The sequence below is a fragment of the Balaenoptera ricei genome, chromosome 17, assembly GCF_028023285.1.
Source record: "Balaenoptera ricei isolate mBalRic1 chromosome 17, mBalRic1.hap2, whole genome shotgun sequence".
Classification (NCBI taxonomy): domain Eukaryota; kingdom Metazoa; phylum Chordata; class Mammalia; order Artiodactyla; family Balaenopteridae; genus Balaenoptera; species Balaenoptera ricei.
The window spans coordinates 29,365,546-29,509,724 of NC_082655.1; the positions used below are offsets into that span (position 1 = coordinate 29,365,546).

A 144,179-nucleotide genomic window follows, 5' to 3' on the forward strand; every position below is an offset into this window, starting at 1 on the left:
TTCCTGGATCATATCATAGTCTTATTTTTAATTTTTAAAGGAACCTCCATAGTTTTTTCCATAGTGACTGCACCAATTTACATTCCCACCAACAATGCACAAGTGTTCCCTTTTCTCCACATCCTTGCTAATACTTGTTATTTCTTGTATTTTTGATAATAGCCATTCTAACAGGTATGAGGTGATATCTCACTGTAGTTTTGACTTACATTTACCTGATGATTAGTGATGTTGAGCACCTTTTCATGTACCTGTTAGCCATCTCTATGTCTTCTTTGGAAAAATGTCTATTCAGATTTTCTGCCTATCTTTTAAATTGAATTGTTTGGTTTTTGCTATTGAGTTGCATGAGTTTTTTATATATTTTGGATATTAACCCCTCGACAGATATATGATTTGCACACATTTTCTCCCATTCGGTAGGTTGGCTTTTCATTCTGTTGATGTGCAGAAGCTTTTTAGTTGATGTAGTCCCACTTGTTTATTTTTGCTTTTGTTGCTTTTGTTTGGTGTCAGATTTAAAAATTCATTGCCAAAACCTATGTCAAGAAGATTACCACCTATGTTTTCTTCTAGGAGTGTTATGGTTTCAGGTCTTACGTTCCAGGCCAATGTTTCCTTATTGATTTTATTTCTGAATTACCTATCCATTGATGTAAGTGGGGTATTAAAGTCCCCTACTATTACTGTATTGCTGTCTATTTCTCCTTTTAGGTCTGTTAATATTTGCTTTGTATATTTAGGTGCTCCTATGTTGTGTGCATAACTACTTACAAATGTTATATCTTGCAGGTTTGACCCCTTTATCATTATGTAATAACTTTCTTTGTCTCTTATTACAGTCTTTGTTTTAAAATCTATTTTGTCTGATATAATTATAGTTATTCCAGCTTTCTTTTGGTGTTCATTTGCATGGAATGTCCTTTTCCATAACTTCACTTTTAGTCTGTGTGTGTCCTTATATCTAAAGAGACTCTTTTAGGCAGCATATAGATGGATCTAATTTTTTTTTTAATCCATTTAGGCACTTTATATCTTTTGACTGGAAAATTTAGTCCATTTACATTTAAAGTAACTATTTATGTGCTTATTGCCATTTTGTTCATTGTTTTCTGGCTGTTTTTGTAGTTTCTCTCTGTTCCTGTTTCTTCTTTTGCTCTCTTCCTTTGTGGTTTGATGACTTTCTTCAGTGGTAACTATCGATTTTTCCTTTGTGGTTACCATGAGGCTTACATATAACAGCTTGTATCTATAACAGTCTATTTTAAGTTGATAACATCTTAAGTTTGATCACATTGTAAAGCTCAACATTATTACTCTACCCCCACCATGTTTTATGATTTTGTTGTCACATTTTACATCTTTTTAGCTTGAGCATCCCTTAACTAATTATTATAATCATAGTTATTTTTACTACTCTTGCCTTTTAACCTTCATACTAGCTGTATAAGTGATTAATCCATTGCCTTTACTATATATTTACTTTCCAATGCAATTTAACCTGTCATATGTGTTCTTGTTACTCATTAGCACCTTTTCTTTTCAGCTTAAAGAATATCCTTTAACATTTCTTGTAAGGTCAATTTCCAAAGAATTGTAAGCATTTTTGTAACTAGGAATTTCACTCATTCTTGTGGCTTCTATGCTAATAGTATAAAGGGAATTGTGTAATGCTCTGATTTTTAGAAAGGGTCACTCAGTTTAGAGAGTTTCAAAACATCACTCAGCAAATGAGTGCAGACCCCTCATAGTGCTCAGTGTTTTACTTAGTAAATTTATAGTTATTCCAATTGGATTCTGGCACTAAATACAGATTTTTGTGGGCTTTGTTAAAGTCTTAAACCTGGAGGCCATCTTAGAGACAATATACCCTAAAAGTTCTTCATTTTACCAGTTGGAAAACAGAGACCAGGGGAGGCTAGGTGACTTCCAAGTATCTCCTCAGAAGTAAGAAATAGAGGTAGAACTAGAACCTCAGTTTAATGACTATCAGAGTACTTCCCCTACAATTTTTGGAAATAGGAGATGATTATATGTTACATGGTGTGAGAGGACATAATACTTGCTTACATCAGTATAACATGCACTGTGAGTTGTTTTTTGAGGGTGCCTAACCCTCCCACTCTTTGATCCAGTGGGTCTAGAATGTTGAAACACATTAGAAGGACAGCTGGCCAGATAGATAAAGAGGTATGGAAAATTGAATCTGCTTTCATTAGCATCATGCTAAGATGCAGCTAATGGTAACTTTACTAAAAATAAGTCAGGATACCCTTGCCTGGGAATTTCAAAATGTGAAACTACCCCCAATGAAGAAAAAGTATATATATTGGAATGAATTTATAAAACAGTATTAGTTTTCATCTGTGGAAGAGAAAGGATAGCGATTCTTTTCTCTACCTTAAATGATCCAATGTATTTGTTGGCTTAATAATATAGTTCCTGTCATTTTTGTTCCATTTCATTACTAAGTTCCCAAAAAGCATGTTACTTGCTTTAATTATATGATAAGCATAAATGGGTACACATGCCACATTCTTGCTGTGAATAAAGTGCCTTGATAATAATGATAATGGGGAAGATAATAACACACATGCCCTAAATACTCATTTAAGTGATTTAAACCCAATGCCTTTTGCTCTCCAAAAGCAACTTTAGGAAATTCAACCCCCAATGGATGAGCTATATTTTAAGATGTTATTAACTTTACTTAATATTAGATATTTGTCTCATATATTTTAAAAATTATTAGGTTTATTTCTATTATGTTTTTAAAAACTCCCTTTTATGACACACAATTTTATTGAAAGGATACATTATCAACAATTCAGTTTTTCAGTAGGTTTAGAACTGCTGCTGAAAAAACCACTGTCCTTCATTCTGTGTTTCCAATGAGAAAATAAATAACTATTAGAAATGTCACTTCGGTGAGGTTATTAACAACCTTAAATTATAGGGAGGTTCCCCTGAAGGGGAAAAAAGGATGATAAAACACATCTACTTGAAATGGCTTCATAGTTTAAGCAAACAGCATAGCCCCCAAAAAAGTTCCACCCAGCAGGAAATGGTAAGAACAGCCTTAAAATATTCCAGAGAAATAGGCTATTTCAACAAAAAATTAGGGGGAAAAAGTCAGCCCACAACATCAATTGAATTTTGACTGAGACTGTCAAAGACTTGGGCTGGAAAAATACAACACTAGGGAATCTAAAATTTTTAAACAGCACTGGAAAGTGCAGCCCCTAGGAAAAATAATGGAGGCTAATGCATAAAAATAAGGTATAGATACTGATCATATGTTGTAATTCAGTCTCTTTTTTTTTCACATTAAACTTTAAGAATAAAATCGAACATTGTCACAGCATAGCTAATTAATCTATTCTAATATTATTAAAATGCACTCACTAAAAACACACAATTCCAGATCGCTATACTTCACATCTAATTCATGCTGTGAACTATTAAAATTATCTCTATAAAAGTTTCCCCTGATATCCCGAAAAAAGTTCTTAACTTGCAGTAGCTTTCCCCTAATTTTAGTATCAAATAACAACCAAGAAACATAAATAGAATCTAGTCATAGGAGTTGACATAATGGGAAAAACTGGGGCCTTCAAAGTTAGTTTAAATGTTTACAGTAGTTGCTAGTCAATGACCTTGGATAGATTACTGAACTTCTCTAAGCCTCCATTTTCTTTATATATAAAGTGGAACTAATGATATTTATCTTATTGGGTCTCCTTTACCACTTAAGCAAGATTGCATATATCTTGGCTTAGAGCAGGTAGATGCTCAATTAATGCTTATTTCTTACATTTTTATGATTAGGATAGAGCTTGAATTAAAACCTGGATTTCTTTAAATGCAGGCCAGTGCTCTTTTCCTGTAGATTACACAAACTGTTGCAGTCAGCTGGAGGGCCACCCTGAGAAGAAGGCTGGAGAGTAAATATTTGTCTAAAGAAAACAGAAACCACCAAATGTAAAATAGATAGCTAGTGGGAAGCAGCCGTATAGCACAGGGAGATCAGCTCGGTGCTTTGTGACCACCTAGAGGTGTGGGATAGGGAGAGTGGGAGGGAGACACAAGAGGGAAGGGATATGGGGATATATGTATATGTGTAGCTGATTCACTTTGTTATAAAGCAGAAACTAACACACCATTGTAAAGCAATTATACTCCAATAAAGATGTTAAAAAAAAGAAAAGAAAACAGAAACTTAATCAAGTTTAAAGTGTTCAGATAGACGGTATAATAAGCAAGAAGAAGACCATGTATGAATCAAGTATGGAAGTGATGCTTCAGGTTTCTGTATCTCCAATATCTAGTGCATCATAGGAATCTTTGTGGAAACACAAGTACCCTAACACATTGTGTTGTGTTCTGCCTTTATTTTAAAGGTGTTTTCTTGTAAATCTCAAATTTTCTCAATGAAGCCTGGTATTTTTGTTTTCTGATTCTTAATAATTTGGTTCTTATAATGTATGCATAGAGATATTTTATTTTAAAAATTGTACAGGTAATAGTTAAGGGATTGGTGAGCATTTGTATAGAACATTGCCACCTTTGGTTAGATTTTAATGAAAAAGCATATGTTTTAAGCAAGCTGTCTGGAAATACATCTTTACAAAACTCAGAAAAGGCTAGGCAAGAGCTATTTCAAATATATTTACTTTTATTTAACAACTCCATTAGTGGTTGTGTAAGCAGATAGGGTAGGGGTCCTGGGAGAAAGAGAACCAGGCATGGCTTTCTTGACAAAATGGAAGCCATTTTTGGCCTAAGCCATTTTGTGATCTAAACCTGGCCACGATGCTTGTCCTTGAACAGGTCTCAGTAATTAATGATCTTAAAGGAACAAAGAATGAAGACTGTTATCAGGCAAGAGAAGTAACAATAGCAAAGATAATATATCAGTTGTAAAGACTCCCATTTCTGTTTCAATGGAAAGATTAACCTGAAGGACTTAACCACCAGAACAGTGGAACCTAAGGTATGATGATGTTGACCTTTTCTGACCCTCATGACTTCAATCAACTAAAGCTTGTACTCAGTCTACCACCCAAGCCCCTTCATGAATATGCATATACCCTTACCTTAAAATTTCCCCAATTTTGCTATTCAGGGAGACACTGCTTCTTCACCAAGAAGGGGAACCCAGTTTTAGGTAGCAGTATGATCTGATCAACTCAAAAGGATTTTCCCTCTTCTTTCTACTTAGTTCCTGGAGAATGCTCTGAAAAATGCCACTATTTTGGCATCAACTAGGTAAGTTTAAATTCTCAGTCTTTGTTCTATGATATGGAAGGGCATAGTCACTGAAGATGATGACTCCTACTTAGGAGGCCATGTTTAGTAAAGCTGAAATAGCCTTAGCAGCAAACTAAAGTTTCACCATACTTACTGGATGTCATTACTCATTGATTCCCATGAGATATGTATTATAGTTTTCTTTCTAGACACCTTTTTAAGAACTTGGCCCTACTTTTATTATCTCCTTTTTACAGATCAAGAAAATTTAACTCAGAGAAGTTAAGTACATAAAAATTCACAGTTTGATTGGGACAAAGGTGAACTGGAAACCCCAACTAATGACTCCAGAACCATGCTCATAAGAGCAACACTATATTCCTGAAATAGTTAATAAATATTTTTTCCCCTAATGGCAACTCATCTTCTAGGGTAGAAAACAAGAATTCCAGGCCAAACCAGGAGGAGGCTGACTCTGTCTTCCATTCTTTCACCTACCCACCCTTAGAAATTCCATGTGCTCCAATGACCTTAATTTGCCCATGTATTCAACGTGCACCTCCTACCTCAACCTCTGTCTTGAATTCAAATTCCAAACCCACATTGCTGACTTTTGGCTGGGTGTCTCCTCTTGGATGTTCTACCATTACAGAGACTCAACTTGACCAAACTGAATGCTTCTTTTCCTGAAATAACTTTCCCTTCCAAACTGTCCCCAAATCACTCCTGTTTTTGATTTTTCCTTCTTCCTCTTTCCCTACATCCTGTCAGTCACATAATCTTGTTAATTGGTTAATTGATACAGTCTTTACATCGGTCCTGGGTATACACTGTGCCCCCAAGCACAGGCCTGGGAGCTAAGAATATCAAGATAAGTCTCTTCCCTCTAGGCTCACAGTGAATGGGTTTCAGATTTTTTTTTTTTTTAAATGCAGTCAGTGGATTAAGTATTCTGATAACAGATTGAGATATGGATTTGGGATTTTAATTTTTTTTTTTTTTTCTTTTTTATGACTGTGTTGGGTCTTCGTTTCTGTGCGAGGGCTTTCTCCAGTTGTGGCAAGCGCGGGCCACTCTTCATCGCGGTGCGCGGGCCTCTCACTATCGCGGCCTCTCTTGTTGCGGAGCACAGGCTCCAGACGCGCAGGCTCAGTAATTGTGGCTCACGGGCCCAGTTGCTCCGCGGCATGTGGGATCTTCCCAGACCAGGGCTCGAACCCGTGTCCCCTGCATTGGCAGGCAGATTCTCAACCACTGCGCCACCAGGGAAGCCCCCTTCAGATTCTTATTTAATGTCTTTCACATCCAATACTTTCTTTCCATCTCCACTACCAATATTTTAATCCAATTCATAATCTTGTCAGGATCAGACTTTTGCAAGTGTTTCCTAACTGGTGGTCTGTGGCTTCTATTCTCTCTGCTCATCCCTAGTCTGAGCCCCCATCCCTTGTGCTCCATCTAATCATTCTATTCACTACCAACAGAAGACTATTCCTGAACCCTGCTTTGCAATGTTGCTTCTTTGCCCATATGCCTTTAATGCCTGTTATTGCTGACAGAATTATGTTCAAACACATTAAGCTATTTTTCAAGGATCTCTACAATCTGCTTCTCTTGTTCAGCTTTATTTCCTACCAAAGGAGTGTTTCGGAAAGTTTGGTACTCAGATTCCCTCAATCAGAACCACATAGGCATTTTTTCAGGAATACAGATTTCTCGTTACCAGTGAGTCAGTTTCTCACGCTGCATTTGAAAAACTGAAAAGCAGTCACTGACATCCAGGATCTGGTCCGGCCCTCACAGCTGGGCACTGTGTTTTCTTGTTGAACATGAGCAATTTCACAGAACACCAACATCAGACAAGGCTCCACAGTGGCCGTGACAACCAACCTGCAATCAAGTATCAGCACAGACAAAAACAGGAACATTGTCCAAACCAATGTCCAAAAAATGTCCAAATATCCCCTATCCAGGATGGTATGATTGACTGCTGCTTCTTTACTGGTTACAGTTATAGCATTGCTTGGTTCTTTCCATCTTCTAGGTAAAAATTATTAAGACACACAAGAATTACCCCTGCTTCTCAACAGTATCTAATCCAGAGCAAAGCCCTGCTGTTTGGACCTTCCCCCAAATCACTTACACAAACCCAAGTATTATAAGTCCTTTTTAAAACCCTCTTACTGAGACACCCCTTGGTTCTCCACGGTGTGTGGTCTCCCTCTTTGCAATAAATCAATAAACCCAACCTCCTTCAACTGCAGGTGTGTTCCTGGTGGTCTTTGAATGGAGGGCATTGACAGATCATATGAATTCTCATTTTATTGAGCTTCTCAACTGAATTCAAAGTTGAAGTTGAGAACCGTTACTACAGCCAAGCTGTTCTCTATGTTTTCCTGTAAACGAGTAATATGCATTATTACTTATCTAGATCCTTTCTATCCTGCAAAGCTAACTTACATTCCCCTTCATCACTGAGGGCCCCCTGACCCTGCCATTGCACATCATTTCCTCCTTCACTGAACTCATACCAGTGCGCCCATTTGGAACTAAGTACAAAACATTGCATTGCTCCCTCATCCCTTAACATTGCATGGACCTCCTCTCCTTAAAAACTGTGGCTTTTCAACATCAGACTCTCCAGAGGAAAAACGATTCTAATTGATATCAACAGAAAAATCTTCCTGAACCCTACTTTGTAATGCTGCTTCTTTGCTGGTACACCTTTAATGTTGCTATTGCTGGCAGAATTAAGTTCAAATATTTCAGCCTGTTAGGAATGAACAAACTCAGCTGTTCAATATCAGACCCTTAAAAGCAAAAGATAGGAAAGAGAGGGCATTCTGGGAGTGTCAGGTCTCTGCCAGGACCAAATCTAGGAAGAGGCCCCAAGGAAGGCTCCAGAGGACAAACAGGAGAGGCACAATCTGGCATTGTTGAGTATCAAGGAGGAAGGTAATAAATACATGAAGAATTAAATGAAAAATAATGAATGCCTGTGCTCCTAGCAGATTTATCATCAGACATGCTTGAATAGCCCTGTGTGTTGATTTCATGTCTTTCTGATATTTTTCTCTATTTTTTTGAAGAAAGCATGAATATGATAACTGGTCTTTTTTTTTTTTTTTTTAACCCTTTTACCTCCATTTATTTATTCCTTTTTTCACTACACAAATGTTTTGAGAGCACTTTCCATGTGTAAGGCACTGTGCTAGGGATTGGTGGCACAAAATTAATCAAGAAAGACAGGTCCCTGCTCTCATTGAAAGCCCACAATATACTGGATGGAAAGGGAAAATTAAATATCAGATTGCTCTAAATTATGCTAAGTATAGAACAAGGGACTAGTGGACTACATAGGAAGGATTCTTGGAAGGAACAACTTTAAATGGACACCTAAGGGATTAGAAGGAGTTAGTCATTTTATAGAATTGTAGCGAATCATTTAATATATGTGTTAAGGTCTTTTAAAAATAGCTTTATATCTACTTGCTCAAATAAAAAGTTTTAGATACCAAGGTTTAAGAAGTTATTTTCTAAGGACTTACCTCCTGCAATATGCTCTTGACAATTGCCAGCTACCTGCTTTTAAAATACTTCACTTTTCTGTCTCTCCAACATTTGTGTTCTTTGTATCTTATTATGTGAGTGTATCTTTCTGTCCTGAAAAACATTCTGTGTTGCAAGATCTTATAAGGTTTTCTTTGGTAAGAAATATCACTATGGCATAGTGTCAGATCAAAAAATGGATCCTCCATTGGGGAATATCATGACATACCACAAGTATTGCCTTCAAACATTCCTGGGAGCTTCTGCAGTTTATGTGTATTATTGATCAATTACTTTTTTTCCCCAATATTGTACAGACTACTTGGGTAACAAATAACAGGAAGGCAGGGTCCGCGTCTATCTTATCTATAGCAGAATGTCCTCCCAACACCTAGTACCATTTCTTACACCACATCATAATGCCCATAATATAAAGAAAATCATAATACACCTTTGCAAAAACTGGAGAGAATGTAACCAATAGTATAGAGAAGCAGAAGAAGGTAGAAACAAATAACCCGAGGGCTTTGAATTTTACTAGAGATAAAATGGTGGCAACTTGAAATCATTCATGCATAGTGATCCAAAATTCTTGTGGTTTCAGAGAAGGTATACAGAAATAAGTCCACATACACTCACATTTCAAATGAGAAGAACTTGTGGTTAGAAGAGGATTACTGAACGAGACATGATCCTTTACTTCAGCAGCCTACAGTCTAGCTGAGGAGACAAGGCTCAAGAACAAGAAACAACCTGGTAGCAATTAAGTGCTAGGCATGAGGTGCTGAGAGGCTGAGATATGAAAGAAGCAGAGAGAATGAGGAGAAGGAAGAAGAACGTGCATTTCGAATTTAGTGTCACACCCTTTTATATGCTTGTCTATGTCAACTTGTTCATTTAAAAATATAAGTTCCTAGAGGGTAGCAACCATGTCTATTTGGTTGACTAAACTCTGATAGCTAGGACAACTTACACATCAAATGTCTTACAGTCTCCTAATCTATGAAGTAATTCTAGCTTCTCTGTAACTGCCTCCTTTAGGTATTCACCTGTGTCCTCTACTGACCTTTGGAGTTAAAGTCTTAGGTGCCAACTTTTCCAAAGTGTGCCAATTTTGCTGGCTCTCCAATCCTCCAGCCTCGACGTGGTGATGGGCGAGACCTACGGCATATATTTGCTTCTCTTAACTGACCTACTTAAACATGATATAGTCCTGTTTAGTCCTCCTGCTGAAATGAATTCCTGGTCTGTCCTTTCCAGGCTAGACTGTGTGTTATCACTCCTGCCCCTCTGTGCAAGTTATCTATTGCTGTACAGCAAATTACCCCAACATTTAGTGGCTTAAAACAATGAACATTTATTATCTTACACAGTTTCTCAGGATCAGGAATCTGGGAGCAGCTTAGCTGAGTGGTTCTGATTCAGTCTCTCATGGGGCTGCAGTCACACTGTCAGCTGGGGCTGCAGTTATCTAAAGACTGGAATGGGGCTGCAGGATTCACTTCCTAGCTCACTCACGTGACTGTTGGCAAGAGGCCTCAGGTCCTCACACAAGGGCCTCATTATAGGGTTGTTCATGGTACTGCAGCTGGATTCCTCCAGAGTGAATGATGAGAGAGAGAGAGAGAGAGGAAGAGAGAGAGAGAAACACTGCTTCTTAGGACATACACTATTAGTTCCACGTTATTCTTTTTTTTTTTTTTTTTTTTAGTTTATTTTTTTGGCTGTGTTGTGTCTTCGTTTCTGTGCGAGGGCTTTCTCCAGTTGTGGCGAGCGGGGGCCACTCTTCATTGCGGTGCGTGGGCCTCTCACTATCGCGGCCTCTCTTGCTGCGGAGCACGGGCTCCAGACGCACAGGCTCGGTAGCTGTGGCTCAGGGGCTTAGTTGCTCCGCGGCATGTGGGATCCTCCCAGACCAGGGCTTGAACCCGTGTCCCCTGCATTGGCAGGCGGATTCTCAACCACTGTGCCACCAGGGAAGCCGAGTTCCACGTTATTCTGTTCATTAAAAGCAAGTCCCTAAGTCTGGCCAATATTCAATGGGAGGGGATTACACAAGGATGTGAATACCAAGAGGCATAAGGGGTTGGGGTTTTTTTTTGTTTTTCTTTTGGCTGTTCCACATGGCATGTGGGATCTTAATTCCCCGACCAGTGATCGAACCCGACCAGGGATTGCCCCCAGCAGGGGAAGCATGGAGTTTGAACCACTGGGCCACCAGGGAAGTCCTATAAGGGGTTGTTTTATTTTTACTTTTTTTGTACTTTTATTATTTATTTATTTATTTATTTAACATATTAATTGGAGTATAATTGCTTACAATGGTGTGTTAGTTTCTGCTTTATAACAAAGTGAATCAGTTATACATATACATATGTTCCCATATCTCTTCCCTCTTGCATCTCCCTCCCTCCCACCCTCCCTATCCCACCCCTCTAGGTGGTCACAAAGCACCGAGCTGATCTCCCTGTGCTATGCGGCTGCTTCCCACTAGCTATCTATTTTACATTTGGTAGTGTATATATGTCCATGCCACTCTCTCACTTTGTCACTGCTTACCCTTCCCCCTCCCCAATCCTCAAATCCATTCTCTAGTAGGTCTGTGTCTTTATTCCCATCTTGCCCCTAGGTTCTTCATGACCTTTTTTTTTTTCTTAGATTCCATATATATGTGTTAGCATACGGTATTTGTTTTTCTCTTTCTGACTTACTTCACTCTGTATGACAGACTCTAGGTCCATCCACCTCACTACAAATAACTCAATTTTGTTTCTCTTTATGGCTGAGTAATATTCCATTGTATATATGTGCCACATCTTCTTTATCCATTCATCTGTTGATGGACACTTAGGTTGCTTCCATGTCCTGGCTATTGTAAATAGAGCAGCAATGAACATTTTGGTACATGACTCTTTGAATTATGGTTTTCTCAGGATATATGCCCAGTAGTGGGATTGCTGGGTCGTATGGTAGTTCTATTTTTAGTTTTTTAAGGAAACTCCATACTGTTCTCCATAGTGGCTGTATCAATTTACATTCCCACCAACAGTGCAAGAGGGTTCTAAGGGGTTGTTTTATAAAGTCACCCCTTTATAAGGTGACTTCTCCATTCTTCATTTGAAGTAGTTACCTTAGTTTTCTCATATATTTATTAACTTCCTCATGGAATTAAAGTGAATTCTAATCTGTTTGCCTGTGAAACTATGTGAAGTCAATATTTTATCTGGTAGCCTCAAAATAAGAGTTCCCCTTCCTCCTACTGACAAATTTTACCTTTTTGAGAATGAAAACATACTTGTGTTTCCTCCCAATATTGTCTTCCTCTGAAAGCTGTAGGTTACCTTTTCTTGCTTATTTTGATTTGTAAGTCTGTCAAGATAACAGCACAAAACATTCTTTAAACTCACAATGTCAAAAAGCAAACAGAGAATTCCTTCTTCTCCTTGCTGCCAACTGAAAATATTCATATCCAAATCCTTCGCCACTCAGTCAACAGGCCAAACCCAATTCACTGTAAAAGCTAGCATTTGCCAAATGTTCTTTTTTGGTTTACTTACATCGAATAAATAAAGAACTCTATTAATGTGAGCATTTGTTCATTTCATAAATAATTGAGATAATTCAGGGCTTGAGTCTTCAATGTTTAGAGGAAGCAAGAATTCAGCAACTCAAACATAACCTACTGTTGCCATGGTTTGATTCGGGGCAAGATTCTTTTAAGCCAGGTATAAATTGGAAATTGGAAGTCAAGGTCATGGCCTCTGTCATTCAGGAATTTACAGCTGGTGAATACGTTAGAGCTTGGTTCCTGAAACCATACCTATTGTCACTAAGAAAGCAAAGACTGGTCTGATAACCCCCTTCTTGCTTTTAAGGCAGCAGTAAGATTTTCCTTTCTTAAATGCATGCCTACTTGGACAGCACTGAAAGGATTGTCCTAAGAAGGAATAATACTAAAATACCCACGATGGATGCTTGAGCAGAAGTCATTTGCATTCATAGATTTGGTCCTCGGTCAAGTGCATGAACAGAATGTAGACAGGATTGTATTCCAGTCTCAGTTCCACCAGAGCTGTATTAACCTCAGCAGTATCTCTGAGCTTAGTTTCCTTAAAAGTGAAATGGGAATAATTAATAAATATACATGCAGATTTGTTTTGATGACAAAATGTGTCAAAATACTAGTAAAAGGGTTGACACATAGTAGGCATTCAGGAAGTGCTGATTCTTCTTCCTTTTGTGTCCCATTAAAATGTGCTGGAAATAACTCTACCAGGAAGCTTTTTTATAGCTGTTGCCTCATTTTCTGGCCTGGCTGGTGAATCTAGTGTGGAGGGAAGCTTTTCTACCTTCTTCATGCAGGACATTATACTGTTAACTGTATTCCAGAGACTTAAGAGTGAATTGAGCTGAATATTTAAGTACTCCCTGAAGTCAATGCACGATTTAGGAAATTATGTATATTAGAATGTTATGCTGCAACATGATACATTAAGTCCCAATGAAGCTGTGGTTCCTAGTTCAGACTGTATTAAGTTTCTCTGCTTAAATTTTATTATAGTGGAGATCATTGATATCAAGTGAATAAAGCCAACTATGAAAGCATCATTAATAAGAGAAAAACATTTTAATGTATCAAAAAACCACTCTGTGAAGTTTTACACAAAATACACCACTTATTTCAGAGACATTTGCTGGAAAGTTGCTAATGTTGAGTTTTATATTAATTTATGTTTACCAAATGCTTTGCAGTCACGTTTATTTCCCACCTCCAAAGACTTCTGATAATGGATCAAATGAAACCACCACCTTGAAGAAATGATTTTGTTGAGATAGAAGGTACCATTACACCACACACCAACTGAAAATTTAGGATAATTTGGTCTACAATATTTTTTAGAGCCCCTTCTACTGTCAAAATAGCCAAGCAATAGTGTTGAACTTTTTCTCAAATAATTGAAAACTATATTATCTCCCAAACTCCCTTCACTTTGCCCACAGAGCAGGGAAGAAGAATCAGAATCTTTTTCTTACTAGAACTTAATGTACTCAACCCTGTCGTATCATCTTGGTTTCCTTGGCACACTCATGCTTGATGTATTTTTGAACAATATCCCACCCATGCTCAGTCTTTTCCATCTCACACCATCCAAGTTCACAAAGGACTGCTATATAAACCATGGTTCAATTTTTAAACATATAGTGATAAATATGACTGTGAAGAGAATGCAACTACTCATGTTGAAAATGAGTCCATCCTATCCCGGGAGACCAGGAATTTATGAGGAAGCCTTGGCAGAATCAGAGGCTGTTTAGTGAACATGGAAGCAGAGTAGATAATGTTAGATGATATTCCAAGTTAACGTCTTTAAGCTATGATTGCCTGATGCTCCTCTTCACTAAAGAAATGCTGCTAAACGACTAGATATTTGACCAGTTCACAGGAGACAGTATAGACAACTAAATTGAAGGCATGCAAAACTTCTATAGTACTTTTTGCCTTCCTCTTAATAGGTCCCATTCAGACTTGAAAACATGGGATATATTTGTTAACTATAGCCTATCTTTTCTTTACTTAAACACAATGTAATTGTTTGGACTTAGGCATTCTTACTTATAGTCACCTTGATAAATCTTGGGTATTCCCATATTACCTTAACTATGCATTTGCAAGTAACCACATCTATTGATAGTTATACCATGTTATTTTTCCAAAATTCATCTTGAGAGGTTGTTTAAACCTCTTGTGCCCCACCTCACATTCTCTTAACATACTTCTAGCCTGGGTGTTATTATAACAACCAGGTGTGCACAAGCATAATGTGACAGCACTTACCTCCACTGCAATTCCTTGCTTTCTGCATCAGGAAACTTTTGCGGTAGCGCCTGTGGGAATCTGTTCAGCTAAATTTTGACTCACACACAAACCTGGAACTGGGAACTGTGAGGGAATTAACAAAATGTAGGACACGGGTCGGTAGAGAAATAATCCCCTCTTCCACCCCTTGGGGGGACAACTCTGAGGCGTGTTCCACACAGCTCCTCAGACGGTTCCCATATGATAAGATCACATTGGTTGATTTGCTGTGTTTCTTAAAAGGAATTTTTTTCCCCTCAATTGAAAAATGTCAGATTTAAGAATATTTTAGTTATGTCCATTTTTACATTGGCAAGTAGATATGCCATCATGACTTTAAGAAGTATTTTATCAGCTCCCAAATCAATATGCATATATTCCAGAATATTTAAACAAATCAAAATATTTGGACTATTAAAAAAGTAAACACAGCATGAGAAAATTTTTAATGAGAAATGTGAGTAAATCAAATGTTAAATTGCATGATTCTCTCTGTTCAAAGTTTTAGCATAAAAAGTGAAAAATTGGGAATTTCCTGGTGGTCCAGTGGTTAAGACTCTGCACTTCCAATGCCCAGGGTCTGGGTTCAATCCCTGGTCGGAGGATCCTGCAAGCTGCCTGGCATGGCCAAAAAAAAAAAAAAAAAGAAAGTGAAAGATTGGATATTTGCCCTTGGAAACATATTATTTTTCTCTTTTTAAATAATGGAAACTAGTAACAAAATAAAATTACTGCAGTATAAATATAAAAAGTGTAAAAGCCCTAGTACATGACATGATCTTTGAATTTGCCTCAAAATGATTTCCCATTTAATACCTTCCCTTAAATATTGATACAGAATCAGAGGTCAGCCAAACATCTTGGCAATGCTTAAGAAATTATACTTTAAATGAAGTATGCAAATCCTTATTTTTGTTTTCTAATCTTAATTCAGAGAAGATGGAAAATACAAGTATTCTCTCCCTAAAGAAATATTAACTCATCAAACTGGGCTGCTTTGGAATAAAAGTCCTACGTGTGTGCCCTGTGAACTTATTTAATATAACTATGAGTACTGTAATTTCTGCATTTCCTGATTGGTACTAAAATTGTAAGTATATTAGTTTAATATTTTATAGAGGTTTTGGAAGACTGCTCTTGAAATGTTCAAGGTATAGGGTTATTTTTCCTCTGGAAGGAAAAACCCAGCATCTGACAATAATTCTCTGTAATCTTTTACTTGGACAAAAGCTCTGATTGGTTATAGTCATGGCTTTTCCTCACACACAAATTGAACAATTTCACAAATAAAGAGGTTTCACTTTTTTTTTCTTTCATTCAAAATAACAAAAACTGTACATCATACCCTCCCTTTGTCTCTGTCCTAGAGTCACTAAAGTATTAGGTCTAATCCCAGACACCCTGATTAGTTACCCAGTCTCCACAGTTACTTTTTTAATTTTTAAAAAAATTTTTGGCCATGCCCCGCAGCTTGCAGGATATTAGTTCCCCAATCAGGGACCGAACCCGGGCCCTGGCAGTGAAAGTGTCGAGTCCTAACCATTGGACCACCAGGGAATTCCCCATAGATACTTTTTTTTTTTTTTTAATTTATTTATTTATTTTTGGCTGTGTTGGGTCTTCGTTTCTGTGCGAGGGCTTTCTCTAGTTGCGGCGAACGGGGGCCACTCTTCATCGCGGTGCGCAGGCCTCTCACTATCGCGGCCTCTCTTGTTGGGAGCACAGGCTCCAGACACGCAGGCTCAGTAGTTGTGGCTCACGGGCCTAGTTGCTCCGCGGCATGTGGGATCTTCCCAGACCAGGGCTCGAACCCGTGTCCCCTGCATTGGCAGGCAGTTCTCAACCACTGCGCCACCAGGGAAGCCCCATAGCTACTTTTAAAAAGGGAGAGTTTTGATCTGAATACTCAGAGTGTGCTTCATGGTTTGCAACAGTTCCATTGACATTATTCTTTGTTCTGTGTGATGTTGTTTGTTATTTATATTTCTTTGTTTTTGTGACCCTACACATCCACAGAGCACTGTGTTATTGACTATAGACAAAAATCTTCTCAAATAATAAACCTTATCATAATTGTAAACTATTTTGTGGAAATAACAGGCTTATGTTCAGATGCATAGTGTAGCCTACATAAACCTCTCCCTCACCAAAAATGTACGTAATTTTATTTTCATGTGGTCATAAGAAACAGTAAACTTGTTTATTATTTTTCACAGCAACATTCATGGAGCTTACATTTTTGGTATATTGGTTACATTACCTAGAAACTTCCTAGAAATCAAAAATTCAATTAAAAATTCAAGAAAGTAGGCAGATGATTTTATAATTATCAAGGGCTGATTTTAAAAGTAGTACAAAACAAAGTAGCTAGCGCTTACTAAACACTTCTTTTTAGGCATCTGTGACAAATAATAATTAGGTCTCCTCAATCATTCCCTCTCTCTTGGGTCATTTTCATCAACATGCTGTAATGTCTGCCTCCTTTAAAAAACATCCTTTGTGTCTTTTCCCTCAAGTTACTTTCTTTTCCTCTACTTTCCTAAAAACATCTTTTTTTAAAAAAATTATTTTTATTGGAGTATAGTTGATTTACAATGTTGTGTTAGTTTCAGGTGTACAGCAAAGTGAATCAGTTATACATATAATTATATGCACTCTTTTTTAGATTCTTTTCCCAGATAGGCCATTACAGAGTATTGAGTAGAGTTCCCTGTGCTATACAGTAGCTCCATAGTACTTATCTATTTCACATGTAGTAGTGTGTATATGTCAATCCCAATCTTCCAATTTATCCCTTAAAAGCATCTATACTCACCATCTTCACTTGCTCTCCTCCTATTCCTATTTTTAACCCCATCTAGTCAGGCTTTCATTCCTCCACTCCACTGAAAATACACTCTTCAAGGTCATTATTCTTGCTGAATCCAGTGGTTTATCCTCGATCTTCATCTTATTGTACCTTTCCTAGAGCAGCATTTGACAATAATTGATCAAGCCTACTTTTTAAAAAACATTCTTCTTTTGATTTCAGAGACATCATACACCTGTTTTCCCTTCTACAAAACTGACCTTTTTCCTGTTTTTTCTTACTCTTCCTGGCCTCTAAATTTTTAAGAGCCCCAAAGTTATCTTCACTGAAATTGTAAGGTTTCTTTGTTACTGTTTGCATAGAGCTGAGGGCTCTGTGGATAGAGATCCTGCTTCCCAGAGGGAAAACATTTCAACCAGGGGACATAGCAAGAGTCCAGTTGAACTACAAAGTATGGCTGCTTTGGGGGCACTTCTAGCTCCTAGTGTCCAGGGACCAGTCAGCAAGATAAGGAGTCACCATTTTTGCAGGGGAAATTGACCCTGATCATCAGGAGGAGGTAGGGCTGGCTAGAATATGTGTGGAGCCCAGGTGATCCACTTGGGTGACCCTTGGTACTCCTTGACCAATTCTGATGGTAAATTGAATTTACCAACTGTAGTAACTCTGGCCAGAGAAGAGCATGGTGAGCAGTGCTCAGACCTCAGAAGAAACGGTCTGGATCATGCCAGGTAAACCACTGAGACCAGAGGAGTTGATAGCTGAGGGTGAGGGGATCTAGAATGTATAGTAGAGGAGGGAGACAGCCAGTGTTAGTTGTGGCCCCATGACCAGCTGCAACAGTGAGCACTCCAGCTTGTCCCACTAACCTTCCTTTTCCAAATTTCCCTCAGGAAGAAAGGTGCATGGGGAGCTGCTTCCGGAAACTATGCAAAGGTTGAGGGACACATGGGGTAGATTGTGGTAGCCATTGTGACATTTCCCCGGCTTCTGGGAAGGCTGCTGGAAGATGATCCTCAGCTGTCACCCTTCTATAGGGATTCCCTCAGCTGAAGAAAACTGCCTTGCCCAAGGTCATGACTCCTTTCCAGGATAGCTGGTATCCAATGACTTATCAGCATGGGAGTGTAAAGGTCTGATCCCAGTGTTCCAACTTGAGACAGCTCTAAAGGGCTGTCCCAGTGGCACATCTACACATGGGGTCAGCTGAGGGTTCACTGGGACTGCATTGCACCTCAGTTTCTACCTCTGCCTGATCCGACTTCATTCTCTTCTCTTCCACAAGTGTTGATCCTGAAAGCACTCCTCAATAAATTTCTCATACACTAATCTCCATCTCAAGGTCCACTTCTGAGGAAACCCAACTGGAGACAACAGGATATTGTCTCCAATATCCTGAACTCACTACGTGACTGTAACCAGGCGTATAACTAACTATAATTCCTGAACATACCAAAAGGGTCTGTACATGCTTAGTATGTGTTTTCCCTGCCTCGAGTACCCAGGCTGTTTTTGTCAGGCCAACTCACATTCATCTTCCAAGACTCAGCTCAATACTCAGTTTCACCACCTCCTTGAAGCCTCCTCTAACCCCACCTCCATTCCCAACATGTGTTCCTTCAGAAGCCTGTGCTTCCCTCCATCACATATCTTACTGTACCAATCTGTAATTATATATTTACTTGCCTGTGCAAGACTGAGACTTTCTTAAGGGCAAGGTTTGCCTGGTCTTTCATCTTTGTATTTTAATGCTAATACAGGGCATCTGACACAATAGACAATCAATAAATGTTTTTTAAATGAATGAATGGAATAGAGATTTTTCTCTATGTCACAGGCAAATGTTTATGCAATATAGATTTGAAAATATAGATTTTGGAGCCAGACTGGCTTGTAATGGAGACCTAGCTCTATATTTAATTAGAGGTTTGTTGAAATAAACTTGGGCAAATTGCTTAACCGCCTCATTTCCCTTATTTATAAAATGGAAATTATAATAACACCAATTTTATAAGATTGTTATAAGAATTAAAACAATAATCATAATGGGCATGATATTATTAAATATCATTCTCATTTGTTGCACCCTACCATACAGCAGAGTGCTAAAGATTTTCACCTGTAATTCTCATTCAATCTTCCAAACAAATCTACAAAGTTGATGGCAACTCCATAAAGATTAAAAAACAAGAACAGCAGGGAATTCCCTGGCGGTCCAGTGCGCAGGACTCTGCACTCTCACTGCTGCTGTGCGGTGTGGCCAAAAAAAAAAAAAAAAAATTAACCATTTTTTAATCTGAAATTTTAATTTTTATTTGTTAAATCTGTCAACCTTACCCAAAAGCCATAGGTTTCATACATGACTAAAACCTGTTGCTAATTTCAAGTGGCGAATTACTTCCTCACCTAAAGTTATTTAAAAATTTCTAGCCAATACAAACACATATGCAGGTTGAAATTTGTTACCCACTTGCCAGTTCACAACTTAAGCTGCACCATATTACAGTTAAAAAAAATAAAGCCGTAAAATCGAATTTTAAATCTTGTATCTACCTAAACTCCATCACCAACTAAGGATGTAGCTAGCCATCTGCAATTTAAGTTGCCTGAATCTCACCTTTCCTTATTTGTAAAATTAAGAGGTTTGACTAGAAAATCTTGAGTGCCTTCTTCCTCTTAAAATCTAGTGTCCTATAACTCTACTGTGTTTCTTCTGTAGCAAGGTGTCAGGATATTAATGAAAACATATCACAAATAACACTTCTCTCACAAATAACATGTTTTCTCTCTCTTGCAAAGTGTACTCCTCAGGAGGCCATATACTTATTTTAATGATAGTGCTGTTGCTTAAATCATTTTTGGAGAACATAGCAACATATTGAATATCCTTTCTGGTGGCAAATTATTTTTCAATGAAAGTGGATTTGATTTTTGGAACTAGACCAAAAGTTATTCACCAAGTCCAATGGATGGTGCAACTGAAAAATATATAGAAATTTTAAACAAAATACAAGATGGGTTTATCAAATAAATGAAAATGATTTATTTTGGGAAATATTTTTTTACTTTATTTTATTATTTTTTTTGTTTTTGTTTTTGTTTTAACTTTTGAATTTTATTTTATTTTTTTTTTATACAGCAGGTTCTTATTAGTCATCAATTTGTATACACATCAGTGTATAAATGTCAATCCCAATCGCCCAATTCATCACACCACCATCCCCACCCCCCGTGCAGCTTTCCCCCCTTGGTGTCCATACGTTTGTTCTCTACATCTGTGTCTCAAATTCTGCCCTGCAAACCGGTTCATCTGTACCATTTTTCTAGGTTCCACATACATGCATTAATATACGATATTTGTTTTTCTCTTTCTGACTTACTTCACTCTGTATGACAGTCTCTAGATCCATCCACATCTCAACAAATGACCCAATTTCTTTCCTTTTTATGGCTGAGTAATATTCCATTGTATCTATGTACCACAACTTCTTTATCCATTCACCTGTTGATGGGCATTTAGGTTGTTTCCATGACCTGGCTATTGTAAATAGTGCTGCAATGAACATTGGGGTGCATGCGTCTTTTTGAATTATGGTTTTCTCTGGGTATATGCCCAGTAGTGGGATTGCTGGATCATATGGTAATTCTAGTTTTAGTTTTTTCAGGAACCTCCATACTGTTCTCCATAGTGGCTGTATCAATTTACATTCCCACCAACAGTGCAAGAGGGTTCCCTTTTCTCCACACCCTCTCCAGCATTTGTTGTTTGTAGATTTTCTGATGATGCTCATTCTAACTGGTGTGAGGTGATACCTCGTTGTAGTTTTGATTTGCATTTCTCTAATAATTAGTGATGCCACATCTTTTCATGTGCTTCTTGGCCATCTGTATGTCTTCTTTGGAGAAATGTCTATTTAGGTCTTCTGCCCATTTTTTGATTGGGTTGTTTGTTTTTTTAATATTGAGCTGCATGAGCTGTTTATATATTTTGGAGATTAATCTTTTGTCCATTGATTTGTTTGCAAATATTTTCTCCCATTCTGAGGGTTGTCTTTTTGTCTTGTTTATGGTTTCCCTTGCTGTGCAAAAGCTTTGAAGTTTCATTAGGTCCCATTTCTTCATTTTTGTTTTTATTTCCATTACTCTAGGAGGTAGATCAAAAAAGATCTTGCTGTGATTTATGTCAAAGAGTGTTCTTCCTATGTTTTCCTCTAAGAGATTTATAGTGTCCGGTCTTACACTTAGTTCTCAAATCCATTTTGATTTTATTTTTGTGTATGGTGTTAGGGAATGTTCTAATTTCATTCTTTTACATGTAGCTGTCCAGTTTTCCCAGCACCACTTATTGAAGAGACTGTCTTTTCTCCGTTGGATATCCTTGTCTCCTTTGTCATAGATTAGTTGACCGTAAGTGCGTGGGTTTATCTCTGGGCTTTCTATCTTGTTCCATTGATCTATGTTTCTGTTTTTGTGCCAGTAGCATATTGTCTTGATTACTGTAGCTTTGTAGTATAGTCTGAAGTCAGGGAGTCTGATTCCTCCCGCTCCGTCTTTTTCCCTCAAGACTGCTTTGGCTATTCGGGGTCTTTTGTGTGTCCATACAAATTTTAAGATTTTTTATTCTAGTTCCATAAAAAATGCCATTGGTAATTTGATAGGGATTGCATTGAATCTGTAGATTGCTTTCGGTAGGATAGTCATTTTCACAATATTGATCCTTCCAATCCAAGAACATGGTATATCTCTCCATCTGTTGGTATCATCTTTAATTTCTTTCATCAGTGTCTTATAGTTTTCTGCATACAGGTCTTTTGTCTCCCTAGGTAGGTTTATTCCTAGGTATTTTATTCTTTTTGTTGCAGTGGTAAATGGGAGTGTTTCCTTAATTTCTTTTTCAGATTTTTCATCATTAGTGTATAGGAATGCAAGAGATTTCTGTGCATTAATTTTGTATCCTGCAACTTTACCATATTCATTAATTAGCTCTAGCAGTTTTCTGGTGGCAGTTTTAGGATTCTCTATGTATAGTATCATGTCATCTGCAAACAGTGACAGTTTTACTTCTTCTTTTCCAGTTTATATTCCTTTTATTTCTTTTTCTTCTCTGATTGCCGTGGCTAGGACTTCCAGAACTATGTTGAATAATAGTGGTGAGACTGGACATCCTTGTTTCATTCCTGATCTTAGAGGAAATGGTTTCAGTTTTTCACCGTTGAGAATGATGTTTGCTGTGGGTTTGTCATATATGGCCTTTATTATGTTGAGGTAGGTTCCCTCTATGCCCACTTTCTGGAGAGTTTTTTATCATAAATGGGTGTTGAATTTTGTCAAAAGCTTTTTCTGCATCTATTGAGATGATCATATGGTTTTTATTCTTCAATTTGTTAATATGGTGTATCACATTGATTGATTTGCGTATATTGAAGAATCCTTGGGTCCCTGGGATAAATCCCACTTGATCGTGGTGTATGATCCTTTTAATGTGTTGTTGGATTCTGTTTGCTAGTATTTTGTTGAGGATTTTTGCATCTATATTCATCAGTGATATTGGTCTGTAATTTTCTTTTTTTGGTAGTATCTTGGTCTGGTTTTGGTATCAGGGTGATGGTGGCCTCATAAAATGAGTTTGAGAGTGTTTCTTCCTCTGCAATTTTTTGGAAGAGTTTGAGAAGGATGGGTGTTAGTTCTTCTCTAAATGTTTGATAGATTTCACCTATGAAACCATCTGTTCCTGGACTTTTGTGTGTTGGAAGATTTTTAATCACAGTTTCAATTTCATTACTTGTGATTGGTCTGTTCATATTTTCTGTTTCTTCCTGGTTCAGTCTTGGAAGGTTATACATTTCTAGGAATTTGTCCATTTCTTCCAGGTTGTCCATTTTATTGGCATAGAGTTGCTTGCAGTAGTTTCTTAGGATACTTTGTATTTCTGTGGTGTCTGTTGTAACTTCTCCTTTTTTATTTCTAATTTTATTGATTTGAGTCCTCTCCCTCTTTTTCTTGATGAGTCTGGCTAATGGTTTATCAATTTTGTTTATCTTCTGAAAGAACCAGCTTTTGGTTTTATTGATCTTTGCTATTGTTTTCTTTGTTTCTATTTCATTTATTTCTACTCTGATCTTTATGATTTCTTTCCTTCTGCTAACTTTGGGTTTTGTTTGTTCTTCTTTCTCTAGTTCCTTTAGGTGTAAGGTTAGATTGTTTATTTGAGATTTTTCTTATTTCTTGAGGTAGGCTTTTATAGCTATAAACTTCTCTCTTAGAACTGCTTTTGCTGCATCCCATAGGTTTTGGATCGTCATGTTTTCATCATCATTTGTCTCTAGGTATTTATTGTTTTCCTCTTTGATTTCTTCAGTGATATCTTGGTTATTTAGTAACGTATTGTTTAGCCTCCATGTGTTTGTGTTTTTTACATTTTTTTCCTGTAATTCATTTCTAATCTCATAGCATTGTGGTCAGAAAAGATGCCTGATATGATTTCGACTTTCTTAAATTTACTGAGGCTTGATTTGTGACCCAAGATGTGATCTATCCTGGAAAGTGTTCTGTGCGCACTTGAGAAGAAAGTATAATCTGCTGTTTTTGGATGGAATGTCCTATAAATATCAATTAAATCTCTCTGGTCTATCGTGTCATTTAAAATTTCTGCTTCCTTATTTATTTTCATTTTGGATGATATGTCGATTGGTGTACGTGAGGTGTTAAAGTCCCCCACTATTATTGTGTTACTGTCAATTTCCTCTTTTACATCTGTTAGCAGGTGCCTTATGTATTGAGGTGCTCCTAGGTTGGGTGCATATATATTTATAATTGTTATATCTTCTTCTTGGATTGATCCCTTGATCATTATGTAGTGTCCTTCGTTGTCTCTTGTAACATTCTTTATTTTAAAGTCTATTTTATCTGATATGAGTATTGCTACTCCAGCTTTCTTTTGATTTCCATTTGCATGGAATATCTTTTTCCATCCCCTCACTTTAAGTCTGTATGTGTCCCTAGGTCTGAAGTGGGTCTCTTGTAGACAGCATATATATGGATCTTGTTTTTGTATCCCTTCAGCAAGCCTGTGTCTTTTGGTTGGAGCATTTAATCCATTCACGTTTAAGGTAATTATCAATATGTATGTTCCTATGACCATTTTCTTAATTGTTTTGGGTTTGTTTTTGTAGGTCCTTTTCTTCTCTTGTGTTTCCCACTTAGAGAAGTTCCTTTAGCATTTGTTGTAGAGCTGGTTTGGTGGTGCTGAATTCTCTTAGCTTTTGCTTGTCTGTAAAGCTTTTGATTTCTCCATCGAATCTGAATGAGATCCTTGCTGGCTAGAGTAATCTTGTTTGTAGGTTCTTCCCTTTCATCACTTCAAGTATATCATGCCACTCCCTTCTGGCTTGTAGATTTTCTGCTGAGAAATCAGCTGTTAACCTTATATGAGTTCCCTTGTATGTTATTTTTCGTTTTTCCCTTGCTGCTTTCAATAAGTTTTCTTTGTCTTTAATTTTTGCCAATTTGATTACTATGTGTCTCAGCGTGTTTCTCCTTGGGTTTATCCTGTATGGGACTCGCTGTGCTTCCTGGACTTGGGTGGCTATTTCTTTTCCCATGTTAGGGAAGTTTTCGACTATAATCTCTTCAAATATTTTCTCTGGTCCTTTATCTCTCTCTTCTCCTTCTGGGACCCCTATAATGCGAATGTTGTTGCGTTTAATGTTGTCCCAGAGGTCTCTTAGGCTGTCTTCATTTCTTTTCATTCTTTTTTCTTTATTCTGTTCTGCAGCAGTGAATTCCACCATTCTGTCTTCCAGGTCACTTATCCGTTCTTCTGCCTCAGTTATTCTGTTATTGATTCCTTCTAGTGTAGTTTTCATTTAAGTTATTGTATTGTTCATCTCTGTTTGTTTGTTCTTTAATTCTTCTAGGTCTTTGTTAAGCATTTCTTACATCTTCTTGATCTTTGCCTCCATTCTTTTTCCGAGGTCCTGGATCATCTTCACTATCATTATTCTGATTTCTTTTTCTGGAAGGTTGTCTATCTCCACTTCATTTAGTTGTTTTTCTGGGGTTTTATCTTGTTCCTTCATCTGGTACATAGCCCTCTGCCTTTTCGTCTTCTCTATATTTCTGTAAATGTGGTTTTTGTTCCACAGGCTGCAGGATTATAGTTCTTTTTGCTTCTGCTGTCTGCCCTCTATTTTGGGGAATCTTAAGCCACAAGTTTAAAGCAGTTAGGAGAGACCTCTAAAACCTGACTTTGAGCAACAGTTGCATCCCTGGAATAAGTGCATTGCCTCCAACTTCAAGGGGCTCACACTCAACAGGGTGTGTAGGTTCTGCCAGTTGGTTACACAAAGTCACCCTGTATCAAGAAGCTAGTGATTCATTGCTATTCATGATAAAGTATTGAAAATACAATTGCACATGATTTATTACCCAAATGCTCTTTTATCCTGAGACATAGTTCCTTTTTGGTGAAATTTTCAACTATGTTTAAGAAAAGGAATGCCAAATCCTGATGGTTTTTTACCGCCCATCAACACACACATACATGTATACATATAAAGCTTTTCTTAGCTCATTCATCAAATGATTTTAAAAGTACCAGTACTTATACTCTACAGTGTAAAGATTATGTGACAATGGAAGAAAACAGAAAAAGTGTTTCTTTCAAAAGGAAAATGTAACATGTCATAATTGAAGATGATTCTAAATAAAATGCAAACATTTAGAAATAAAACATATTTCTAGACAGAAACAAAACAGGGATAATCAAATACATAAATCGAAAGCACACAAATTTGGCTGTATTTCTCGGCCTAGACCAATAAGGTATGTTTTATTGATACAACTATGGGCAGACGAATTATAAAGGAGTAGAGCTGAAAACCCCCTCCCAATTCTTTTTCTGTTTTCTCTCCACTTCCAATTTTCTCTTCTTTTTTCTTTCCTTTTTAAATTTTTATGGAGTACACATACGTTTTTGCATGGTGTGTATACAAGCACACACATATGTTTAAGAACATTAAAAACACAATTCAAAGTCACTCTAAAGCATGATTTGGAAGTATCTATCTAAAAACATTTAAATTTTACCTAACCTGAACTAATAATTCTAGTTTTAGAAATTTATCTTAATAAAACTGTAGTGGGTTGAATGGTGCCCCCACCTCCAAAAGGTATATGCATGTCCTAATGCCCAGAATGTGTTAACATTACTTTATAAGGAAAAAGTCTTTGCAGTTGTAATCTAGTTAACGATCTCGTGATGATAAAATCATTCTTGGTGAGCCTTAAATCCAATGACAAGTGTCCTTGTAAGATTAAGGCAAAAGGAGATTACAAAGACAGCTGAGGAGGAGGCAATGTGAATGCAGAGGCAGATAATGAAATGGCGCAGCCACAAGTTAAGCAATGCCAACAACCACCAGAAGCCAGAAAATGCTAGGAACATTATCTCCCTTAGAAGCCTAGGATCAGTGTGGCTCTGCCAGATTTCTGATTTTTAGCCCCTAGAACTATAAGAGAATAATTTCTGTTGTTTATACCCACCAACTTTGTGGTAATTTGTTAAGTGAACTCTGGAAACTAATACAGAAACTACCATAAAACCAATAAATATGATAAGTGTAGTTTAATACATAATAGCAAGATGAAAATGGCATCTTATGAAATAGCATAAGATGTCTATAATAGAAGGATCGTTAAAAATTATACTACAGGGCTTCCCTGGTGGCACAGTGGTTGGGAGTCCGCCTGCCAATGCAGGGAACATGGGTTCGAGCCCTGGTCCGGGAAGATCCCACATGCCACGGAGCAACGAACCCAGGCGCCACAGCTGCTGAGCCTGTGCTCTAGAGCCCGCCTACCACAACTACTGAAGCCCACATTACTAGAGCCTGTGCCCCGCAACAAAAGAAGCCACTGCAATGAGAAGCCCGCACACCACAATGAAGAGTAGCCCTGCTCGCAGCAACTGGAGAAAGCCCGCGCGCAGCAACGAAGACCCAACGCAGCCAAAAATAAATAAATAAATTAATTAATTAATTTAAAAAAACTATACTATAAACATATGACAGAATATAAATCTTATAGCAAAATAATGTTAAATAATATATTCAAAGTACATAAAATGTAATGAAAAAGCACTGTGAAAAACAACCTGTAGTGTATAAGTATTATTCCATGTTTATTTAAAAACATATATTGGGTATTAATACCCAGAATATATAAAGAACTCCTTCAACTAAACAACAGAAAAACCAAAAAACCTGATTTTAAAATGGACAAAGGAGGGAATTCCCTGATGGTCCAGTGGTTAAGACTCTGCACTCTCACTGCCAAGGGCTGGGGTTCAACCACTGGTCAGCGACCTAAGATCCTACAAGGCGCGTGGCTCAGCCAAAAAAAAAAGACGAAGGACTTGACGTTTCTCCAAAGATGATATGCAAATGACAAAAAAAAATACCAAAAGATTCTCAACATCACTAATCATTAGAGAAATGCAAATCAAAATCACGAGATATCACCTCATACCTATTAGAATGTCTGCAATCAAAAAAGAAACAAACAGAAAATAGCAGGTGTTAGCAAGGACATGGAGAAATTGGAATCTTTGTGCACTATTGGTGGGAATATAAAATGGTTCAGCTGCCTGAAGAAATTAAAAGTAGAATTACCATATGATCCAGTAATCTCACTTCTGGGTTTATATCTAAAAGAACTGAAAGCAGGATCTCAGAGATATTTGCACAGCCATGTTCATAGCAGCATTATTGACAACAGTCAAGAGGTGAAAGCAAGGCATATGTCATTGACAGATAAGTGGATAAACAAAATTTGGTGCATACATACAATGGAATAGTATTTAGCCTTAAAAAGGAAGAGAAGGAAGGAGTATTTGTCATATGCTGTAACATAGATGAATCTTGAGGACATTATGCTAAGTGGAATAAGCTAGTCACAAAAAGACAAATACTTTATGGTTCCATACATATAAGTTACCTAAAGTGGTCAAATCCATAGAAACAGAAAGTAGAATGGTGATCACCAAAGGCTGGGACAGAGGGGAAATGGAGAGCTGTTATCTAATGGTTATAGAGTTTTGGTTTTGCAAGGTGAAAAGTTCTGGAGATCTGTCACACAACAATGTAAATATACTGAACACTGCTGAACTGTACACTTAGAAATAGTGAAGATGGTTAAAAAAAAATCAAACTGTGTATTTTAAATATTTGCAGTTTATTGTATATATAAATAAAGCTGTTTAAAGAGTATATTGGTGAACAATGTTAGCAATAACTAAGAAAATAAGACTCCAAAGTCAGACTGCCTGGCCTCAAATCCCAGCTCTGCCACCTACTAGTGATGTGATCTTGGGCAAGTCATTTAATAAATCTGTTCCTCAGCTTTCTTTGTAAAATAGAGTTTATAATAGTATACCGCCTTATAGAACTGTTTTTTGAATTAGATGAGCTAATATTCATAAAACAAGGTCTAGTACATTGTGCTAAATAAATATGGTGACCTATCAATCTCACTCCTGATGTATCTCTACATAGAAATATTAACAGAGATTATTTCTAGGTAGATGTCCTATCAGAGATTTTAATCATTTTCTTCTCAGCTTATCTGAGTTTTTTTAAAATATAAATTTATTTATTTATTTATTTATTATTTTTGACCATGTTGGGTCTTCCTTGCTGCACGCGGGCTTTCTCTAGTTGCAACGAGTGGGAGCTGCTCTTCGTTGCGGTGCATGGGCTTCTCATTGCGGTGGCTTCTCTTGTTGTGGAGCACGGGCTCTAGGCACGCGGGCTTCAGTAGTTGTGGCACACGGGCTTAGTTGCTCCGTGGCACGTGGGATCTTCCCCGACCAGGGATTGAACCTGTGTCCCCTGCATTGGCAGGTGGATTTTTAAGCGCTGCACCACCAGGGAAGTCCCTTATCTGAGTTTTTAATGTTTTTATTACATATATGTATGATTTTCATAATAAAAGCAATAGACGGTTTTTTTATGAATACAAAACAAGTCAGATGGTCCATCTAGTTTACAAGTTTGTCTCTCTTGGTAATACTGAAGTAATAATTTCTGGGCAAACATGGATTATTTATTATATTTCAAAAACCTTTCTAATATTTTTAGCACTGTCATTGACGAAAAGAGAAAGATACTGTTATATGCGAATGAGAATAACAGAGTCTACAATAACAGCCTGTAACTGTTGTTATGAAAATTATGGTCTATAATCCCTTAAATTTTTATAGTTATATTATTAACTATTAGAGTAATTTCCTAACTGTTTGTAGGCTGGGTGACAATAACACAATTTAAATGCGAGACTGCAGAGGTATTCCATATGGATGTCTTCCTGACCCAGTATTTTTGCAACGCTGGGAAAAACCATGGTAGATTTGGTGTTGATCCTGCTTTTCCCCTGGACAGAGTCATTTCTGGCCTGCTCTGTCTCTCATTACTGTGATGACGGCCCTATCCAGATGCTAAATACTCAAGAGACACTCCAATACAGTGTTAAAGACTCTGAACACTTCATCCCCAAAGAATGTAGCATTCCAAGAGAAAACAGGCCTCCTTCTGACACTAGTAAAATTGTGAAGGTGTGTGATAAATCAGGCATCAAAATGAGAGGCCACAAATTCTTAAATGTACTCTGCCTCTTACAGTGAGTCCCTGCTCCTCTCTTTCCAACACAGAAACAGTCATATATTTTAAATAATGATAATAAAGCTTGCAAATACACATCAGTAGAAACAACTATAAAATATGTTCAACTATAAAGTGTTACAATAACCTATTATGCAGTTAAGAAGGCTGTTCTAGATGGGAATCAATAAATAGAGATGTAACTAACAATCAAAACGTGTGAAATGTCTTAAGCTCTTTGAGGCGATTTACTTTGAGAGGATCAGCAGGAATATTTTGTTTTCCATTTTCCTTCTCTCTCTCTCCCTTCCCTTCCCTCCCCTTTCCTTTCTTTTCTTCCATTTTCCTTCTCTCTCCCTCCCTTCCCTTCCCTTTCCTTTCTTTTCCTCCCTCCCTCTATTCCTTCTTTTCTTCCTCCCTCTTTCATACAGATGTTTTCACTTTTTCATATTCAAAAAACAAAAACTACAGAGGTTTAAATGTACCATTTACTTGGAATATCAACTTTCTAAAGAAATACAGAATTTTTTAAATCTAAAATAATGACTCATCTATATCAAAGAAAACAAAATGATGGCTTGTTTTTCAAACAAATAGATTTGGCTATAAACTAGAATTATTTTTCCATTGAAAAATAAAACTATTTTAACCAGAAATATGTAAAAGATTGTTTCTAAAATGACCAGTGCTTAGTTTTCTAACAAAAATGCAAAATAATCTGCCTCAGAACAATGGAAATATATAAATTATGACTACTGGTGTTAACTAAAATTTACTAAATATTAGATTTACTTATTTTCCTAAAGTAATATGTAATTCCTAGTATTTTTTGTTCCTTTTTACTTTTTACTGAGATATAACTTAATATGAAGTATAAAAGTTAAGTGTATACCTTGATGAATTGTTACATGTTACAGCCATGATCCACCAGCCAGATCAAGATAGAGAACACTTAAAAGATCATGTTTCCTTCAATTTTAGGTGTATAAATCTCTCCCTGAGGATGTAGTTTAAAATGTAGATTCCTAGGCTACATTCCCGGCGATTCAATAATAATACATCTGGGATAGGGTCCCTGAGACTGAATATTAAATAAACACCTCCACTTGGAGAAACTTCGCCCTCAAAGGAAGCCTAACTTCCTTTTTATGACTCTAAAAGTTCCATTACTCTCAGCTTTATAGATAATTTTATTAGGAAATCTAGGTGGTTTTCTACCAAGGAAGAACATATATAGGACATTTGGTGTCCTTGTGTAATTTTAAGTTTTAGTGTTATTTTTTCTTTTTTTGAGGCAGCATCTCCCAAATGAAGTTTCTACTAGTCCATGGCAAAATGAAAAATTTTAAGTCCCTAGTGAATATATCCTAGTAATATATCCTTTCTGTAGAAAACTTTCCAAGAATGGGAAAACTTAAATCAAGACCACTACACCATTGTTAATATATTGATTTATTTATTCCAGTGTTTTTCTATGTACAGTTTTTTTAACAAGAATATATATATATGTATTAATGTATATTGATCCTGCCATTACCACCCGATTTTTCATCAGCATTTTCCAATGTCATTAAAAACCCTTTCAATGTAGTTTTGTCTGTAGAATGTTCTATCTTATGAAAGCATCATAATTTATTTTACTACTCTCTATTTAAAATTTTAAACATAGCAGTTGTTTCCACTTTAAAAAAATGTAAAGAACACTATGATGAACATTTTTGTACACATTTTAAAACTTCATTTTAAAATATTTCTTTAAGATAGATTGTTAAAGAAATTGATATGGAGGGTATAAGCATTTTTAAGGCTTTTGATATATATTGTGATTCAGTTACCTATTGCTGTATAACAAAATCTCCACAACTTAGTGGCTTAATATAACAACCGTTTATTAACAATCATTTTTCAATACATAGTATTGACTGGGTTCACGCACGCAGCTGCAGTCAGCTGAAAGCTTGATTGAGGCTGGAATGTCTAAGATTGCTTCACTCATGTGTCTGGGACCTTAGCTGGGGGTAGTTGGAATAGGTGGGAGCTGGCTTGACCTCTTTCTACATAGTCTCTCGTTATTCAGTAGTCTAACCTGAGCTTGTTTATATCACAGCTGGATCCCATGAGAATAAAAGTGGAAACGCCAGGCTTCTTAAGACCTAGAGCTAGAAGCCAAAGCAAGTCATGGCGTCAGCCCAGATTTGGGGGGAATAGAAAAAGCTCTTCCACCTTTTACTGGAAGAGCTCCAAAATCATGCTGCAGAAGGGTATGTGGGGTTGGAGCTATTGCTAAGGCCCTATCTGGAAACAAATGACCACATACTGCCATATTATTATTTTATAAAGCATAGATTTATTATAAAGATTATATGCAAAATGTACTTCCATCAGCTTGGCATGAGTTAAAAAGTGTCAGCAAGAATGTGTAGCAACAACTCTCATATACTCCTGGTGTAGGTGTAATCTTGATGCTCATTTTACAAAACAATTTGTCATTAATTGCCAAAGGTCATAGGTATATACCCCCATGAAATGGGTGCACAGGTAGACCAGGATATATGTATAATAAGGTTCATAGCCTCATCATTCATTACAGCCTCAATCTGAAAACAACCTAAAGTTCATTGACTCTAGAACATTATATTGTAGAATAGAATATATGGAAAATATAGAACAATGAAAATAAACTATACACTCAGCATTATAGATGAATCCTTCAAACATAATGTTGAATATAAAATACAAGTCCTGGGAATTCCTTGGTGGTCCAGTTGTTAGGACTCCACTCTCTGCCGAGGGCCCGGGGTTCAATCCCTGATCAGGGAACTAAGATCCCACAAGCTGCGCAGCATGGCCAAAAAAAAAAAAAAAAAACAAGTCATAAAATGATTCATAGAATTTGATTTTATTTATGTGAAGTTCAAAAACAAAAGTAAACTGTGTTGTTTAGGGATGCATACATAAGTAATTGAACTATAAAGAACAGCAGAGAAATGTTTACTATATTAAAGCCAAAGTATGAGTTTGGCCTGGTAAGGGGGACGGAGGATGGAGAGGAGCACCCAGGCAGAGGAAAAAGAATAACTGGGCAATAGGAAGGAGATGACGGAATTTGAGGAGTTTAAAGGAAGCCAGTGAGCAAAAGGAAGAACAGGAACTTACTTAGAGGCCAATGTAAGGATTTTCAGACTTCATGCTAAGAGCAATGAAAAGCCACTGATTGGTTGTAAGCAATATGATTAGATTTTCATTTTCAAAGAGTAATTTTGTCTGTTATATATAAAACAGATTAGGGAAAGTCAAGAGTGGATACAGGAGTATAGTTAGGAATCTATTTTAAATGGCTTCAAGTGAGAGATAATAGGGCTTCAAGTGGTAGAGTGAGAGTGGTTAAGAAAAGGATGGATCTGAGATGAGCTTGGAAGATGGAATCAATAAGACGCGTTGCTTAGGGAGTTTAGAAAACGGAATGAGTTATCATGATTCCTATTTTCTGGCATGATCAACAAGGTGCCATTAATCAAGAAAGGGAACACTAGTGGGGAACTGGATCTTGATTTGGATTCCTGGAAGACCCACAAGTGCAGATGTTACCCAAGCAGTTGATTAAATGATCCGGAGCTCAGAAGACGTACTGATCTAGTGAGAGAAATTTGATATTTTTTTCTTTTAATGTACCATGGCAGTAAATGATACAGAGCATACCTGAAGTACCAAGGGCAGATAAAATGACTCAGAAAGGACAGATAGAAGCAAAAAAACAGTGAAAATGTTAATATTATCTATGTCCAAGGCACTATACATGATGCAGGGTCACAAAGGTGAGTAAGATATGATCCCTAGTTTACTGCGAAGTGGAGGAAACACTTACATTATATAGCTCTTACCTGGTAAATGACAAGAACTAAAAGATGCTTTGAGATCCCAGAGGGGTGCAGTTAATGCTGGAAACTTGAATAAGAATCAGTCATAAGGAGAAAGGTGGAAAAGGCATTCCAGGCAGAAGCAATAAGATGCACAAAAGCACTGAGTCTTGAAACAGTGTGGACGTGAGTAATCACAAGCAGTCCAGTAGCATTAACACACAGAGTTTGAAGGTTATGCAACAGGAGGTCAGACTAAAGAGAGAGAAAGGCCCCGGTTATGGACTGTCTCGCTTGCCCTTCTCAGGAGTTTAGGATTTATTGGGTAGGAAAGAGGAGTGTATATTTCTATGTTAGGGAGATTACATAGACCAAGCATGGAGGGTGAGGGCAAAGCTGAACACAGCAAAGCTGGTTGGGAAAGAAAGAAGCTGCTACATGTATGGGAAGTGGTGATAGGGGTAAAGGGGGGGGGCATCACATTTGATAAATATTTAAGATTACCCTTTAATTCAAAGGGCCTGTGTGAAGTCTTATCTGCTTAGTCCCAGGTTTCTCCCAGCTTTAAATGCAGTTGACGGGTACTTGGGAGAGATGGCAGAAGCCCAGGTTTTAAATCTCTGAATTTCTACAAAACAGAAAGGAAAAACAAGCAAACGACAACGACTACATAAACAGAGCAAATACATGGCGAAGCCTAAACGCCTGGGCAACATATATCACAAGGCTAGGGGACCCCAAAATACACGTGGGTGCGGCCAAACCCCCAACAGTCAGATTCTCAGGGTCTGTGCGGGAGGAAGGAAGCTAGCGGGCGACGGCTGCGAAGCGGGTGCGGGCAGGTGCCCTTGGCCGCCAGGAGCGCTTGGCTCCCGGCTCAGCAGCGGGCAACGCGCAGCCGGCGAGGGAGCGAGCGCTTTGTCGGCTCCCGCCCCGGCGGCGCTCGAGTCCGCAGGACTGCAGGGGTCGGAGAAGCTGGGCCGCCCTGTGACTCCACGGTGCTCCGATGCGAGACACGGCCCAACACTGAGGAAGGAGAAGCCGCTGAGAGTAGATTAAATCCCAGCAGCACCTGAACAACCAGGACAAAGTAAAGGAAGTTTCAGGGGGCAGGAAACAGGGCCAGGGAACTCCAGAGAGAAAGCCACCAAGGTTTTGACTGCTACACAAAAGCAACAGAAGAGGGAGCATGCTAGAGTCAGAAAAAATTTTCTCCACCAGCCTCACTATAAAAGTTCAGGGGGAAAAAAAAAAAAAAGACACCAAAAAATAAAAAAAACCCACAACCCCCCCCCCCCCAATTTCCCATAGAAATGAGCATAAGGAGAATATCCAGGGGAAATCCCACACAAAATTTATTATAAGAAAAAATAAGGAGCAAACTAACATCCTTACAGACAAGGAAAGCAGGCCAGGAAGATGTGCCCACAAAAGAGCTCAAAACTGTAACCTACCATTTCAAAACAAACCTAAAACACATTAAGAAAATGATTCAAGATGTGAAAGAACATCATGAATCAGAATTAGAAAAGCTCAGCATTGAGGTGACCGAACTCAGTGAAGAATTAGATTAATTAATTTATTGATTAAAAAGAATTAGATTAATGAATGCCTTAAAAAAATAGAAAGTGAAAAGGGAAAGTTTTTCGTTTTAAAAGAGACATTAGGGAATTCCTTGGCGGTCCAGTGGTTAGGACTTGGCACTTTCACTGCAGTGGCCCAGGTTCAATCCCTGGTCAAGGAACTAAGATCCTGAAAGCCACATGTGGCCAAAAAAAAAAAAAAAAAGAGAGAGAAATTATTTTTAAAATATAAAAGAAATGAAGAGATAAAAACAGTGAATCTAGTACACAGATCTTTTCCAGCATCTACAGACTGGGAGCTCTGCTTTTTTTTTTTTTTTTTTTTTTTTATTTATTTATTTATTTTTATTTATTTATTTTTGGTTGTGTTGGGTCTTCGTTTCTGTGCGAGGGCTTTCTCTAGTTGTGGTGAGCGGGGGCCACTCTTCATCGCGGTGCGCGGGCCTCTCACCATCGCGGCCTCTCCTGTTGCGGAGCACAGGCTCCAGACACGCAGGCTCAGTAGTTGTGGCTCACGGGCCCAGTTGCTCCGCGGCATGTGGGATCTTCCCAGACCAGGGCTTGAACCCATGTCCCCTGCATTGGCAGGCAGATTCTCAACCACTGCACCACCAGGGAAGCCCTGGGAGCTCTGCTTTTTACCTGTTGCTGCTTTACAGTCTTCCTCCTGGGCATCTTTGTATCTTGTGGCCCCCCTCAGCTCTTGTCACATGGCAAGTATAGAATACCTTTGTTAAATAAGTGGTGCTTAACTCCTGTGACAGCTCCCTTATTCCCAATCTCCAGGACTCAGAGGAGTCTTCAAAGATAGGAATACCACTAACCCACTTCCCTTCCTCCATGGCACTGAGTTAATTTTCTATTGTCACTTAGGAGAATCAAAAAGGGGAGACCTCCCTTTCAGAGATCAAATACCAGGACTTAAGGCATTTTTCATGTTCTTTCCTTTTTCAATAGTTCTACTTCCCCTTGTGCCCACTGTATCCTGGCAGGTAAGCAAGCTTTTCCTATCATGTAAGAAATTTTCAGAATACAAACATATTCATTTGGCCTAAATCAGACATATTAATTCATTCAAAACTTCATTCAGCAGATAGTTGTCAAGTAACAAATAGTTATTGGGCAGTAATGAACAAGACCAAAGATTAGGCTCCTGCCTTCATGGAATTACCATGAGCTGAGAAAGATGTAAACCAGTCAACATGTAAACAAGATCATTATAGGTTGTGATAAGCAATGGGAGGGAAATTAACAAGGTGAGGTAATGTTGGGGGAAGCTATTCTAAATAAGAAAGTCAGGGAAGACTGCTCTAACCACATCCTAGTCTTAAATCATCTGGTTAGTTGAATAATATTAAGATATTTAAGTGCTTTCATATGAATCCCAGGTGTTATTCCCCTTTGGGGCTACCTACAGACCTTCTTTCCCGTGACTTCATTTCCTCCAAAAGGTACATGGATATAGAGGTACATAAATATGCCTCATTCCTGACCTTGAGAACCTATAGTTTAGTAGAAGGAACAGACATGTAAACAGATAAGAAAATACAACATGGCAAAGGGGATACCACAAGCACGAACAAGGTAACTGTTCTTCCTGGTTAACTCTTCTGTCTTGGGCCTCTGGCATCCCTGGAAAACCCTGTTTACCTGTTTGGGTTTTAGGCTGAAAATTCTTCCTGGCTCCCTACATAATCTTAATATTTACTTTTAAGTTTTTGGCTATATCAGAAGTAACTTGACTTGCATGCATTACTAGCTTAATTCCCTCATAGCCGGTAGATCCCAGCATTGGCTTGAGATACATAACAAAGTACTGGGGAAAATGTTTTTAAAAATTACTTTCTTGGGCTTCCCTGGTGGCGCAGTGTTTGAGAATCTGCCTGCTAATGCAGGGGACATGGGTTCGAGCCCTGGTCTGGGAAGATCCCACATGCCGCGGAGCAACTGTGCCCGTGAGCCACAACTACTGAGCCTGCGCGTCTGGAGCCTGTGCCCCGCAACGGGAGGGGCCGCGATAGTGAGAGGCCCGCGCACCGCGATGAAGAGTAACCCCCCTGCACCACGATGAAGAGTGGCCCCCGCTTGCCGCAACTAGAGAAAGCCCTCGCACGAAACGAAGACCCAACACAGCCTAAATAAATAAATAAATAAATAAAGTAGCTATAAACCCATTGCTAAAAAAAAAAAAAAATTACTTTCTTAAAGAGCCCATGTTTTTCATGTCAAATTTTTCAAATAAATGCTAAATAAGATGTCTGGCCAGATAATTGAAGCTGGCTGTTATCACACAAGAGAATGTATTCAAATGATAATTGTCATGATTAGAAGCCTGTACTGCATTTCAGTGTCACCGTTTTCCTGTCAGTAACCATGTTAGTCTGGTAACCAGGCAGTGAACATTTATTTGGACTGCAGGAATTTTTAAAGACAGATAACACAGGCACAGAATATGCTATAAAAGACACACAGAATTAGAAGTATTTGAACAGATACATAGGTATTTTAATTATGTTCTGAAGTGGCTAGTGGTTTATTTAGCTTGTCAACTCTTAGATTCATCACAACTCTTTCAGATTCCTCTGAGATACTTCCAACTACTGGGAATTGCTACCTTCCCCCAAATAATGGGGTAGCCGCATTCCAGGTGCTAGCATCAGGGACAGATGAGAAAGAGCAGTGGTGTTTCCCTTTGCCCGATATCCTTCACATCACATATTACAACGTCTCCAAGTGAAGTAGATTTAGCTGTCAAACCTAGCTTTATATGAGGTGGTAAGTGAAGAAAGAAGGGGATTTAAGTCCTCCAAAGGCACCTTCTCTCTGTGTGATTCTTTAATGAGGATGACAGCAGGACTGAGGCTTCTGGAAATTCTCACCCAGGAATTAGGTGGAATCAGTACATAAAGAGTTCCAATAAGGTCCCCCAGAGCAAGGGAATAAGGTCAGGAAAAAGTCAGCTTCTGAAGATACACACTCCAAGAAGCAATAATTATTTTGGAAAAAAAGACAGAAAACACCTAGCTCTACAATGTGTCCGTGCTTTCAATCTAATTAAAGGACTACATTAATACCCCATGTGCACCTCTATCATTGCACTTACCACACTGAAATATGAATTGTTAGTTTAGGTATCTGTCCCTTCTGCCTAATCATGAGTTCCTTCACGTAGGAACAGCATTTTAGTTATTTTCTCACTCTCAGAATCTAGCACTGTGTCTGGCTAGAATAGGGACTGAATAAATGTGCGTTGAATAAATGAGTGGGAAATATAATTAAAGAAGGCATACTGCAATAGGCATCTGCATGTGGTATGTAAAAAGGGTAATTGGATTAAATATAATATTATTTAGTGTTATTTAGAAATATCTAAGAGAGCTATTGAATCAGAAGGCATGAGCATTCTGAAAGTGTCCACTACAGTAGTGACAGGTATTCATTAGACTATTCCAAGATATGGATGAGGGACTTCCCTAGCAGTCCAGTGGTTAAGACTGCATGTTTCCACTGCAGGGGTCACGGGTTCAATCCCCGGTCGGGGAACTAAGATCCCACATACTGCACGGTGCGGCCAAAAAACAAAAACAAAATATGAAAGAATTTCTTTCAAGAACACGTAGGTCTGGATATCCAGGCTCTATGCACATTTATTCATTTCCATAGCATTTGTTGAGTACTTGGTATATGCCAGGTACTAAGACAGGAACTGGGACTACAAAGACAGGTATTCATAGTCCTTACACTCAAGATGTTTACAGCCTAATAGGGGGAAACAAACATTAAAAAAAAAAGGTGGGCTAAGATGTTATAGACTCTGTGATAAAAGTTTGTTACTAGTAGTGAGAGGCTGGAGGGATTACTTCAGATATGCTCTGCTAATGGGAGACACAGAATAGGGAAGAAGATGCTTAATTCAAGTCTTAAAAAGTGAAAAGGTTGGGACTTCCCTGGTGGCGCAGTGGTTAAGAATCTGCCTGCCAATGCGGGGGACACGTGTTTGAGCCCTGGCCCCGGGAAGATCCCACATGCTGCGGAGCAGCTAAGCCCCTGCTCCACAACTGCTGAGCAACCCCCGCTCTCCACAACTAGAGAAAGCCCACACACAGCAACGAAGACCCAGTGCAGCCAAAAATAAATAAGTAAAAATAATTATTTTTTTAAAAAGTGAAGAGGTGGTCAACAGGGTGGGAGAGGGCAGAAGCGCATTTTAGTCTGAAGGAACTGCTAGAGAGCAAGTGAAGAAACCATAAACTTGTGACTCCGTATAAATTTCAGAAGTGTTTTTTTCTACTTCTGTAAAAAATAGCATTGGAATCTTGACAGGGGTTGCACTGAATCTATAGATGGCTTTTGGTAGTATTGTTGTTTTAACAATATTAATTCTTTCAATCCATAAACACAGGATGCTTTTCCATTTATTTGTGTCTTCTTCAATTTCTTTCATCAATGTCTTGTAGTTTTTGGAGTAGAGATCTTTCACATCTTCACTAAATTTATTCCTAAGTATTTTGTTATCTTTGATGCTATTGTAAATGGGATCAATTTCTTTTTCAGAAATTACATTATTAGTGTATAGAAGCACTACTGATTTTTGTGTGTTAATTTTGTATCCTGCAACTTTACTGGACTCATTGATAAAATCTAACAGTCTTTTGATTGAGTCTTTAGGATTTTCTGTCTATAAAATCACTGTCATCTGCGTATAGAGACAATTTTACTTCTTCCTTTCCAATTCTTATACCTTTTATTTCTTTTTCTTGCCCAATTGCTCTAGCTAGACTTCCAGTACTATGTTGAATAGGCGTGGTAAAAGTGGGCACCCTTGTCTTATTCCTGATCTCAGAGGAAAAGCTTTCAACCTTTTGCCATTGAGCTGTGGGCTTATCATACATGGCCTTTATTATGTTAAGATATGTTCTTTCTATGCCTAATTTGTTAAAGAGTGTTTATCATGAATGGATGTTGAATTTGCCAAATGCTTTTTCTGCATCTATTGAGATGATCATATCATTCTTTTGTTTAATTCTATTAATGTAATGTAACACATTAATTGAGTTGCATATGCTGAACCATCCTTGCATGCCATGGATTAATCCCACTTGATCATGGTGAATGGCTCTTTTAATGTGTGGCTAAGTTCGGTTTGCTAGTATTTTATTGAGAATTTTTGCATCCATATTCATCAGGGATATTGGCCTGTAGTTTTCTTTTCTAGTGGTGTCCCTTACAGTTTTGGTATCAGGATAATGCTGATCTCATAAAATGAGTTTGAGAGTGCCCTCCCCTTCATTTTTTGTTAGAGTTTGAGAAGGTTTGATGTTAATTCCTTATTAAATTTTTGTTAAAATTCACCAGTGAAGCCATCTGGTCCTGGGATTTTCTTCGTGGGAGATTTTTTTTTAATAAATTTATTTATTTTTGGCTGCGTTGGGTCTTCGTTGCTGTGCACGGGCTTTCTCTAGTTGTGGTGAGCGGGGGCTACTCTTCGTTGCGGTGTACAGGCTTCTCATTGCGGTGGCTTCTCTTGTTGTGGAGCACGGGCTCTAGGCGCGTGGGCTTCAGTAGTTGTAGCTCACGGGCTCTAGAGTGCAGGCTCAGTAGTTGTGGCACACGGGCTTAGCTGCTCCGCGGCATGTGGGATCTTCCCGCACCAGGGCTCAAACCTGTGTCCCCTGCATTGACAGGCGGATTCTTAACCCCTGCACCACCAGGGAAGCCCCTGTGGGAGTTTTTTGATTATTGTTTTAATCTCTTTACTAGTAATTGGTCTATCAAATTTTCTATTTCTCCCTTTGTAAGTTGTATATTTATGAGAATTTTTCCATCTATTCTAGGTTGTCCAATTTGTTGGCATATAGTTATTCATAGTAGCCTCTTATGATCCTTTGTATTTCTGTGGGATCAGTTGTAATGTCTCTTTTTTCAATTATAATTTTGTTGATATGGGACTTCTCTTTTTCCCTTGGTTATTCTAGCTAAGTGTTTGTCAATTTTGTTTCTCTTTTCAGAGAACCAACTCTCAGTTTGGTTAACCTTTTCTATTGTTTTTCTGTTTTCTATTTATTTCTGCTCTAATCTTTATTATTTCCTTTCTTCTGCTAATTTTGAGCTCAGTTTCTAGTTCCTTAAGGTGTAGAATTAGGTTGCTTTTTGGGGCTATTTCTCACTTCTTAATGTAGAGAAGCAAAAAACTTGATGGCTTATTTGAGCAGAAGTTAGCATGGAAGGGGTGTACAGCTCTGGAGAGATAAAGTTCTAAAGAACGTACTACAGTGTGCTAAGATGTTTTTATGTTATACTATATGAAATTGGAAGTGCAGAGTGTATTAGTTTGCTAGGGCTGCCAAAATAAAGTACCACAGATTAGGTGGCTTAAACAACAGAAATTTTTTGTCTCACAATTCTGGAGGCTAGAAGTTCAAGATCAATATGTTGGAAGGGTTGTTTCTTCTAAGGCTTCTCTCCTTGGCTTGTAGATGGCCATCTTTTCCCTGTGTCTTCACAAGGTCTTTCCTCTGTACATGTTTCTATCCTAATCTCTTCTTCTTATTAGGACACAGTCACATTGGATTAGGGCTCACCACAATGACCTCATTTTAACTTAATTACCTCTTTAAAGACCCTATCGACAAATACAGTTTCATTCTAAGGTACTGGAGGCTAGGACTTCAACATATGAATTTCAGGGGGGGGGCACGATTCAGTTCGTAACAAGGTTAGATGTACACTTAGGTCACCAGGACAGCAGGGCGGAGGACAGGCTAGATGGGTGCAGGGCTAGGGACAGGGAGACCCTTTGGATGACTATTGCAATAGTCTGTCTGTGTGAGGGATGATCAAAGCCTGAACTAGAAAGACAGAGGAGGATGTGTCGAAGACAGATGATAAAAGAGTTATCAGGAAAAAGGGCCTGTAGGATAGAATCCAAACTCCTCAGCATAGTTCACAGAGCCCTTGACAATTCAGCCCTGACCCCTCAACTCAGACGCATGTCCTGCCACTTGCCATCACACATGCTACCCTCTAGGCATAAAGACCTTCTCAATGTCTCCGATCACACTATGCTTTTTCTCAAGGTCAAGTCTGTGTGCCTGCTCTTCCCTCTGCCTAAAACATTCTTTTCCCTTTTCTTAGTCAGTTAAACATCTATTCAGGTAGAGGTAGTCCAGTGTTACCTTCCCCATGAAACTCCAGCTTTCTCTGGCAGCGAATCACTTCCTCTTCTGGACACTCTGTGCATAGACTCTCTCACATGGTGCTATGATTATTTTATATTTTACATGCTTGTCACCTCCACTAAACCGTAAATTCCTTTTGGGCTGGGATTGGTTTCCTTTCTTTGTTTCCCCAGAGCCTGACATGGTGATCAGCAAATGGAAAGTGTTGCATCAATATCTGATGAATGTATGAGAAAGTCTTCACCTGATACCACCTAGATCCTACCAGGTGAGGCCTTGCCTGTCTTTCTTCTGTAATATCTCTTTTTAACTAAAACACTAGGAAGAGACTAAAGCAAGAAAGTCAGATTTTCCATACTTGGGGCTAAATCTCTCTTATAAAAAGAAATAAGATATTTTCACAAACCAGCAAGGAAAATTCCAGGGGAAAAGCCAGGCAAATCAGCAGAGTTTCCAATCTGTCACCACTTTAATCCTTCTTGTAAATCACTTCCAGTTTAATTTTAAAGGACAAAACACCACTGTCTTCATGTCTTTTTCTATTTAAGAACTTAATGAGTGGCTCCCATTGCCTATCTGATCAAATCCAAGTTTCCCAGTCTGGTTTTGAAGATCTTCCACAGCCTGGCTGCATTTCACCTATCCAATTCACTGTCCACACAACAGTCAGAATTACCTTCCTGAAACACTCTCACACTCAAAAATATTTTAAGGCTCCTCATGACTTCAGATGAATTTCAAATTCCTCACATAAGCTTTCTACTCTTTGGCCCTGGTCTTGTGTTTTCTGGCATATCCTCTTCTATAGTCTTCAGTCTTCAGTTAACTTCCCAAGTTGTCTTTCCCAGATATTTCTTATATTCTTCTGTTTTTGTGTCTCTATACTGTTCAAATTGTTCCTGAACCACCTGTAATGCTCTCTCCCACATCTGTTTTAAAAGTCAGCAGTTCCAATACAAAAGACTTCCAATCCACCAAGCTTTCTCCATTTTCTCTACCCTCATGGAGAATCAATCTCCGTTTGGAGCCAGTTGCCTGGGACCACATGCTCTTCTCATATTCCCTACAGCTTGTCATAATACTCTATCCTTCCATGATAGTTATTTATGTAAGTACTGTAGCATGTCTATCAGCATACACACATCTTTTAAAACACGCTCCCTAGACCCCACATCTATCATTCCATTTTACTGCTTCCCTTTCTAGTAAAGTTCCTCAAAAGATCTGTTTATATATGCTGTTTCACTTTCTCTCCTCCCATCTTTTGAGCTCACACCAAACAGACTTTCATCCACCACTCACTGAAATTGCTTTTATCAAAGTCATCAATAACCTGCATATCTTAGAAAGTCAAAGAGCAACACAGTAAGTCCCCTACATATAAACCTTCAAGTTGCGAGCTTTCAAAGATGTGAATGTGCATTCAAATGTCCAATCACATAAGTTAGTTCACATGTCTGGTGTACATTGTCACATGCATCCTCTACACATGCTTGTGCTTTTGTGTACTTTACTGTACAGTACTATATAGAGTACAGTAGTACAGTATCTTTATTTCAAGCCCAGGATGCCTGTAAAAGCGGCGGTGATGTAGCTGGTACTGCTAAGAAGCACCAGGAATTGGAGGCCCAGAGAAAGGACAAAGAGAGATAAGAGGAAGAAGAAGTAACTGAAGAACTGAAGAAATTCATGACGCAGGAAGTGGCAAGGGGATTTTCTTTATTTGAGGAGGCACTATTAGTTTTTGAGGCACAGGACCGTGTAGAATGGTACATGAAGGAAGGTTGCAGCAGCCGTTCAGAATGCAATCCAGTGCTACCGTGTCATCTATGATGAGAAAAAAAGAGCTATTACTCAGACGTCACTGGATCGCTTTTTTTAAGAGGGTAGATAGAATTGAATCCAGCAAGAAACCAGAACCTGTGCCATCAACGTCAGGCATGAGTGAAACTGCAGGTTGCCCTCTGTCTCCTATTGCTGATGATCCTTCAGCTCTACCATCTCCCACCTCCTCTCCCTCCTCCAGTCGGTAACTCTTCTTGCCTGTTCACTCAGTGCCAGCCCCTGTATGCCAGCTATTGTACGGTACTACTGTACTTTTCAAGGTACCGTACTGTAAGATTAAAAATGTTTTCTTTATTTTTTGTGTCTGTTTGCTTTTTATGTATTATTTGTGTGAAAGCTATTACAGTACAGTGCTATATAGCTGATTGTGTTAGGTGGGTACCTAGGCTAACTTTGTTGGACTTACAAACAAATTGGACTTACGAATGCGCTCTCAGAATGGAACTCGTTCCTATGTAGGGGACTTATTGTATTCAGTTGTCATCTTGAACTAACCATACCATTTGACACAGTTAATTGCTCCTTGGTGCTTGGACCAATCTCCTTCTTTGGTGCCTGGAACACCACTTTCTCTTGTTCCTCCTCATCCCTCCTCCACTTCCTGGCCAGTCTTTCTCTGGTGTCTTTACTTGATTTGAATTATCCCAACCGCTACAAGTTGAAGTGCCTAAGATTTAGCCCTTCTCATCTCTTTTCCCAACATACAGTCTGATCTCATCCAGTGCCATGGTTCTAAATTTCATCAGGAGGTTGACAAGATCTAGTCTTCTGTCTCCAGCTCTTACCTTTCTCCTGAATTCCAGATTCATATGTACCACTGCTTAATCAGTATTTCAACTTAGGTGTCTAATAGGCATCCCAAACATAATATGTCCAAAACTTAACTCTTGATTTCTCTCCTCTAATCATGCATCTATCACACCCTTCCTCATCTTAGCAAACGGCCTCTCATTTCTTCTAGACCTTAGAGTCATCTTGGACCCTTCTCCTTCTCATCTAATGCATTGGCAAATTTTGCTAGCTATGCATTTGGAATATATTCAGAATTTCACTACTGTCCACAACTCTTTCAATGCTACCACTCTGATCTAAGCCACCATCATCTCTTGCTTGAGTTATTTCAATAGTCCCTTAACTGGTTTCTCTGTGAATGAGCTTCTTCCCCCACCCCCTTCCAAACCCTCAAAGTGGCCTTTTTTAAAAGCATAAACACTGATTATATGCCTTCTCTGCTCAAAACCCTCCAATACCTTCCCACCTCCTTCAGAATGCAACCCAAAGTCTTTACTGTGGCCTACAAAGCATTATGTCATCTATCCCACCACTCCCTCTCTGAACTCATCTTCCTCCACACTTCCCCTTGCTCAATCAGTTATTGAATTTAAAGTCTCCTTGCTATCCCTCAAGGATACCAAGCACACTTTTGCTTCCATACCTTGATACTTAATGTTCCTTCACCTGGCTTTTTCTCCTCTAGGCAGCCACAGGCACCCTCACTTCCTTCATATCTCTTTTCAAATTCTACTTTATTAGAGAGGCCTTCTCTGACCACTTTATATAAATTAGCAACTTTTTCCCATCATTCTCACCCTGCCTATTGTTCTTCATAGCACTTATCACCACTGGACAAATTATGTATTTGTTAATATGTTTTTATCTGTCTCCCCCAACTTGAATATAAGCTTCTTTAGAGAAGGCAATTTGTTTTCTTTACTGCTGTATTCCCAGGACCTAGACCAGTGCTTAGTATATTGTAAGTGTTCAATTTATATTGAATGAATGAACAAATAATTGCTACCTATTAGATTGAAAGCTCCTGTGGCCAGAGACTAGCTCTTACGGATTATATAGTCCCATTAACACCTAGCTTAGTACCTTGCATATGGTAAAAGTTCAAAATGTTAATCAAATTGAATTGCATCTTATTTCTCACTGCTTCTCAAAGGTGCTCTCTGTTCCTTTTTGGCAAGTTTCTGTACTTCCACCTGCTTCCTTCCTTCCTCTGCTGCAGCTCACTTCTGCTGGAAGCCTCAGTTCCTGCTATTTCTCTCTTTAACTTCCTCTTTTCCTGTCTATATTCTATTACAACTTTGGTCTCTGGGCTTACAGGAAACTTCATATTACAGCTATCACTTCTCAACTCTTAGAGGCTACAAAGACTATCCCCTACAATACAGCAGCCTATACCACCACTTATTCTTTGCTTCATGGAAATTCAGCCTTGCTTTCCCAACAATACTGTAATGACACTATGGCAGAGATCATATCATACTCCCAAATCCTTGAAAACAGCTAGTACAAGGTTACACATATGGTAAGTGATTAACAACTATATCAACTGATCCAGAATAGTATCTCCATTTGCATACTAGACAGCATCACTTGGGTAGCTAATAGGAATGTTATTCTATCTGAAACAGAATTCCTGATTTTAGCACTCATACATATTCCTTTGCCATTCCCCCACCCACCTTTTACTGTCACCAATAGGTATCCAGTTTTTTAAGCCCAAAGTCTAGGAGTCACTTTTTTTTAATTAGACTTTTATTCTGATTGTGGATTCACATGCAGTTGTAAGAAATAATACATGGGCTTCCCTGGTGGCGCAGTGGTTAAGAATCTGCCTGCCAATGCAGGGGACACGGGTTCAAGCCCTGGTCTGGGAAGATCCCACATGCCACGGAGCAACTAGGCCCATGAGCCACAACTACTGAGCCTGCGCGTCTGGAGCCTGTGCTCCACAACGAGAGAAGCCACGACAATGAGAAGCCCGCGCACCGCAATGAAGAGCAGCCCCCGCTCACCGCAACTAGAGAAAGCCTGTGCACAGAAACGAAGACCCAACACAGTCAAAAATAAAGAAAGAAAGAAAGAAAGAAAGAAATAATATATGAAGATCCCGTGTACCCTTTACTCAGTTTCTTCCAGTGGTAACATCGTACAAAATTATAGTATACTCTGATGGTTCCTCAAATAATTAAACATAGAGTTACCGTATAACACAGCAATTCCACCTCTGAATATATATGTAAGAGAACTGAAAACATATGTCCACATAAACATGTGTACACGAATGTTTATAGCAGCATTATTCATAGTAGCCAAAAAGTAGAAAAAACCCAAATGTCCATCAGTGGATGGATGGGTAAATAATATGTGGTATATCCATATAATGGAATATTAATCAGACCTAAAAAGGAATGAAGTACTGATACATGCTACAACTTGGATGAACCTTGAAAACATTAAGTGAAAAAAGTCAGACCCAAAAGGCCATATATCATGTTATTCCATTCATTTGAAAGTCCTGAATGGGAAAATCTACAGAGTGGTTCCTTAGGGCTGTGGTAGAATGAGCAAGAGGAGGAGATGGAGAAGATGAGGTAAGAGAGGTAACGGGTCCAGATGATGTAGGGCTTTTTAGGCTACTTTGAGACATATGTTTTTCTCTGAGTGAGATTACAAGGCCTGGAGGGTTTTGAGCATAATCTGACTTTTAAAAGTCACTCTGGCTTATATATGGAGAATAAACCACAGGAGGAAAAGAGGGGAAGCAAGGTGATTCGTGACAAGACTATTTCAAAAATCAAAGCAAGCGATAATGGTGTTTTGGAGTAGGGATTAACTTTGTAGGTGGTGTGAACTGATTGACCAGGACATGCTTTAAAGGTAGAACCAGAGGATTTGTTGGTGACGTCAATGTAGAGTATAAGAGAAAGAGAAAAGTCAAGGACGACTCGAAGGTTTTGGGTCTGAACAACTGGACAGATGGAGTGGGCATTCACTGAGGTGGAGAAGAGTGTAAAAGGAGCAGGTTTTGACGAGCTACATGGGGAATTTGCTTTTGGACACGTTAATGTTGAGATGTTGGATATATGGAGTTGGCTGTTAACTAATAGTCTGTGCTGGGGCTCTAATTTGGGAGTTGTCAACGTGTGGGTTGCATTTAAAGCCATTAGGTTGAATGACATCACTTAGGGCATTGGCCTAGACAGTGAAAAGGTCCAAGACACTCCAAAGGCACTCCAAAATGAAGAAGTCTGAAAGACGACAAGGAGACAAGAGTACTTAGAATAAAAAACTCACATTCCCCACCTTAATGGAAACCTGGCCCTTCTCCATGTCTGTAACCTCACTCTCCAGTCTGGTAGGATACTCAGTTTTTGAAGGACACCAAGCCCTTTCCTGTCTCATGGCCTTTGTCTTTGCTGTGCTTCCACCAGGCATGTTTCCACCCAGACTCTAATTTTGGTCACCTGCTTCTCTTACCACAACCTCGGCTAAATTGTAACCCTGAGTTTTATCTAAACACCCTAATTGAAAAGCCCCAAACTGGCACCGCGTCCCTCACCTCCCTGCCGCCCTCCCCCCCGACACCAAGTTATGGCTTTTACTATAATCTGAAATTATTTCACTTGTTTTTTGTCTAGAAGACCATCCCATCTTAATTTAACAAATGCTTACAAAACGATTACTATACACCAAATAAAAGCTCAGCTATTCCTCCTTGTACGTAATTTTCTGGAGAGCAGGGGCCTCATTATCTTGTCCTTTGCCGCATCTCCAATACAAATGACATTGCCTCAGCAATCAATTCTGAGTTTTCAGTATTTGTTAACGGAACGGATTGCAGGACACCAACAAACTTGCAAACAAAAGGAATTTTGCCCACCCATCCAGCTCGTCCCAGAGTTGCCGGGAAGGAGGGAGGGAGGGAGGGAGGGAGGGAGGACCTCGCGCATGCGCCATTGTTCCCTGAGCGCTCGACGCTGAGCCCCGCCCCTTTCCTTTGGCTGGTTTAACCACTGCACATGCGCGATAAGGGTCTTGTCCGTTCGTTTGTCGGCGCTATCAATAAAGTTTTAGCGAGCGCACACTTCTCTTTTCCTTGGCAAGATGGCGGAGTACGACTTGACTACTCGCATCGCGCACTTTTTGGATCGGCATCTAGTCTTTCCGTTGCTTGAGTTTCTCTCCGTAAAGGAGGTGAGTGGGTTTTTGAGCGCGAGGAAGGCGTGGGAGCGCGTGAGATGCGGGGCAAGGCCGAAAGGCGGTGGCGATAGCCTTAGGCCTTACACACGTGTGAGGCGGCCCTGAGTTTGGTCCCGAGTCGGGCAATAAGGATCTGCTGGTAGTTAAGCGTCGTCCCTGTTGATTAGCACCGCGGAATTCGGCCGTGAGTAGGGGTGAGGTGACAATATGAAACTCAGGGGAGAAAGGGAGGGGTCTCTGCTTCACTTCTTGAGGTGCCAGTGCCGAAGGGACTTCCGCGTCGTTCCTCTTGGAAGTTGACGATTGGCTGGCTTCCTTGTATTAATGCTTGAGCTTAACTTCAAGCTGGCTTCTAAAAGCAAATTGGACTGTTAGAGATTTAAATTTTTCTTTTGGGCACAGTAGGAAGAGTGACCTTGGCTTTGTGTTTTTGCTTGCCGGGTCGTTTGGAATGATTTTCTTACACTTAAATATCTAGCCCCTTGGTTTCCGTAAAGTTGTGAGTTCTTTGCGAGGAGTTTAACTGGTGTTTCGGTAAAGAGCCACTTCCTAGAAGCGTAGCATATTTTGTCCAGTGGGGAGGGGAACCCAAAAAATAACCCGACAGTAATCTTATCTTAAGAGTTGTTTTTCAGTGTATAGATGTACAGACTTCGAGTGATTTGAATTGGTTGTCAGTGTTCATTGAGCTATTCCGGGTATCTTGAAAAAGTATTTGGTCCTAGTACCTCATTTAAAAATATGTCTCAGTCCTAAAAGTTTGGAAATATTAGGCTTAGTTATACCGTAGTTTATTGGGAAATTGATGCATTTTAATAGTTACAATAAAGTGATATTACTGTGATGGAGGAATTAGAATATTGGCCAGAAAAATGCGTTCTATTTCTAGAAGCAGATTAAACCGCAAGTCTACTTAAGGCACTCTAGATTTGGGGAGTAGATTTTGTGTGTTCCAACAGCAATAAAACAAAAAAGCCCTACAAATAAACATTAAATTGTTCTGATAAGTTTTCAAATTTTCCCATGGTTCATTGGATAGGTATAACTCTCAAATTCATATGAACCTTTTCTAAACACCTACACACAACTCTAAAGTTAATGATATTAGGGAACAGCAAAGTTTATTTTCAATAAATATTCAAGAATGCCTTGCTATATAAAGCTTTATCTTGAAATGTTTTTGTCTTGATTTTTCTTTTATAGGATGTACTTAACCTGTATTGTATAACTTGAATAAAACAGCCCAGTCTGCCTTCTGTTTCTTTTTTGGATAATTTAGGATAATTTACCAAAGATCAAGGAATAGAAAAATATCCTCTATGCTTCTAAACTAGCCAAACTTCATATTTTTGTAATGTGTCTTTACACTTTTGTTTTTCAAGGCAGACAGATGAAAGGGAGGAATACATAAGTGTAAATTAGTTTTTCATAGGGCAAGACCAAAACTGTGAACGGCAGCTGAGAATCAGTGGAAAATAACTGCTCAAAACCTGTTTCCTTGGAGAGAATGTTGGTAAGATGGCTGTGATACACCAAGGGGAAGACAGGTGCTGGAGTATTTATTTATCAGTTACTAACTATAGGACTACCATGGAATTGTGAGAAATCCAAGATAAAATCCAGACATCTCATCACTAAAAAACTTATCCTTTGGTGGAGATAGATGTCTGTAATTATAAGGCTAAGAGTAATAAAATGTCAGAAGTAGTGGCAGAGTGCTATCAAAATTGAAGAGGTACAGAAAGGATTCTGAGGAAGAGAGGCTTGAAGTTGAGTTTTGAAGGCTAGATAGTTAGGATAGTCAATGATCATGACACATGAGGGTATCAATTGAATATATTTATGGTATCAATATGTTGGAAAATATAAACTCCATTGGAGCAGGAGCTTTGTTTTATTTCCTTGCTGTGTTCTCAGCAAATAGAGTCTGGCATAAGGGCTTCTCATGATTATTTAATACATGAGTGAATATATATTTGAACTTTAGTGTTCTTTATTCTCAAGTGAAGTGGAAGGCCAGATAGTGTTTAACAGCCTGGGTACTGAATTGGGACCTGGATTAGGATCCTGGCTCTGTCACTTAATATCTTTGTGCACTTGAGAACAGTTTCTTTCCCATCTTAACTAAGCCTTTTCTCATGCACAAAATGTTGGTACTACCACCAGCCTCATAGGGTTGTTAGAAAAATTACATGAAATAGTAAATATAAAGTATTTAGCCTTCTGGGACAGAGTAGGTACTCCTAAGTGTTTTCTATTAGGAGGCTAGGCCATCCTATGTGAGGGGGAAGTGAGGAATTCAGTTGGGTTTGTTTGTTTTTTTAAGTTTTGTTTGTTTTTGCCTGCATTGGGTCTTCGATGCTGTGTGCAAGCTTTTTCTCTAGTTGCGGTGAGCAAGGGCTACTCTTCTTTGCGGTGCGCTGGCTTCTCATTGCGGTGATTTCTCTTGTTGCGGAGCACGGGCTCTAAGTGCGCGGGCTTCAGTAGTTTGCAGCACGTGGGCTCAGTCGTTGTGGCTCGTGGGCTCTAGAGCGCAGGCTCAGTAGTTGTGGTGCACAGGCCCAGTTGCTCCACGGCATGTGTGATCATCCCGGACCAGGGATCGAACCCATGTCCCCCGCATTGGCAGGCGGATTCTCAACCACTGCGCCACCAGGGAAGTCCTCAATTGGGGTTTTGAGGAGGGAGATAAAGACTGGAAATAGTGACTGAGGAAACTGACCAAAGACAAATGCAAGGATTGGTAAGTTTGGAGGGCCCAACTGAGATTGGAAATCACACATTTATAAGTGGTCATTTTTGGAGTGAGAGAAACGGTAGTTTATTTGAGTAGTATAGAAATATGTGGAGGTAGGCTGGTGATAAATAAATGCCATCTAGAGATTGATGAAAAGGATTGCTGATTAAAGAAAAGCACAGATGTGATTGAATAACATTATTGCCTAGTTCTGAAACATTTTATAGGTGACCTTAACCATAACATAGAAAAGAGATAACTTTTTTCCAGTGCTAGAGATAGACATTGAATTGTATTTGGTTGGAGAAAATGAATGGAATAAATGTTAACCGCTAAAGAGAAGAGCTTTGAAATAGCCAAAAACAATATCCAAACTAATGTAGAAAGTGGCAACCAAATAGGGTGATGTAAAAATTAGAAAGAACAGAGGGTATGTTGAGGGTGATGAACCATTTTAGAGGAAGAGGTGATGAATGTAAGTTAAAAGTCTTAGAGATGAGCTGATGAAAGTTGTTATGATTTGCGGGATAAAGGAATTTTAAGGCTTGAGTTTTTAGAGAGTCATCATTATGGATGTTGGATTTGTGGAGGATGATAGCAGGAGGAGGTGTCAAAAGAAGATTTTTAATCTATTAAAAAGTAGGAGTTGTTTTCAAGAGGTTGATAGACTGTGTTGGCAGACTACAACCTGTGAGCCAAATACAACCCTCTCTGCCGGTTTTGTATGGTCTGAGCTAAAAAAAATTTTTAACAGGTGAACATTTGCAACCTTTCTCAATTATAGAACAATAACTGTACACAAGTTAAGTAAAATGTTTCCTGCCCAAAAAGAATTCCATTCTTCTCATTAGTAGAACTGTATTACAGAAAATTTTATAACATATTATATTTTTTATTTCAAAAAGAAAATTGTTGAAGCTTTTCTCTCTTATGGTACTTATATATAGTATCCTTGATTTTTGCTTTTTGGCTCACAAAATCTTACTATCTCTTCTTTACAGAATAAATGTGCCTATGAGATAAAATTTAGAGAGGATGATATAAGCAGATATAGATTTAAGAAGAGGCCAGTGAGGTCTGATGGCAGAGGAGCAGTGCTTTGGATCTGCAGTTGGGAGAAACATTACAAATTAAAAGCTATTGATGAAGTGGTGAGGAGAGGTGGCATGCCAGGAAGAGGATGTTTTCACCTAAGATTAGGGTTTCTGTGGGGCAAACTGAAAGGGAACTTCTTTTTTAAAGTAAACTTTTTATCAAGTATAATATGTGAACAGAAAAGTAAGCAAATATAAATGCTTTTTTTTTTTTTAAAGATTTATTGATTGATTGATTGATTGATTGATTGCTATGTTGGGTCTTCGTTTCTGTGCTAGGGCTTTCTCTAGTTGCGGCAAGCGGGGGCCACTCTTCATCGTGGTGCTCGGGCCTCTCACTATCGTGGCCTCTCTTGTTGCAGAGCACAGGCTCCAGACGCGCGGGCTCAGTAGTTGTGGCTCACGGACCTAGTTGCTCCGCGGCATGTGGGATCTTCCCAGACTAGGGCTCGAACCCGTGTCCCCTGCATTGGCAGGCAGATTCTCAACCACTGTGCCACCAGGGAAGCCCATAAATGCTTTTTTTTCCCCAAAGGAAACACATTTATGTGTGACTACCATCCAGATCAATAAATAAAATGTTGCAAACGTCCTAAATAACTGCAATTTATTTATCCAGTCTAACGTTGATAGGACTTGGCTGTTACAAATAGTGCTGCTGGGAACATTCTTGGTAATGTCCTTTGAATATATGTACCCATTTCTCTTGGGTACTTAGGAGTAGAATTGCTGGGTTAAAGAATATTTTAGCTTTAGAAGATAAAAACAGTTTTCCAAAGTGGTTGTAGTTCTGCCAGCAGAGAAGGTGTTCAGTTACTCTGCAACTATACCAACACTGGTATTGTCCGTTTTTTTAGTTTTTAGTGTGATTTTAATTTACATTTCCTTTATGACTGATGCGGTTGAGGACTTTTTCCGGTGTTTGTTGGCCATTTGGTTGTGCTCTTGTGGAGTGCCTATTAAAATCTTTTAGCCATGTTCAATTGAATTGTCTATTTTTTCTTACTATTTTGTAGGAGTTCTTTATGTAGTTTGGAAGGTTCAGGTTTGATCTCATGGCTATACCGTTTGACTGCCTTTATCTTTTCTTTTCACGGGTAGTAAAATGTTGTATAATCTTCATTTTTCTTTGCTTGACAAAACTAGATTTAGTACAAAAATCTTTTCTTTTGCTGAAACCTTATCTTGGCTCTTTGATTAAAAATTGTTTTGAATTATGTTACTGTCTCTCTCCCTGAATGCTGTTGTGTAGAATCCTTAACATATTGCTCAGTACACTTCATGTTTATGTGAGTTTGCTTATGTATCTATTTGGTTCCTGAACTGTGGGTTAAATTAAGTTTCTTGAACTCTTTGCAAAAGCTAAAACCTGATGTGACAAGGTTGACTGAAAGAATGGGTGCCAGTTTGTTTCAGGGGTGTGGATGGGAAGCATTATAAAGGATTTTAACTATATAGTGGAAAAGTATGTGGGGGAAAAAGGAGAGGCCACCTCAATGAGAAATGGGTAGGCATCACGCGGATGTGAGAGAGACTAAGAAGGTAAAACATTTAAGAGTTGATTTCTAATTACCTAAATGTGGAGAGGAGTCAACAATACTATGTGCTTATCAGTGGAGTGGGTGTGGTTTATTTACTCACAGCCTTGTTCTAGAAAGGCTAAAGGATGACTTGTAGGGACACATTAAAAAATCAGTATAAATCAGAAGTTGGTGGGAATGGCTTTGTGGTATGTAATTGCCTTTATTTTAAAGTTGCTAGGTAAACAAAATATTTTATGTCTCTGTAGGCTGATTGCTTGCCTTTCTTGTAGGAGGGTGAATTAATAGTATATATTTTATTAAAAAATAGTTCAGGACATATGTTTCCAGGTACACTATCTTAATATTAACTGCTTTACTTGAGGGAACTTCAGTTTATTCATTAGAAAGTAATTTTCTCTTGCAGATATATAATGAAAAAGAATTGTTACAAGGGAAATTGGATCTTCTTAGTGATACCAACATGGTAGACTTTGCTATGGATGTATACAAAAACCTTTATTCTGATGATATTCCTCATGGTAAGTTTTGTCATTACATCTGAAGCTTGACTTCTGAACTGCGGGCATGTGTATTAAAAGTTTTGTGATTTATAAAAGTGCTTTAGCCAGAAGTCTTAATAATTATTTGAATGATTTAAAAGTTCTTTGGATGAAAGGTAATATGGAGGTTACAGGTCTTCTAAAGCAGTGATCCCTAACCTTTTTTGGCACCAGTGACCGGTTTTGTGGAAGACAATTTTTCCATGTTCTGGGGGTGGCAGGGGGATGGTTCAGGGGCAGTGCGAGCGATGGGGAGCTGCAGGTGAAGCTTTGCTCCCTTGCCTGCTGCTTACCTCCTGCTCTGCGGCCCGATTCCTAACCAACCGGTCTGCAGCCCGGGGGTTGGGGACCCTATAAAAGGTGTGAAACTACTTTAAAACATGGTCATCAAATGTCTTCAGTTCATAGTATGCAGCATCAAAGTTGTACTTATTAATCAGATTGTTTCCTTAGAATTATCTGGGAATTTTGCAGTTTTTTGACTTGTTTTTTCAGTTGGCATCTTGTGTGCCTTAGAGATTTCTTTTTTGTCTTGAAGCATCTGGGTTCTCCAAAGCATGGTCCCCAGAACCAGCATCCTCAGCTCACCTGGGAGAACTTGTTAGAAATGCAGATTCTTGTGCCATACTGCAGATCTACTTAACCAGAAAATGTTGGCTGAAGACCAGCACTCAAATTAGAGAACTACTGTGGTATATTTCGAAATCCTTGTTTTCTGTAGTAATAGATGTTCTTAAAACAAACAAGCAGACAAAAAAACCCACTATGCACGTAGTATTTTAAAAGATTATAAAAACTCTTCTCAGTAGAGAAATACAATTTACTTTGTTTAAATTGACATTTCTCAAAATTTGATCACAGATCCCCTCTGTGTTTGAGAAACACTCTCCTAGTATTAGTACTTTCTAATATATAATGTAGAAATTATTACATAAAACATAATCACTATCTTGACTTCTATTATAGTTCCCTGCAAGAACAGTAGCTCTTTAAATTTTAGTTTGTGGTAAAAAAGTAAACTATTTCTTAGTGAAACTTTAAAACATGCTAACGGGATAAATTATGTGCAAGTTTTCTCTGACTTCATGATGCAGTAAAAAGAAACTATAGAATTGGTTTTGAGAGATTACAGAATTAGATTTAAAGTGAAAAGAGAAATTATTGATGAATTTAAATTCCATTCAACCTAGTTGAAAACCTGTAGTAATAATATGTAAACCCCTCTGAGCCTCTTCAGAAACTGTGGGATAATCTCCTGAGAGAATTCAATGAAAACAAATATAAAAACACTGAGAATGAAGTCTCTGAAATGTAGAGTTAAATAATTGTTTCCTCAACAGCTCCTTCTCCCAGGCTGTATCTGTATATTCCTCAGTTTCTTCTAAGAGTAAGAAGAGGATTCACTCTTCCTTTATGTGCCTTTGCAGTGCTAGAAAGAAGAAATTGGATCTGGGGGAGTTACTGAGTTGGTGGCTCCTGGCACATGAATATATTGGGGATAAATATATGCACAATTTAGATAGATTGAAAAATTTCCAGAGACATCCTCATAGTGAGCAATACAGTTTAACATTATAGTACTCCTTTGCATTTTTAATTAGCTTTGAGAGAAAAAAGAACCACCGTTGTTGCACAACTGAAACAGCTTCAGGCAGAAACTGAACCTATTGTGAAGATGTTTGAAGATCCAGAAACTACAAGGCAAATGCAGTCAACCAGGTAACCTCTTTTTTTTTTTTTTTTTTTTTTTTTTTTTAAATATTTATTTATTTATTTTTATTTATTTATGGCTGTGTCGGGTCTTCGTTTCTGTGCGAGGGCTTTCTCTAGTTGCGGCAAGTGGGGACCACTCTTCATCGCGGTGCGCGGGCCTCTCACTATCGCGGCCTCTCTTGTTGCGGAGCACAGGCTCCAGACGCGCAGGCTCAGTAATTGTGGCTCACGGGCCTAGCCGCTCCGCGGCATGTGGGATCTTCCCAGACCAGGGCTCGAACCCGTGTCCCCTGCATTGGCAGGCAGATTCTCAACCACTGCGCCACCAGGGAAGCCCCAGGTAACCTCTTTTTAAAAAAATTATTTTATTGACGTATAGTTGATTTACAGTGTTGTATTAATTTCTGCTGTACAGCAAAGTGATTCAGTTATACATATATATACATATTATTTTTCGTATTCTTTTCCATGTGGTTTATCACAGGATATTGAAAATAGTTCCTTGTGCTATACACTAGATCCTTGTTTGTTATCCATTCTTTATATAATAGTTTGCATCTGCTAATCCCAAACTCCCAGTCCATCCCTCCACCACCCCCCTCCCCCTTGGCAGCCTCAAGTCTGTTGTTCTCTATGTCTGTGAGTCTGTTTCTGTTTTGTAGTTCATTTGTGTCATATTTTAGATTCCACATATAAATTATCATATGGTATTTGTCTTTCTCTTTCTGGCTTACTTCACTTAGTATGATAATCTTTAGGTCTGTCTATGTTGCTGCAAATGGCATTATTTCTTTCTTTTTTATGGCTGAGCAGTATTCCATTGTTTATATGTACCACATCTTCTTTATCCATTCATCTGTCATTGGACATTTAGGTTGTTTCCATGTCTCGGCTATTGTGAATAGTGCTGCTATGAACATAGGGGTTCATGTATCTTTTTTTTTTTTTAATTATTTATTTATTTATTTATTTATTTATTTATGGCTGTGTTGGGTCTTCGTTTCTGTGCGAGGGCTTTCTCTAGTTGCGGCAAGTGGGGGCCACTCTTCATCGCGGTGCGCGGGCCTCTCGCTATCGCGGCCTCTCTTGTTGCGGAGCACAGGCTCCAGACACGCAGGCTCAGCAATTGTGGCTCATGGGCCTAGTCGCTCCGTGGCACGTGGGATCTTCCCAGACCAGGGCTCGAACCCGTGTCCCCTGCATTGGCAGGCAGATTCTCAACCACTGCGCCACCAGGGAAGCCCTCATGCATCTTTTTGAATTATAGTTTTGTCCAGGTATATGCCCAGGAGTGGGATTACTGGATCATATGGTAGTTCTATTTTTAGTTTTTTAAGGAACCTCCATACTGTTTTCTACAGTGGCTGTACCAATTTACATTCCCACCAACAGTGTAGGAGGGTTTCCTTTTCTCCAAACCCTCTCCAGCATTTGTTTGTAGACATTTAATGGTGGCCTTTCTGACTGGTGTGAGGTGGTTTTGATTTGCATTTCTCTCATAATTAGCGATGTTGAGCATCTTTTCATGTGCCTGTTGGCTATCTGTATGCCTTCTTTGGAGAAATGTTTATTTAGGTCTTCTGCCCATTTTTCGATTGGGTGGTTTTTTGTCGTTGAGTTATATGAGCTGTTTGTTGTGTTTTTGTTTGTTTGTTTTTGCCTCAGCATGCGGGATCTTAGTTCCCTGACCAGGGATTGAGCCCTTGCCCTTGCAGTGGAAGTGCAGAGTCCTAACCACTGGACTGCCAGGGAATTCCCTGTATGAGCTGTTTGTATATTTTGGAAACTAAGCCCTTGTTGGTTGCATCATTTGCAAATACCTTCTCCCAGTCAGTAGGTTGTCTTTTCTTTTTGTTTATGGTTTCTTTTGCTGTACAAAAGCTTGTAAGTTTGACCAGGTCCCATTTGTTTATTTTTTGCTTTTATTTCTCTTGCCTTCAGGTAACCTCTCCTTAATTTGAATTCTAAAAATTCTGTTTTCTGGATTAATACAAATGTTAATTCATACTTTAGTAACCCAGTCTAAAAGTTCACAGTTTAAGAGATCGCTGTATCTGTTTTTTTTCCTTTGTCTTTATTGTGTAGCGATGAGGAAGTCCTTAATTATAAATGTTAATAACTAAATTTTTTTAGAACTTCTTTACCAGTTAATCCAAATCTGATTATGCTGAGCAGCTCCACCCTCCTCCCCCCTTCCCAGGGGACATTTGGAATGTCTGGAGACATTTTTGGTTGTCACAGCTGGAGAGGTGCTACCGGCATGTAAAGAGGAGAGGCCAGGGATGCTGCTGTACATCCTACAGTGCATCAGACAGTACCCTCACTTCCCCCAAAAGAATTACCCAACTCAAAATGTCATTAGTGCTGAAGTTGACAAGCTGTGCCTGGGCAATACCTAGAGTACGTGGGTTGCTCAATGTATGGGAAAACTGAGCTCACTTTATCACTTTGCTACATTGTCTCATATCCTTCCATGCTCAGCCCAAGGAGGGTAGTATAGATCTGATACGGTTATATTTTATTCCTGATTTCCTCTTAGCTAGAAATAGACTTATTGTTTAATTTCCAAAGGAAGCATGTTACCCTACTCTGACTTAACTAATTGAAGCCCTTTGGGTCATTAAAAATGTTTAAAAATAGTCTTCTACGAAAATTGAATATTGCCATTATGGTAAATCTTTTCTATCAATATATTCACCTGAGGAATTGTTTAGGATTTTACCATGTTGCACCTTGAGTTCTTAGGATATGTCATCAAACCAAATTTTTAGAGCGATTGGCTCTAAGTTTTCATTTGTGATTTGAGAAAGTGTTACCAGGTATGTTTTAGAAAAGCAGCAAGTACTATATGATTACTATACCTTACTATAATGTGCCATGTTATATAGTATGTATGTATATACAGAGATAACTATATCTTACAAAGCTGTTATATATATGTATTTTCATATATATGTATATAGCTTGTATATAACTATCTCTGTGTGTCTGGGTATACTTGTATGCACTTAGAATATCGTGAGTAATTGTAGCCCTTCAAGTCACATGTAAGTGCCCACAAAGGGACAGCTGAAATAATCCAGATGTTAGGGTACAACAGAAAGTTTAGGATTTTAATTCTAAGTTTAGTCTAGTCACTTAAACACTGGGAAGTAATTGGATTAAGGTATGAATAAGATGAATATAGATTTGTTCACTAAATATTAGAAAAAGATAACTCCTTTTAGCTTAATAGGCAATAAATTGGAGATAAATGAAAGGATGGAATTGGGGTTAAAAACTTGTAATCTAATTAAATTTATAACCTATTCATTTTCAAAGTAATAACCTCTCCCTGCCGATTCCCCATTCTAAAATTTCATTGAATATGTAGTATTGTACTTCTCATACTTTCCCAGAAATACCATATCAGCCAGAGGACAGTGATTATATACCTGAGGTATAAAGCGTATAACACAAAGTTATTCACTATGATCTACAGCAAGCGTTAAGTGGCTTTTTTTGAGGTCTCTTTATGTTAAAATTTCATGCATGTTTTTATTTAGTATTATAATATGTTCATGTTAATTTTAGTGGTAACATACCCCTCCCCAATAAACCTTCGAGTAAAATTATGCTCCCAAAAGACATGCCACGGTATTCATTCTTACAATGAGCATAAGAAAATGGTTTCATTTTTGTAAATGCCCAGAAGGTGGGCAACTCTGCCACCTGTCACTTGTTCCTTGGTGTCTTTGTCATCAATTTGTCTTTTACAAGGCTGCCAACATCTCAAGTTGTGCAAAGCTAATTTTAAAAACGTTACATTGGGTTATTTGACACTTTGGTATGAATAATAATCATATAGAGTATGTAACATAGATAGCATGTGAGTTAGGCATGATTTATTAGTCTTGTAAATTTGCCAAGTCACTGTCCTTATGAGAAATACTAACATTGTGGAGGGGGACAAAATTTATATACAGGATTAATTCCTGCTTATTTGTATAGTACATTATTTCCATCTCTATCCTATTTTAAGAATATATTACCTATTAGAAAAGTATCCTCAAGAGAACAGATTCCATTCTCAGTAGGTTAACACCTAAGTAGACCTCACTGACCTCACTATAAGAATAGTCAGAATGTTCTGGTTTTTTTTTTTTTAAACAACAGCTCCTGTTTATTTTTTTTATTTTTTTTTTTTATTTTATTTATGGCTGTGTTGAGTCTTCGTTTCTGTGTGAGGGCTTTCTCTAGTTGCGGCAAGTGGGGGCCACTCTTCATCACGGTGCGCGGGCCTCTCACTATCGCGGCCTCTCTTGTTGCGGAGCACAGGTTCCAGACGCGCAGGCTCAGTAATTGTGGCTCACAGGCCTAGTCACTCCGCGGCATGTGGGATCCTCCCAGACCAGGGCTCGAACCCGTGTCCCCTGCATTGGCAGGCAGATTCTTAACCACTGCGCCACCAGGGAAGCCCCAATGTTCTGGTTTTATTACCTAAAAAACTTAGATCATGTGGTGAATCAGAACACATGATTTTCAGTTAGGGCTAAAGAAATCTGAAAGTGAAATTTTAAGTTTGCAGTTCTTGAGTTCCTATTCCTTATGTTCAAAACATGTAATGTTCTGTTTATTTTATTCTGGAAGTCTTATTTTATTTTTAGTGTTTAAGTATTAAGATAATTAAATGGCTTTATGTGAGTAATAAGATAGAAGTTGAATACGCTTGTTTTGTTTTCTGTGGCCTATAAAATACAATAATTTTTGTTTTTTTATTATTAAGGGATGGTCGGATGCTGTTTGACTACCTCGCAGACAAGCATGGTGTAAGTGGTCTTTTAAAAAACTGCTTAGTTGTCATGTTGTAATAAGGCTAATTAAAGAATAGTGCTGTATAGATAGATTCATGGCTTGGCAAGAGTATAATTTCCAGATTAAGTTATTAGACATAATACCTGGTATGTTTTTGAAACTTTAGTTTTTAAAAATTGGTCTTGATTGGAAAATAATATCCTTATACTTATCTTTTTAGATAACAGAAATTCTCAAATTGTTTGTTCCAGAATGATCATGTAATAGTTAGCATTTTATATTTCTGATGGATAAACAAGTAGGTAAAAACAGAACTAAATTTGAATTAGAATACCTTGAGCAATAACATTAAGCTGCCTTGTGGAATACAGTAGCCTTTGACATTACCAAGACCTTCATAAACCCCCATATAAAGGAATGTTGTTACAGGCTTTCCTAGTCATCTCCTAGTCTCCTTCCCCTTGCGTTAACTCAAAGTGTGAGGCTACTTATATAATCAGTTCTTTAACTTGCATTCAAGTTTTATCATTCATTTAACAATTATTGTAACAAGAGACATGCTGACCACTGCAAAATTACTCTTTCTGGTTTCCATATAGAATGTTTGGTGTATTTGTTAATGTTCTGGTTCGGAGCCCTTCTCTTGATTTTTTGTCTTTCACTTTGCTTGCATCATTAACTGTAAAAGTTGGTGCAATTTGGGGGCCAGTTTTTTCAGAGAACTGAAGTTTACTATGCACATTATTTGTACAGAATCACAAAATCCTTACAGGGATGCATATGCTTGGTAGTTGTCTAAGCTCATTCACCAGCTAAGGGACTCACACATCAGACCTTCAGCTGTAATTCAAGTTTGTATCACAACAAAGTAGGTATTGTTACAATTCAGAACTATGAATGTTAAATCCAACAATTCCTAATATGTATCTTAATGGTCATGTGCTTTTCTGATTTTGGGGGGTGGGGGGAGGGTAGTAACTTTTGAAAGAATTGATATCTGGGGATATTTGAAAGAGTAAATGGTTTGAGTTTTAAAACTCAAAATTAAAAAATAGAATTTAAGCTTTTTTCCTTTTTTTAGTTTAGGCAGGAATATTTAGATACACTCTACAGGTATGCAAAATTCCAATATGAATGTGGAAATTACTCTGGAGCAGCAGAATATCTTTACTTCTTTAGAGTGTTGGTAAGTAATTTTTTTTTTCTTTTTCTTCTCTTTTGTAGGTTGCCTTGGTTCCTTAAAACATGTCTGTAGATTTGATCTATCCATTAAGTTTTCAACAATCATTGGCAAAAGGAGAAAAAAATAAACTTTCAACAAAACCAAATAGAAATAGGAAACCTTATTTCAGGGCCTCAAAATTTGGAGGCAGATTTAACTTGTCCTTGAAATCCAAAAGTAGGAACCACTAATTTTTCATATTATGTATAATTGTATGATTTTAGCATTAGTAGAATTCTATCGTGTAGTGAATTTGTTATAATATTACTGTACAGCACAGTGAGTGGCACATTGTGGGTGCTTAATATTTACTGAATAAATCTATTATTCCTAATTTTAATTCAATATTTTGTGCTTCATATATTCCTTGAATTTGTTCTAAACAGCTGTGGAATTCTAATGATATTTGAAAAGATTTTCAAATAAATTTGAAAAAATAACTTTATTTCAAAAAATAACTTTTTTCTATTTACTTCTGCCCTCAGGTATTAGACTACAAAGCTCAATTTTTTTTCATTATGTTGGGAGTAGATGAGTTTAAATAGTACTGCTAGAAAAAATTCCTAACCTTTTTTTCTTCATTTGTCTACTTGACAAGTTCCTAGATGCATTGTGTTTGTTAGGGAAGGAGAGTTGCATGAAGCCAAAGGAAAAAATCAGGATTTCACATTGACAGATTTCTTTCTTATTCTGCCTTCTGTTTAGGTAATTATATTAATAAATGCCTTCTAAAGTTACCAAAATTCTCTTATTTTAACTAGCGTCTCATTTGAGAAATTATAATTTGTTACTTTGGATTAGTAAGCAAGTACCTACATCTCTCATATCTCTAGTTAACCCTAGAAGTTGGGAAATGACCTCTTTAAGACAGGGACTTTTTGTCTTCCAACCTTGGAAGAGTCTGTTCTTTCTGTCTCTATTTTCTGGTGCCTTTTTTCTTTTAGCCCCACAAGTCACAAAGAAAAGACTCAATGGCTGCTATCTTTGGTTGTTTTCTAGGAAATTAAATTTTTCTTTTTTGCAAGTGATGAAAGAGTTCAGTATTATTAAATCGAATAACTCCTACACTTAAAAAAAGTGCTTAGACAACTTCATTTTTTAAAAGTACCATCCTTAAAAAAAAAAAAAAAAGTACCATCCTTCCTTCAAAGAAATAAAGATTTCAGTTTATTTCCAAGTTTGATTTGAAGAAAAAAATTATCCCATTTGTAAATGAATTCTTAGTTTACAGTTTAGCTGTGGTTAGCTTGCAAGTGCATTGCAGGTAATGGGTGATGCTAAATTTGTAGCAGCTTATCAGAAAATTCCATCAGTTTTACTTTGAATATTATGAAGGATTTAGGAGAGCAAAAGTTGATTACTTTGGAAATGTAAACAGCTTAGACGAGGATTGTAAAATCAGAAGCCTGATATGATTACAGGTACATGAAAAGAGTTGGTTATTCATATCATTTGTTAATGCTGGGAGTGAATTTTGAGAATGAAGATTTAGTGTCATGTTAGAGTTCTAGCACAGTAAATTTATTGTTGCTGGTCAGTGAGTGAATGTGCCATTTTGCTAAGACATGGAAACTTAAGGTAACTGCTGGAAATCCAGATATTGAAACTCTTCTAGCATATCCACCCTTGAAAGCAGATTGGTATGAAGAGCCAACTGTAATGACATGGACTTGAGCCAGAGTAGTATGCATGAATCTTTTGGGGATTAAAAAACTTGCTACACTGCTGCAAAAAGCTTTTATCCTAACACATATAACATATTTTAGTTTTAATAGTATTATTATGTTTATGTAGTATGGTTTCATAATTAGTCTGAAAATTTCTGCATGTGATAGGTATATACTTAAAAGTTTGCAGAGTTTTTATATTTACTTTTGTAAAATACAAAGATCTAATTAGTTTCCTGTCTTAAAAAATTCTGGGTTGATCTTAAGCTTTTACATTGCCTAGCAGATCGTATGATGGAACTCAAATTATGTTTAAGGGATTGAATACCATGGTCTGGATACAAAATTAATGTTTTACATTAAGAGCAGTCAAAATATAGTGATTGGATAGTGTTCAGAAATTAGGTGCAGTTCATTTTAGTTTTTGTCCCATCTTGTGCCACAGAATAGTTGAGTTATGCGCGAGTTGGTTACTTCATGTCGGCATATTGATAAAGGCTAACTAAGCTAAGTTTAAAGATGGATTATTTACTTTGTCTTTTGATTTAGATGGGCACCACTAAAAAATCTATGTATTTGTTTGAAATCTTGTTAGTAGCAAAGATAAAAATCCTGTTTTGGATTTGGGATAAATAATGTCAATGTTTTTGCTTATTAGTTGTTTAATTTTACTTTTTTGCAAATGGCCTGTTTTCATTTCTTTTCTGGTGGTTGATTATTCTTTTAAATCTATGGTTAGGGAAACATAAGCTATGAAAGAACCATTGTAACTATGATCTGAGATTAGAATTTGGCTCTCTGAGTGACCTATTGTAGGTTAGTGTTGTATAAATTAAAGCTGTATGACCCTAGAATCTACTTTCATTTTTAAAAGACTTCATGGCTTTTAGAATACACCGAGTGCTTAAATGCACCCTATTTGATTGTGAAGCTTCTTTGAATCATGCTCTAAGAAATGCATTAATTTGAATTTAAATGGTGGAGCAGATTTGTTAGGAATTTTTGAACATTTTTGTTTTAAAAGTTATTAATTTATAACTGTATTTTAATTAATAACTGTATTGTAATTATTTTGTTAAAATTTGCCCTCACTGTGGCCTTCGGTCTGGCTCCAAAATATAACCCATCTCCTCATCCAGCAGCTATTTGAAATAAAAGTGATTTTAAGATGCTAGGACTGTTGGTGATCATATTTGTGTGTGTATGTGTGTGTGTGTGTGTGTTTCACTCAGAATTTAAAATTTATCTACTGTAAGTACTTGCCATTCAATTTAAAGGTACTTTTCCTTGACTCAAGAAAGCTTGAGTAATGATGATTTGGTGAAGTTTTAGGCTCTTGACTGAAGATTTGGATCTGATGTACTCTGATAATGTCACTGTAAAAGACATCTATTTCATATCGATTCTCAGATATATTTTTATCCCATTTTAACATCTAAAATTAGGATGTGTCCTGAATTGACCTAAAATAATATACCATAAAATTGATGGCATCTTAGATTCAGTGAAATATTAGTACTTAGATTTCTTTGTAAGGATCAAACATTTTATCTTTTGTAATTTGAACAATAATTTTATAGATTTTTATATAAGGTTTTTTTGATTTCAGTGAGTTTTGACAAATGCACATACCTGTGCAACTACCACCAAATCAAGATAAAGAATATTTCTGTTACCCCAGAAAGACCCCTTGTTCCCCTTTGCAGTCATACCTCATCTCTGGTTCATCCATTGATCTGCTTTCCATCCCTGTATATTAGTTTTGTCTGTTCTAGAATTTCATGTAAGTGGAATGATATATGTAAGCTTGTGCCTGGCTTATTTTGACTAGCAAGTTTTTGAGATTCGTTTATATTATTTTATATATCAGAAGTTTGATTCTTTCCATTGCTGACTAGTATTCCGTTCTATGAATATACTGCAGTTTATTCATCTGTTGATAAACATTTGGATTACTTCTGGGTTTTGTCTATTTCAATAAAGACATGAATATTCATATACAAGTTTCTTGTGGACATACATTGTAATAATAATAAGAACCAGTGATTTCATGGTTATGTTACGAATTTTAATTTGCAAATTTAGTCTCTGCTATTTGCATGCTCTGAGAGTTTGCTAAATGTTTTCCCGTACATTTGAATTAATTACTGACATCAAAGGAAGAATTTCAGTATAGACAGAGTCTGAATTAGGTATGGTTTTGATCCTCATAGTTTAGGCAACCTATAATACTCTGATATCATCATTTCTATTCTCATTATCATTGTGGTAATGATTCACATTTCCCAAGTTTTTATTATGTGTCAGATGATGTTGTAATCTTTTTACATGTATTATGTGATTTAAGTCATACAACAACTGAGGTGGCTTCTGTTACTATCCCCATTTTATAGATGAGGGAGCTAAAGCACAGATGGTTCAGCTACTTATAGTAAGTGGTAGAGCCAGAATTATTGGTGGTTGGATTTCCAGTCCTCCCCATATGATTTTATTTAACTTGTAATTATAATATGTACCAATAGTACTTTACAGTTAATAGTACCATGTAAGTGCTTCAGTGAAAAATTCAAAATTTCAGCTTGAGGTATAGAAATGTTTTCTCCCTCCAGTACCCTCACTTGCTTCTGCTGCTTTAGCACAGTTCAGAGTCATTATATCCACTTTCTTTGCCTTGTTTTGAGAGTCCTGCTTTACTTGTTTTTGTTATTAGCCTAGTCCTTATAGGTGTTTGGGTTTATGACCCACTTGCATCAATGGCAAGAAGAGATAGAGTGACCCTCATTCCTCCATTTTTGCAGGGTTAAGATTGCAGTATGAAATTTTATAGCTTTTATGATTAGAAGTATAATTTTCAACAAATTATGCTCTCCGTGCATCAGTTCGCCTCTTTAAAATAGGGATAAAAATTATTATTTACCTTCCAGGGTTTTAGGATTATATAAGAATATGAACTTCTGTTTCTCAGTACATATTCCTTTGATAATTATTAATGTTATTAACCAGTAGACCTGCTTTTTTTTTCTCTCTATGACCTCTTCCATTTATATCATAATTTGGAAGTTTTTTTGTTCTGGAAATAATTTTTCTGAATTGTAGTTGAGACTCACAAGTCTTGATTGTCACATCTTCACTCCAGGAATTTTTAGCAACAAATTGCCTCTGAATCTAACTTTGTTTGCAAAGTTTTGAGTTCCTAAAATTTGATTAGTTGTGTATAAATGATCTGAAATGGATTACACTAAAACACTGGTGCTGTATCCTAGTTTTAAGTTATTCTCTATCTTCTGATCTAGACTGAATATCAAAGACCTGTGTATTTTTAATAAATTAAGTTAAATGAAATCTATTTGAATCAGCTTAACCAGTGTGATCCAAATAAGGGCTTATATAACTGGAGTTTGGGGAAGAGTGCTATAGATCTTTTAGTAGGCCCGAGGGATATGTAGGGTATAAAATATACATTATCTTCTTTTCCTCCGGAGTATTCAGAATATAATTAATTATGATTGCTTAAACAGGTTCCAGCAACAGATAGAAATGCTTTGAGTTCACTCTGGGGAAAACTGGCCTCTGAAATCTTAATGCAGAATTGGGATGCAGCCATGGAAGACCTTACACGGCTAAAAGAGACCATAGATAATAATGTGAGTTACAGTTCTTCAGGGTGATTTTCTGAAATTTCTATGTATCCTTAATACTTTCTGATAAGGAAAACACTGTGTACTTTAAAAAGGAAGGAGGAAAGGGAGGGAGGCTAAACTAAAATGTTGACCTGATATAAAAATCACAGTGGGTTAGTGGGTTGATTAGTTTTACTGAATCTCCTTGAAGGAAGCTGTCAAACTTCTTTTGGCTCTTAGAGAAAATAACTCAGTTTTCATTTTTGTTAGAGCTGTGGTGCTTCTTTGATCTGTTTCAGTGGAAATGACATAATACTCTTAGTGCCACCCGTTATTGAAAGTCTAATGCAGAAGATGACAGTTTTCATCTACTATTAATGTCTAATAAAACTTACTATGAAGTGTTTAATTTAGTCCTTGCTTATAAAATGTTGTCTGAAGTAAGTATAACTTAGAGCCTCTGTAAAAATGGCTTAGTGGACATTGTTGAATCTGTCTCTGAGAACAGGGAAATTTTGAATGTCAAGGGTCATGCAGAGAGTAGAGTGGTCTGGGGGATTGGACTTTGATCATAATGATCACCGTGCATGCTTTAGAAGGTTCTCATTTAAAATAAAATTCTGAGATCAGCCATGTTTATTCCCTTTCCTCTTTCTCATATATTAATATTTCCTTTGTATACCTTTTTTAATCCTTTAGTCTGTGAGTTCTCCACTTCAGTCTCTTCAGCAGCGAACATGGCTCATTCATTGGTCTCTGTTTGTTTTCTTCAATCACCCTAAAGGGCGCGATAACATTATTGATCTCTTCCTTTACCAGCCACAGTAAGTTATTTCACTGTATAGTTTTGACTTTAATTATATGAAATCAAATAGAATTTTTAAAATTTAAAGTGTACTTCTAACATTTGAATTTGTTGTCACATATTTTCCCCTCTTCATGTGGTAGATTTGCTTGTTAATTGAAAAAGCTTACATGTAACTCTTAAGTAAATTACTTGATAAAAGTATACTCCTAGCCCTTTAAAGTGCTATTTAAGTTTGGTCCCTGGGCCAGCAGCATCAGTATCATGCAGAGTCTCAGGCCTTATCCTAGAAGAACTAAATCAGAATCTTCAACGTAAGAAGAACCCAGGTAATTCATGTATACATTAAAGCTTTAGAATTAAGGCTCTAGGCCATATTATTTGGAAGGAAGATATACATACCAAGAGAATCCCTTTTATATCATCTTTGTTCCATCATCCAGCTTTTGGTGATAAGAAATTCACTGCTTTATGAACTAGACTGTTCTGCTGTTAGCTAGAAATCATTTTTAAAAATTTATTCTTCCATTTGAGGTCAATACCTCTGAATCTTCTATTATTTCTTATTTGTTTGGTTGGAGCAACAGGAAACTAGACTGCTTTATGAAAATACTTCAGATACTTGAAGATAATTTTCCTTATTTTTCTTTCCTTCAGGCTAAATATCTCTAGTTTTATTAAGTAATGTAGTTTGTCACATTCTTTAGTATTTTGGCTGATGTTCTTAGGTAACCACCGGTTTATCCACAGCTTTTTAAAAATCTGGATCTTTAAAATTGAAAGCTTATTCTAGGATTGTTATCTAAGCTTTATAGATTACAGTGGCATTACTAGCTCCTATGACCAGTACATATACGTATATTAATTTAGCCCAAGGTTGCATTCTTGGTATGACTTATTGATGGCATTGTTGGTTAAGTCTCACATAACACTTTGAGCCATATTTTTGTTATTTTTAACTCAATTTAAGATGGAGATCCTAATACATTTCACTTGATTTCTGCTTATTGTCTGTCAAATTAAGGTTTTAACATTTTTTCCTAAAATGCATATTTAATTTACGGAAGTATAGTTTAGGAATAGATGGTATAATACCCACTTAATAGAAAATCAATGAACACTGAACAGTGTATTTTTAAATTTTTTTGTAATTTTTTAAGTCTTGAAAATAAGGTAATAATACTTTAGCGATATTTTTGTATAAGTTGATGAAATATAATCATCTAAACTGAGTCACGTGAATAAACATGTTCTTTAAATACTCAGTTTAGTAGGATTTTTGAGACTATAAAATATTTGACCTCTTCAGTTTAGTTGTTAACATAATCATCTGGACTTTAAATTTAAGAGAAATGAAGTTATTGGTGGCGATACAGATGAAAAATATTTGCCAACCAAGAATTGCCAGTAACTTTTAAATGTAGAAATGAATTTTTTCGGTTTTTGTTTTTGATGTGGACCATTTTTTAAAGTCTTTATTGAATTTGTTGCAGTACTGCTTTTGTTTTTTTGGTTTTTTGGCCACGAGGCATGTGGGATCTTAGCTCCCCAACCAGGGATTGAACCCACACCACCGCATTGGAAGGCGAAGTCTTAGCCACTGGATCACCAGGGAAGTCCCAGGGAGCCATTTTTAAATGGTTTAAATTGTGTTCTCTGCATTAAATGCTAAATGTTCCCCTGAATCTGTCAAATAGAAGCACTTTTATCAGAAATATGCTTGGCTTATTTTTTGTATTAACGTCACAACTTAAGTTCAGTATTAATGTATTTAGTCAGTATTTGCATGACTCACTGGTCCAATTTGTTAAAACTGAACACAGGCAAAGAAGTTTTCGTAACAGGAAATCATTTTGGTCTTCCCTTGAAAAAACAAAAACTACATGGCATTAAGTGAGGTAGAAGATGGTGATTCCAGCATTAAATTTTAAATGTAAATTACGAGAGATAAGATTTTGTAATTTACATGGTACTATAGTTATTTCTTCTTTCATTAGAGATGTTCAAGTATGCCTTCTAGATTCACATTATTCACTAATGTGAACATAAAAGGTTCATTCTGTCTGAGCTGTTGTTCCTCCTTTATTAATGAAACCCGATTTTGTGGGAAATCTAAAAATTTTAAAGTTTTACACTTTGCTGAATGCTATGATAGATTGTAATCTGGAAAGTTATATACAAATTGTAGTCCATATGTTGCATTAAGTAAAAAGCTCTTGGGAAAGGTTAAAAAAGAAAAGCCACTGTGTACTAAAGTAAGATCCTACAAGGGTGGTATTATTTTGTTCTGGCTTTTGGTATAGGAAGCGTGCAACTTTATTTTACAGTATCCTAGGGGTTGATTTGTGAAGAACAAAGCTGAACCAACCTCAAAAAGACTGATGTATAAAACCAAAATGCCATCATTATTTGCAATGAGAAGTGCTAAGAGGACTAAGTACGTGAAACATTACCAGATTGTTCTGACCCTATGGGTTTAATACATAGGAAGCTATAGAATACAGAAGATTCCTTTATGAATATTTGGAATCAGAATAGAAAATTAATTTATGTGACTGGAATGTTTCATGGCACCATCAGATTAAGCATCGGGTTAACATATCCATTTCCACAATAGGAATATCCTTGTCATAAGGACCAGATCATGAACATTTTTTGGCATGTCACCCTAAACATTTGGATGGGCATTTCCAAGATTTGCTTTTTACTTCTCTTTTTATGATTCCATTTCATATCAGTATCTCTCACTTTGCTCCTATATTCCTTCCCTGTCCCCCTATGTTGATTTAAATATGTTAATATTTTTTATCAAGTTCTTCTCAAGTCTTCCTGATCTGGTAGTTTTCTCTTACTAAATTGATGAATCTCTCTCTGCCCTGGTGCATTGTTTATTTAATCCTCTGAGGGCTGTCTTATTTCTGTTATACTCTGATTCTTGAGAAGTACCTTTTTCATGCACCCTTTGGGCAACCATTATATTTTATAAGAGGCATTTTTATTTGTGATAATGACAGTTGCAATCTTATGCAGTAGTTGAGACATACCAATAATGGATGAATCTGGAGTACCCAGAAAAATGATTGGTAAAACATTGCAAGAAATTTAGGAATGTTGGTGAATATAAAATAGTTACATACCTATCTTTAATGTTAACTATCCGTGCATCTTATAAAAAGAGATGTTTGATGAGAATTTCAAACTCAAGAATTAAGGATATATTTCTCAATATTTATAGAGATTAATTGAACATGCACTCAAATGAGAAGAGATTAAAAGTAACATTATCATGTAATATTTTGCCTCCCTCCTGAGTAATAAAACCTGTAAGATTGTCTTATGAGTTGATTGATATCCCTAGAATCACGGGTGGGAGTAAGAGCCTTCCCTGAATGAGCAGATTTGACTCAAACATTGGATACTGTAATAGTTGGCTCTAATCTTGATACCTAGTAGGTGGGTTAAGGATCGGTAAGAACAGCCCTTCTTGAACTCAGTTATAGGAATCCCTAGGCATTGACTTTCCATGCTACTGCTTACAGGTAGACTCACTCTGCTGAATTTTTTTTTTTTAATAAATTTATTTATTTATTTCTGGCTGCGTTGGGTCTTTGTTGCTGCGCGCAGGCTTTCTCTAGTCGCGGCGAGTGGGGGCTATTCTTCGTTGCGGTGCACGGGCTTCTCATTGCGGTGGCTTCTCTTGTTGCGGAGCACGGGCTCTAGGCGCGCAGGCTCAGTAGTTGTGGCTCACGGGCTTAGTTGCTCCACAGCATGTGGGATCTTCCCAGACCAGGGCTCTAATCCGTGTCCCCTGCATTGGCAGGCAGATTCTTAACCACTGCGCCACCAGGGAAGCCCTCTGCTGTAGTTTTTGCAGTTACATATGTATCCAGAAAGGAACATTAAATTCAACTGATTTTTTAAAAATATTTTTAAGTAATGAAAGGAAGTATACAAACAAGGAAAGTAAAAATATTCAAGCCCACTGTAAAAATTCTGTAATACAAATAAGGGGAAACTGTGGATTAATCCCTGACAACCTTATGGCTTATATGAAATCAAAACAATATAATTATTTCGTTAGTAGAATCATTTATTATAGATATTAGAAATAGGTAGTTCAGTTGAGATTGCAGAAAATTTTGTTAAAGATAAAATATCAAACCTTTTTTTTTTTTTTTTACCACAACAAAAGCAACAATGATTGCAATTACCAAACATGAAACGCACTCATACTATGTCATAATATTGGCATTCAGTCCAGTAATCCTCCACTGTAACAGCTCCTTTACTTTGCAGTGAAAATTGATTTGTATATTCTTTGCCTCTGAGTCCTTGTGGGATTTTTTTTTTTTTTTAAATTCAGACAGAAAGTCACAAAAATTATACTCATCCTCATCAGTTCACTCAGTCCCATGTAATTAATTTTTTTTTCATCTTGATCTTTTGTTAGCACTTTTATGAGTTCATCAGTTTTTCATTAGAGTTCTGAAAATGCTTATTCATTCAGTTCAGCAGTACAGTCAGTTACCAGAAACCTGTACTTGTCAGAGTCTTTTCCATGAATTTCTTGAAGATGAAACCCTTTTATAGGAAAAAATATCAAACTTTTATAAAGGAAAACAATGCAAAAAGTAGATTTGTTTTTTAAATTTTAAAGTAAGGTAAAGGTTCATGGTCATAGAAATATAATTGAAATAACAACTTAGAATTAAGACAGTTAATTATCAAGCTGTATTCTACAAGTAGGCTTAATGCCTTCATTTGCATTTCCATGGTTCATATACAAAAAAGACAATACCGTATGCCATTAAAAATCTCTGAATAAATTTTTAAAACTAGAAATTTTATAGCATGTACTTTCTGGACACAAAACAGTAAAACTAGGAATTATTAAAGGTTTTATAAGTAACTGAATCAAAGAAGAGATTAAATGTTGATAATTATGAAATACCTGCCAAAGCAGCACTCAGAAATTAATTCATAGCTTTGAGTACTTGTTCAACTTTTAAAACCTTGAGTAAAAGTACAGAAAAACGGAACAAAGGCACTGAAAATAAAATTAGCAATATATTAGTAAACGTTGAAATTACTAATTTTGGAGCATTAAAAGAACTAGGTGTACATGGGGAGATATTCTGCATCCAATTTTGTGAGGCAAATAGGACCAGCACTATTAGAACATTCAGTAAGATCCTCTTACCCCCTCCAAGACCCAAATCAGATATACACACTGAGGAGAAAAAAACATTGTATGTTGAGAAGAAAAAAATACTGACATCAGAATTATCTTTGGCAATATTATTGTTACTGGTGAATGGTTCTTAAACTTTTTGGTCTTGAAACTCTTTTACACTATTAAGAGTTTTTGAGTGTAGTTTCATACATGTTGGCTAAATTTATTGATACTGTGTTAGAAATTAAAACTAAGAAATTCTAAAATATATTTATTAATTGACAAATAGTAAATTGATTATAGTTATATATATTTTTATGAAAAATAACTTTAAAAAACCAAATTTAGTGATGAGTGGCATTGTTTTACATTTTTGCAGACCTTTACATTTCTGGCTTGACAGCTAGATTTTCATGTTTGCTTTCATATCTGATTTTCATTCAGTCTGTTGTGATATGTCATTTTGTTTGAAGGATAAGAAGAAAACCAAGCCTCACACATACATGTAGTTGGGAAAGAGAGGTGTTTTAATAGCCTTTTCAGATAATTGTGAATATCCTTTTTTGATCATACACCAGAACTAAACAAGTAGTAATTTCTTAAAAAGTACTGAAAAGCGGGATTTGAAACCGTATCATTCAGTGTTTTGGATTCTAAACTATACTAGAATTCTAAACTATATTGGTTGATTTTGCAATTTAAATGGATCTTTTACCCATGCATGATTTTATGACCGTATGCATTGATTGATTGGGAAATACTGGTTCAGGGAGTTATGCAGGTATTCCAACATATACAGCACCATTATACAACACCAAAATAATCACATTAATTAATTTCAGTACTAAACCCATTAGAAAAGGCTTTTCAAGTATTGGAAAGTAGTCAAACTCTTGATGACAGATACAAATTTTCCAAAATTTTACCCTTTTTTTGCAAGCTCTGATTTTTATCATTTGTTTTTATTGAAGGATAGGCTCAACTTTATTATCTGGAAAGTGTCTGCCAAATACTCAAGTCTGAATGGCTTTGGTTTGACTGTCATTCTTTCAAGTAAAAATAGTATTCTGTGAGAAAAGCAGCTGGTTCACCTTGCAACTCATTGAACATGTACTTTTCCTTAAGACAACCATGACACTGTAGTGTACAGCAGAAGATCTTTTACACACTTCCCATTTTAGTCATACAGAATATTAAAAAGATAAGTATGCACGGGTTGAAATTTTTGAAAATTAATAATTTGTACTGCCTAATCAAAGATATAGTTGAAATTGGCATTTTTTTTAACTGTAAGAGTGTGGTTATTAATAACAGTGACTAGTATAGTATGATGCCACTACCGTGATTTGTGCTAAGGTACCAGATGGTTTCATTTTTTGTTTACAATTCAGTGATTTTTAGTTACTTTACCAAGTGGTGCAGCCATCACCATAAATCAATTTTTGAACATTTTCATCCTCCCAATAAGAACCCTGATGCCATTTGGACTATTTTTTTTTTAAACGGAAGTAACCTGTTTGCAAAATGTGAAAAAGAAAACTCAGTAGTATTACAGTTTTAAAATTTCACCAAAATACGGTGCTTACCATTTTCACTTGCCATAGGGTCAGGTTGCCATCATATTTTCTTCCTCATTAGTAATGTCTTAATGACTTATTCTGATTTTTTGCTTGATTCTAACTTTTTTCACGTGAGAATACACCCAGTTGGCTTGACAGATCATTGTTTCAGCCATTTTCCTAGGTTGCATATTTAAGTAGAATAGCTTCTAGTAAGTAGTGTGTAATTTGCATTTGTATGTCTACAGTCAGTATGCATTTTTCGATTGTCTCTGATAGGTAGTAGGTACTAATGGAGAAAGTATCATTTTTCTGTTTTTGATTTCCAGTAGCACAGGAATACAATTTAATGTGGTTCATTGAGTGTATGTTAAATTGATAGTTTATATAGATTGTGATTTCAGGCTTTTTTTAAAATACGAAAGTACTGTGGAGATAATTTATACTTTTGTCCTTGAAGTGAAAGTTTAGATGCCAGTGCAGGTTAAGTCTCTTACATCATATATATTATCATTTCTGCCATAATTTATTCTGAATCTAAAATGGAGATGATTTACACATTTGAAAAATGTTGAACTTTTAAATGTAATATAATATGTAAGATAAAGTATCAAGTGTAAGCTAGAACAGTGTTCGTAGGCTATTAGAGATGAGGCTTTGCCACCAAATGTAGATGCTATTAGGGAGAAGAATGCATTTGTAATACAATGCCCTAGTTACTCTCCAGTTGTAAAAAGAAAGATTCAAAGTTCAGTTAGCAAAAGAATGTTTAATTTGTTTTCTAAATAAAGATATCATAAATATCCTAAGAAATTTCAAGTTTTACTGTTAACAGTCAACCAGATCATGTCTAGAATTTGTCCTGATATACCCTCTGCCTTTATTTTTCCTAACCTTTCTAATTGTTCCTGATAAGAAAACTTTTTCATGCAGGTGTTTCACCTGCTTTAGCTCAGGATGATCTCTAAAAATCCATCCTCTGCAGTTCTACTAAGTCTTGCCTTTTTGATTTTTTTAGCCTTTCTGGAAGTACCTTTCTCTTTTTTATACCAATTCAAAGCCTGCCTGTTTTTCAAGCTCCAGCTCAGGTTTACTTCTACATGAGGTCCTGTATATTGTGCCTACCTTATATTGATAATTTGGAATTTAATTATTTACTGTCTTTTTTAAAAAACTTATAATTGCCTTATCTCCCTAACTAGATTATAAGCATATTTGGGAGCAGAATTTTTATTCTTTATGTCCTTATAGTATCCCCCATATAATACTTAAATATTTTTTATTTGGTGGCATATTTTGTCTTATCCTTTGATTTCTAAATGTTCTGACTTACAATTAGAAAATACTGTAGAAAAAACTTCCATAAAATTGTACAATTAGAGCAGGGCTGTGCTGGAGGAAAAATAAACATTTTTACTTAACCATCATGAAATTACACTTCCAAACACAATAAATACTGAAGCTCTTATTTAAAGGAAAAATTAATTTTAAGTTAGATTTCAAAAATAGGGGAGGTATAGCCTCCTTTCTTACCTAATTTATAATCCAAACAAATAACATAACAAGTAGTTTAAGAACCTACTTAACTAAATACAGATGTATTGTGCATGCTAAACACACTGTAAATATATAACACTTATCAGTGAAACCTGGAGAAGTTAGAGTCCAGTGAAGATGAAAATTGATTTGACTTTTAAATTTTGATTGATAGAGAGGAAAGGAGATGGATGCTAAAAAAGAGAAGTAGAACAAAAGAGCACAGTGGTTATGTACAGGCTGTTAAATAGCCGTATCTATGATTTTGCTTTTGTTCGAACTAAATATATAATTACTGATCCTACAAGAGTGTGAACTAAGGTAACGTCCCCAGAATCACCCTTAATCCCCACTCCCTTCCTTTATATATTGATCTATATACATAACATACATATATACATACATACATAGGAAGGATCACTTCTGCCCTAGCATGTTTCGAAGTCAGCCATGGTAATGCTGTATGCCAGGAGTCTGCAAACTATGGACCATGGGCTAAAATGTCTTGTGGCCCACTGCCTTTTTTCTTATGGCCTGCAATCTAAGAATGGCTTTTACATTTTAAATGGTTGGGAAAAAAATGAAAAGAATAATATTTTGCAATGTGAAAATTATATGACATTACAGTTTTAGTGTCCATAAATTTTTATTGGAACACACGTTTATATATATATATATCTACACACACGCACACACACACATCTTTGGCTGCTTTTGGATTGTAATGGCAGAGTTGAATTGTGACAGAGATCATATATTATTGCACTCTCCCTGCCTCACTCTGCTACTCAGTGCTCTTTGAATCCCAGTGATGCTGCCGTTGTACCTGGACAAAGTTTCAAGTGCCATGTGTATAACTATACTGCAACATTTTACTTCTTTTAGAAAAGTAGACTCAAATGTGCTTAAATTTTTTTTTTTTATAAATGTATTAATTTATTTATTTTTGGCTGCCTTGGGTCTTTGTTGCTGTGTGCAGGCTTTCTCTAGTTGCGGCAAGCGGGGGCTACCCTTGCAGTGCACGGGCTTCTCATTGCGGTGACTTCTCTTGTTGCATGGTACGGGCTCTAAGTGCGCGGGGTTCAGTAGTTGTAGCTCACAGGCTCTAGAGCGCAGGCTCAGTAGTTGTGGTGCACGGGCTTAGTTGCTCCACGGCATGTGGGATCTTCCCCGACCAGAGCTCGAACCTGTGTCCCCTGCATTGGCAGGCGGATTCTTAACCACTGCACCACCAGGGAAGTGCCAAATGTGCTTAAATTGTAAGGCGCAGTGCAGTGGGAATTATTTTGTTTCAAATTAGAAAGCAAAGCATTGAACTGACAATGTAGATATGCTAAGAGGATACAGTATACATCTACATAACCAGACTGTAAGCACTCATTACAATATTCCCAACTGATTACAAAGCAACCGTCAGAAAAATTAGGAAATTTAAAACAGAATATCTCATCACAGCAGAATTTCCTCACAAAAATTAATGGAAATGAGGCTTCAACCAAAGTAAGTTTCTGAGCGGCTCTTTTGTTAACCAGGTAAGGAAAGCCATTTACCAGTGGTGATTTTGTTAAATTCTGTTCAGTTGCAGTGGCCAAAGAGATATGTCCAGAAAAAATGAACTTGTTTAAAACTTTTCGCCTATTGGTGAGAACAGCTCCTCAGAATTGAAGATATTGGGAGCAACATCAGTAGTCAATTAAAAAAATAAAGTATATGATTTTTAGTGGTTTTCCTGGGCTCTTGATGAGTTGAGAGATGTTTACCAATATGGCTAGTTGTTGGCTTGAGGAGTCAGTGATGGATTTGAAGTGACTGAAGAACATGCCTCTATGAATAGTCTGTGGAACAACTACAGGTGAAAATGTTTGCAAAGTTGAGGAAACACTAATTTAGTACAGCCTGAAGTGGAATCTGCTAAGATATGTTAAAACTTTTGGTGGCAAATATGTGTGGAGGAGAAAAATGCTTATTAGTTGGACAGATTTACAAAGCTTGTGAAAATGTGAGGTGTTCACAGCCTATAGTTATCCACTGCCTTATTCATTTCCAGGTACTTTGTGGAAAATTCTTGAATCCGTGGTGTATTACTGAACCATTAGTGTCAACAGTGAACTTCATTTGCTATCGTAGACTTAACTGTTCTCAGTCCATGAATTTTTGTCAGATCAATAGAGTATCTTGATTTTTCCTGCTACCACAGTGATAGGATGGCTTTGCAGTGGCAGAGTTTTATTGTGACTTTTTTGAGGTTGGGGCAAGATTGAAATTTTCCTGAACAAAAAATTGCCCTCAACCACTATTATCAAGCCATGAATGGCTCTGGAAGTTAAGCTATAGACTTGATAATGTTTCTTAATTCAACCTAAAATTACAAATCAGAACAGTACTTATATGCAAAACTTATACTCTAGTAGTCACTTTGATAATGCCTAACATAGCCTGGATCTTATGTCCAGCTGCTTTATACATTTTCCATTCTTTCAAAAGTTAAAAGAAGAAATGAGACCCTCATTCCCACACAAATTTGTAGTGGACACGTTTTTTGGGCTCAAGTTACAATTCCAGAAACTTTTAGACCTCATTGTAAGTATTGGGTTGGCCAAGAAGTTCATTCGAGTTTTTCTGTAAGATCTTACAGAAAAACTGAACCTTTTTGCCAACCCAATACAAAGGAAATTTCTGTATTTGAAAATTCATTTAACTGTGCAATTGAAACAGAAGCAATTTATCTGCAGTGTAATGATATGCTAAAAGGCAGTATCAAAAGAACGTAACAATTCTGTAAAAGCCTTCCATAAAAGCCTTCCAAGTGATAAATATGCTCAATTAAAATCTTATCAATTGATATCAGAGGTCAAATATGTAAAATCTCATTACAGATCAGCATTAACAGATAAACATTTGCAATAAATTTTAGTGATAGGGATCTCTAACTTTGAACACAATTAAGCAAAGTTACCCTATTAAAGGAATTTTATTCTTCTCATTAGTAGACCTGAATTATGAAAAATTATAGTCAACTATTATAGTTTGCATTTTGTCAGTAAAATATTTTGGAAATTTGTTTTCTTGTTATTTAGGTTATTTAGGTACCTGATTAATATTCTCAATCTTGCCTCTTGACCTGCAAACCTAAAATATTCATTATCTGGCCCTTTACAAAATTTTTGCTAACCCCTGTCATATACTCACGTAAGAGAGATGATTTTCTAAGGAAGTCATTCTCCAATAAAAACAGTGAAGTTACACATGGTGCAATGATACAGAGAAAGGATAAGTAAAAATAAATGTTTAACATCATATAAAATAAACTTACAGTTTTTTATTTTGTATGGATAAATCTATGAATGAGTTTCATAAATGCCTACTAAAATTACCTACTTCAAAACTGATTAAGAACACCAATCATGCTCTGCTGTACATGATGTCTCTGATAAGAGTATTGAGGCAATCACTTGTACTGAGTGAACATTGCATTTAAAATTTTCTGCCTAAAACTCAGGCTTAATTTTTCAGATAATGAAACTTTTAGCTGATTTGTGTAGTTATCTTTTCTTAGAAATTGTTTTATTCTTAAGTGAGTGTTGATTATTTTTATACCTTTTTTAGAGGAAATCTAGGGAGGGCTAAGTGGGACTAGATTTTATTTAAGTGTTAGGTTGCTATCAGATTCTAGGGTCCTCTAAAGAGTTCAAACAGCATTTTATGGGGAATCTGCAACATGACAAAGTATAAAGATTTATTAACATTACAGTCTGGGAGAACTTGGAAGATAAGGTATCTGAGCTGGACCTTGAAGGATGGCTAGAATTTAGGCCTTCAGAGGGATGTGTTTGGGAGAGCAGTCCATATGGAGTGAGTTTTAAGAAGTGAGGGAAGCAAGAAGCAGTCAGTGGTGGTGTGGTGGGAGATGGATCTGGATGGGTACTTTGGGACTTGAAGATTTAACTAAGAGAAATGGACTTTATTGACAAATGTTTCCAAGCTTGGCATAGTACCTGGTGCTCAGAGGTTCTTACTGGATAAAAATTGGGGAGCTATATCAGGAAATTGAGCAGGAGAAATACAGGATAAACACTGAATGACAGAGGGTAGCCAGCTGGGGATCATCAAAATAGTTTCCAGTCTTTCATCCCCTGAAATTATTTTTTTAATTCTTTAATTTGTGTTGAGTGCCTGATTCTCTAATTGAGTAGTGTTTTTTTGCACATAGGTTTTCACACATTTGTTCTTCTAGGGAAATGAAATCTTTCGAAACAGACTGACAGTATGTATAAGGGCCTTGCAAAATCCTCTTACTCAACAATGGTAATAGGATTATTTACCTCTTAAGTGAGTCTGTCATCTCACTCCAAATTGGGAAATACCAGCTGGCATTCTCATCATTTAGACTTTTTCTTGGAGGAGATGGCCCATACAGCAGGGGTCCCCAACTCCCAGGCTGCAGACTGGTACCCGTCCTCAGCCTGTTAGGAACTGGGCTGCACAGCAGGAGGTGAGCGGCAGGCTAGCAAGCAAAGCTTCATCTGCCGCTCCCCATCACTCCCGATCGCTCGCGGGCTCGCATTACCGCCTGAACCCTCCCCACGATCGAGCACGTTACTACCTGAACCACACCAACTCCCCCCCGCCCCCCTCCCATGGAAAAATTGTCTTCCACAAAACTGGTCCCTGGTGCCAAAAAGGTTGTGAACCGCTGCTTTATAGTATTCATTCTTAAGTTTTTGCAATCCTAGTCTTCTGAAACAGTGCAATCTAATGGGCTGCTCAAGTGTTTTATTTTTATTTTTTTATAACTTTATTTTTTTAATATTCGGCTGTGTTGAGTCTTCTTTGTTGCGCACGGGCTTTCTCTAGTTGCGGCGAGTGGGGGCTACTCTTTGTTGCAGTGCGCGGGCTTCTCGTTGTGGTAGCTTCTCTTGTGGAGCACGGGTTCTGGGCACGCAGGCTCCAGTAGTTGTGGCACATGGGCTCACTAGTTGTGGCTCGCAAGCTCTAGAGCGCAGGCTCAGTAGTTGTGACACACGGGCTTAGTTGCTCCACGGTATGTGGGATCTTCCCTAACCAGGGCTCGAACCTGTGTCCCCTGCATTGGCAAGCGGATTCTTAACCAGTGCACCACCAGGGAAGCCCCAAGTGTTTTTTTTTAATCACAGGTGATTATAGATCTAAAAAAACTGGGTAAGTTATTAATATTAAGTAATTTTTATATTTTTACCTTAGGTATCTTAATGCAATTCAGACAATGTGTCCACATATTCTCCGCTATTTGACCACAGCAGTCATAACAAACAAAGATGTCCGAAAACGCCGGCAAGTGCTAAAAGATCTGGTCAAAGTTATTCAACAGGTAAAAACTAAAATCTTTATTGATTTTTAAAATGTGCCTAAACTTTAAGTCTAACCTCTTTTTCTGAAAAAGTAGAACTCTTAGTTCTTAAGGTAAAAATGTTTAAAAATAGGAGGGAAGTATACATGAAGAGAAAAGAGCCCAAGAACCCCAAATGGGCGTATACTACTTTAAGTTCATGATATGCTTATTGTAGATGTGGTATGAATGAATACTGCTCTCTGCTAGTTAGATACTTAATATGCATTGTGTATTAGTGTTGCTCTTATTGCAAAGGGTGAAGGAGATCTGGAGCTTGGAACTTTTTGTTGGAAGGTCACTACCTACATAGTTCCAGAGTAGTGATCTTTACATAGAATATAATTTTAATAGTCCCCAAGTTGTACAAAAGCTATAGCCCTACTGATTGATTTTTAGTGAATTTCTCAGCAATAACTATGGGTTAAAAAAGAACTTAAACATTTATTTGATCTAAGAATAATTTAAGTACAAAAAGACAGTTTTATTCTGCAGGATATGAATACCCTTTTACTTGGAGAAGTTCATCACTGTTTATTAAGTAAGGGAGACTTTTGGCAGTAGAGGAATTTGAAAGCTTTTGGAATGGTTCTAGGATGAGAATTTAGAGAACTTGGTCTGGAAGGCATTATAAGGTTAAGGTGTGGCCTGCAATCAGGATATGAGCAATTGCTTTGAGAAGATAATACTGGGTAATTTGTTAGAAATTAATGGTAAGGGAGGAGAAAATAGGAAGATTGGGCTATTCTGGGGACAGTCTACTAAACAATGTTGAATCAGATCCAACTTAACCTTTGACTTAATTTTACAGGAGTCTTACACATATAAAGACCCAATTACAGAGTTTGTTGAATGTTTATATGTTAACTTTGACTTTGATGGGGCTCAGAAAAAGCTAAGGGAATGTGAATCAGTAAGTACAAATTTTTACTTACAAATTAATAATATTCTTAAAATTTTGTATATTATAAAAGTTAACCTTGCAGGGTTTTATTAAAGTAATTATATCAGAAATGTTTATTAATCTTAATATGCAGATTATTTAGAAGTGTGCTGGGTTGAAGACATTTTCAATCTTATTGCCTGAGTCTATCCCTTTTGTTAGGACAGTTTGTTAAAACATCGGGACATTATAAATTCACACATAATTTCATGTCTTATCCTGAATGAGTAAATATGTGAAATATTTTATATGTATGGGCAAGATTATATGGAATTTTCCATCACAACTGTAATTCCAGTGTGTTACATAAGCAGGCCTATCTTCAGAATTTTTCTGATGATTGTATTTATCATTTGCTATAAATCAGTCAAGCTAAGAGTTTGAATTTTTTAACTACAATGTTTTCTGTTAGTTGGTAGAAACTAAAGTTCTGTGAGAGCAACTGAAAGAGTTAGATTTATGGTTTTTTTGAATAACTTAGTTCGCAAGTTTTGAGAAACTAAGAATTTACCTGTTAAAGGCATTTACCAAATCTACAAGTTACTAGCTGTCAGTTTCATTTTTGAACCCAGATATTAGCACAAAAATGAGAAGAGTTTGTTGAAGGACTTAAGATCTTATTTGTCTAAGGAAAAGGAAATTATGTAAGTATACCTTTAGAGGTGATTTTCAAACATTGGACAAAATTAGAATCCAGTTTAATAACTTGTGTACTTGCAGTCAAACGTGACATTATTAAATATTGGTGTATATTGTAATACTAAGTATCTAGGTCTTGCCAAGGCAGTGGGGCACTTAGTTGCTATTCTTGAAGTTAGAATATTCTCTTCTAAGTATGATACCATCTGTGGAATAGGTGCCACCCTTTGAATTTTTTTCTTTTGTAGATTTTCAAGTCTACTTACTATCACAAAAATATGCATATCTTTAGTCCATTCATAACTATTTTAAATAGCTGGAAATATGTTATCTACAGAGCATTTATGTAGGATAGAGACAGGACAAAGCTGCTTTGTCACAAGATTGCTCAAGTCATCAATGGAACAAGGAAACATTGCAGTTCTTAGTTCTTTTTCCTGTAGCATTCGTTTACTTCTTGGTTAAATTGTTAGAGACTTGAATATAGTGTTCTAGAAAGTGCTGTGGTGTACAGCTTGTGATAGATGAGAGAATTATAGTGAATGGAATAATGGAGTAAAGCACAAAGTATTTGTGACAAATTTTTCAAAATTGCTTGTCAGCACCGTTAATTTTTTCTTTTATATTTTATACGCATAGGTGCTAGTGAATGATTTCTTCTTGGTGGCTTGTCTTGAGGATTTCATTGAAAATGCCCGTCTCTTCATATTTGAGACTTTTTGTCGCATCCATCAATGTATCAGCATTAAGTAAGAACACTCTGATTTGATTTGTATTTTCTACTTCTAAATTCCTGTAAATTTTCATTTATTGTAAAGTTATACTTAATAGGATTCCAGTTAATTGGATTTTTATTTTATTTCTCTTTGCTTTAGAAGAAAAAGGAAACATTGTCCTAGTAATTTATTAAAAATCCTAGCTTTTGTTTGAATTCCGGGGTGCTACAGTCCTTCTTTATCTTCTTTAGTTTCCATGTGTGTGGGAAAGCATGATTTTTGAAAATGATAACTTCAAGGCAGTATTATGATTGTCAGTTACCTTTTTAAAGAGTTACCTTTTAAAATAATACTATTATACCATTACGTAGGGAGAAAAGAGCAGTGACCAGTTTTAGAATGGTTTTTAACAGGGGTTCAAATAAGGAGTTAGTCCTTAGTAAATTGGAAATGCTGTTGAAAAGACCACATTTGGTAATCATTTCAGTTAATTGAATTTGTTTTATTTAATTATGTATTTGAATTCTCATATAGTAAACTCTTGTGACATCCTAAAATGTTGAAACACGGAAAAATTATGGTGGATTTCAGTTGGAATTTTCTCTTGTGTGAGGAAATTATTAGGAAAAAATTGTGAAACTTACATAACCTATTAGAAACTAATTTTACATATTAGAATTTGAAAAATAACAGTGCTCTTTGGCCACAGATGAAGTCGAACGGTAAATGCTCCTTAATGTTTAAAAACTTACTACTTTTATGTTTGCCTCTTAGGAATTGTATGTAGACCAAAGTTTTTCTTTAGTGCCGTTTGTTTTTGCTAAGGCATCCATAGTTGCTTGCCTAATTTTAGTGGATTGTCACTGAAGTGGTTACTGAGAGTTAGAATTACAGTGTGAGCGTGAGGCTTTTTCTATGGGAGTTGAAGCCTTGACCTGTTTTAGTAGTACTTTAGCTAGCAGACATATAATTTTAAAAATCTGATTCTCTTAAAGAATACATGGAAATTCCTAAAATGTCATTCGTTGTGAAATGCAATATTATGTATATGAGTTTACATATTTATGTATACATACATGCAGATAAAATAAGAGCCCCTTCACCTTGTTTAGCTTGTACCTCTATTCAGCTTTCCTCCTGACTCTATGGAACCATACGACTCTGACTCTGTAAACCCAATTTTACAAAACACTGATTCAGTACAACTCCTTTGTTTTGTAACTCCCTGTTTATAGCTGAGAAACTGAAGACTCAGAGACATTAAGCAGCTTAGGGCTTATTTAATGAAAGAGCCTGAGCTAATAGCTCTCTGACATTCATTGTCTTCACCCTCATTATAAATTCTTTCTTTTTCATTGTGAGCAATTGATATTTTTAGAAACAGCAGATTTAGACTAATTTGTCATTAGTGTATCACTTGAACCAGAGGATAAAGATGGAAACCATAAGACAGTGTTTAATTTTTTTGTGCAAAATCTGTAGAATTTTGATTTTTATTTTACAAAGAGATTCCCTGAAGCAACTGCGAACTTTCTGCGTCACATTTTCTGTGTATGCTATGCTATGCTGTGTAATAAATAGGGCTACTATGCTGTTCCATTTAGGGTGATAATTCCAAAGCACATCAGGATTGAGAACCATTGCATCAGGTCACCAGTTTTTTTTAGGCACATAATTAGAGCATGCTAGGGTAATGAAGTGGAAAACCAGTAATTTAATATTTTTAGTATATAATGAATTAAGAAGGTAGAGGCAGAGCATAAAGTATAGCTTCACGTGAACAAAGAAATAATTCTTTTTAGAATAACAGTGAGATCTCAGGTTGTAAGGTTTAGGGGGTGATAGTGGAGAGTATGTGGCCAATAGGCTCAGTCCAGGGAGCTACTCTTCTTCACGTTTTTAGAGCTGCTTTAGTGGGTTAGGAATATGGCTGAAAATTATGTTAAGCATCTAAGTTGGGCTTTTATAAGTACAACAAATGTCTTAATTCAGACCCCGAGGACTTGGAATCCATGATAATGACCAAAATAGCTAATGTTTACCTTCAAACAATCCATAGAAAAAATTATTGTTCTCTAGTCCAGAGGTTTTTAAACCTAGCTGTACATCAGAATCATCTGGAGAACTTAAAACACCACCAACAACTTAAACTTAAGAAGAATAGATTTTCTGGCTTTACCCCAGACCTTCTGAATCAGAATCTCTGGATTCAAGGCTTGAGAATCTGGTTTAAAACTTCCCAGGTCCATCCCCTAAAAAACTGAAACATTCTCAGGGTGGGGAGGGGGAGATCTCAGCATCTGTATTTTTCAAAGCTCCTCTAAGTAACTCTGATGCAAAACTTCTTTTTTTAAATTACGCTTCTTATTTTGAGATGATAATAGATTGACCTTCAGTTGTAAGAAATAATGAAGAGATCCCCTATGCCCTTTACACAGTTTCCTTCAATGGTAACATTTTGTAAGCCATAGTAAAATATCACAGCCATCATTATTGTTGTTGATATATTCAGATACAGAACATTTCTGTCACCACAAGGATTCCTCAAATTGCTCTTTTATAGCCATACCCACTTCCCTCCCACTTCTCTTTAACCCCTGGCAACCACTCATCTGTTCTTCATTTCTGTAATTTTGTCATTTCAAGAATGTGCAAAATTTTTAAAAAGATAGTGTTCAGCTTTCTTTTTTTAAATACGATTTGCTTTTATTTATTTTTATTTTTATTTATTTTTGGCTGTGTTGGGTCTTCGTTGCTGCGCGGGGGCTTTCTCTAGTTGTGGCAAGCGAGGGCTACTCTTTGTTGCGGTGCGCAGGCTTCTCATTGTGGTGGCTTCTCTTGTTGCAGAGCACGGGCTCTAGGCGCACGGGCTTCAGTAGTTGTGGCTCATGGGGCTCTAGAGCGCAGGCTCAGTAGTTGTGGCGCATGGGCTTTGTTGCTCCACGGCATGTGGGATCTTCCCAGACCACGGCTCGAACCCGTGTCCCCTGCATTGGCAGGCAGATTCTTAACCACTGCGCCACCAGGGAAGCCCAGTGTTCAGCTTTCTAAAGAGGATAAATACATATGATATACATTAAGATGTAATTAGTTAAGAGCAGTGTAACTAGTACAGTTGTTGAAGAAGAAAATATTACAGATGTGAATGAGTGCCTCTTGGAGCATAGCCTTAGAGCTTAAAATCCAGAGGAAGAAACAGATATTAAATAAAGATAAGATTACAAGTTAAGGTAGGCATTTTGAAAAAAAAAATACAGAGTAATTAGAATGACTTGGACATTATTTGTATATTGAAAAATCAGAGAAGTAATTTGGATTGAAGTTTCAGTGGACTCTGATAATTCTCTAAATGGGATATATTTAAGTAGACTCTTCTACCATATATTAATTATGACAAATTACTCCATTCACTAGTTTATGCTGGCCTATCTCTGCTGCTAATTAATTTAAAGTTATTTGATATTCGATCTTTTTTAGCATTGGGTGGGGAAGATTTGTCTCTGTCTTCCTTTCTGTCCCCCAGCAGACGCATATCACATGCTATTCAGTATTATAAAACGCATGGTTGTTTATTAAATAACTCTTTCCATTTGTGATTTGGAACATTCTCTGTTAATAGGATTCTTCACTAAGTGGCTGTAAGCACATGTGATAGTCTTATCTTTGTAAAAATGCATATTAAGAATGTTTTTATCAGTTTATATACAACCCTATAGATTTGTAGGATAACTTTCGAATCTGTTTACCATAAAGTATGCAACATCTGTCAAAAAAGATTACTGTGGTGGGATTTAATTTAGTATAGCCGAATAGTTTATCAGATATGGTGTGTGTCTGAAATTTAAAAGCTGTTCTAGAATAACTCTTGGACCAGTTTTCAATTGTAGATAAAAGCAAAGTATGGAAGTAATATTTTGAATGTGTATGATAAACATTTTGGAGCATACATTAATATAATTTCCCTATGGGGGTTAGTTTTGGCTTTTGGCAAAAATATGTATTTGCCAACTGCTCTTGCATTTAAGTTATGAAGTCATTCTACTTTGCTGATTTTATTAAGTAACATTTTAGATCTTAATATTTTTCTTAAAGTTTTTATTACCATGTAGCAATTTGTATTCTTAATTATACTTCCTGATGTTAGAAATAAAAAGGTGCGTTTCCAGATGGAGATTAAATAGTTTTAACAACCATTATCACTGCACTTCTGTGTTAACTATAAAGTAATATACTGTCTTTTTATCAGAAGTTTCTTTTTTTTTTAATTTATTTTATTTTTTTTAATTTTGGGCTGCGTTGGGTCTTCATTGCTGAACACGGGCTTTTTTCTGGTTGCAGTGAACAGGGGCTACACTTCGTTGTGGTGCGCAGGCTTCTCATTGTGGTGGCTTCTCTTGTTGGGAGCATGGGCTCTAGGCTCGCGGGCTTCAGTAGTTGTGGTGCACGGGCTTAGTTGCTCCGCGACATGTGGGATCTTCCCGGACCAGGGCTCAAACCCGTGTCTCCTGCATTGGCAGGCGGATTCTTAACCACTGTACCACCAGGGAAACTCTATACTGTCATTTTTGACTAATGCGATGTTGCAAAATTCAGTGAGAATTTACATTTGTCACACACAGAATTTAGCATTTTCTCAGTTTTCTCCTGGTTTCTTTCCCCTGTTTCCTCCTAATCTTACAGTTAAACACAATTTACACTTAACACTTATTCTTTAATTAGTTGTCATAGCATACAGTTATAAAAGTCTGGTGCTCTTTGGATATGCTAAATAACCACAGTCTTCAGGGAAAAGCAGGCCAGAGGTTTCCATAGCTTAATGCTAAAGTCAATACTATTTGAAATAAATTGTGCTTATCAAGTAAAATTTGGAAAGCCAGGTTATTTAAACAGGTAATTCATATGCCTGTGAAATGCTGGACCCCAAATCCTTATTTGTTAAGATACATTAGGGCAGGGGCTATGGGAGGGTTCAGAAAAGGGAGACTGTCTAAAAGATTAGTCATTGAAAACCTGATAGACAATCAGCCTAGAGTTAATGAAAGCCTAATTAGTTCTCTAGATTTAGATTTATATATTTTATGTGCTTAAGCGGGACCACTGGTCTTAATTACTTCCCAGAAAGATAAGTATCTGGTTTTGTGCTAAGAGTCTTGAATATGTTTTATTAATGAAATTGAATAGAGAATGAAATACTTATTTTTTCTATGCCTTGAAATAGCACTTAGGATTCTATTTTTTCCCCCCAAAGGAATGATTTATATTTTTATTTAGTCAAAGTTACTAAGCTTGTCCTTTATGGTACTGGATTTTGTATTTTATTTAAAAATTCTTTCTCATAATAGGTTTATATGCTATTTATATGTTTTCTTATAGGACCTTTATGGCTTTATTTCTTCTGTTTGAATCCATCAGTGATTTATTTGGGAATAGAGAGTAGCTCCCCCACCCCCCAACCCCCAATAGCTAGCCAACATGATTTATTGAAAAACTGTCCTTCCCCCCACTTATTTGAAATGCCACCCATATCACATTTTAAATTCTCATTTATATATGGGACTTTTTCTGAACTCTTTAATCTTTTATAAATTGTGTGTTGATTTCTGAACTTAGCACCAAATACGTGCTAAGTTAACTTAGTACCTTTTTTCAAATAAGGTAGATCTATGGTATGTTTTAGTATTCAGTATTTATTTTCCATGTAATTGATAATTGCCACTTTTCCCTCATTTGCTTCATTGTTCTTCTTAATGTCTTTTTCTTTAATTCTACTTCAGATTCTTTGCCAATTTATAAATCTCTTCTGAAAATTGATTATTTTATTAGTTTTATCTTCCTCAAAAAAATCTGGACTTGTTGCTCTTTCTGCCAGATGCATATTTATCTCTCTTTGTCATTTGTTCTGGGGATTTCCTTAGCTTGTCTACTATTGATAGCGCTCCAGTTTCTTGGACATTATGCCTTCCTTCTTGGTTTATTATCATATTTGGTAATTATCATATTCTTCAGTGGATTTATAAGGAAGGGTACTTAGGAGGTAAATTTTTTCACATCTAAAATTGTGTATTTGACTCTCATACTTCAGTAGTGGTATTGCTAGGCATGGTATTCTCACTTGAAAACTACTTCAGAATTTTGAAGACGTGATTCTCTTGCTTTCTAGCTTTTGTTGTAGAAGTCAGAAGCCATTTTTATTCCTCATCTTTTATACAGGTGTTTTGTTTTCCTGTCTAGAAATGTGGGGGGAAGAAGCTTTTTTTTTTTTGCTCTGAAATTTTACAATGATATGCCTTAGTTTAGGTCTGTTTTAATTCTTCATATAGGACCTTTTTAATTTGGAAGCTCATGCTCTCCAGTTCTGGGAAATTTTCTTGAATTATTTCTTTCTTCTTTATGTTCACTGTTTATTGTTTCTGGAACTTCTATTGTTCAGGTATTAGACCTGCTGGACCAGGCTTCCAATTTTCTTATCATTTCTCTATTTTCCATCACTTTGTCTTTGTGTTCCACACTCTGGGATATTTTCTCAACATCTTTCAAATCTTCTGTAGATTAGAAACAACAAATCTCTAATGTTATTCTTTAATTTCCAAGAGCCCTCTGTCACTTTTTTCTCTGAATATTTTTCCTTTATAGCATTCTGTTCTTATTTTATGAATGCAATACTACAGTGGTTTTTAATTTTGCTAAGGATATTAATGATAGTTTTTGTTGTTTTAGTTTTCTTTTTTTTAAATTGAGATATAATTAACATATAACAAAACATTACATTAGTTTCAGGTGTATAACATAATGATTTGATATTTTTATATATTGTGAAATGATCACCATAATAACTGTAGTTAGCATTCATCGCCACACATAGTTGCAAATTTTTTTTTCTTGTGATGAGATTTACTCTAAACTATAGTCACCATGCTGTACATTATATCCCATGACTTACTTATTTTGTAACTGGAAGTTTGTACCTTTTGACCCTTCACCCAGTCCCCGCCCCCTCCCCAATCTCTTCTCTGTATCTACGAGCATTTTTTGTTTTAGATTCCACGTATAAATGAGATCATATGGTATTTGTCTTTTTCTGTCTGACTTAATTCACTTGGCATAATGCCCTCAAGTTCTTTCCATGTTGTCACAAATGGCAAGGTTTCATTCTTTTAATGGTTGAATAATATTCCTCTCTGTGTGTGTGTGTGTGTGTGTGTGTGTGTGTGTATCACATTTTGTTCATCCATTCATCCATTGATGGTCACTTAGGTTGCTTTTGTGTCTTGGCTGTTGTAAGTAATACTGCAGTGAACATGGGTTTAGGTATATCTTTTCAAGTTAGTGTTTTCATTTCCTTCGGATAAATATTCATAAGTGGAATTGCTGGATCATATGATAGTTCTATTTTTAATTGTTTGAGGAACTAGCATACTGTCTTCCATAGTGGCTGTACCAATTTACTTTACCACCAGCAGTGCACAAGTGTTCCCCTTTCTCCACATTCTTGCTAACACTTATTTCTTATCTTTTTGGTAATAGCCATTCTGACAGGTGTGAGAGATCTCATTATAGTTTTGATTTGCATTTCTTTGATGATTAGTGATGCTGAGCACCTTTTCACGTACCTCTTGGCTATCTGTATGTCTTCCTTGGAAAAATATTCAGATCCTCTGCCCATTTTTAAATCAAATTACTTGTTGTTTTGATATTGAGTTATATGTGTTCCTTCTGTATTTTGGGTATTAACCCCTTAAATACATGGTTTGCAATATTTCTCCCATTTGGTAGGTTGCCTTTTCTTCTCATTGATGGTTTCCTTTACTGTGCAAGGGTTTTTTAGTTTGATGTTTATTTTTGCTTTTGTTGCCTTTGTTTTGGGGTTTGTTTTTGGTATCAGGTCCAAAAAATCATCACCAAGACTTATGTCAAGGAACTTACTACCTGTGTTTTTTTTGTTTTTTTTTTAAGGAGTTTTATGGTTTCAGGTCTTAATGTTCAAGTCTTTAATTCATTTTGAGTTAATTTTTGTATATGGTGTGAGATTGTGGTCCAGTTTCATTTGTTTGCATGTAGCTGTCCAGTTTTCCCAACACCATTTTGTTGAAGAGACTGTTCTTTTCCCATCGTATATTCTTGCCTCCTTTGTCATAAATAACTTAATGCTTGGGTTTGAGCTCTCTACTGTGTTCCATGGATCTCTGTGTTTGTTTTTATGCCAGTAGCATACTGTTTTGATTACTGTATCTTTGTGATATAGTTTGAAGTCAAGGTGTGTGACACCTCCAGCTTTGTTCTTCTTTCTCAAGATTGCTTGGGCTACTCGGGGTCTTATGTATTACTGACTTAACATATTCAATATCATGTTGTTGTGTCACTTGAGCAGGAGAGCTCTTCAACTAAAAGATGGGAATAAGGGATTTACACAAAATATTTAAAATGTCTTTTTAATTTATCTTATTGAAGTATAGTTGATTTATAGTGTTGTGTTAATTTCTGCTGTATAGCAAAGTGATTCAGTTATATGTATATATATTCTTTTTTATATTTCTTTCCATTATGGTTTACTACAGGATATTGGATATAGTTCCCTGTGCTATACAGTAGGACCTTGTTGTTTATCCATTCTATATATAATAGTTTGCATCTGCTAATCCCAAACTCCCAATCCATCCCTCCCCCAGCCCTCCTCTACCTCAGCAACCACAAGTCTGTTCCCTGTCCTTGAGTCTGTTTCTGTTTCGTAGATAAGTTCATTTGTGTCATATTTTAGATTCCACATATAAGTGGTATTGTGTGGTATTTGTCTTTCTCTGTCTGACTGACTTCACTTAGTATGATATCTCCAGGTCCATCCATGTTGCTACAGATGGCATATTTCATTCTTTTTTATGGCTGAGTAGTATTCCTTTGTGTATATATACCACATCTTCTTTATCCATTCATCTGTCATTGGACATTTGGGTTGTTTCCATGTTTTGGCTATTGTGAATAGTATTGCTGCTGTGAACATAGGGGTGCGTGTATCTTTTTGAATTATGGTTTTGTCCGTATATATACCCAGGAGTGGGATTGCTGGATCATATGGCAGCTCTTGTTCATTTTTTGAGGAACCTTCATACTGTTTTCTCTAGTGGCTGCACCAATTTACATTCCCACCAACAGTGTAGGAGGGTTCCCTTTTCTCCACACCCTCTCCAGCATTTGTTATTTGTAGACTTTTTAGTGATGGCCATTCTGACTGATGTGAGGTGGTACCTCCTTGCAGTTTTGATTTGCATTTCTCTAATAATTAGCAATGTTGAGCATCTTTTCATAGGCCTATTGGCCATCTCTGCATGTCTTCTTTGGAGAAATGTCTGTTTAGGTCTTCTGCCCATTTTTTCGACTAGGTTGTTTGTTGTTGTTGTTGTTATTGAGTTGTATGAGCTGTTTGTATATTTTGGAAATTAATCCCTTGTTGGTCGCATCATTTGCAAATATTTTCTCCTAGTCAGTAGGTTGTCTTTTTGTTTTGTTTATGGTTTCCTTTGCTGTGCAAAAGCTTATGTTTGATTAGGTTCCATTTGTTTTTTTGTTTGTTTGTTTGTTTTTTGCTTTTATTGCTATTGCCTTGGGAGACTGACCTAAGAAAACATTGGTATGATTTATGTCAGAGAATGTTTTGCCTATGTTCTCTTCTGGGAGTTTTATGGTATCATGTCTTAAATATAAGTCTTTAAGCCTCAAATATCTTCTTTAAGCTGCCTACTGACAGGGTTGAGATTTTTAGTGTAACCTAAGTAATCTGGAAGTTATTTTTGAGTTTGAAACCTAGATTGAATTAGGTATTTTTCTCAGAAATTCTGCCTTTTGATACGTTTTGTCTTTTAATTTATTGATAAACTGAATTATTTTAAAAACAAAATTAACATAGTGTAGGATAGCTTAAGGCAAGTTTTTGTTTTTTTAAGCTTTAATAGGATATTAAATTTTTATTTTTAAACCTTTACTAATTTTTTCATAAAATCAGTAGAATGTAAGAAAATTGTGGACTTTTGAGGATTTCTCTCTATTATTTAATTACTTTTACTGTGTATATTTTCCTTTTACTTGAAAGAAACTGGATTATTGCCATGTTCTCTTACTTATTCTCAGAGTGATTGGTAGCCTAGATAACCTGAGATACCATCAATAATTTACTAATACTTCTCGGACCTTATTTCAAGTTTTTCTTTGACTTGATTTAAAAATCAAGGATCAACAAGCACATTGCAAAACAGTAAATCCCCAAAGTGGGATTATGGGTCAGAGTATGCAGGCATTTGTGGGTCTTTATGCATGTTGCCAGATTGCTCTAGCCATGATGGAATATGAGACTTAGAATATGTATGTAAAGAAAGAAGAGGGATGGAAAGAAAATTCTAGGTAGAGTTATACAGCATAGAATTTTCTTTCTTTTATCTTAAAATTTGACCTTAAATATTTGTTTACTTAAACTGTCCTCAGACTTCCAGACTGGAACTGGTTAAACCCTTTTGCATTCACATAGCTCCTTCCACTTTTTCATCCTTCCACTTAGAATAGTTTATATATTTGGGGTATTAGGTGATTGTCCCCTACTTCCCAGTCTACAGCTTTAAACTTTATGAAAGTGGGGAGCAGACTGTATGTTGTCACAAACATCTAACATAGTTCATATTTTGTTGAATGAATGATTTGGTTGGTGTGTGGTATTCATGAGGAAGAATAAGAGAAGGCTGGAAAGTTAAATTGTAGCTAAATTGTAGAGAACCGTGAAAGAGAAACTTGGAAGTTTGAATTTTTTTGTTTTGGTAGAAGGGCTCTATTAAAGTTTTGAAAGGAATTTAGGAATAAACTGGTAGTTGGATTTTAGGACTAAGCTGACAACTATGTAAAGTAGATTAAGGAGAGACTCGAGGTAGATTAGTTAGAAAATTAGGAAATAGTAATGGAGCCCTAGGGTAGTGAGTAGGGTAGGAATCAGACAATAAATATTTATTTAATTGCCTCCTGTATACTGGGCATTGTGCTAATTGCTGGATATATAGCACTGAACAAAGAAGCTATGATGCATGCTCTTGGGGTACATGTACAGTCTATCATGAAAGCAGATACTCAATAAAACAACTACAGCTCTATGAATGCTCTGAAAAAAATAGGGGGCCATGAAAGCATCAAACATCTGTCATGATTGGCAGAGGTGTCTTGGAAGGCTGATGAGGGTGCTGTTTTAGCTGATACCCACGTAACACATAGCTTAGTGAAGAAAAAGGTGGATTAGCGTTTTAGGCAGAAGGCACAGCATGTGCAGAGGTCCTGAAGTGGTTAAAAACATGGTATGTTTAATGAACAGAGAGGTTTAGTCTGGTTGGTGAAGAGGAGAGTCTTTCAAGATGAGAGTAGTTTGGTAGGGAACTTAGATTAGAGGCAGTGGTTAAAGAGATAATTGATAGGACTTCTCAGTTTGATATAGGCAGCAAGAAGAGGAATCTGATCAATAACTTAGGCTTGAGACTGAATGTTTCATTATAATTTTAATTATGTAAACAGCCTCCATAAACAGGTTCTATGTTATAATTTTTAAAAATCTGTATAAAACCAACTATACACAATTAGTAGCTACTAGGAATGACATGTCTGTTTTGAAAAGCAGTATATAGAGATCTTGAAGATTGGAGTTTTAATATATTCAGTATAAATTGTTTTCATTTGTGCTTTTCAGAGTAAAATGGTCTTGGCCTCACTTTAAAGAGTTGTATTTTGGGGGAATGCAGGAGACATACAAAAGAGAAATTGTTACAGGAGTTGATAAAATAATATCTTTTGGAAAATATGTTCTTTACCTTTAGAGTAGCAGCTTCAGATAAAAGTATTAGGCAGTTGCTTACTTTAGCAGCACAGAAGAGAATGAAATTTTTTTAAATTTATTTATTTATTTTTGGCTGTGTTGGGTCTTCCTTGCTGTGTGCGTGCTTTCTCTAGTTGCGGAGAGCGGGGGCTACTCTTCGTTGCGGTGTGTGGGCTTCTCATTGCGTTGGCTTCTCTTGTTGTGGAGCACGGGCTCTAGGCACGCAGGCGTCCGTAGTTGGTGGCTCGCGGGCTCTAGAGCACAGGCTCAGTAGTTGTGGCGCACGGGCTTCGTTGCTCCACGGCATGTGGGAACTTCCCGGACCAGGGCTTGAACCCTTGTCCCCTGCATTGGCAGGCGGATTCTTAACCACTGCGCCACCAGGGAAGCCCAAGAGAATGAAATTTACACATCTCTAAAAGTCAAGTACCTGCAGGAAACACAAGGAGTTTATTGAGAAGCCACAGGAAACACCAGCTGCAGGAATTTTTCCTAGTCAAAAAAATGCCTGGTTCTTTCAGTAAAGTGACACACTTCCCTACTTCTAGTAGCTTAAATAAAATGAGGTTTGGTTAGAGAGCAGTAACAAAGAGAATAAGATGAAACCTGATCATGAAATTGAAGTAGTAGTCATGGACTAATTGTTCTTTATGTTTGCTGAGAATGTGTACTTACAGCAAAATTGACCATAAAACGACAGAGAACAGAATTTGACATGTAAATCCAGGGAGTTTTATGGTTGAGTTGGCTCATACTCATCATGATGTTTTTAACATCAAGCATATTTTAGGGATAAATTTTAAATGATTGTCTTCATAGCTTTAGTTTGTAATTTAGTGTGTAATGATTTTATTGATAGCCTAACTTAATTTTTACATTTTGAATGAAATTCTTCTCTTTGACAATAAACATATAAAATAGGGATAGCACAGATTATATTATTCCCATAAAGGTATTTTTATTAACTTGATTGGTTACTTTTAGGTTGGGAGCTCCGGAATTACATAATTATATGATTGGCAATGTCTTCAATATTTATGTTTTAAATTTGGGAATGCTATCAGATCAGGAATTTTAGTTTATAATATTCTAAGGAATTATTTTGTTACTGATGTTCTAGGGTTTTTTTTTCGTTAAACCAGTGATTGCATTAGAAGGCCTGGCAAGTGTGCAATATCTTCAGTGAAGACAAGTAAAAGGGGACGGTTAATGTTTGTGTCTAGCACCTGTGTATATTCATATATGTATACCGTCTTTCTAAATACTATACATGCATATGTAGATACTCTTTCATCAGGTGACTGACTGGCTTACCTACTACCAAGGCTTGTGTTTGTGTTAGTTCTGATAAATTAAGCTCTGCAGTGGCCTCTTTTTCAACCTGACCATAAATTAGAAAATGCAGATCGGTTGATGATCAAAGGCTTTAGATCAGGGTCTTGGTGTCTGTCATCTTTTTCCCTCCCCCTCTCCTTTCGTGTTTTCTATGTATGTGTGTCTGTCTCTTTTCTCTTAAATTCAGTGGCCATTTAGTTTATATAGTGTTCTAGTTCTAGGGAGTGTCCTTAGAATTTATAACAAACATACATAGCGGCCCTGAGTTTTAGTTATGTGTTACATTTTATTATTCTTAATACTGATGTTGCTTGTAATAGGATTTCTGTGATACAGAATATGGGGCCCTACCTTCAAGGGTCTTACAGTCTGGTTGGTGAAATGAGATAGATTGTGAACAGTACAAGATAATAGCACAAACATCAATAGTGCACTTTTTTTTTTTTTAATTTTATTTATTTTTGGCTGTGTTGGGTCTTCATTTCTGTGCGAGGGCTTTCTCTAGTTGTGGCAAGCGGGGGCCACTCTTCATCGCCATGCACGGGCCTCTCACTGTCGCGGCCTCTCTTGTTGCGGGGCACAGGCTCCAGATGCGCAGGCTCAGTAGTTGTGGCTCACGGGCCTAGTTGCTCCGTGGCATGTGGGATCTTCCCAGACCAGGGCTTGAACCCGTGTGCCCTGCATTGGCAGGCAGATTCTCAACCACTGCGCCACCAGGGAAGCCCAATAGTGCACTTTTAAGACTCATAATATCGGGCTTCCCTGGTGGCACAGTGGTTGAGAATCTGCCTGCCAATGCAGGGGACACGGGTTCGAGCCCTGGTCTGGGAAGATCCCCCATGCTGTGGAGCAACTGGGCCCGTTAGCCACAATTACTGAGCCTGCGCGTCTGGAGCCTGTGCTCTGCAACAAGAGAGGCCGCGATAATGAGAGGCCCGCGCGCACCACGATGAAGAGTGGCCCCTGCTTGCCACAACTAGAGAAAGCCCTCGCACAGAAACAAAGACCCAACACAGCCATAAATAAATAAAAAAAAAAAAAAAAAAAAAAGAGCCTCTTATTAAAAAAAAAAAAAAGACTCATAATATTTAAGAGAAGGTGACCCATAAGTGCCTAAAAGTTTCTATACAGAGGGTAGGTCAAAGACTATGTATATAAAACTAAGTTTTTAGACCCAGTTAATGTCATTTTTTTCTTTTTTCATTAGCATGTTGGCAGATAAACTGAACATGACTCCAGAAGAAGCTGAAAGATGGATTGTAAATTTGATTAGAAATGCAAGACTGGATGCCAAGATTGATTCTAAATTAGTGAGTATTATGTTATCTGTGCAAAATACTAGATATCAGTTGCTGATTATTTGATACTTTGGGGAGAAGTTTTTATTAGGACGTTTATTCTATTAAGAATTTTTGTTTTAATGTGTAATAGTTTTTTGAAGGCAACAGCAACCTCCTATTTTGTATTGTTGGATGAATATTGTCATCTCTGTGCATAAAAATATTTGCAACAGACATGTAGGTTGTGATGTCATCCTCATGACTTACCTGAGAAACTTGGTTGTTAACATTACAGGATCAGTTTCCCTCTGTCTCATTGTAGGGTCATGTGGTTATGGGTAACAATGCAGTCTCACCCTATCAGCAAGTGATTGAGAAGACCAAAAGCCTTTCATTTAGAAGCCAGATGTTGGCCATGAATATTGAGAAGAAACTTAATCAGAATAGTAGATCAGAGGTAAGAACCACACATCTTCTCTTCTGTCTGGGATTTAGCAATAATGTAATATAATTGTTACATGGACTTCATTTGAGAACAAATTAATTTTGCTTGTATCTGATTCTGTATTTGTTGGGGGTATAAACATTTTATTTAAGAAATTACTAAACGGAAAATGTTTCTCTTAGATGTATTATGCGTTAGTTAAGGCAGCAAAAAAATTAAGTGTTCCTAGTTTTACCATAATTGGGTTTTTTTTCTTTTACCCTTCCTGTGTGCCTTCATTATCTCATTTCCTCAGGGTTTTCAACACATCATTTTGATACTGGCAGTTGATAACTTACATGTGTTATCTCTCTTTCAAGTGTTTGAAATTCATGTTCCTTTTATTCAGTAAATCTAAAGAACTACTTCTGTAAAAATGTTGATCTTATTATATATATTAGTATTGATTTTATAAAATTTGATTTTATCTGAAAATCATATTCAATTGTCAGAAAAATATATCCCCCTTTTTGGTAGAAATCCTGCATATTAGATACTAAAGGAATTTGAATGGCCTTGTAATTTCGGGATTCCAAAGTACCTCTAATGCTCTTTAGTCATTATGATTATGTATAACTGGAGGGTAAGACATTTTTAGGAAACTGTTGAGGTACATTCAAGGATCTCATTTGATTGAAGTTTTAGCATCAGATTTGTGTCCTTAGCATAGTCCTTCAGTTTTAAAAGAGAAGGAAGAATTAGGAAATTATTGTCCTTGCCTTTTCCATCCAAGTCCAGAATAACTGAGCCTGAAAAATAACTTTTAGGTAATGGTTGTTTCTGTATGCTTAAGGATCAAGTTGTATTGATTTTGGTTATAATATTGGTGATATTGTCATTGTCATACTTTATAATTGGTGAGAAAATGTATCAGATGGTATTTTGGTGTGTTTTGTTGTTGTTCTGAGACACCTCGCATTTAGTAATTGAAGAGGTTGTTAAAATCTTAGAGAATGGTTTGGGAGGAGTATTGCTAAAACACTTTTCTAGTATCACTTTTTTTTTTTGAAACTGACTTTTCAGAAAGTATTTCTTTTCTCCCTGTTGATTTCTCTGTGTATTTTAGGCTCCTAACTGGGCAACTCAGGACTCTGGCTTCTACTGAAGAACTGTACAGAAAAAATGAAAAAACTGTAAAAGGTGAAATAATAAAACCATTATACAAAGGTGAAACATTTTATAAACAATTAACATATTTAGCATAAATTTTGGAGAATTTGAATAAAATTGGCTATGTTTCGTTTATGTCATTATATTTCCTTGTGTATGTAAGTGTGTGATTTTTTTTAAACTTTTCATTTTGGAATAAATATAGATTCACAGGAAGTTGCAAAAATAGTACAGAGAGGTCCTATGCAGCCTAAATCTAGTTTCCCCCAGTTTTTTCCTCGTGTGTTACTATAATACAGTATCAAAACCAGGGTATTGACATTGGTACAGTGGTGTGAATAGCTCTGTACCATTTTATCACTTTTTTTGTAACCATCGCTTCAGTCAAGATACAGAGCTATCATCATCATGAAGATCTCCCTCATGCTACCCCTTTGGAGTCACACCTACTCCAGCCAGCTCTAACCCCTGGCAACCACTCTTCTGTTCTCTGTCTCTGTAATTTTGTCATTATGAGAATATTACAGCAATGGAATTATACAATATGTGACTTTTTTGAGATTAGCTTTTTCTACTCATAATGCCCTTGAGATCTCTTTATCCAAGTTATCATATATATCAGTAGTTTGTTTCTTTTTATTGCTAAGTTGTATTCCATGACATTGATGTACCAGATTGTTAAACCATGTACCTATTTTAGGATATTTTGGTGGTTTCCAGTTTGGGGCTATTAACAAATAAGGCTGCTATTTCTTAATTCCTTAAAGTGGCTCTTTAGTCACTCACTAGGCAGCTACAGAGACTTAAATAGGAATATAAGTTGAATTTTATAAATACCTCCTTGAATATTTTGTGCATGTGCACGCACGCACACACACAAACACACAGAGTTATATAGACACCTAAGATATTCAAGAAGTATATAAAGCCCTGGTTGGGTCTCCTTTACCTAGAAGTGGTTTGATTTTTCATTTTGATTGTTGAACTAAAACCCAGTCACAACAGAAGTTTCTGTTTCTGCTCTCAGCGAATGGTACAAAGATAAAAGATACATGCATACTGTTCTTTTATTTGACGCCTGGTCAGGCCACCCTCAACATACAGTTAAATTTGGAGAATACGGGCCAGATTTAGCCGTTGTGCTGTGGTTTGTGGTATTGGTTCTTCTAAACTGTAATCCAAAGGTGTTGAAGCTAGGAGGAGGATTCCTGGTCAAGGTAAGCCAAATGCTGATTTTTGATTCATCTATAACCAGTGTTGTGAAAATGCCAGGTTTAGAGGATCACTTGTAGTGCAAAATGATCAAGGTTCATAGAGAAAGTACCAAAAGGTGGCATATCACTAACTAGATTGAAGCAGACCCTCATTACCTCATGTGTAGGAGCTAATTCCATGGCTCAAAAGTACAGAGCTATAAGAAATGGAGCAGTAGTTATATAAAGTTGCATGTATTACTCAGGCTATGTTGAAATGGGAAGAATGTTTAAGATGCCTATGTTTCCATCCTAACCAGTGACCCAAGGGCAAAACATTCTTAAAGGCATCATTAATATTCACTTTTTATCTTAAAATAGCTCAACCAAGCCATGTTAATAGCAAAGGTTTCTAGGTGATTATATCACTAACAATTAAAAGCAAGTCTGACAGTTATATAATATGTCTTAGTGGACCTGTAAAAACTGCAGGGAGGAAAGATAGGATGTGAATATTAAGCATTTACTATGTGTCAGGCATTTTTACACCTATATATCTAAATAACCCTAAGGAAAAGAGAAGGAATCTAACATTTGAGTGCCTCACTTATGCCTGGAAACACTGAAATTTTTGTGCAAATATTTATATATTGTTGATGAGGAAATATACACAGATGGTTACTCAAGGTCATACCTAGTAAATGTTAAAGCAAGGAATTGGAAACAGGCTTTTTCAGTTATGTCACACTGTCTCTCCTTACATCATTATTGTTTTATAAATCCTTCCAGACTAAGTTTACATAGGGTTATGGGATGTATGTTTAGTAGGTTGTAAGTGAGAATCTTGATCCACAAAACCATTTAAGTCTCTTGGCACCGTTATCTTCAAATGAGAGCAAAAGGGTGTTTTGTTTAGTTTTGTTTTTTAAGCCAGTATAATCATCTGATGCTGTTGGCCTCACACAAAAGAACCTATTGGAACATACAAAACTTTAATGAATATCTCTGATTTTTTTTTTCTATTTATGTACTGCTCCTTGAAGATTACACATTATATGAATAGTTAATGTTCACATTTTCTACCACTTTTTGCTTTTCAAATATTTCTGCCCTTTGAAGAAAGATGATGCCACTATGGATTACCAGTATCAATCAGAAAAATAATCAAACTGTATACAACTAATGGCCATTTTTACACATTACCAAAATTTGTTCATTGTTGAAGTGCACATTTGAGGTTTGCATAAAAACAAATTACTTGGTTCTGGATTTAACCTTAAGTTTTGATAACAGGTAAACTGTCCCAGTAAGATGTTGAGCACAAATTATGTACTGATTAATTTTTTTGTGCTCTTTATTTTTTTCCATTCAATAATAGACCCTTCTGTGTGTCAGCAGTTTTTACAGGCACTGGGAACACGTCAAAGAACAAGAGTTCATGAAGCTTAAATAGTTGCTTGTGTATCTTTTTTAAAAGTTACTATATATTCACAAGCAGTGTGTTTATACTTTTTAAAATATGAAATATACAAAAGAATATATATAAATAATATCTCCAGTTTAAAGAAAAATAAAATACCCATTTACCAGTATCTCCTACCTACTACTCAGCTTAAGAAATTGAATGGTTCTAGTAACTTTTAAGAGCTTGTGAGCCCCTCACTAATTGTATTTTCCTCTTTGCCCCTGAGAAGTAACCATTACCACGACCTTTGTGTTAATTTCTTTTTATGTACATCCCTAGCAAAAATGCCTGGTTTTGCATGTTTTTGACATGCATTTAATTGAAATCATACTTTGTATTCTGTGGCTTGCTTTGTAAACACTGAAACTTATCCATATTGATTTATTCATGTTGCTATATTCAGCTGTAGTCTATTCTTTTTCACTGCTCTGTAATATTCCATTGTCTGAATATACCATAATTAATTCATTCAAGGGTTGTTGAACACAGGGTGTTTCCAGCTTCTTATCTGGAGTTTTTGGAACCAGCCTGACAGTCATGTGTCTCTTAACTGGAATGTTAAATCCATTCCTTTTATTATGATTACTAACATATATGGGTTTATTTCTAACATCTTATTATAAGCTTTCTATATGTTCCACTTTGGCTTTTTTCCACTCTATTTCTTGCCTTCTTATGGTTCCATTTTTCTTTCATCTTCTACTAGTTGGGTAGCTAAACATTCTATTTTTATAGTGGTTACCCTAGAAATTTTAACATGTATTTTTGAACTTAATGTCTTAAAATTAATATCTTTGTCCCCTGCCAACAATATGAAGAAAGCTTCTACTGCAGTCATCTTTCTCTCAGCTTGTTATTTGTGTCCATAGTCTGTCCTTTTCATTGTAACCTCATAAATAAGACATTATTTTCTACAATAGTACCCTTTTTCTTGTTCATTCTTTTTGTAATTAGATTTTTTTCCCCTCAGGTTGCTTTTAGCATTTCCTTTTCATTGGTGTTCTACGGTTTTACAATGATGTGTCTAAGTGAATTTTCTTTTATTTATCCTGAAAAGTTTTCATTGGGCCTCTTGATTCTGAAAATAGCTTTTGTGTTGCATTAGTTCTGGAAAATTATCTCTTTGGGTATTTCCTTTTCTTGGGTCCTCAAGTTTTTGACTTCTCACTCCAGAAGAACCTCCCTCCATTTCATATTTTTTTACCTCTGTCATCTGTGCTGCATTGCTTTTTGGGTAATTTCTTCAGATCTGTTTTCTAATTCATTAACAACCTCTTCAGCTGTGTCTAATTTGCTGTTAAACATCCGTTCAGTTTCTTATTTCAGTGATTTTCTTCATCTTTGGTAGTCTCTTATCGTACTTTCAGTGCCCACTTGTATTCTTTAAATTTATTTTATATTTTGTTTTGAATCTGTTTCTCTGCCACTACTCTTGCCCAAGCTAGCATCCATCACTTAATGAACACAATCGCTTCTGAATTACTCTCCCTGTAACTATTCTTGACACCTCCCCATTCCCACCTGTTTTCCATATTATAGAGTTAGAGTAATTTTTTCAAATTTAAATCTGATTGTTTTTCTTCCCTGGTTAAAATTCTTCAGTGGCTCCCTATTGTTAGCCTAAAGACTGAATCTTTAACCTGGCTCTCATTATCTGGCATCCGCTTGCTGCATCAGCCTCATTATGTGCCAGCCTCAAGCCCTACTGACCTTCTCAGTCCTTAAAGCAGTAGCTTCAAGCTATTTTGACTGCTGCAGAGTAAGGAAAACATTTTACATCATGACCCAATACTATAAAAATAAACATATTTGGTGCAAAAGTTTTATAAAACAATACCCACCTTTTTGATATGTGGTGATCTCTTTTTATTCTGTTCTGTTCTATTGGTTTCATAATCTACTATTTGGTATTAATTCACATTTGAAAAATACTGCTCTAAAGAACAACAGTCCTTCCTATGCTTTAATGTTTGTAATGCTGTTCCCTCTACTTGGGAATAAATTTTCTCTGCTTCCACTTCCCACTTCCCAGAAGCACACATGTACTTTTTTTTTTTTTTTTAATATTCATTCATTTATTGATTTGGCTGCATCGGGTTTTAGTTGCAGCGCGCGGGCTCTTTGTTATGGTGCGCGGGCTTCTCTCTACTTGTGGCACGCAGGCTCAGTTGCCCTGCGGCATGTGGGATCTTAGTTCCCTGACCAGGGATTGAACCCGAGTCCCCTGCATTGGAAGGTGGATTCTTAGCCACTGGACCACCAGGGAAGTCCCCGCACACGTGTACTTTTAGTTTATATTTTATTTTTTCTCCAGGACTCAACTCACATCAAAGAAAACTTGACATTTCCTTTCTCAAGGAAGATTTTCCTTACCCGCAGACTAGGCTACATTCTTCTGTCATAATCTCGGTCTCATTTGTATTATTTACCCCACTATAATGATATTTAATATTTTATAATTAATTGGTTAATTTCTGTCTTAGGCTGTCATTTTCATTTGTTTATGGATAATACATGTCTTTTTCATTGCTGAATCCCTAATGCCTGGCTTATATTAGGCCCTTGATAAATTATTGAATGAATGAATGAGTCTTGTTCAGAATGGTGCAGTGGAAAAAATATGGACTTGGAGGCGGACAGGTTGATAAATGTACCTGTTCAAAAACTTTTTTAAAAGACTTCCACAGCCCTTCTTTCCATGAGTTTAGAGTTGATGTCTGAGACAGACACAAACATAAAACAATTTGGTAAGTACTATTGTATGTGGAAACACTTAGACTGATGAATTGTTGCTATAGGATACATTTTTATCTTATGGTTAAGGTTAGTTGAAAAGTTGTTAAAATCAACATGATAACTGCAATTTATGAAAAGTTTCAAAACTTGTCTTTCTCTGGGTCTTGGCTCTTTCTTGGTAATGTTAGAAGGAAAATAGAGGCAGATATTCTAATGATCTCAGATGTTTTCCTTCCTCTCTACTTCCCAGTGGTCAGGAAAACAGCTGAACAACGTATAAAACTATTGACTTCTAAAATCACAATATTCTGAACTCAGAATTCTGTTTGTCAGCCTACTGTTGATCCCCACATCTAACCACTGTTTTGTTTTCCAGCTGGTAGATGTGTGAACAAAGGAAGAGGTACAGGTATCCTCAAAAATCCTCAAGCATCTTGAAGAGGTCACTTGGGAAGAAACCTTTTTGGTTCTAGTATCACTGCTAACACTGGAGCAATTGAAGCCCTAAATCAAATTTACCTCAGCAGTAGATGGCAGTAGTAAAATACTGAGTAGTAACGACCATCAGTAAGAGAAGTAACCAAGGTCAGGTCCGAACTATCTGCTAGAGTGAAATGTTTAAAACTTCCAATGAGTCTTTAATTAGACTCTTAGAAAATGGCCTGCTGTTAAATTGTTTTATGTGTTTTCCATGCATAATTTACTCCCACGCATTTTAATTCTCAGAGAACAAGCCATCCTCTGGAAAAGGTTAACTTGCTGGAGAGGTAGGACAAACACTGTTAAGTTTTGTTAATTTTTCATCTCATGTATTTAATAAACTGTTTGACTGTTAGAATCTGTAAGAAATAACATTAATCTAAGGCATCTCCTATTTTGGTTCTAAAACTGATTCTTGTGCTGACTTCATTTAGTCTACTGAGATTGGGAGAACAAGGCCAGATTGATTCATTTAGTTTTTAAGTATTGTGAGGACAATTGAGGAGAAGTTGACATTTTGAACTGGGAAACAGCATGGGTACTTAGGCACAATTCCAGGTAAATAAACGAAGTATACTTATGTGTAAGTCTGATGGCTTAAACGTATATGTCTAAGATTCCATGTGGATCTAGACAGCAGCTGTTTTGAGGACCCAGAGGTATGGCTTATGTGCACAATGGCATGGAAAAAGCAATTGGATCGCAGAAACACTCTTATTTAATCAGGACTTGAAATCTGGTGCTCTTCTGAGGGAATAAAGTATAATATTGGATTGCTTTTATTTGTGGACCTTTTTTTTTCTTGCCTTCTACATTGCCCTTTAAGCATAATAACCATAATTTCTTCATCTTTGTACTCCCTAAACAGTAGGCATAATAGTAGATGCTTATTTACTCCACTACCTATTTGTTTATTCAGGTATACAGGTGATGTTTGGTAAATATTAAAGCAGCAGTCTAGCAGAGAGGGCATTGCTGTGATTCCCTCTGGTTTCCTCAACTTGGGGAGTATGCAGCTTTTCATTTTATTTTAAAGACAAACGGTTTGCATAGAGAGGAAGCACTGATTAGTTGTGTCTTTGTTCAGTTGGCTAATTAGGACAGAGCTGTTGGACCTTCTGTGCATAAGCCAGTTAGTGTTTCTCCACTCCTAGCCACAGATTTGCACCTTGAAACTTTGCCAGCTGTTTCCTAAGTGCATGCCATTAGATGCCAGGAGACCAGAGAACAGTGCACGTAGATCCGCTTAAAATCATCACAACTTTTAAAAACAAAGCAAACAAAGCATAAAGCATGAGTCCCATAATGGCAAATCAGAAGCTTTATCTTTGTATATTGAAAGGTCAGTAAATCGGTGTCATATGTGCTGCTGTCATTGTAAACACTACGTTGAGAGGAACAAAACTTAAGAAGCTATGACAGGTATTGGAACTTTTGTTATCATTCTTACTTAAAATTTTAAATTTCTGCTGGTGAGTTAGAATAACCAGGCCTAGAAAATACTGGGCAGAATGTGGATGGTTTCATTGATTCAGAAATCGTCCAGAGTTCTACATGATCAGTATGTTTTAATAGATGACATAATTAGAGAACATTCTTGGTTGTCTAGCCATAACTAGACACAGTTATGGGACTTCGGGCCTTGTTCTTTGAAGATTTGTAGGACTCAAATGCGGTTTCACTGAACAGTCAGTAATAATGCCTCATCTTTGCTTCATTTTCACTTTTTGTTAACATTCACCTGTAATGATTTACATCGTCTCAAATGAGTCTCAAAACAGTCTTGTAACTTGCACATTATTGTTCAGGTTTATCATTTGATCACCTGGCAGCCTTTTCTTATCTGACCATTAGTGACTTAAGGAACTCTGGGAAGAACAGTTGACTATATAGTTAAAAAAAAAAAAAGTCCCATACTGACAAAATTATTTCTCTCATAAGATGCTATTACATTCTCTTATTAGAAAACAGAATGAAATTTAAGTTCATCATTCATCAAAGTTAAAAACAATACTAAAACAGTTTGCTCCCTTCTAGAGCATCTAAAGAAAAAATGAGAGAATTCCCTTCGGCATCTCTGGATCTTTGAATAGACAACAAGGAAGAAATGTAGCTTTTTTTTTCCTTTTCTTTTTTTCAGCTAAATTATCCTAAGAACACTGCTCCGACATAGGAATGCCAGTGGAATAGGAGATGGTAACACAAGATGCACCAGGAGACTCGAGGTTTTGTGTGTTTGAAACTTATATTCTACTATAATGACTAAATTGTAGAGAAGCAAAACTAATGTGTGTGTGTTTTTTTAATTTACCCAATGTTTTTTGGGTTTTGTCTTCTAGGAGCAGACAAACTTCTTTTGTTTTTTGTTTGCTTGTTTGTTTTTAAAAGTTCACTCTTAAATTTTATAAAACAATGTAAGACAAGGAAAATAAAAAGTTGTACTACATTAGAACAATATATTTGCTCAAAGTAGAAATGCCAAAGACATATAAAGGTATAAAGTGGTATGCAGTGTTTTTTCACATAATTTATTTACATTGGTAAGACACTTTTTTGTCTTTCAACTTTTAATTTCACTATAAACAAAAGTGAAGTAAATACACTTCACTGCATTTATCAACTGAATACTAGATGGGGCCTCAGTATTTAAAAGAGCATAACTTTAATTGGAGAATAATTTTGCTGGGTTCTTATGTATGACTGGACAAAAAAACATGAGGTTGTATGTTTTGGCATATGTTATTCCAGATTTTTCAGTGATAGTCATGATAACCAACAAAGGAAATTTAGATTGGAAGGCCTTTTTCTGTACAAGAGTCTAATAATCACCCTAAAAATAATTCCAACACCTATTGGTTACTTTTACTTGAAATCCTTCAGTATATATATACATGGCATAGAATCAGTGACATTAAGTGGTGGAGAGTAGGGATGTGGAATTAAGAAGAATAAACTTTTGGAACAGATACCTGAACAATACCATGCTCCTTTCCAGCTCCACTGTTGTTACCAGAAAAAGATTTGGGTAAGTAATAATGAAATTAGTAAAAATATAATGTTTTTATAGCAGACTTTTTTTTCTATCAAGCTTTTTTCCCCTATCATTCATGTTTAAAGCTTTCTCAAGCAAGCAGAATAAAAATTGTAAATGAGCTTTAACGTATATTATCACCATAAAGGAAAGGAATCTATACACACACACACACACACACACACACGTAGAACAGCGATGTGTTGTGCAATCAACAAAACACTTGTGCAATAATTAAAGAATTTTTAAACTGAAGATTAAATTGGAATGTTGTTATAAACATAAGGGAAATGGCCAACATTTTTCGTTGTATCAAAAGAAAACTCATTTCTAAAAATAAGCACCCTCTTTGTGATGACCCTTTAAAATAGTTTCAAGTGATTCCATTCACAGATGAGCTTTTGGGTCTGCAGCCCTTTGCTGTAAGTGGTTTGCTCTTTGATCCTGTAGCCTTTAATCAGGTGTGTATCGAGAAGAAGAAAGCACTGGCATGGCGATATCACCCTCCAGACTGCATCTCTCTGAAAGTGAACATGCCATGACTAAAACAGCCTGCTGGGTCCTGAAAGGTTTCCTTTGGTGTATGAATTTAAGAAAACATTGCTAAGCTTTATTTTACCAAATTGAGGCAAACATGGACCTTTCTAAAGTTACCAAATTTAAAAATCACCTTTACCGAAAAGAGAAAGAAAAGTGTTTTTATCTTCCATGTTTCATTTTAAGTTCCCAGAAATTAGAATTAAATAAGAGGATTGAGAATGTTACCTAGTCTTTTAACTCTTGACCTTCAGTGTTCAATTCCTTTGTAATGCAAAATTGATATAGTGTAATCCTGTTTTTTTTTTTTTTTTAGTTAGAGTGTCTTGGATAGTGCTGTCAGAAATGCAAAAACCAAAAAATTATTCTTTTTATTCCACCTCCCACCCCACTCAAATCCACACTTCTTATCACTACTGATTCTGTTGTTTAGATACCAGACCTTCATCCTTTCTTCCAGGTCCTTTTTCTCTTCCTATCAAAACAGTTTTCCCCTAATAACTTAGTGACTAAGAGCTAGGTTTGAGTTCTTCTTTACCAGACATAAATTGTTATAACTTGGCCTTGGGCAAGTTACTTAACTTCTCTAAAGACTTTTTCCAATACCTATTTTGTAGGGTTATGAGGTTAAATGAAGCAATTCATGCACAGCAGTTAACACAATGCCTGCCCTCAGTAGCTGTTAGCAAGCACTCACTATTTCCCCATTTGCCCTCCCCCTCCTTGCTTCCCTCACCTGCTCTCCTCACCCTCCTTTATCCTTCTCCCTCCCTGCCCTTCGTCCTCTTCCTCCTCCAATTTGAGTGAATGCTTGGCACAGGGTAACTACTCAATGAAGTGGTAGTTTTCATTGTTAGGAAACTACCTTCTCCTCTCCAAGAATCAAGCCCTCATTATTTCTCTTCTGGAACACTGAATTTAGTTAATTGGTCTACATGCCCTATTTATTTATGTCCTTCACAATAAAGTTCTGTATCCATTGATTTAAACTTCTAAAATTCAGTTTTTAAATAAAATCATGTGAGATAAAATCAGGGCCATGAAATATTGCAAAATCCACTGTTAATAACTTAACGCTTTTGCTTTCTGATCGTATCCTATCTTCATGTAGATGCTCCATACAATTGCTATCTTCATATAGACTTATTCTGAGGATTTTTAAATTACTTTGAGAACATGTATAAAGTTTTACTTAAAAACACTTTACCATGTGCCAGGCACTGTGATTTAAGTGCTTTACATACATTATCCTATTTAATTCTCAGTAACCCGTGAGACGTTTAGTATTATTGTCATCCATTTTACAGGGAAGGAAATAAACACAGAGTCATTCTCAGGGTCATACAGCTATAAATGGTATAGAAGGATTTGAACCCAGATGCTCTGATTCCAGAGCCTATGCCCCTAAACATTAGTCTATACTGGCCCCCTGCTTCCAGAAATAATTAAATAATTTAATAAAGTGCATCCTTAGCCTAGTATTTTCTGAGTACTTGAGTTATAATGAAGAACACTTCCTGGAAATTAACTTTTAAAAGGAAAAACATTATTTTCTAATAAAACTGAAAGATAAATCTGAAAATAAACCTTACTGTTGACTTTTCATATTTTTCATGGCTAGTCAATAAGGTTTTCTCATTCACTAATTGTCTGAAAAAAGGGAATATGTCTGAAGGATGGCATCTGTGTTGAAGAGACAAAATCATGACCTATGAGAAATAGTTGAAGAATCTGGAGATATTTAGCCTTGGGAAGACCCAGGGGGGATGAAAACTTTTCAAATATTTGAAGGGCTTGCATGTGAAGGAAAGATTAGACATACTCTGTGTGGCCCAAGAGGATAGAATTAGAACCATTTGTTGGAAGCAATTAGATGAGAGCTTTCTAACAATTAGAGCTATTGCACCATTGAAAATCCAATTCTGAAATATAGTGATAAGACCTTTACCAATCACGGTTTATTTCTACTCATTTTCTAGCTCACACTTTCAGGAAAAGGAAAGGCAGCTCATTTTTTGCAAGAACCCTCAGAGACCTTAAAGTGTGCTCACTTGGCCTCTTGAGATGAGGCTAATATTGTGAAAAAGATGATTTTCATAAAAAGTCAAATTATAAAGTTATAGTAAAGTTAACAAATTATAAACAAATTAACAAGTTAATTAACAAATTATAAAGTTAATTATAAAGTTAAAAAATTGGAATTTCATAAAACCAGAAACCTGCTCCTAATCCCACATCTAGGGATAATAATTTGGTATATTAATAGCATCTTTTTTTGTGATTGTAAAATGAATATCGTAGAAAATTTAAATACAGAAAAAATAAAAATACAAATACAGGAAAAAGAAGTAAAGACAATTCCATAATCTACATAATCACCACTTATATTTTGATTTATTTTTCTTCTAGTCCTTTATTTTGCTATTTTTATATTAAATTTAAATTATAATTTTTAATGAGACGCTTTACAGAGTTTTGTAGGACATTCTTTTCACATAGCCTTATGGACATTGCCTCATTTTTTTAATATTTCAAGTACGTAATTGTTAATGGAGACTTATGGCTCTATCTTATGAATGTACTGTGATATATTTAACCAGTTTCCGATCACAAATAATTATGTATGCAGTGGTTTGTTAGCATAGTGATGTTGCAATGAACATCTTTGTATATTATTAATTATCCAAATGCTAATTGTGCTCTTAAGTTAGATTTCTAGGAGAGGAATTAATAATTCCTCCAAGGTTCTTGATATTTCTGACCAAACTGACCTCTGAAAACCATGTATCAGTTTACTTTCTCACTATCAGTAAGTTATATTAGACTTTTAAAAATAAACTTTTATTAAATTACAGTTGGTAGATTATTCAGGCAATTTTAATTTTAATTTGTATTTCTTGAAATAAAATTAATAATCCATATTGATTTCATATGACTAATGGCCAATTACAATTTTTCTTTAACATAATTATTCATATTTTCCCCCATTTTTCAGCTGTAAGTATTTTAAGAATTTATTCATAGGAACACTATATATCAAAGACATTAAAACTTTATCATGTTTTTTGTTTTGTCTTGAATGTATTTATGTTTTTTTTAACACTCAGAAGTTTTAATTTGTATGTGATCATACTTCTCAGTATTTGTGATTTCTTCCATTGCTATTATGCTTTTAAAAGTCCTTTACATCAGTCCTTCCAAGTTAGACACCTTGTATCAGTAACAGTTCAGAGAAGCAGAACCACTAGGATATAGACACACACACACACACACACTGTACACAGAGGTTTGTTCTTATGCAATTATAGGAACTGGTTAAGCAGTTCTGCAAGGTTGCTTGTCTTTGATGCTGTAGCTTGAAGTTCAAAGGGCAAGCAATTGGGAAGGAAAGATGGAAGTAAAGTGGGAAGAGCAAGGACAAGGTGGAACCACAAGCATGAGCTGTTCCCCACAGGGATGGAGTGACACCAGTGCCTGTTCTTGTTGCCTCTGCCCTTGGTGTTATGGCATGGGTATCTGCCTTTGGTCATGGGTCCAAATATACACCTAGTCCAGGAGTTAGAGCAACTGAAAGAGGATCTAGGGGAAGGCAGAGGATTGTATGTAGGCCTGGCTGCTACATCACACCAAGAGATGAAACTGCAGATCAGTGACAATGTGTACAAGGTACAAAATACCTGCTGCCTTGCTCCCACTCCAAATCTCCCATAAAAATCTCTCTCGTTCACTCTTACGAGAAATAGAAGGTAACAAAAGAGAGTTGACACATGACAAAGCATCCCACACCTACATTTTTTCTAGTTTTATTAAATTAACTTGGAAAGAAATGATATCTGCACAATTAACCTGTCCATTCAGGACCATGGTATGATTCTATTTAAGGAAAGTGCCATAATTTGGTCATATGAACCCTACATAATTTCTGTTACAGTTATTTTATGTTTCTTGTTTTAAGAGCAAATGGAATTCTTTCCAATTACTTTTAGCTAATTGAAAAGAAAGCTATTTTAGCTATTACTTTTCTATTGTGCTACTTTGCTGAAAACCTGTTAATTTTAGAGCTTTGTTAAGTTGATTTTCACTAGTTTTCTAAGCATGTAATTGTATTATCTACAAACAATAGCATTAATCCTTCTTTCTAACTATCATCTCATTGTTCTGGAATTACTAATAGGTGCAGTGTTAACTAATAGTGATGATAGTGGGTATCCATTCAGTTTCCTGATTTTACCAGATATTTTAAAAACCTTGAACAGCTACTTCTATTTTTGCTTGTTTGTTCATTTCTAAAATCAGGAATCTCTGTGGAATGCCATTTGACATCTACTGGCATATGGGGTAGACTACATTAATAAATTTCTCAAAAGTGGACTATCTGCATTCCTGGAATAAATCCTGCATTGTGCTGGTGAAAGATTTACTTTTTAATGTACTTTTGAAATGTGTTGCTAATAATTTATTTTTTAAAATCAGTATTTCTAAGTGAAATTGATTCAGTTCTTTATCTGGTCTCAGTTTCCGAGTTATGCTAATTTCATAAAATTAACTCAGTAGCTTTACTTCCAAACTGTGTGGCAGCTCGGTTTTTGAAAATATGAAAGACCTCGCCAGTAAAACTGGTACCAGGCATTTTTGTGGTAGTTCTTAAAAATTAACTTTTTATTTGAGGTAAAACATACATATGGTAGAGTGCACAAGCCTAATAAAATTTTAGATACAGATAGACACACACACACACAGACACACACCTCTGTAACCACCACCTAAATCCAGATATAAATCATTTCCAACACCCTAGTCAGAATTCCTACAAAGCTAATTACTATTCTGACTTGAAAATACTTTTTATTCCCATTTTTTTCTCATGTGAGTAGTTTCAGTGAACACATGCCCTCCTCCTTCACCACTGTATTAGTTTGCTAAAGCTGCTCTAACAAAATAACACAGACTACGTTGCTTAACCAACAGAAATTAATTTTCTCACAGTTCTGGAGGCTAGACATGAAAATTCAAGGCGTCAGTATGTTTGGTTTCTGCTGAGATTTGTCTCCTTGATTTGCAGATGTTCTCCTTCTTACTGTGTCTTCACATGGTCTTTCCTCTGTGAGTGCACATCCCTGGTGTCTCTTGGTATGTCCAAATTTCCTCTTATGAGGACATAAATCAGATTGGATTAGGGCCCATCCTAAGGTCCTTATCTTAACTTAATCACATTTAAAGGCCTTATCTCTAAATACAGTCTGCTGGGGGCTAAGTCTTCAACATAAGAATTTTGGGGTAAGCACAATTCAGTCCATAAGAGCCACCTAACAATTTCTAAGACCTTCACTGTATTTGGGGAGCTTCCCACTTCAGTAGTCTACACTTTAGAAGCTAGAATCCAGAAACTCATTTTTCAAGCAGGTGCCGGGGCTTCTGAAAACTCCTATGATTATACTGCACAGCTTAAGGAGATGGTATTCACATAAACTCCATTGAGAATGATTCTTCACAGTTTTGCTGTGTTCAACTTCTTTATCATATGACTTGGGCCCATTATTTTCCAACATTTTGAAACTACTGTCACAAAGAAGCAGGTATCTCAGAAATCAATTCCAGTGCTGACGAGAGCAGGGCCATGAAACTTCCAGAGACAGAGAATCTAGTGACAATGCCCACTGCCCAGTGTGTGCAGCTGCAGTATGTACCTTGAAACTACTGAAGTGGCAGTTCCACAGGGACCATCCAGCAGAGTAACTTGGGCATCATTTCTGTCTGTATGGTTTCCATGTTGGAATAGCTGATTTTAATAGAAATTCAGTGGCCACATAATATACTTTACAAAATTGATTTTTTGCTTGAGCTCTTTCAAGTGGATTCTTTTGCTTGCAACTAAGAGCCCTACTGGATACATTAGTTTATTCAGGGTTTTTGCTTTTTAGAAAAAAGAAGGGTTTCTTGGTGTGTGTTTGTAAAATATAGCACATATCCAAGCAAGAAGAAGAATATAAAAGTGTATATGTGCAGTTTAAAAATAATAACAGATTTCTATGTACTCATTACTCAGGTCAAGTATTAGACCATTGTCTTTCCATGTTCCTGCCGTTTGTACCTCTCCCCATTCTGACATTTGTGTCAGCCATCCCCTTGCTTTTCTTTAAAGTTTTTACCACCAACATATGCACCACTAAAGAATACATTATGAGGTTGTGCCTGTTTGTGAAATTTATATAAATGAATCAATATTGTATGTATTTTTCTATGGCTGTTTCCTTTTGCTCAACACAATATTTTTGAGATTTGTCCACATGGATGCACATAGCTATAGCTTACTCATAGCACTCTGTGTCGTGATCTGTTGTGTGATCCCATAACTTATTTATCCATCCCATCAGTGATGGACTTTTATTTTCAGGTTTTTACTATTATGTAAAATGGCACTATAAATATTTTTATACATGTCTTCTGGTGCACATGTGCAAGAGACACCCTTAGGGTATACCTAGTAGGGCATCTGGTAGGTTATAGTCTTTGTGTGTATTCTCATTTACTGGATAACACCAAAATTTTTCCTAAGTGATTGTATCAGTTTTTAATTCTAATAGCGGTGGATGAACGTTCTTGGGGCTTCCCTGGTGGCGCAGTGGTTGAGAATCTGCCTGCTAATTCAGGGGACGCGGGTTCGAGCCCTGATCTGGGAAGATCCCACATGCCGCGGAGCAGCTAGGCCCGTGAGCCACAACTACTGAGCCTGCGCGTCTGGAGCCTGTGCTCCGCAACAAGAGAGGCCGCGATAGTGAGAGGCCCGCGCACCGCGATGAAGAGTGGCCCCCACTTGCCGCAACTAGAGAAAGCCCTCACACAGAAACAAAGACCCAACATAGCAATCAATCAATCAATCAATCAATCTTTAAAAAAAAAAAAAAAAAAAAGAAAGTTCTTTTTGTTCTGCATTCTCATTAGCACTTGATATTGCCAGACATTTAAATTTGTGGATACAATCTAGTATAAATGTCATCTCACTGTGATTTTCATTTGCATTTCCCTGATTTATCAATTAGATCAAATATCTTTTATTATATGTGTAATTTTGTTTCTGCTGTGAAATTTATTTTTTCCCTTTTTCCTATTAAATTATCTTTCTAAAACTGAAGCATAATATTCTTTATATTTTATTTGTATGTGATCCTTTATTGGTTATATATTTTACAGATATTTGCCTTTCACTTTCTGTGTAGAGTCATTTGATAAACACAAGTTCTTGATTTTAGCCGTCATTTAACAGTGTGTTCCTTTGATTTGTCTTTTTTGTGCTTTAAGAAATCCTTTTGTACCATGAGGTCTTCAAAATATTCTCCTACATTGTTTTCTGAAAGTTTTATAGTTTTGCCTTACCCACGTGTCTGTGAAATCCTTCTGGAATGAGCTTTGTGTATGGTGTGAGGTATGCGTGCTCTGCAACACTATCTCTGTCATACAGCTAATGACCAATAGAAAGGTGTTTGTTTTTAAGGTCTTTATTCTCTTACCATGCTAGTATTGATTTTTGACTTAATCACACTGTATTTGGAGAATAAGGTCTGTGATCCCAGTTCTTTCAAGTTGGTTGTAAATTGTTTTATGTATGTGGTCACTTGTGGTAAATATTTCATTTGTGCTTGATAAAAAATAGTGCATTCTACAGTTGGGTGCATTCTCTAGACTAACATTGAATAATATTATTCAAATTGTCTCTGTCCTTAATTTTTTTCTCCTAATTCGGCCAGTTACTGAGAGAGTTGTGTTAAAATCTTCCATTATTATGGTAGATTTGTTTGTATCTCACTGAAGTCTGTTAATTGTTGTTATATATGATTTGAAGCCATAATATTAGGAATATACAAGTCTAGAACTCTTAACTTCCTGTTCATCAGTATATAGTGAACCTCTTTATTTTATTTATTTTAATGTTTTTTGTCACAAAATCTATTGTGTCTGATATTAGTGTACAGACCCTAATTTTCTTTTGGTTCAATATTCCATGCTATTTTTTCCAACTTTTTCCTTTTAAGCTTTTTATAGTTATGTTTTAGATGTACATTTTTCTTTTCTTATATGTATTCTGCTGATCTTTGCCTTTTAATGGACTTATTTAATCCATTAAAACTTATTTTAATTACTATCTGTAGATATAATTACTATGTATGTATGTGTAAATATATATGATATATAAATATATGTTATAATAAATGTTAATATATAAATTCTTTTTGTATAAATATGTATATTTTAAATTACTATACACACATACTTGGATTTTTTTTCTAACATTTATTTTGCACTTCCTTTTTGTTCTATCTTTTCTAGTTTCTCTCTCCTTCTCTTATTTTTCCAAGTGTTACCTTTCTCTACTATTTTGGATCAGTCTTATTAATAGCTACCATATCTATCAAATAATAAAAGAGGTATTATTTCAAGAATTTTCCTAGAAATTTTAACATGCATTAGTTAATTAATTTTACATTATTAACCTCTAGATTTAATAAAAAATATTTATTCTCACCTGAACAATATACAAACCTTAGTACAGTTGATTTCAGTCACCTGTCCCCCATTTGCATCCTATCGTCATGTATTTTAATTCTAACATCTTGTTTTTATTTTAATCCAGAAAGATATCAGTATTGTTGTTTTATATCATCAATATTTGTTTGAATTTATCCATATAACCCTTTCCTTCTTGAACTTTAAACTTCTCATCACAGATCCTAATCCATGTGTCTGAAACACATATTTTGGGATTTCCTTTAGTAATATTTTATTGATAGCAAACTCACTGTTTATCCTTCTCTGAATACATTTTTTATTTCACCTTTAGTTGTAATGACTTTTTGGTTATATTCCTTCTGGGTATAGAATTCTGATAGTTCCTTTCTCTTAGCAAAATTGAGTGCATTTCATAGACTTCTGGGTTCCATTGCTGCTATTGAAAATTCTGCTGTCAGTCTAAATTTTGCTCTTTTGAAGATCGTTTATCTTTTTCTCTTAGGCTTTCTGGAAGATCTCTCTATCTTTGAAGTTCTGTAGTTTCATTATGATGTCTAGGTGTTATTTTTTTTCTTTTAATTTTACTTAGAATTCATGGAACTGTTTGAGTAGAAGATGATAGAAGATGAGTTTCATCAGTTCTGGAAAAATTTTCAGTCAGTATCTCTATTTTTCTCTATACACTTATTTTTTCGACGTGTTCCTACATCTCTTTCACATGTCTATCAAAACAGTGCATTAGTAACCTAATAAATAAATCAGTCTAAAACAACAATAATAATTTATTATCTCCCATAGTCTCTGTTGGTCACATTCAGGATATACTCAGTTAATTAGTTATTGTTTGGAGTCATGAGATTACAGTCCTTTGTTGGCTGGGGCTGCAGTTATCTGAAGGCTTAAAGGGTCCTGGAGTACCCATTACCAAAGTGGCATATAGGGGCCTTATTTCTTCTCTACGCGGATTACTCCACAGGGCTAATGGAGTGTCCTCGTGGCATGGCATTCATATTCAGCTTTTTTCTCATTATAAAGATGGGAGAGATGACTTCCAAGCTCTTTTCATGTCAGAGCAGGAACTGGAAGTGCTGATTTTGTCTTTTGAACTTTTGTTTGAAATTTTTATTCTATCCTGTTTTGGATTTTAAAATCTTCATCATCTTTAGTAACATTACTATAGTTTCATAACTGTAGTAACTTTTCTTATCTTTCTCTTTTCCATCTGAACAAGTTTTTTGTAAGTTTTTTTTTTTAATTTCTTCTGCTCTTTGCTTTTCTCTCTTTTGGGGGAGATGATTTCCATTCTTCTGATTTTTTAAAAAATTTCATTTCACTTGCCATATAAATGACAAATGGAACTGTGGGAATGGATGAAATTGCCTCACAACAGAATGGGAAGAGAATCTAGCCCTGGGAAACTCCAACATGTGAAAGGTAAAGAACGAAGCATATTATTTTTATAGCTTCTTGAATGTTAGTTTTTAAATTTTCATTTGCTATTTTTTAAAACAGTAGTAAGGATTGTGAATTTTTGCCTTTGGACAACTATGACTATATTCCATAACATGTGATCCAGTAGGAGAAACACTTTTAATTTTGAAGGAGTAGGTTTTTTGGTTTAAATTTCCATTATTAATTTATAATTTTATTGCTTTGCAATCTATAAAGTAGACTGCTATAATTTAGTTTTGCAGAGTTTATTTATATATATTTTTTGGTCTAATGGATGTTACCATGTTAATTTTACTTAGATGCTTTAAAAATTATGTGAAAGTGTTTTCAGAGTGAATCATTAATTGATTACTAATTACTTTTTCAAATCTCTCTTATTTTTTTTTCTATCTGATATGACAGGATTTATAGAGGCATGTTGAAATTTTCTATCTAAAGTGTATTTCTAAATATTTCACAGATATTTTAATGATTCTTTTTATATTTTAGTGCTGTGTAATTTGATACATAGACTTTTATAGTTGTTATTAATGTTTATAATGTATTATTATACACATGTGTATATCTTTTTTTTCCCACTTAATGTTTTCTTCCTTGAATTCTCCTTTTTATGAAGTCAGTCTTTTGACACCTGTTTTATTTGTGTTTGCCTAATATGTTTTAAGGTATCTGTTAATTTTAAACTGGTCTGTTCTTTTGTTAGTTTCTTCTCTTGTCTGAACATTTGCCTTTTATTTTTACCTACTCTGATGTCTTTATCTTTAAATTGAGGCAGTTCTGGTGCTAGTTCTATGTATATTTTTATATAGTTGAATGCATACTGAATACATAATTTTTATTATACGTTTCTGATTTTGCAGTGTGACAAAGCTGTTTTCCTTATCAAAAATCTTCTCACAGTTATAGTGAATAATGTTGGTATACTATAGTTTTACTATAAATTTTCTATTATTAGGTATTAGGTTGTTCCTTTTATTTTTGTAATTGTTTCAAGTAATACTTCAATAAACTTCTCTGTATTTTGATTTAGGATAGATTCTCAGAAGTGGAATTAATGAGTCAAAGTGCACAAACATTTATAATAAGGCTTTTGATATATAGTTCCATTTTTAAAATAAATTTATTCTTTTCCTATCAGTGACTGACACTGAATCCAAACAAATATGCTAGAACTTATATATCCCAAAGTCTCATCCTCCTTAAAGTGGACATTCTGCACAGATAAGTGCTTATGTAACATGCTGCAAATACTGAAACTCCTCTTTATGAGTTGCCCTCAAAGCTTAACACACAACTTTTTAGTGATTTTTCATGTGATAATCTCAATTTTTTAGAATAAATTTGATTTTTAGAAATGGATATCTTTCAAATTCATGTCTTATGACTCAGAAGGAAGAACAAACCCTTTGATGAAAGTCTTATATATAGATACCTGGATAAGGCAGGATTTTGACCCAAGTCTGTCTGACTTCCAAGCCTAAGTACGTAACTAGACTTACAGTCAGCAGAAAAATATTTATTGAGCACCTGTTTTATTCTAGGCATTATGCTAGGTGCCAAGAATACAGTAGGGACCATAACAGACATGTTTTTGGTTCTTCTGCTGCTAAGAGTTTACTTTATACTCAACTTCCTTCTTTCAGTTATACTCTTTTAAGCATATAAGTAATGGTACTTTTAAAAACTCTATCTTGTTAACTGATAAGTAGTGCTTGTACTCACCACCTTATGATAATGTCATTTCTTTAAAAGCAGAAGGCATTCTTTTTATCTCTCGACTGCTATGCATTTAGTGTTGGTCAGTTAGTACTTGCCCTAATGAATGTCTGATTGTATATTGATAGCTTTGACTCAAACTCATTTTAGGTAGGGTGACCTTATAATTTATCATCTAAGCTGGAGTATATGATTGCCCTAACTTTATGTAGTGTATTAGAGAAAGGGTTTTACAGGGCAGCAGACAGGTGCTTTGAGGATTTTTTAAATGTGCTAAGAGGATAGAAAAATAAATCTGATTTTAGAGGACTTCAAGGTAAATTTCTGTTGTGAAAAAAACACTTTTCATTGAAATAGAAAGTGGAAGTTTAATAAATATTTCTTAGGACCTCTTTTATTCCAATATCTTTATTTTATTAAGTCAGATTTTGAAAATTACAACCATAGCTTAAAATATAGATTACTCCTTTTAAAATCCAGTGCAGCAGTATAATTGCTTTAAGCATTATGGGAACAGCAACAATTGGTCCTAGACTTACAGAAAATAACTTAGTCATAAATTTTGGAACCTCCAGAAAGAAGATGGGCACTGGGCATTTTCCAACTCATTTCTCTTGGCATTTAGCTTGTAGGGTCAAAAAGCATCTGAATTTTAATAACTTATATGCTTGAATCATTTCTTGAGCCCTATTTTGTTTTCCTCAAGTCAGCAAAAGTATATGAAGCAATAATCAATTTTAAAGGACATCTGGAAAACATTTGATATCATCTCCTGCAATTCCCATAATTTTATTTTTAATTCAGGGTCACGTGAACCATAGTAACTTCTTTTGACTAAGAAAAATTAGTAATTAAGATATTTAATATATTACTCTGAAAAGTGTCCATAATTATTTGAAACATAGAGATTTAGGAATGTGTGTTTGGGGAAGATGAAAACCCATTTACTCATTTGAAGTGTCTGGTGAGTTTCCTAGATAAAGTTGGTTCTAATAATTAAGTGACTTTTAAATTAACATAGCAAAATGATGCCATAGGTAATGAGACAGGTTAGAGTTCGGTAAATCATGAGAGCTCTATTTAAACATAAACCTTATTTTGGATTTGCTTCTTCTTACTAATAGTGAGTACCTTGTATGCCATAGATTGGGATCTCCTAAAGACCCATCTAGAGCCATTAGTATCAGAATCTTTGGGGATTCTTGTTTAAAATGCAACCAGTTTGAAAACATCATTTTAACTGATCAATCTTTAGCAAACCTGTCCAAGAATAAGAGAGGAAGCCCAATTTACCAGTATCAAGAATGAAAAAGGAGATATTTCTACAGACCCTAAAGAAATTAAAAGGATAAAAATACTGTGATCACCTCTATGCTTATAAATCCTGTAACAGATTAAATTGACAAATTCCTCAGAAGACACAAATTACCAAAACTCACTCAGAAATAGATAAGCTGAATTGTTCTATACCTATTAAAGAAATTGAATTTATATGTTAAATACCTTCCCACAAAGAAAACTGGCTCCACTGGCAAACTATACAAAACATCTAAGGAAGAAGTAATATGAATTCTGTACAAACTGTTTCAGAAGACAGAAGAGGAAGAAACACTTCCCACCTCTTTTTAAGAGGTCAGCATTATTCTGATACCAAAACTAGACAAAGACATTACAAGAAAAGAACACAACAGACCAATATACCTCATGAACACAATGACAAAAATCCTCAATAGTATATTATCAAATGCAGCAACGTATAAAAGAGTAATACATCATGACAAAGTGGAGTTTATCTCAGAAATGGTAAGCCAGGTCAACATAGAATAATCAATCAATATAATTTACAATATTAACAGATGAAAGAAAGCCACCTGACCCTTTAAGTAGATACAGAAAAAGTACTTGAAAAAATTCAACAACGATTCATGATAAAAATTCACAACAAACTAGGAATGAAAGGAAATTTCCTTAATCTGACAAAGGACATATATGAAAAACTACAGGTAACATCACAATTGAACATCTATATGTAAAAATAAGGCACCTTGATCTATACCCCATACCTTATACCAAATTTACCTTTAAGTGTACCATAGGTATAAATGTAAATGGTAAAAATCTTTGTGACCTTAAGTTAGAGCAAGAATTCTTAGATACAACATCGAAACCATAATCTATAGAAGAAAAATATTGACTAATTGAACTTCATAAAAACATTTTTACTCTGAAAATGACACTTAAGAAAATGAAAATGCAAACCATAGACTTGGAGAAAATGTTTGAAGACCTCATATTTGTAAAGGACTTGGATCCAGATATATAATGAAAACTCAGAAATAAGAAAACAACCTAATTTTAAAATGGACAAAAGATTTGAAGAGACAGTTCACCAAAGAAGGTATACAAATGGCAAATATGCATGTGAAAATATACTCAACATCATTGGTCTTAGGGATATGCAAATTAGAATTACAATGTGATACCACTACTCATAGATTAGAATGGTTGAAAACAAAGACTGACATGCAGCACAGGAAGGTGTGCAGCAACTGGAACTCTTCTTTGCTGGTGAGAATACAAAGTGGCATTTTGGAAAACAGTTTTACAGTTATTTATAAAGTTAAACATACAATTAAAATACAACCCTACTATTCCATTCATAGTCATTTACTAAGTGAAATAAAACCTGTGTTACATAAAAACCTGTATGTGAATGTTATGACAACTTTATTCCTAATTACCAAAACCTACAAATAATCTAAATGTCTTTCAACTGGGGAATGGACAAACATACATATAATGGAATATTACTCCTCAATAAAAAGGAATGCACTATTGACACATGCAACAACATGAGTTAATCTCAAGTGCATTATGCTAAGTGAAAGAAGCCAGAGTCAAAAGGCTATATACCAGAAGGTGTGGCCAAGATGGTAGAGTAGGAAGACCTGGAGTTTACCTCCTTCCATGGGCACACCAAAAGTACAACTATTTACAGAGAAACTATCAATGAGACAGTATAAAGAATGAGTTTATTTTTTTTTTAGGAAAACATTCATTGTATTACCATATGGTACACTGGATATTAATACAATAACACCTACACCAACACCAATCTCTCTTTTTCAGCATTGTGTATTAATATAAATGCTGATAATTTATAAAACCCTATTATTTTTATTAATTTACTCACACTGAATGAGTGTTGTGAATAGTCAAAATTTAGAATTAAGTGTACCTCAGTAATTTAGCAATGACATGGTAGAGAGCTCAGAAGTTTCTTTTGTTCTTCTTTAAGCTATTTTGAACTTCAAAAAATACTTTGTGAAGAGAGCACAAAGCCTCTATAAAATTACATTACATTGTAGTAACATCTGTAAACAATGGTTAAGGTAAATTGCTAAATCTTCACTATTTAATCAAAGAAGAGTATAGGCATTTTCCATACTTTATACCTTTCCACACTAAAGGTATAAAGAAAGAACTACATATAGAGACAAGTAGTCAAGACCCACACTCCCAGGTAGGCGATCTACAAATAGGAGGATAATCACAATTGCAGAAGTTCTCCCCAAGGAGCAAATGTTCTTAGCTCCACATCAGGCTCCCCAGCCCAGGGGTCCTGTACTGGAAAGGTGAGCCCCCAGAATGACTGGCTTTGAAGGCCAGAAAGGCCTCCACATGGGAGAACTGGAAGGCTGTAGGAAACAAAGATTTTGTTCTTAAAGGGTGTGTGCAAAATCTCATGCTCCAAGTCCCAGCACAGAGACAGCAATTTGAAAAGAGCCTGGATCATGCCCACTTACTGAACTTGTAGAGCCTCATGGAAAGAAAGGAGACAACTGAGACTCCCCCTGGGGCCATAGATGCTGGCAGCAGTCATTTTTAGGAGCTCTTTCTACCACAAGGACACTGGTGCTGGCAAGTGCCATTTTGGAGTCCTCTCTCTAGCCTATTAGACCTGGGCATCCCTAGCCCTGTAGCCAGCCATCCAGAATCTGACCTCTTTCACCAATGGACCAGCACTAGCCTAAGTGGACCCTCCAGAGAGCCATGCTGAGACCCTGCCCCTCCCACCAGTGGATGGCACAAATCTCAGGATGGCACCAACCACAGGCTTCCCTGGGACCTGGCCCCACCCACCTGCAAACTGACACTAGCCCTAGGACACCCAAGGCCTTGTAGCTAGCTGAGCTGAGACTCAGCCCTCCCACCAGTGAGCCAGCAGCTACCACACAAGACAGGGCCTGGCAGCCAACTAAGCCAGAGAACATGCCCACAGTAGTTGGTCCCACCAGAAGAGAATGACCCATGCAGCCCACATAGGGGGCACTTGTAGAGCATATAGCTCAGATGACCAGAGGGGAGTGTGCTGCTGGGCTCCATAGGACATCTCCTATATAAAGCCACTTCTCCAAGATTGGGAAACATAACTGACCTACCAAATACGTGGAAATAAACACATAATTAGGCAAAATGAGGAAACAGAGGAATATGTTCCTAACAAAGGAACAAGACAAAACCCTAGAAGAAGAACATAGTAAAGTGTAGATAAGCAATCTAACTGATAAAGAGTTCAAGGTAATGATCATAAAGATGCTCAATGAAGTTGGGAGAAGAATCGATGAACACAGTGAGAAGTTTAACAAAGAGTTAGAAGATATAAAGGAGAACCAAGTAGAGCTGAAGAATACAATAACTGAAGTAAAAAATACACTAAAAGGAATCAGCAGTAGATTAGGTGATACAGAGGATTGGATCCGTGAACTGAAAGACAATAGTGGAAATTACTAAGCTGAACAGAAAAAAGAAAAATAAGTTTTTTTAATTGAGGATGGTTTAAGAGACCTCTGGGACAACATCAAGCATACTAACATTCTCATTATAGAAGTCCCAGAAGGAGAAGAGACAGAAAGGGGCAGAGAGATTATTTGAAGAAATAAGAGCTAAAAACTTCCCTAACCTGGGAAAAGAAACAGACAGCCAGGTCCAGGAATCACAGAGAGTCCCAAAGAAAGATCCACACCAAGGCACATCATAATTAAATGGCAAAAGTCAGAAACATGAATTTTAAAGGCAGCAAGAGAAAAAAGTCCCATGCAAATGAATCCCCATAAGGCTATCAGCCGATTTTTTCAGCAGAAAATTTGCAGGCCAGAAGAGAGTGGCATGATATATTTAAAGGGATGAAAGGCAAAAACCTACAATCAAGAATTCTACCTGGCAAGGTTATCATTCAGATTTAAAGGAGAGATAAATGGTTTTACAGACAGCAAAAGCTAAAAGAGTTCAGCACCACTAAACTGGCTTTATAAGAAATGTTAGAGGGACCTCTCCAAGTGAAAAAGAAAAGACCACAACTAGAAATATGAAAATTATGAAAGAAAAAATCTCATTAGTAAAGGCAAACATACAGTCAAGGAAGTAGATCAATCACCTATAAAGCTAGTAGGAAGGTTAAAAGACAAAAGTAGTAAAATAATCTATAACCACAATAAGTAGTTAAAGGATACACAGAACAAAAGGTTGTAAAATATAATGTTAAAAATAGTAATCATGGGAGGAGGGGAATAAAAGTGTAGGGTTGTTCAAATGCATTTTTCATTAAGAGGTCGGCAACTTAAAATAATCAGAGATGATACATAGATGATGATGATGATAGATAGATAGATAGATCACTATATATAAACTTCATGGTAGCCACAAGCCAAAAACCTATAATAGATACACAAAAGAGAAAGGAATCCATAAATAATACTAAAGATAGTCATCAAATCACATGGGAAGAGAGCAAAAGAAGAAGAAATGAACAAAAAAGAACTATGAAAGCAACCTGAAAACAATTAACAAACTGTCAATAAGTACATACCTATCGATAATTACTTTAAATGTAAATGTACTAAGTGCTCCAATCAAGACTGAGAGTGGCTGAGTGGATTAAAAAATAAGACACATGTACGCTTGCCTATGAGAGACTCAGTTCAGATTTAAAGACACACACAGACAAAGTGAGGGGATGGAAAAAAGGTATTCCATGCAAACGGAAATCAAAAGAAAGCTGGAGTCACAATACTTGTGTCAGACAAAATAGACTTTAAAACAAAGACTGTAACAAGAGACAAAGAAGGACATTACATAAATGCTAAAGAGATAGATCTGACAAGGAGGTATAACAATTTTAAATAAATATGACCCAACATTGGAGCACCTAAATACATACAGCAAATATTAACAGACATAAAGGGAAAATTTGACAGTAACACAGTAGTGGTAGGAAACTTTAACACTCCACTTACATCAATGGACATATCATCCAGACAGAAAATCAGTAAGAAAACACTAGCCTTAAATGACACATTAGACCAGATGGACTTAATAGCTGTATATAGAGCATTCCACCTAAAAGCAGCAGAATACACATTATTTTCAAGAGCACATAGAACATTCTTCAGGATAGAGCACATGCTAGGTCACAAAAAAGTCTCAGTAAATCTGAGAAGATTGAAATCATATCAAGCATCTTTTTCGACCACAATACTATAAGACTAGAAATCAACTACAAGAAAAAAACTGCCCAAAACACAAACATATGAAGACTAAACAATATGCTGCTAAACAATCAATGGGTCACTGAAAAAATCAAAGAGGAAATCAAAAAATATCTGGAGACAAATGAAAATGTCTCCATTTTGGACTAAAATCTATGGGACTTAGGAAAAGCAGTTCTAAGAGAGAAGTTTATAGTGATACAAGCCTTCCCCAGAAAATAAGAAAAATCTCAAATGCCACATTAGCAAACTGAAGAATAAAAATTATCATCTCAATAGGTGCAGAAAAAGTTTTTGACAAAATTCAACATCCATTTATATAAAACTCTCAACAAAAGAGGTATAGAGGGAACATACCTCACATAATAAAGGCTATATATCAGAGACTTAGAGCCAACATCATATTCAATGGTGAAAAGCTGAAAGCATTTCATCTAAGATCAGGGACAAGACAAGGATGCCCACTCTCACCATTTTTATTCAGCATAGTATTGAAAGTTGTAACCATAACAATCAAATAAGAAAATGAAATTTAAAAATTCCAAGTTGGAAAGAAAGAGTGAAACTGTCACTGTTTGTTGATGACATGATGCTATATATAAGAAATCCTAAAGATGACACCAAAAAACTATTAGACTAATAGACAAATTTAGTAAAGCTGCAGGATACAAATTAATATACAGAAATCTGTTGCATTTCTATACACTAAAAATGAACTATCAGGGAAAGAAATTAATAATACAATTATATTTACAATTGCATCAAAAAGAATAAAATACCTAGAAATAAATCTAACCAAGGATGTAAAAGACTTATACTAAAAAAACTGCAAGGCACTGATTAAAGAAATTGTGGGTGACACAAACAAGTGAAAAGATATGCTGTGCTAATTGATTGCAAGAATTAGTATTGTTAAAATGACCATACTACCCAAGGCAATCTACAGATTCAATGCAATCCTTATCAAAATACCCATGACATTTTTCAGAGCAATATAACAAACATTTCTAAATTTTGTAAGGAAAAACAAAAGACCCTGAATAGCCAAAACAATCTTCAGAAAGGAGAAGAGAGCTGGAGTTATCACAGGCCTTGACTTAAAACTGCACTACAAAGTTACAGTAATTAAAATAGTATGATACTGGCACAAAAACAGACACACATAGATCAATGCAACAGAGTGGATTGCTCAGAAATAAACCCACACTTACATGGTCAATTAATCTATGACAAATGAGACAAGAATATACAATGGGGAAAACTGGACAGCTGCATGCAAAAGAATCAAACTGGACTAGTTTCTCACAACATATACAAAAATAAACTCAGAATGGATTAAACACTTAAATGTTAAGACTCGAAGTCATGAAACTCCTAGAATAAACATAGGCAGTGCAATATTTAACATCAGTCTTAGCAGTACTTTTTTGGATATGTCTCCTCAGGTGACAGAGAAAAAGCAAAAATAAACAAATTGGACTACATCAAACTACACAGCTTTTGCACATTGAAGGAAACTATCAACAAAATGAAAAGGCACTTATGGAATGAGAGAAGATATTTGCAAACATATATCCAATAAGGGGTTAATATCCAAAATATACAAAAAATTCATACAACTCAACATCAAAACAAACAGACAAACAACTGAATTAAAAATTGGGCAGAGGAAATGAATAGACATTTTCCTAAAGAAGACATACAGATGGCCAACGGACACATGAAAAGATGCTCAACATCACTACCCATCAGGGAAATGCAAATCAAAACCACAGTAAGATACCACCTCACACCTGTCAGAATGGCTATCGCCAAAAGGACAAGAAATACAAATGTTAGCAAGGATATGGAGAAAAGGGAACCATTGTGTACAATTGATGGGAATGTAAATTGGTACAACCACTATGGAAAGCAATATGGAGGTTCCTCAAAAAATTAGAAATAGAACTGCCATATGATCCAACAATTTCACTTCTGGGTATCTACTCAAAGAAAACAATAACACTAGTTAAATAAGATATATGCATTCCAATGCTCATGCAGCATTATTTACAATAGGCAGGATGTGGAAGCAACCTAAATGTCTATTGATAGACAAATGGATAAAGAATATGTGGCGTAGGGGCTTTCCTGGTGGTGCAGTGGTTAAGAATCTGCCTGCCAATGCAGGGCACACGAGTTCGAGCCCTGGTCTGGGAAGATCCCACATGCCGTGGAGCAACTAAGCCTGTGCGCCATAACTACTGAGCCTGTGTTCTAGAGCCTGCAAGCCACAACTACTGAGCCCATGCACCACAACTACTGAAGCCTGCACACCTAGAGCCCATGCTCTGCAACAAGAGAAAACAACGCAATGAGAAGCCCAGGCACTGCAATGAAGAGTAGCCCCCTGCTCACCACAACTAGAGAAAGCCCACATGCAGCAACAAAGACCCAACGCAGCCAAAAATAAATTAATAAAATAATTTTTTTAAATAAATAAAGAATATGTGGCATATATATACATATACACACACACACAGTGGAATGTTACTCAGCCATCTTTGAAAAATGAAATTTTGCCATTTGCGATAATATGGATGGATCTAGAGGGTATGATACTAAGTAAAATGAACCAGACAGAGAAAGACAAATATCACATGATCTCACTTATATGTGGAATGTAGAAAACAAAACAAACAACAAAAACGGACTCATAGATAGAGAGAAAAAGCTGGTGGTTGCCAGAGCGGAGGGAGGTTCAGTGGGGGGAAATAGGTGAAGGGGATTAAGAGGTACTAACCTGAAGTTATATAATAAATAAGTCACAGGGATATAATATACAGCATAAGGAATATGGTCAATAATATTGTAATAACTTTGTATGGGGACAGATGTTTACTAGGCTTATCATGGTGATAATCCTAATTATGCAAATGTCAAATCATTATGTAGTACACCTGAAACTAACATAATATTGTACAACTATATTTCAATTAATAAAAACTTCTGAAAATTTAAATTATGTTTTAAAAATTGTTCTCTTTAATTACTGACTGCTAATTACTGAGTGCTAAAATATAAGGTGCTATTTGACATAAGTCCAAGTACTCAATCTATGTTCTTTTTCTATTATAAAACTATTGAGTTATCTTAAAATTAAAAATTTTTTAAGAAGTTACAATTTGTATATCAAAAAGTGCTGAAATTTCAGAGTTGGACCATATTCAACTGAAAATTCATGATGGCAACTTATGTAGAAAAAAGGAAAAAAAAGACTATGTATCATGTGATTTCATTTATATAATGTTCTGGAAAAGGTAAAACTATAGAGATAGAATACATATCAGTGGTAGCCAGGAACTAAGGGTAGGGGGAAAGTCTGACTCTCAGAGGGTAACCAAAGAGATCTGGGGGAGGTTGATGGAACTGTGGTGTGTCTTGTTTGTGGTAATGGTTATACAACTATGTGCATTTGTCAGAACTCATAGAACTGTACACTGAAAAGAGTGAATTTTACTGTTTGTAAATTAATATAAAAATCCATCTACATCTCTGATTTTTTTCACTTGTACCATCTCTCAGTCATTTCTGTGCATACTAGCTTTTTAAATTCCTCCCTGGTTAATATAAAAATCCATTTACATTGTTGATTTTTTCACTTGTACCATCTCTCAGTCATTTGTGTGCATACTAGTTTTGATTTTTTGATTTTTTGGCTGTGTTGCATCTTCATTGCTGCATGTAGGCTTTCTTTAATTGCAGCGAGAGGGGGGCTACTCTTTGTTGAGGTGCTCAGGCTTCTCGTTGTGGTGGCTTCTCTTGTTGCAGAGCACGGGCTCTAGGCATGCGGGCTCAGTAGTTGCAGCACGTGGGCCCTAGAGCGTGCGGGTTTCAATAGTTGTGGCGCGTGTGGGCCCAGTAGTTGTGGCGCACAGACATCGTTGCTCCACGGCATGTGGGATCTTCCCAGTCCAGGGATCGAACCCATGTCCCCTGCATTGGCAAGCGGATTCTTAACCACTGCGCCACCAGGGAAGTCCCCCATAATAGTTTTTTTAATTCCACCCTGGTTATTCAGAAAGTAGCTTTGCGAGGGGGCATCTCTACACTTTCCAGTTTACAAATTGCTTTGCAGTTATATAAGCAAAAAGATAGCTAAATGCCATTTGGGGGCCCAAGATTTAGCTACATATGGTAACTCATACTAAAAGTATGAAGTTTTAACTATTATTTAATTAAATGACATTATAAACTGTAAAATAATACTTATTTATGGTCATAATTGTACTTTCCCCACAATGGTTCTGAAAGCATTATGTGGTGCTTACTTTTCACTAGTTAGAGCAATAGATGCAGCAGAGAATACAGAGAGGGATCTAGCTGGTAACTTCTACTCTCAGGAAACAAGGAAGAAGTGAATAATCTGAAGGGTTGGTGGGAGAAGAGACTGTCTTGATATTCACCAGAGTCCTACTAGCAGGGTCAATGGTCACACTCACTATCTCTTCCTGTACTACACCCAATCAATTATGGTGACATACACAGAGAGCAGAATAGTATGGATAAAAAATTTCTATGGAGCATATAATACTGTCACTCCAACCAATGATGACCTCTCTTTCCTTGATGTCATTGCACATTGGAAGGTTGAACCTGATAGGTTTTATTTCCCATCACATCCTGTAATGAAAGGCAGTAAAAAGAAGGAAGAGGAGGAGGAGGAAGAGGAGAGGGGGGGAGTGGGAGAAAAATTAGGATTTAACAAGGAAAAGCATCAATGTCAAAGGGCTGGTGAAATCTACAGGGAAGAAACAGGGTGTTATGGCAGAGCATAGATGTTGAGGTCAGACATATTTAGGTTCATACCTCAGCCTGCCACTTATAATCTATTTAGGCAAGTTGCTTAACCTCTACGAGCCTCAGTTTCCTTGCTTTTAAGTTGGAAATATAGTACCCAGCATAACAAATTATTGTGAGAATTAATGAGATCATGTAAGGGGGCTGAATTTAGCTTTTGGTACAGTGAGGATACTCAACGAGTAATAATTGTTACTATTAATGTTATGATTATACCTTTATAAATCAGCATGGAATAACTAAATTGATCGTATTTAAGTTGCTATTATTCCTTGTTTTCTAACACTCACTAGCTCTATGACTTTGGGCACATGACATACTTTCTCTGATCTTAGTTTTCTCATCTATAAAATGAGGATAAGCATATTTCATAGTGTTGTTGTGAGGATCAACTAAGTTAATACTTGTAATGCTCTTAGAACAGTGGCTTGCACATAGTAAGTACACAATAAATGTCAGCTATTACTACTACTACTAATATAACTATTGTTATTGCTATTATTCTCAACCAAGGATTAACACGTACTAATTGAGCACTATTATGAGTCCAACAGCGTTGGTAAAAGATTTGTGAGCTATACTGAATATTAAACTGTGTAGTATTGAGGCTAAATTTCTAGCACTAAGTGCTCAAAGTATTTGATTAATTAATGAAGGCATGCATTAGTAACCCAGAAAACAGACAGTGAATTTGTGAGGAAGAATCAGGAAAAACAATACTCATATTTTTGAGAGAATTAAATACATGAGAAGGAAAAAAGGAGAGCCTCTTAGGCTGGGACAAAAGCATGAAGGCATAAGTGGAACAAAGTGCATATGGAGAAGTGAATGTCCACCAGCAGTGGCATGGATACAAGAAACTGCAGTATAGTAAAGTAATACAACTGATTACTATACAGCAGAGAATATTAACTAACTATACCTATATATCAGTGTGGATAAATCTCACAAACAGAATATGGAGTAACATAAGCAAGTCACAAAATAAAAGCTATTATTATTCTATTTATATAAACTTCTAAGCTAGGCAAAACTAAATTACATTGTTACAGGATAACATATGTAAATTATAAAGCTATTAACAATTATTATCGCAAAAGTTAAAATAGTGGTTACACCTGGGGAAAGGAAGGGACGGTCTCACGAAGTATTAATGTTCTATCATTTCATAATGGGGGTGTGTATGAGAACTTGGGTGTTTGCTTTACAATTTTTTTATTAATAAATTTTATTTATTTATTTATTTATTTTTGGCTGCATTGTGTCTTCGTTGCTGCACGCGGGCTTTCCCTATTTGTGGCGAGTAGTAGCTGCTCTCCGTTGCAGTGCATGGGCCTCTCAGCGTGGTGGCCTCTCTCCTTGCAGAGCACAGGCTCTAAGCACGCGGGCGTCAGTAGTTGTGGTGTGTGGGCTCAGCTGCTCTGTGGCACGTGGGATCCCCCGGACCAGGGATTGAACCGGCGCCCCCCTCACCAGCTGGTGGATTCCCAGCCACTGCCACCAGGGAAGTCCCCAGGTTTGTTTGTTTTTTTAATGTACACGTATGCTTTATATATTCTTTTTTATGGATGACATATTTCATAATAAAAAGTAAAATCACTTAAAAGTAAGAGTGAATGGGGTCCAGGAAGTTAGCAAGCTCAACCAGAGGATATTGTATGTTGTGGAGTAGCAGGAATTAAAACAAATAAGGTGATATTCAATCCATTTCTTTTTGAGTGCTAAACGACATCCAATTGGTTACTTTTTCCTCCTATAAGCTTAAAAATCTCACCTTCCTCAATATATAAAAACAAATAATGGAAGTCATGAAGCAGAGTCAAGGGGTCATGATGGAGGGTATTGAAACCTGGGAGAGGAATGTTACCTCTGACACCTAGCTAGCTGGGCTGGGGTATCAGGCACAAGGCAAGAGTGAGACATTGATAGTCGGCAGTTGTCTATCGATATTCAGGGCTTCCTCATCACAATTGAGGCCCTTATTCCAGTTGACAAATGACACCCCACCAAAAGAGACGATGGAATTCATTCTGCTATCGAGGATATGGTTAAAGCAGAGTCTGGTCAGTCCTCAGTGGGAAAATGGAAGAGATCAAGTGAGGATAAACCAAAGGAATGTACTCCTGCTAGGAAGATCAGAAAGAGATATAGGCTGATATATATGCAAGTTTAGACACCTGGAGTTTATCTCTTGTGCCCGAAATCTGCCCCAGACATTCCATTACTCATGGCTGTTTCTCTTTTAATCCTGCTGTCGAGGAAATAAGATGCAAGCCGAGCAGGTGGGGACTAAAATCAATAAGTTTAACGTTCTATTTGAATGCTTCTATCAATAGAATTTAGCCAGCAACGAAAAGGTTTATTCTGAGCTCCTTATTATATTTTTAAGTGGCTAGCCAGCTGAGAGCTAGATAGCTGGATATTTGGAAGTGTTTCTGTGTTATTTGGGTTCAATTAAAATGTCTCTGTCTCTCTCTCTCAGAAATTATTCTGGGAACAGGTAAATGTCCAAGGCTAAATAAGAATACTAGAATACCATAGCAGATAAATCTTGCCTTGTTATAATAATTATTTTACTGTTGTTTTTGTATATAAAGTGGTAGACACTTTACATAATCCCTCAACAACCTTGCAAAATTGCTTTTTTTCCAGATAAGAAAACTGAGGCTCTGCAAGTTTAAATAATCTGACCAAAAACGTATAGTGAAGCTAGGATGCCAACTCAGTACTGTCTGAACACAAAGCAAAAGCGGTAGTTAGGTAATCACTAGTTTCTTAAAAACCAGGAGAATACTTTAAAAGGAATCTTATCAGAGCTAGTCATAGAGGTGGGAAGATTGTTCTCAGAAAGACTGGTATATCTAGCGGAAGTCTTTCTAAACTAATGAAAGACTGGGTGGTGAGGGGACCATGTGAAGTAGAAAAGGTGTAAGTCACCTAAGGTGGGCAGTGGCTCCTCACTTCCCACTGATTTTTGTAATGCAGGATTTAGGCCTAGTATTGCTAAATTTCTTATTTTTCAAAAGAGGCCAGAAATCAAACATTTAAATAAAAAAATCTCCTGATTAAAAAAAAGACTGTACTGTGTCTGAGTTTTTACAAAACACTATAATGGCCTAACAAAGTCTGCCATCAGCCTGAATTTGCCCTGTAGGCAACTAGTTTGCAACCCTGAACTTATTACAATACTGCAAACCTGGGCTTGCGGATGGTTTTCTTTTTAGCCTCTAGAGAATTAAGTAGCTGTCTCTTCCTCAGGAAAGCCTTCCCTGGCCAGATTGGCTCTTCCAGTTGGACTTTTCTCTAATTCTCTATAGATCCCCTATCCTTCCTCTCTACATACTTTTTTTGGAATTACATGTTTGATGTTTTTCTTTCCTCCTAGACTGTAAGTTCATGAAGCAAGGAGCCATTTCTGTGCTGGTCATTGTCATTGGCTTCCCCAGAATCAGACTTTGGCTGACAGGAAGTTATATGAAGAAGGTTTACTGAAGAGTGCTCTTGGAAGCACCAGGTGGGTAAGGGAACAGGATTGGTCTGGGAGAGAATTAAGGTGAACAACTTTGTAGAGCTCCCACCTGGGAGATAGCTACCTATAGTATATGATAAATAATTTATATGTTATTACTTTAAAGATATGAAAAATGGGTGTTTATATGAAATTATATTAAATTCTGTATTATTTACTTTTCTGTTATATAAATGCTATTGTTTCAACCAAAGCAATAGAACTAGTTAATAGTGACAATTAGTAGTAATTAATAGTAAGACCAATTAATTGTATGTGTGAGGAAGATTTAACAATATTTTGATAATATTTCTTTCCTCTGATGCAATGATTTAACTCTCTTAATTGGATATTAAATAATTTCAGGATATAGTAATGTGTATTTTTAAGATCCATACTAATTAAACAGATATTACCTATATCTAATAAAAAAGTAACAATGAGATGTTTCTTTCTATCTTATGATACAGTAGAATATTTTTACTCTTTCAGTTTCCTTTTCCAATAATACTTCTCTGAATGCCTGAAGCCTTTGCCTTAGGACATCCTTTTTTTCTTTTATGTAGTGGTAAAAGTAAATATAGTTGAATGTAAAATTCATTTTGATTTGCAGCTCTGCTCTTTCTTTTAATTCTTTTCCTTCTAATTTTATTGGGATACAATTAACATACAGCACTGTGTAAGTTTAAGGTGTACAGCATAATGGTCTGACTTACATATGTCGAGAAATGATTATCACAGTAAGTTTAGTGAGCATCCATCTAGTCATATAGATATAAAATTAAGGAAATAGAAAAAACCTTTTTTCTTGTGATGAGAACTCAGGATTTACTCTCTTAACAACTTTCACTTATAACATTAGCAGTGGTGATTATATTTATCATGTTGTACATTATGTCCTTAGTACTTACTTATAACTGGAAGTTTGTACATTTGCCTTCATCCAATTCCAATTCCCCCTTCCACAACCTCCATAACCACAAATCTGATCTCTTTTTCTAAGAGGTTGTTTGTTTGTTTCTGAAGTATAATTGATCTACAGCTAGGCTCTACTATTAGAGCATGTTACACACCATAGTGATTCAATATTTCTATACATTTCAAAATGATCACCACGATAAGTCTAATTACCATTCAAAGATATTAAATATTATAGCTATAAGCCCACTGATTTCTGATGTCAATCCAATGTGATGACATTGATCCCAATATCTTCTCAACAAGTTGGGCATGGAATACTTGGGATTTTACTCTGTAGTAACAGCAGGTTTTTAGACTTATAAGAATTAGTTTCTGGCTCTCCCAAAATGTCCATTCATGTTGTATCTACACACTTGTTTTGGTAGACCAGCTGCTTATCAATCAGATCCTTTGCATGTAGAAGTCAATCAGGTAGGTTATCCATAACTAAATTGTTCACCTTTTTTTTTTCATTTTTTTAAACTTTTTTTTTGGGTTGTTTTGTTTTGTTTTGTTTTATTGTTCATCATTTTTAAACAATCAAGCACATAGGATGTCATCATAAGTTAAATGCTCTTTCTCAGCATTTAAGGCATAGAGGTAATTTGAACTTGGGAAATTAAAGTTGGATTCCAAATAAGGTAGTTTTAGTAAAGAAATGAGAAAGTCCTATTTAACTTGGCTACCATTTTCTGAGTTTTAAAGCAGTCTTATTTCTCCAAAAAAAAGTCATTTTTTTTTTCCACTGTATGAGTTTTGTTGAAACATACACATAACATTGAATGATTCATGTGCACCCAGTCCATCCTTTTCCAGGTTCCTTATGGGCTCTTCAAAGATCATTGAACAGTTTCAGAGAAACAGCATATACAATTCTGTTTTGCTGTAATCTTTTTTCCATTCTCCCTCTGGATGCATTTTCATATTAGAGAAGGACATTCTTCTTGTCTCACATTTTGAAAATATGATTTTACAGTAAGCTAACGTTTTAGCATCTTTTCTATGGCTAGCAACAATGATACCCATCTTGTGGGCACATGTCTAAGGACACAATCTCCTTCCATTTCTATAAAGTCAATCTCATTAAGTGCTTCTGTGCATTTTAAGGAAATTGAAAAGTGACCAATGTTTTTACTATGAAAGCCTCAATATTATGGGCAAGAAAATCACACTCCTTTTTTTTCCCCAATACTGTTGTGTACAGGTGTGTAGAACATAGCAGGTAAGACCTTTCTATTTTCTTTGATAAGAAGTTTCTAGACTGGAAGTTTCCAAAATTTATATTTGTATAGTACATCTGCTGAATATACAGATAGATGAGCAAAGTCCACTTCTGTTTGAACAAAATATCAACAATCTTTTGTATTTTCTGTAGTTTGATTAAAATCTTCATAGAAATCAGGAAGATGATTTGATTTTCAAATCAAAATACCTACGAGCCAGGGGGAAACTTTTTTCTTCTTGCCATGATTCAATTTATCACTTGTACTATAGAAAGTATGGTCATTGGTAATATCTGACATAATCGGCTCTAAGAGGCCAACACATCTGTTATCAAAATTCTCCCTTTTATTTGGACCACAGGACATTTTAGTTGGGACTCTAAATTAGAAGAAATAGCTTTACTCAGCATCACAGAGCAATTAAGGGACTGATAGATAATGTGTTTTATGTGGTGTGTCTAAATTAATTCAATGGTCACTATTTTCAACTGAGGATTGGTGTCTTTTGGGGAATATGAAAAAACTGTTGATTGATTTAAAGTACTTGCCTGTTTCATTCCTAACTTGTGAGATTTAATCTTCTTATGTGCTTTTACCTCCCCTTCTCCACCATGCCCAACCCCAAGTTCTTTTTTGCATATTACACCAATATTGTACCGACGGTATTTTTTGTTTTAGTTTGGCCCTGTGTCCATTATCTAATAAAGTGCTTCTAACAGTATGAAAGACCAAGCTTTGAGCTATATCTTACACGCGGGAGCTCTGACTCAACATTTCATCTTCAACTCTTTAATGGAGTTCATCCTAATTTTTAGAAAATTTCAATTTTCCTACATGCTACAGGGATAGGAGGCTGTACCTAAAGGGAGAGGCCCTGATAGGAAATTGCAGTAAGCCCTGGAGTTTCTTAGTACAGCACAATGGAAATAAAAGCCACCTCCCTTCTGCTGGTCCATTTTCCCTTTTGGATGAGCAAATGGGAATCATGTTTAGGGCATTACGTATTCATTGAGGGGCTGTGACCTTAATCCATAAAGCCCTATGGAGTTTATGCTTTGATTACCTTAAAGCTTGCCTCCTCTTATACAGTGTCCCAGACAGTCAAAATCTCCCCACAATGTGCCTGCTAACAGTTCACAGTTTCAGTGGACCCAAGACTGAGCCCCATCTGGTAAACAGGGCTTGGTACAGAGATTCCCCTTAAAGTGATCTGACCATGCCACACAGTTTGCCTAGAAATCTTCTCCTGAATTTCCATAAAGCTAGGCCAGTTTTTAGAACTCTCCTTGGATTATTGGAGAATACAGTAATTAAAATAAACTCTAATTGTGGATTCACTACAACAAAGTTTCCATAAAGAAACTTTGTTTCTAAATAATGGTATTTAGAGTTTTCTTGTTATTAAAAGGGGATGAATAAAGGTTAAATTCAATGGGGCGGGTATAAGGGGAAAAACATTTTTTGGAGGACCTACATGTGTCAGGAAATTGGTATGTTTTCTCATTTGACTCTCACAACTCTATGATGTAGATGTTATTATTCTTATTTTACAAATGAGAAAACTGGCTTAAAGATGTTAAATAACATTTCCAAAAGCATATGGGTAGTGAGTGGTGGACTTGGCATTCAAATTCAAGTGTGTGGGCTCCAGATTCTAGGTCTTTACATTCTGTTACCCAAATAATAACTCCTTCTGAACTCCCTATTTCTCACCCCAGCTCTAATTCATTTCTTCTTTATCCTCTTTACTTTTCCTATATTGTCCACCAGCCTGTTATATTTTTCATCATTTCTCCTTTTGATAGTCTCTTTAATGTCTTCTTTTAATGACTATATTTTTAGTTCCATTTCTCATCTCCTAGAGCTTAAGCCATTGTCATCTTTCCTAGACCACTGTATTAATATACTAACTGATCTCATATTTATTCTCTCTCCTTTCAGAGTCTGTTCTCCATACATGATTATCTTAGAGGAAATAATTAAATTATGCCACTCCTTTGCTCAAAATCCTGTAACGGGCTCACATCACAGTTTCGAGTAAAATTCTCTCTTTTGACGGCTGAGACAGTCTGTGGGGTCTGGCTTCCACTTTACTCTCTTACTGAGTCTCCTGCTGCTGCTCTCCAGGCTCACGCCTGCAGGATCTTGCACTCCAAGCTCATTCCTGCTTTTGTACTTGCTGCTCCTTTGCCTTCCCTCTGACCTTTCCTTGGCTCACTCTCTTACTTCATTTAGGTCTCTGATCAAGCATTCCCTCGAGAGAGAGGTATTCCTTGACTCTCTATTTCTAAAATAACCACCAACTAGTCCTACTCTAATGCCTTACCCTAGAACTTATCACTCACTACCTGGAATTACATTAGTTGTGAACATAAATTTATTCTCTTTGTCTTTCTCCTGCCATTAAAATACAGGCTCCATGGTAACAGGAATCTTTTCTGTCTTGTTTATCACTGTTTCCCAGAGCCTAGTATAGTGCCTGCTTGTAGTAGACAATCAGGAAATATTTGTTGAGTGAATATACTTTCACAAGTGCCTCAGGAATTTTCAAGGTGATCTTAGCAAATTGCTTTTCTGGCCACTAAATTATTTCTTCACTTCTTTTATTTGTTGCATTTTTAAAATTAAACACTTACTCTAGCACTTGATCACATACTGCCTAATGATGTATTTTGTATTATTACTTAAATAACGTCTATACAGTATTGTTATAGTTTGTGTGTTTCAATTTTTAATCTTGTTTGTAAACACCATAGTAGCTTAAGGATAACTGTACTTCTCTTAGTATTTTCCAGAGCAACACAGTTATTGATACCACATAGTAGGAAATCATAGATGCTTCATTATTTGATGATTGAATTAATGACATGTTATTAAATCCCAAGACAATATTCTAATACTTTTTCAATATTATTTCTTTTATCCTTATGACAACAACCTGAAAGTAGGAATTCTTATTCTCCTCTTGCAAATAAAACCGTGGTTCAGAAAGGAGAAGTGAAATGCTTCATTAAGGTTGTACACCTAAGAAAAGATGAAGTGGGTCTTAAACATAGATCCTGACTTGAAAACAAATGCTCTTTCCACTAGAGACTATAATTTTGCAGTAAATCTCTGTTAATATATAGATTCATTTATAAGGCACAATGACTCCCAAATCATACTGAGCTGACTTGTCTATTGTGGGTAAAGAGGAGGAGTAGAGTGTGTGGCTCTTGATTATTACCTTTATGACATGTGCTTGCAGTGCTGTGAAGAGAAGAACTGCAAAGGCAACTGGATCTACTCAAAAGACAGGCATTTAAAAACGCAAAACAAACGGGCATGAAGGGTAAAGTACAATTTTGATCCAATCCTCCATATTACTTGACCCCCAAGACAAACTATGTTGCTTTCTTTTCCTTCCCATGACCATTATTCCTAATGAGGCCTGTGGCGCACAGGAAAGTGTAGCTCTAATTAGAACTGGGGAACTCAATGTACAGCCTAAGGGAAAGTGAATCAATCACTAGCTAACCACATTTCAGTTCTCCACAGTTGTCCAAAGCTTGCAATATCCTTGGCATCTTTGCAAGCATGACATTGTGCAAGGTGCCTAGCAAAAGCAAAAAATCTCTGCCTAAAGAGTACAAAAGTGGGCAGCAGCACACAGTAGGGATCTGGTGATTTGGTGAAGCTTGACATTTCATGAGATCTTCACATTTGCTGTACTTTCTTATTCAGGCTGAATTTCCTGAATGTTATCATAAATCAGTGGCTCTCATATTTTCATATACAAGAACCACCAGGCATCCTGTATGAAAAAGCAGATTCCAGGGTCCTCATTGCTAGGGATTCTTATTTAGTAAGGCTTGGGTGAGCTTGAGAACCTGAGTCTTAAGTACCTCCAGGTGATTCTGATAATACATTATCCACGGAGACATATCAGTCTAGAAAAACCTTTCCCCCCATTCAGATATTTTAACTCTGGACTTGTGTTTTATGTCTCTGAATAATATATTATTTTCCACATGAACATGGAGGACAGAGAATATTATTAAATGTGTTAATTTTAGAGACTCAAATCCAAAATGATAATCAGAGAAGAGATTGATCTTGGAATGATTTATTCAAGCCTTTTTTTTTTGTTTTGGTCTTGTAGGGCTTTTAATGCACAGTCAATCTTTTAAATTAGACATCAGCCAAGCGTTAGCTCACAATCTATATTGCTAAGTACAGAAAGCTGGCCCAGCGTTCTGGCAAGAAGGATGAGCTGTGAACAGTGAGGCCTGACAACCAAAATGGTGTGAAGTGCTTAGATCACCTTGGGGGGAATCTTGGCACTAATGCTAATCCTTATTTCCCAGAAGGTTCCTCTAGTGTCACACAGTGGGGAAACCATTAGCTGACACACTACGAGAGGATTTTGATTGCTGTGATACATACATGCTGCATCTTCTGGGGATTTTTGTACTGCTTTCATTACACGATTTCTCTAAATAATTATTGAAAACTTTTATTAGACTCTATAAAGTTATATATATCACAGCCACAGTCCTTGCTCTATTTACCCCATAATATGGATATGGACAGATATGGATAGAAGCAGACCTGTATGTTATTAATTACGATAGAATATGAAAAGCACTACACAAATGGTATGAACAAAGTGCTCAGAGTTTGGAGGCTATGAAGAATGTGGAGAGGACGACATTTGAGCTAG

General features: G+C 36.4%; 1 protein-coding gene across 1 annotated transcript; it reads left to right on the forward strand.

The window, feature by feature from the left end:
- Positions 1 to 49,456: 49,456 nt before the first annotated feature.
- Positions 49,457 to 101,429, forward strand: EIF3E (eukaryotic translation initiation factor 3 subunit E). The gene is made up of 13 exons (XM_059901272.1): positions 49,457 to 49,570; positions 55,355 to 55,469; positions 57,092 to 57,209; positions 61,969 to 62,011; positions 63,079 to 63,183; positions 68,405 to 68,530; positions 69,206 to 69,330; positions 82,800 to 82,926; positions 83,756 to 83,857; positions 85,166 to 85,275; positions 99,618 to 99,720; positions 100,013 to 100,147; positions 101,241 to 101,429. Exons 1-13 carry the CDS (start codon positions 49,481 to 49,483, stop codon positions 101,277 to 101,279), a joined length of 1,338 nt encoding a protein of 445 aa, XP_059757255.1. The 5' UTR covers positions 49,457 to 49,480; the 3' UTR covers positions 101,280 to 101,429.
- The last annotated feature ends 42,750 nt before the right edge of the window (positions 101,430 to 144,179 follow it).

Excerpts from the sequence above, each read along its gene's own strand:
- EIF3E (XM_059901272.1), top strand. The coding sequence starts at position 49,481 with ATGGCGGAGTACGACTTGACTACTCGCATCGCGCACTTTTTGGATCGG. Across the intron at positions 68,531-69,205 it reads AAGAGACCATAGATAATAAT|TCTGTGAGTTCTCCACTTCA; the intron begins GTGAGTTACAGT and ends TTAATCCTTTAG. Across the intron at positions 99,721-100,012 it reads CCAAGATTGATTCTAAATTA|GGTCATGTGGTTATGGGTAA; the intron begins GTGAGTATTATG and ends GTCTCATTGTAG.